Source organism: Ambystoma mexicanum, chromosome 9, assembly GCF_040938575.1.
Source record: "Ambystoma mexicanum isolate Mex_15411 chromosome 9, UKY_AmexF1_1, whole genome shotgun sequence".
NCBI lineage: Eukaryota > Metazoa > Chordata > Amphibia > Caudata > Ambystomatidae > Ambystoma > Ambystoma mexicanum.
Window position 1 is genome coordinate 817,421,607 of NC_090931.1, and position 144,179 is coordinate 817,565,785.

Below are 144,179 nucleotides of genomic sequence, written 5' to 3' on the forward strand. Positions count from 1 at the left end.
CTACAAGGGTGGGTTTTTTACAGAGTTTTCTAGTTAGTTATTATTGTACATAGTGTGTTTGATTAAAGTATATATTTCTGTAGAACCTTGAATGGACATTCCTTTATTTTGGACTGTTATACTTCGCTGTTTGGGTTGCTACTGAACAACATTCACTCCCCCAATTGAGAATATAGCCTTCCCTCGACCCACGTTGCCACAAAAGGCAAAGGAGGTATATCTCTGGACTCTGCCTGCTTTACCTTTATGATTGTGCTGGCTCTTGCTTTGAAGAAGTATGAGGGCTGAGTGGGCGCTTTAACTTCTTCTCATCCTTGTACTCCTGCAGGGCAGAAGTCAATTCTTCACAGTCTCTGCCAGGATGGAATTACCAAAAATAATGGGAGTGACCCTCTCAGAATAATATCGGTCTGGGATATGGGCAGAGGACTAAGACGTCGTCCATCTGTGTGCTCCATCCAAGGTAATGCTCCGTTGGTATTCTGGTACAAGTTAGACAGCACGCTGTGAAAGAAAGCACACCAGATATGTGGCTCCTGCATGTATGGTGTGTCTATCCAGCATTGCTTTCATTCTGGCTGGTGGTGTTACGTCTGGTTGAGGTCGACGGACCGCACGCCTACTGAGGGCTGCCATCGGACAGGGTTGCGCATCGGCGCCCCTCACCCGTGTTGGTCCCCGTGCAAAAACGCACGTGTATGAAGGCGCCGCCCACCGTTGAGCAGGCTGCTCCACGTGTCGGCGAAGGTGGCCCCGCCCGCGGCCCCCACACAACACCGGCATCCCGCTCACTGCTGGTAAGGCCCAGCCCCAACACAGAGCAGTGCAGCTCGAGGAAGGCAGCAGGGAGGCCCTGCTTGCCATACACGCTGCAACTCCGCCCCTCCCCCACCAACACGTGCACAGACAAGGGAGGGAGAACGGTAGAACTCGAAAGCAAAGACAGCAGGGAATCCTATTCAAGGAAGGCAATCCACAGCATCTCAAGAGTGCCTAGTCTAATGAAGGCAGTTGACTGATCCTGCCTGGTAATTGATTAACTTTATCAAGGAGGTATCCCAGAGATTAACGGTGCACATTTCACAACCAATCAGACCACGAGATACACCACCAACCCCTCAACATGACAGACCAGGTGGCGTCATCGGCACCCACGACCTCATCATCAGCACCCACAGCTGCAGCAACAGGTACGGATGGCGCCACAGGCGAACAAGCTTCTCAGACACCTGGGACAGGGGGAACCACACAGGTGATGCACATGCCCAATCCATTCGACGTGCGCGATACAACAAACATAGGACCCAGATGGGCCACATGGCTAAGAGACTTTAAATTTTACGCAGGAGCGGTGGGCCTCACAGAGGATGGCAGACTGAAATATACTCTATCCATGGCTATAGGCCCGGCCGTACGGGACATCGCAGGCAAATTAATCAACTGGGACACAACAACATATGAAGAGATACACCGAAAACTGTCAGAATACTTTGCACCACATACTTATATAGACTATGAACGTCATATCTTCCACTCCACCCAGCAAGAAAAAGGCGAGTCTCTAGACAACTATGTCATGCGCCTGCGCATTAAGCAAAAATACTGTGAATTCCACCACTACTCGAATGAGGAAGCTCTAAGGTCACAAATGATAGCTGGCTGTCAATCTCAAGCCTTCAGGAAACAACTACTTCAAAAGCAAAGAACGCTCGAGGAAATCTTGGCCTTAGCCAGAATGGAAGCCGCAGTAGAGTCACAACTGGATAACCTTGAAAAGATTAACATACAACACGCCTCGACGCCCACAAACTCAGTCAACAGACTGGAAGCGTCCACAAGTCAAGCCGCAGTGCGGTCTGAGGCCACGTGCTACAGGTGCGGTTATGAGTACCCACACACAGGGGACTGCCCTGCCATAGGCCAACAGTGCGCCGCCTGCGGAGGTATGGACCACTTCCGAGCGATGTGCAAAAAAACTCCCCCAACAGGAGCCAGCCGACAGAGAACACAGGAACGCTCCAGGACGACCCGCCACAGCCCAACGGGCAACAGAGCAGAATGGGACCACAAAGCCTCACGAAGGGATGATAAGGACCGGAGAAAACACATATGCCCGAGAAGACCGACGACCGCAGGAAAGTGGAAGACGCAGTCAGAGGAGGCGATTCGTTCGATACATCGAAATGCATTCGCCGTCCAACAGTGAGACCCCATCATCGGAGGATGACCAACGAAAGAAGGGGTATGTTTGGCCCTCAACAACGCAACCGCCACCCAACACAGCCCAATTCTCACCCTGCAAGTAAACGACACGCTGATAGAATTCCTAATAGACACTGGGGCAATGGTGAACATTATCAGTGAACAAGCATACAACTCGCTGTCTCGCCAACCAAAAATACGCAAGGCCACGGTGGACATATACCCGTATGGGGCCACCACTCGGTTACCGTGCAAAGGCACCATCACAGCATGGTGCGCACACAAATCTCATGCAGCAAAAATTCCCCTACACATCCTAAAGACCGAAGCTAACAGCGGGTGCATTCTGAGCTTTAAAACAGCGGTCGACATGGGCCTCGTACACATCCTGTACCAGTTAATGGCGCACAAGTATTTCGCCACACCCAAAGCGATTCAGGAAGCATTCCCAAAATTATTCAAAGGTCTAGTCAAGCTAAAGAACAGAAAGGTTCACCGCCACATCAATCCGGACGTGCCACCAGTAGCACAGCACTATAGAGGAATACCAGTTAACATACAAAAGCAAATCGAAGAAGAACTGGACAAACTGATAAAGCTACAAGTCATCGAGCCAGTGCAAGGGCCCACACCGTGGGTGTCTCCAATTGTACCAGTTCCAAAAAAATCCCCAGATGGCTCCATACGCCTTTGCGTAGACATGAGGAGAGCCAATGCCACCATTGAAAGAGAGAGATACCAGGCACCAAGGATCACCACGAAATGATCCACCTCCTTCACGGAGCCAAGTATAGTTTTTCCAAAATATACTTGACGAAGGGGTACCATCAGATAGAAATAATCCCCAAATCCAGATACATCACAACCTTTGTTACACTCATGGTTCTGTTTCAATACCGGAGACTCAGTTTTGGAATATCATCGGCCACTGAGATCTTTCAGGAAGAAATTCACAAGGTCATCCCTCATATACCGAACTGTCTAAACTACTCGGATGATGTGCTGGTATTTGGCAAAACCAAAGAAGAACATGACACAGCCCTACACCGGGTATGCGCCGCCATGGAATCGGCAGGTCTCACGCTCAACGCAGACAAGTGCGAGTTTGGCAAGGGCTCACTAAGATTTTTTGGCCACATCTTTTCGGACCAGGGCATGCGGCCAGACCCAGATAAGGTTGCAGCACTCAACACAGCGTTGCCCCCCGCAAACACCTCGGAGCTACGCTCCTTTCTAGGTCTCGCAAGCTACTGCTCGAGATACCTGAAGGACTATGCGACGGTAAGCAACCCGCAAGGACCAACCGTTCACGTGGTCATGGGAGTGCCAACTTGCTTTTGAATCCATCAGAAATTCCATCTCAAAGGCAGAGCACATGGCCTACTTTGACTCCCGAAGGGATACAGAGGTCATCGTCGATGCCAGCCCAGTGGGGCTGGGAGCCATCCTGTCTCAAAAAGATCCTGGGGACCCAACTAAACTCTTTATAGTGGCCTACGCCAGCAGAAGCCTCACCTCCACAGAACAGGCCTACTCCCACGCCGAGAAGGAGAGTTTAGCAGTAGTGTGGGCCTGCAAATATTTTCATCTTTTCCTATACGGGAAAGAATTCACTGTCGTCATGGACCACCAGGCGCTACTCACCATTTACGGTGACCCCAAATCAAGAATGCCTCTGAGAATAGCAAGGTGGGGGTTGAGGCTACAGGACTATAAATTCAACATCAAGCATCGCCCGGGAAAGGAAGACAACCCGGCGGATTACTTATCCCGACACTCGTCGGTCCATCCATAGCAGATGCTTACATCAATTATGTGGTACATCACCCACAACCATTCCCCATAGAATGGGTGGAAGTGGTAAGCAAGTCCGAACAAGACCCGGCGCTACAAATCGTCAAACATTGTATTCAAACAGACAGGCAGGCACACATGACACAACAGGCCAAACAAGAACCAGAGAAGGTGAAAGACGATATAAGAGGGATCGGCCAAGTGAGAGACGAATTATCAATCGTGGAGGATCACATCATACTAAAAGGCTGCAAAGTGGTGATACCCGCATCACTGAGGGAAAGAATAATACAACTTGCTCATGAAGGGCACAGAGGAGTGGAAGCAACAAAACGACTCTTAAGACAAAAAGTCTGGTTCCCAAAACTGGATGCCATGGTGGACTCACTCGTAGGCGGATGCACAACGTGCGCGCAGCTGGCACCCCCACCATACCCAAACCCGTTGCAAATGTCCAAGCTGCCAGACCGGGTCTGGGACGAGCTAGCGGTGGATCTGTTTGGACCCATGAGAAACGGCACCTATGTACTAGTGCTAATTGACGAGCACTCCCGATTCCCCGATGCCCAGATAGTGGAAAGCACGGCGGTCACCAACATCATACCCGCCCTATACCGCATGCTCTCCGCATACGGCGTCCCCAGCATCATAAAGTTGGACAAGGGCCCGCCCTTTGCCAGCACAGACTTCCAGAATTTTGCCAGATACATGGGCTTTCATCATCGAAAAATAACTCCGAAATGGCCCCAAGCGAACGGCACGGTGGAGAGATTCATGGCCAATATTTGAAGAGCACTACAAATTGCGAACATACTAAACAAGCCATTTGAACAGGCTCTATATCAATTGCTCCGGGAATACAGACACACCCCACACAGCACCACCGGGATCTGCCCAACCGACCTCATGTTCAGACGCCCTGTGAAAACAAGACTACCAGAGAACCCAACACCGGAACCCCTAGCACCACTAGAGACTCAAGCCAGAGAAAAGGACAGAGAAGAAAAGGAAAAGATGAAAAACACGGCCGATAGGCGCCGAAAGGCCCTAGAGTCAAACGTTGAACCTGGCGACCAAGTGCTGATGCGGCAGGCCACGGGACGGAAGGAAGATGCTCCGTAAGCCCCTGAGACACTGACGGTCACGCAGAGTAAAGGCACCATGGTCACCGCAGAAAGAGAGGGGCGGTCCTCGGTCACCCGGAACGTCTCTCAGTTCAAAAGAATACTGATCCCACTCCAAGGGAGATGGGAATCCCACGAAGAAACAAGGGACTGGCCGGACGCTGATGAACCGTATCTAGGGGAACGTGAAACATCTGAAGATGATAGTCACGAGCGAGACACAACGGGACGAGCCCGACACACAACCCCCGAGAGAGCGAGACGATCCCAGCGGAGTCGCATGAAGCCGCAGAGAATCATAGAAGAAATGGGCTAAGAGACACTAGAGAACTGTTGAGTTAAAAGGGCTGGAGATGTCAGGCCTGAAAACCATGGGCACTTTTGGAGCCCACCCACATCGTTGTATGGGAGTCCGCCGTTGCGGGCTGTTTGGGAAAAGGGGAAATGACGTTGCGGGTTAGGGAAGGGCCGGTGGGGACACCAGCAGTTGAATCTTGTGAATAATAAAGTGAGATGTGTGAAACGGGCTCCAGCTCCTGCCTCATCATTGAAAGTACGTGGGTGTTGTAGGTGGGAACAGGCATACAGGTTCGCGGTATATAACTCAATGAATCGTTACGGGCCAGAGCACACAATGAAACAGAGGCAGAGGCGAGGCACGTCTGAAACCTTCTTTATTATTCCACGAACTGCCGCTCTGAAGGCGGTAACCCCGCCTGCCACACCACGTGGGGCGCAGCCCACTTTTCACCATCATTGACAGAGGACTCTTCCTCTGAGCATGTAATGGAAATGGAGGTAGGACATTACATCTTCCCCCTCCTTAAACAAACACTTCGACGGTGTTCAGTTGGACTCTTCGATCCATCTAATGGGTCTGCGAACGACCCTCTTGGATGGGCTACGCACCGGTGGGGCTGATTTTACCAGTGTGCTGTCGCTTTCACTGCCACTGTCATCCGCGTCCCCTTCCTCTTCATGATAGGTAGAGTCTGTGTCCGAGGAATCACTTCCTGATGTTGTTGATGTGTTGACGGTGGTGTCAGTGCTGTTGAAAGTCTTGAAGAAGGATGAATTTCTAGTGATTGTGCCATAGGGGCTGGCGGCGGTTATCATCGACCCTTGGATGTGGGTCACTCTCATGGGGTCTGGCTTGAAGGCAGGCATGTCTTTCGTGACTTGCTTTTGTCGTACTAGTACTTGGTCGCCGATGGAGATGGTGTTAGGTCGGGCACGTCTTCGGGCGTCAGTGTACGTCTTCATCTTGTCCTTGCTTTCATGGTCTTTGCTTCTGGCCTTCTTTGTGTGTGAGGACTCATCCCTCTTTTGCACGTGGTGGGGAAGTCGTGTCTTGATGACACGTCCGAACATTAGCATTGATGGGCATTCACCAGTTGAGCTGTGCGGAGTGTTCCGATATTCTCGTAGTAAGGTGCAGATGGCTTGCATGAACGATCCATTTGTGATGGAGCAGATTTGTAGAGTGCGTTTAAGGTTTCCCATGAAACGTTCTACCATACCATTCGCCTGGGGCCATAGTGGAGTGACTTTGTGGTGCTGAAAACCTAGATGTTCTGCGAACATGGCAAAGTCATGGCTCGTGAAAGGAGGTCCATTGTCCGATTTGACTCTGGATGGTATGCCATAATCGGCAAATGTTTTGTCCAGCGCAGGTATGATGGACTGTGCACTGGTCGAATGAACCAGATGTACTTCTGGGAAACGTGACATTTCATCAATGATCACCAGCACGTATTTGCCATTTGCCAGCGGCCCAAACATATCTACAGCTACTTCATCCCACACTTGCAGTGGCATCTCCGAAGTTTTGAGTGGCTCTGGAAATGTGCGCGGTGCCACCGCCTGACATGCTAGGCATTTCCGTAGTAGCTGTTCTACTCGCTCATCTATTGACGGGAACCATACCTTGGTCCTCAGCTGCCTCTTGGTCGACACTATTCCTCTGTGTCCGGCATGGGCGATGTCTAATACCTAATCTTGCAGGGTTTTTGGGATAACTATTTTGTTTTCTTTTAGTAATAGTCCTTCCGGTGATGTGGATAGCGTATAACGGACTAGTTTAAATGTACGGAAGTGCTGTTCCTCTTCCGTTGACAAGGAAGATGCTCCTTTTGTTTTGACTTGCCATTGGTTCGATTTGAGGCAAGTTTGTACCATCTGGAGTAGTCCATCCTTTTGGGTCTCTTCGAGCAGTTGTGTTGTGGTAATGTATTTAGGTAGCGCGCTGCTGATCAGGTATATTAGATATTGATTGGCTTTGTGTGATTGGCGTTCATCATGAGCTGGGAGCGGGTAACGTGATAGGAAGTCGGCTGGGTTGTTGTCTTTGCCTGGTCGATGTATTATCTTGAATGAGTACTCTTGTAGCCTTAAGCCCCATCTGGCGATTCGTGGTGGCATTCTCGCGGTCGGTTTCCCATAGATGGTGGTGAGGGCCTGGTGATCTGTGATTATGGTGAATGGTCGGCCATACAGAAATAGGTGATAGTGCTCACATGCCCACACTACCGCTAAGCTCTCCTTTTCGGGTTGGGAGTAGGCGCATTCTGTCTTGGAGAGGCTGCGGCTGGCATAGGCTACAATTCTTCTTGGGGAGTCAGGTGGTGCACCACGTCTGGATTGTGCCAGGATGGCTCCTAGCCCAACTGGGCTCGCATCTACTGTGAGTTCCGTGTCATAGTCAGGGTCGTAATAGGCCATGCAAGAGGCCGTTGCGATTCTTTTCTTGATTTCTTGAAATGCTTCCTCGCAGGCATTCGACCACTGGAATTCCTGATGTTTCCCGGTTAGAAGTCGAAGAGGCGTGCTTACTGAGGCGAAATCTTGTATATATCGGGTGCAGTAGCTCGCCATTCCCAGAAAGGAGCGTACTGCTGAAGCTGACGTGGGTGTGGGTGTCTCAACAAGTGCTTGCACCTTTTCCGGGTCTGGTTTTAGGCCATCTCTTGAGAAGATGTGTCCAAAGAATTTGAGAGTGGATTTGCTGATTTCACATTTGTCCGGGTTGAGTGTGAGATGGGCATTCTCCAGCGCCATGCAGACTCTCCTCAGAGTGTCATCATGGCTTTCTTGTGTGATGCCGAAAATCAAGATATCGTCCGAGTAATTTAGACAGTTGGGAATGTGTTTTATCACTTGGTGTATTTCATTTTGAAATATTTCGGCGGCCGAAGATACTCCAAAGCTGAGTCTTTTGTATCTGAACAGACCTACATGGGTTGAAAAGGTGGTAATATACCTCGAGGTAGGGTGTAGCTCTAACTGATGGTATCCCTTATTCAGGTCTAGCTTGGAGAATACTTTGGATCCGTGCAGTAAATGCATCATATCAGTCATTTTTGGAGCCAGATGTCTTTCCCGCTCTATGGCTACATTGGGGGCCCTCATGTCCACGCAAATGCGAATGCTGTCCTTGTTGTCTTTCTTCGGTACGGGTACGATGGGAGATACCCAGGGGGTTGGTCCCGATGCTGGCTCTATGATGTCCTGCTGCAATAATGACTGAATCTCATCCTCCACGTGTCTTTGTATGTTTAGGGGTATGCCTCTGTAGTGCTGTGCTGTCGGGGTTATTTGAGGATTGATATGTAGTTTTACTTGTTTGTCCTTTAATTTACCTAACCCTTTGAACAGGGAGGGAAACATTTGTTTTATCATGTCTTTGGGGCTAGTAGTGTAGGCTGACATTAATTGATACATAATTTGGATGAGTCCCATTTGAATCGCAGTTTTGAAACTCAAGATGCTGCCACCTGGTACGTCTCCTTTTATGACGTATATTTTGATCTTCTGACTCTTGTCTTTGTACTGACAGTGTGCCATGAACATTCCTTGACAATTAAGAGGCGTGTTTGAGCCATAAGAGTATATCAGTGTGTCTGATTCCTTCAGTGCCTTCTTGTGGTTGAGTCTTTTGTAGGTCTCATCATTTATGACATTAACTGTTGCCCCTGTGTCAATCAGAAATTCTCTGTTTTGTCCGTTTAATTGTAGTAGCAACGTGGGACTGTATTCTGTGGCTATGCTGTTTCCAATTGCATGCACATATCCCCTTTTCCTGTCCCCACTGGATGAGGATGACTGGGAGTCTCGTCTTCTGTGAGGCGAACTTTCTAAATGTCTGATCTTCTGTCTGGAGTGTCTCCTGCTCGTGTATTCTCTTCTTTCTTCCCGCCTTCTCCCTTCCCGTGGCGTGTCACGGGATGAGCTTTGAGATTGGTGTCTGGATACTGTGGGTGACTGTCTTCTGCGAGCTCTCGGGCTTTCCTTTGCTGGAAATCGGTCTGACCTCCTCCTGTCCCGGTGCGCTTCAGTAGATGTAAAGAAATGTATGTTTCTGCATACAGATTGGAAATGGTTTTCACCTCCGCACTTGTCACAGTTGTGTCCTATGGCTGGACATGGACCAACATGAGGATATTTGAAGCCGCACCTGTAACATTTCTTTTGTTCCGTGGGACGTGGTGCTTCTTTGGAGGTTCTGATGGGGCATATTGATGCCGTGGAGTTAGACTGGGTGATTTTGATGTTATCCAGTGATTCAGTCTGTTGCATGAGAGCGGCGTCCGCTCGAGCGAGTTGTAGTATCTCTTCTAATGTCCTGCTCATTTGCAATAATTTCTTCCTGAATTCTTGAGATGCACAGCCGGCAATGGTTTGGGATTTTATAGCTTCTTCCGTTGAATATCTATCAAAGTCACAATATTTCGCTCTTTTTCTGAGGCGCATTACAAAACTGTCCATGTTTTCGCTGCTATCCTGTGTGGAGGTGTGGAAAATATGGCGTTCGTAGTCGACATTTCGCAGGGGTGCGAAGTAAGCATTCAAAGCATCAATAATACCTTGGAAGGTGTCTGTGGTGGATTCAGGCATTTCAAAGACGATGTCTCGTACTACTGGTCCTAGAGAGTGGAGTAGGATTCCTCTGAGTCGGCGCTCCTCCCTTACCCCTGATGCATCTATGTAGACATGCAGTTCTTTGAGCCATCTGGCCCATCTGGGGGCAAGGCTACATGTGTCTGACATGTCAAAAGGCGGCACAGCCAGTAGTTGTAGGGATTCTGAGCCACAGTCCTCTTTGTGGGTGGCTTGCCGGGGCGTGGAACTGGAGGAGGGGCTCAGGATACCACTGTCCGGGTTGTCTGCAGACATGTTTGCTTTCTGTATGTTGGCAGCAGTGCCTTGTCTTTGATGTGAGCGTGCTCAGCGGTTAAAGTTGTGCAGATGAATGATTTGAGACCTTGCCGTGTTGTTTCCAGCACCCGCGTGCTAAGGGAAGGTTGCATGCGTGATTGGCTCTTGATACTGGTGGAGTTGCGTAATAGTGCGAAGCGCGATGACTTCGCGCGCGCTGGGCCTGAACGTAGGCCTAAGACAGAATGGCGGTAAAGCGCGATGCGATTCCGCGCGAGCTGGGCTTGACGAAAGTATTGCGGTCGCGACTCAGCATGTGTGTGCTCTTTCAGCCGAGCACCGCGTGTGATACGCGGCGCGCGTGACACGTGGGTCTATGACTTCGTGCTGGTAGGAATGGCCGTTCATAAGTCGGGGCTCTTACTTGACTTTGGTGTAGGGCCGCGTGGTTCGTGAGCGGCTCCGGAGCAGTGAGCGAGGATCCTGGTGTCTCGAGCTGACGGCTGGCAGGACTTTTCTACGTGCTCCGGCACTCGATTATAAACTCCTCGTCGCCATTGTTGTAGGTGGGAACAGGCATACAGGTTCGCGGTATATAACTCAATGAATCGTTACGGGCCAGAGCACACAATGGCCCTCATTACGACCCTGGCGGAAATCGACTGACCGGACCGCCACAGCGTAAATAGCGTTTCCGCCATTGCACGAAGGAGCAAAGTGCGGCCCATTCCGACCCATCGGGCACGAGCACCACGCCACGGCGGAAGTGCAAAGTCCACGATGGCGGAAATGACCCCAAAACGGCCCACACCGCAGCCGTACGGCGCCCTAGGTGCAATACCGCCACCCCTCTTAGCGCCACCGCAGTGTGCGCCTACCGCAAAGTACGGTGACCGGAAATATACGGAAACGGAAGTTAAAACACGGGCCCGGAACGGGAAACATCCCGGCGTACACCTATAAAAACACTAAAACCACACAACCACTAAAATCACTACCCTGAAACACACCCCAACCCGTCAACCACCCTAGCGAAACCAAGAAAAATGGGAAAAGTAGCGAAGAAAGCGTGCGACCGCAAGCGGCAGGTCCACTTCTCCCGTGAGGAACTCACCGTGCTAACAGAGACCCTCCAGGAGAATGCTGCCGTCGTCTTCTGCACGCAAATGACCAGGACGGCACTTGCAAACAAGAAGGCCATATGTGCTCTGGTGGCACAGCGGGTAAGTGCGGTGGGGACCGCACCCCGCACCCCACAGCAATGCCGCAAGCGATGGGACGACCTGCGGATACGCGTCCGCAGCATACTCTCTGCCAACCGCAACATTGCCACAGCCACCGGGGGAGGTCCTGAATCACCCATCAAGTTGACCCCCTGGGAAGAAATCTGTGCCTCCACCATCGGAATGGAGAGCATAGAGGGAGTCGGAGGGATGGAGAAAGGAGTGCAGACATCCGAAGATTCAGGTAGGTGGGCCAGATAAAACAATGACAAATCCACACAGTCCATCCATGTGAAGTACCATGCGTCCACATAGTGCAACAGAAACACATGTCCAGGAGAACGTCCACACACATCGGCCTGATAGCGCACGTTAAAACCCACAATAAATACATAAATAATTAAAAACCCCTAAAACATGCACTACACGTGCAGCAGGCACACCCTAACTGCAGGCTGCCAAACAACTGCACCCTCACTCCACACACAAATGAAAGCACCTCCAAGGCCCCGACCCAAATCACCCTCAGGTACCACCCCAATGCATGTGATACAATGCCATTCCAATTCCCACAGACCCATTAATAACCCTCGCCCTCCTTTACTCCACCACAGGGTCCGATCCAAACGACGAGCTACAGGACACCCCTACCAGCACACCTGCAAAGAGGGCCAAGACCAACGGCCAGAGACCCTCCACCTCAGCTGCACGCATCAAGACACGGCAGCAGCACAAATCAGGTGGCAGCACAGAGGAGGGAACATCAACAGGCACCCCAGCAGCCAGCATGCCCACAACACCACCACCACAGGTCCCCCCAATGGATGCCACAGAAGGCACTGCCTCTGGTGGCAGCAGCACCATAGGTGACACCCCATTGATGGCAGCATGCTCGGACACAGAAAACGGGGATGCCGAAGTCAGATCCATCCATGACCTGTCCCAATCCCCCTGTCTGTCCCATCCCGTACAACATGAGGATACCACGCAGGGGCACCCACAAGACGACGACTGGCCATCCCCCACAAGCCCTGTGGCAAGGCAACATGAGGACAACAGCCCCTCTGTGACACCCCCGCAAATGGCCATGGCCCAGCAGAGGCAACAGTCCCTCGACCAGTTGATCGAACAACAGCAGCAACTGGCCACACTCCTCAAGGACCATGCCGATGAATGTGGGGGCACTAAGGCAGACATAGAAACATCAACTGAGACACTTAGGGCAGAAATGGAGAGAGGTACAGAGACGCTAAGGGCACAAATTGAGAGAAGCACCGAGAGCCTGAGGGGGGAACTGCATGCGACGTCCAAAGACGTATGTGCCGAACTTGCCGCAGTGCGCCGTGTGCTCACTGAGCTCTCGCAAACCCTTAGGGACATGCATGGACGTGAGCAGGCAGACACATCATCCGTTGCAAGTTCCGTCCAGGGCAGCCCCCAACGTAGATCTGGAAGGAACCTGCGCTCCACAGGCAGGGGTGCCCCTGATACCCGCAGAGGGGGCATGCAATAGCGACAGCCCACTGACAATGAGCATCTTTGGACACTGGTGTTCGGGGGGAGGTAGGAGGGTGGAGGGGGTGTGTTGGGCTCACTTGGGTGGCGGGTCAATAGGGTGTTCAACATTATATCACATATGCCATAAAAAGTGCACGATCAACCAATGAGAAGTGTGGACATTGATCTTTGTGTACTAGGCCATCATAGGCGTACAGTCCATATTGTGCATGTCCCAGACACACGCAGTGCCACGAGTCCCGTGTCCATGTATCAGCCACCAGGCGTGAGTGCTAGAAGCATACATCAATGAGATGCTGACGAATGTCACGGGCCTCCGGTGCCTCGCAGACTCCATGAGGTGCTGCCACATCCCCACCCTCATCATGACCATCATCAGGTGCTTGCAGTTCTGCGTCAGGGGGCATGGGCACATTTCTACGTACGCACATGTTGTGGAGCATGACACATGCCATGACCATCTTTGCAACCTTCTCATGGCGGTACAGGAGTGCCCCGCCAGACCTGCTGAGGCAGCGGAAACGGCCCTTCAGTAGGCCGAATGCCTGTTCTATGACTACACGGGTACGTGAGTGGGCATGGTTGTAGTCCTCCTCATGCTGGTCCCGTGGGTTCCGGACTGGTGTGAGGAGCCATCTCTTCAGTGGATATCCAGCATCACCTGTATGTGGACGAGAAACGTATGATGTGGAATGCCATTGATACGTACGCACACCCCCCCCCCCCTTCCTGCCAGGTCATTGCCAATTCACATACCCCACATCATCATGCATGTAATGAGACTCACCGAGTAGCCAGGATCTGTTCCCTGCGTGTCGCTCCATGTAGCGTGGTATTGTAGAGTTCCTCAAGACCATAGAATCATGGGTTGATCCAGGGAATCGGGCACAACAATGTGTAATGATCCTGTTGGAGTCACACACCATTTGTACATTCAGGGAATGAAATTGTTTTCGGTTGCGGTACTGGGCCTCCATGGCATGTGGGACGACCAATTCAACATGGGTGCAGTCGATGGCACCAATGCAACCCGGTATGCCGGCAAGTGCATGGAATCCCACTTTTGTGTTGGTTATTTCCTGCTCCGAGCGTGGTAGGGAGATGTAGTCGTCTGCGTGCTGCAGGAGGGCATCGAGCACTTGCAATAGTGTCCGTGAGAACAGTGGCTGAGAAATGCCATGCAACTGTCCGACTGTGTGCTGGTAGGTGCCTGTGGCCAGGAAGTGGAGTACAGACACCACCTTCAGTAGGGGTGGGATGGCGGTTGGGCTATCTATCATGCTGACAAGGTCAGCCTGTGTCATGTCCACAATGGCGGCTATGGTGTCCCGGTCCAGACGGTAGAGGGTGTGGATCTGCTCATCAGTGAGGTTGAACGGATGTGCTCGGAGGCGTGGGATTGCGGGCTGCCTGCGTGGTGGTAGTGGCTGTGCTGGTGGGCCTTGCTGGCCCTGCCTTGGCCTCCTCCTCCTCCTCCTGCGTCTCCTCCGTGCGGCTGGTTGTAGTTGGTGTTCGTCTTCTTCTTGGAGTCGGAGCACTTGCAGTGCTATCAGGTCCCCCAGGGCCAACATCGCGAGTCCTGCCGGTAGCATTTCGGTGTGGTTGTGGGAGGAGACTGGCTGTGCAATTTATGTGTTTTCAGGCTGTATGGCCTCCACCTGTGGTGATTCATTCCACCTGTGCAAACTGCTCTCCCCTTTGGCCGAGCACGTCGGGGAATTGTATCTTGCTATTGCAATCATGTATTTGTACCCGATGGCCGTGTAAGATTGGTTGATATGTTCATTCTGCTGTGGTCCCATTGTTTCCCATACTATCTGTGCAGTCGCGAACAGACTTGTGAAGGGTCAGTGGAACGTAGTATTCGAGTAACGGTGGGCCCTCATGCATCACTGTACCGAGTTGCAACGACGGGCGGGGCGTCCCATTTGTGGGTGAAGGCAGTTGACATTTTCACACACAGCCGCACTCGATGGAATAATTAGTGATTTCAAACGGCCACAGATGCCTTTTCGACGTGATGTTGCAAATGAGGAATTCGAAGGGCGGCGCTTTCGGTTTCCAGCTAGCGGCGAGGAGATGCCCACAGGTCTGACTGCAAATATAACGTTCTATTGTTCTATGTCCTTGAGACAGGGCCCATGGCGAGGGAGCAATGATTGATATGAATAGTTTGGGATGCGCAATAGCTACGTGGGCGATGAGGCCGTCCGTTCCCAAATACATGTTACTTCACAACACTGGAATTACGGGCTGGGGCACTGTGGATTTAGCAGGCTGCATTACGCACAGACTCAATGGATGTTTCTAATGTTATGTGAGTAATTATTCAGGCGTTTTGATCCCGGGATGAGGGGATGATGAATGGATGCATGGGCAGGTGATTTGATACAGAGTTTGCCATGTACAGGGCTTCTTGGGATCTATCCGCCTCCCCTACGCTATGTGATGCAGGGCTGCCATAGTGGGACCATCGTCTATCTGGCCTTGTTGAGCCCTCCCTGTCTCGAGGCGCCCTCAGACACTTGTGTCCATGCACGTTAACATTCCCATCTGATGGAATCTGTTTTGACAGACGCATGCACAGGTACACTCGTTTGTGATGGTGTTTGCACCTCGATATAGATGGTTATGAGTCGCAAGTGGTTTTGGGGTGGTGATGATCCTTTGGAGTGGGCTAGCATGCATATGGCTGTGGATTTCGTGTGATCATTGAAGTGAGTTGTTCGAATGTAGTTCTGATGGCCATTCTGTTCTTTTTCTTTTCTTTTGGTTGACAGGTATCTCCTCCCCTTTTGCCACTGCCATCTGTATGCCACTCCTGCAGATGGATTTTACTCCCGACACCTGCTGCTTTGTGTTAATCAGTGGAGCAGCATTACGATCTTATGGGACGATCGCCAATGGCCCACATGCCCTTACGCAGTACTGGTGGCTCGGAGCAACATTTCGGCCTTTCAGCTGGACTAGTGCCTCCCCATTGGGACGGCCCTGCGGTTCTGTGCGCTTCCATGTTGCCTTTTCGTACGTGAATGTGGCTCTGTGTACCATGGGGGAACAGGGCGACACACAGGTAGTGGCTGGTCATTTCTTGCGGAAGCAGCCCACAATGGTGATTAGTGTTTTGGAGTTCATGGCCTGATGGCTGTATGGGCTTGGTGACTTTGATGTGCATAAAATTTCTATTCTGATTTGGCCCGTGTAGCGTTTTCCTTTGCAAGTGATGTGGCATATGCCTATTTGGGGGGCGATGTTTTGTGAGGAGATCTGCATTGGGTTCCAGCTTCGGGGTTTAGTTGCGTGGTACTGTGCTGGGCGCGTTTGCCTACGAAGCCCAGTGAGGTCAGGGATGGGGGCTGCCAATATGACTGTTTGAATGTTGTCATGCTAAGGGGCGGGGGATTGGGTTTTGTGTAACAGATGCCGGTCAGCCAGGTGGACTGGTGGAATGATGTGATTTTCGGAATATTGCTGGTCACAGGTGCCTGTGTTTGCGTGCGTTTCTTGGTGGGGGACTGTGGTCATGTCCATTGGGATGGCTTCTGTATTCGTGCCATCTGTGCCCTGCAGCTCCCATTGGCCCCTCTTGTGTTTCTTTTGTTCGTTGCCATGCATGGGTGACTTGTACATTTCAATGGTTGCATTGTGGCTTCATTGCACCTACGGGGAGTTGTACTTTGTGGGCAGGGAGCGGTGTACAGGCACTCAGTGGGGCCGTTTACGGTTGATTCGCGATGCCGTACTTCTCGCCATGGCGGAATGGTACATTACGCCATGCCTGATGGCGTTAGGTGCATGTCCGCTAGGGTCGGAATTGGCGTACCCTTGCGCCATGGTGGTGTTTGCGGTTTGGCATGGCGCGCGCGCGCGTGCTTGGTGCAGTTAGCGTTGGCGTTCACTACGGTGTCGCTAATGGCTTCGTACTTTGCGGTGACGGGTCATAGTCGCACCGAGCGCTATTCGATGGCGGTATTGCATTTCCGCCATCGTTTTTCGATTTCCGCAAGGGTCGTAATGAGGGCCAATGAAACAGAGGCAGAGGCGAGGCACGTCTGAAACCTTCTTTATTATTCCACGAACTGCCGCTCTGAAGGCGGTAACCCCGCCTCCCACACCACGTGGGGCGCAGCCCACTTTTCACCATCATTGACAGAGGACTCTTCCTCTGAGCATGTAATGGAAATGGAGGTAGGACATTACAGTGGGCTGGATAATTCGAGGCGCGTTACAAAGCCTCACAGACTCTGCAGTTGTGCTTTCAGGCAAACCTCTCATTGGCAAATGCCCTATATTATCCTCAGCAAGCAGATAGCAACATCCATGTTGTTTACTGCTAAATTAACGTTTGGAGCCAACTATGGAAAGAAAGAAATGCCATCTGTGAATACATGGCTTCTTAAGCTGTGGCAAATGATGGCATTGGAATGGCTGACTACAGAAATCCAAGATGGTATGACAACATAATGGGGCATTTGGCGTCTGCTATTATGCTGCATGGCCTCTGATCTTGCATGATCCTCTGATCTTGCATGTACTACAAGGGCACTACAGCTGTTCGATCCTTGTTGAAAGTAACATTGGAATGGGTATTCTATTGATCTAGACACTTGACATGAACACACGTACGTCTCTTGTCCGTTTCACCACAGATATGGGTGATAGAGGGTTTTGGAGAGGAGGGAGTGATGTTAACTAGTTTGCATTTGACTTATCCAGGTGTTGATTTAAATGGAACTTTCCGCTATCTTTGTATGAACAAAATCAATACCATTTGACAAAAAAGGCGCAGGTGCTAAAGGCACTAGTGGTACTTCAACAGTGATTGCGCTTGTTTAGGCAGCAGGACTCATGTGGTAGTTCTGAGTGGATAAGAAACTTGACGCGACAAACCGATATTGCTCTTAACAATGCTGTCTTTTGCAATGACATCAGGAAATGACAAACCTGTGGTGTCGTTAATAAAGAACTCATCACCTGGTAACAGATGACCAATGATGGCATGGCCTGGCCCTGCAATGACGTTCCTAGTGCCAAGTGAATTTCGTTAAGCCTGGAAGAATTCTCTGTTGACTGGATAAGAGTGCTGCTGGAGCAGGTCTGAATTTACTTTGTGCTCCTGAGCTCCTCTGCTTCCCTTGCCTAACATCGGCTGGAGTGCGGGGTTTGCACAGCAAGGCGGGGAGACAGGCCTTCCCCGATGACCATGTCTTGACTGTTTTTCAATGAGGACGCAATACTGCGATTAGTGCCAGGGCAGGGGTGTTGTTAGGTCTGTAAACGATCTGGGGTTACTCTAATGCTGGGACTGTTGGGACTCGAGGCTAGCCAGCCTTTTAGGTGTAGCCCCTCAGCTTCTATCCGGGCTACAACCAAAAGACCTGGGGCAATAACCCCCCCAACCCCCTAGCAACGCCTCTGTGCCAGGGTAAGGTGGATTTCGTTTTGTCACGCAAATGAACACCATCAGCTACCTTTCATTTAGCATTCTGGCTCCTTCTGACCTCTAACGCCATTTTGAATGGTGTTTCCCGAGGGTGGGTAGATAGGAGAAGAGCAGTGTAAGGCCTCTCCCTGCAACATCCAGCTCTAACTACTTGAACTGCCATACAATCCATGCCTTACGACTATTTGTAATGGATAGTGCCAATGTATTACAAGGTCTTCCCTTGAATGAACGCTGGGGTACTTCATTATAATCACAGGCCATAGCCCCCCCATGGAAAATGAAAGAATAGGACCAAAAAAAAAAGACAAACAAGAAGTGGCATCTATTAGGCCCGGAGTGGGCCGTTGCAATAAGTACAGACACGCCGAGATAGTGCATACGTCTCTCTTTTCGTAGCACATTCAAAAAGTGATTAAACACTCTGTCCCGCTTATGTAACCTCGTCACGTGTCCCAACCCACGTGACACGATCTCAGTCTCTTAAAGAGACACGATCAGTGTACATCACCCCCGGACAAATGTCCTTACAATGTTCTCAACATTCTTCAACTAGACGAGCTGGTTTCTTCACCGCTCGTTGGGGCCGGCTGCTGGTGGCTTCTCCTGGATCCTCTTCTGGTCTCTCTGTTCTCTTTGTTCCTGGTCGAGGTGAGAATCTTGGCGGCGTCCATAGTGTTTCTCGCGGATCCACTGACAAGGGTTCGGGATCTGGGGGTTCCAGTCTCTCATTTCCTTGCATTGCCGTGAGTTTGAACTGCAAGCAGTTCCGGGTTATCTCTCGTTCTTCATTTTCGGCAGTCACCATGGTTCCTTTTACTGCAGTGACTTGTAGTGGCTGTGGGGCGAACCTTGGGTCAGTCTTCTTGACTGTTGCCTGTTGTACTAGCACTTCATCTCCCACTTGAATGTCTTTTGGGCGTGCTCCTCTTCTTTCGTCTGTCTGGATGCGGGCTCGCTCTTTCCACCCTGCGTCCCTCTCTAGCATTTCTGGATCTATTTATGGTTTGTTGGTGGGGTGTCGTATGATTCGTGTGCGGACCTGGTATTTTACCATGAGTTCAGCCGGTGTCCTATTTGTGGCCTCATGTGGCATATTCCAATAATCTCGAAGCATTCTGCATAGGGCCTGGTGAGGGTCAACATTTTCTAGTCTGGCTCTTTGCAATGTCTTTTTGATCGATGATATGAATCTCTCGCCCATCCCATTGGCTTGTGGCCATCTGGGTGTTATTTTCTGGTGCTTGAATCCTAAGTGCTTGGCGAAAGTTGCAAAATCGTGACCACAAAATGGCGGCCATTGTCTGACTTGATGACTTCAGGTATGCCCCACTCACTCACGGCTTCTTCGAAGACAGCTGCAATATGAGCGAAGGCTGTAGATGGCGATTTCTTTACGATAGGGAATCTTGAATGTTCATCAATGAATAAGAGTAGGTACTCCCCTGATTCTAGGGGTCCATAAAAGTCCACTGCTACTCTTTCCCATGGATGTTCCGGTATCTGAGTTGGCTGTAGAGGTATCGGCGCTTCAGCTCTGGCATTGCATTGGCATGCCATGCAGTTCCTAACCCATCGGTCTACTAAAGCGTCAAGGAACGGGAACCACACGTGGCAGCGGAGTTGTCGTTTGGTGTTGTCCGCTCCTCGGTGTCCCTCGTGCGCTGACTTTATTATGTCTGACCGCAGGGCTGCTGGGATTACTATCATACATCCTCTGAGAAGTATGGCTTTATCCTTGACGGCGAGTTCCGTATGAACTTTTGCCAGTCTTTCTAGTTGATCTCGATTTGCATCTGGATGTGTTGCCAGTGACCTCCTTTAGTCCTTCCACTTGTTGTGTTCAGTGAGGTCGATCGCTAGGGCCATGGACGGATCAGCAGCTGACGCTAATGCGATGGTTTCTAGCGATATTGCTAGAGGCAGTGCATTTGTGGTGACGTAGCTTGTGTACTCTATGTCGCCTTGTCTTGGTGTAGGTCTTCCTGTTGGATGTCTAGACAGGTAGTCGGCTGGGTTGTGTTCACCCCCCGGTCGATGTATGATTTTGTAATCGTATTCCTGTAGGTGAATGCCCCATCTTTCAATTCTGGGGGGCATTTTCATTCGTGGGTACCCAAACAGTGAAAGTAGGGCTTGATGGTCCGTGATTAGGGTAAATTTCTTTCCTATTATGAAATTGTGAAAATGTTCACACGCCCAGACTGCTGCTAGGCTCTCTTTTTCTGCTTGAGAGTTTTTCAGACTCAGGGGGCGCCAGAGCCCTACTGGCGTAAGCCACTACATGTCTCGGGTGGGTGTCAACTCTGTTGGTCTGTGCAAGAATGGCAATCAATCCTACTGGGCTTTGGTCGACTACTATTTCGGTGTGCCAGTCTGGATCGAAATAGGTTAGTTTTCTGGCTTCCGCTAGGGATTGCTTAATGGTGTCGAACGCTTCTTGGCATTCCGCTGTCCAGGCAAAAAGCATGTCCTTCTGGAGGAGCTTCCTGAGGGATTCAGTGATTGTGGCATAGTGCGGTATATATCTTGCGCAGTAACCTGCCATGCCTAGGAATGATAGTACGTCAGCTATTTGCCTCTGTTCTTGTAGGTTGAAGATCGTTGCAACCTTGTCATGGTCTGGGGTCATTGCATCTGCAGAGAATATATGACCAAAGAATTTTAACTTGGTTTTGCTGAATCAGCATTTGTCAACATTCAAAGTGAGGCCAGCCTCTTGGATGGCCTTGCATGTGGCACGGAGGGCGACATCAAGTTCCTCCTTCGATTTTCCATACACAAGAATGTCGTCACTGTAGTTTAGTGCCCCTCTGATGGGCCAAATGATCTGCTGATGGCTTCATGAAAAATTTCTGCGGCTGATGATATGCCGAAATTGAGGCGCTTATATCGGAATAATCCGTCGTGCGTGGCGAAGGTGGTAATACCTCTCGAGTCTGGATGGAGCACCATCTGGTGGTACCCTTGGTTCAGGTCTAGTTTCGAGAAAAGGGTGGACTTATTTATTTGGACAAACATGTCCTCGATTCTAGGGCCTGGGTGTCGTTCACGCTGAATCGCGGTGTTGACTATGCGCATGTCCACACGGAGTCTGAGTCGTCCTCCTTCTTTTGGCACGATTACCAATGGAGAGACCCACAGGGTCGGGCCTGTCGCTGGTTCAATTATTCTATCTTCCAGGAGTTGTCCCAGTTCAGCTGACACTGCGGCTTGGAGTTGGAAGCCAACTCTCCTTGGGTGTTGCGGGACAGGTCGGACCGTGGGATCAATGTGAAGTTTTACTGGGGGTCCTTTTAGTTTCCCTAGGCCTTTGCAGATGAGGGGGAATTCTTTCATGATGGTGTCTTTTGACATCATGTCTGTATCCATGGGCCCTGATCGGACATTGGACATGCTCTCTCTTGTCTCTGGTGTTGGTTCTGTCGAGTGGATTTTGTCGCCTTCTTGCACGTGTATGTCTATGAGTCCTAGGCAGGAGGCAGTTCTGTAACTGAGGAGGCATCTCCCTTTGGTCGGACTGCGAATTACGTGGATGCTTGTCGTGGTGGAGTGGTTGCCGTGGATGAGGAGACGTCCAAACGAACCAATAGTTTGTAGAGGGGTGGCAGCGCCCCATTGATATATCTTGGAATCGGATGGCATTAGGGCTGGTTTGCTGGGAATCTGGTGGAACTCTTTTTCACTCATTATGTTGACCATGGCTCCTGAGTCAACCAGGAAACAGAATTGTTTTCCACCTATATCCACCGGTATCTTGGGTGCTTCACGTGCTTGTCCTTCGTCCATGATAAGGTAGACGTATTCAGTCATGCGGAGAGTGGACGTATTGATCGCTTTCATATTCGAGACTTTGTTGGTCCACGTCATAGTGGGTTAGAAATGCTGGGGGCCCATCGTATTTGTCTCTTATGTGGGATACCTGTGCGTATCCTTCACTTCCCTGGGTTTCATCGGATGGGTAGACGTCTTCAACTACTCTGACGTATCTCCTCTGGCCTTTTTGATATGGTCGTGTTTGGTAGGCTTGTGCTTGTGGGTTCTTGGTGGGTATTTTGAACTTGGGCAACCGGTGGTCTTTGCGTCGGAAATGGTCTGCCCTCCCTGCAAACTGATTGAAAATGTCCTTCTCTGCCACAGTTGCAACATCTCTGGGACAGTGAGAGGCAAGTCCCTGCATGAGGGAAAGCCATCCCACAGCGGTAGCATTGGCGTTGGGTTCTTGGCGTCATTGGGTAGTTGAGATTGGGGCCTCTTTCCATTGTTCTGGCGGCGTTGGACTGCATTGCCGCTATCGTTTCGTTCTTGTCTTGTTTTGTGGAAGTGGTGCCTGTTATCTGTGTCACTTGTTTTTCGACCCTTTCTAAAATTCTTGCCATCTGGCTGACTTCTTCAATGGTAATGGGCTTTTTGAGAAGCTGTTTCTTTAGGGTCTGGGATACACATCCTTCGATTACTCTCAGTCGTATGGCCTCATCGAGTGAGAAGGCATGGAATTGGCAGTTCTCTCCTTTTATTTGTAGGCGGGTGATGAACTCGTCAACGGTTTTGTTGATCCTTTGCGTGCACTTATTAAATATGTATCTTTCATAGTCTCTATTGGGCTCAATTACCAGCCTTCTGTTCAGTGCTGCGATTAGCGCTGGGAAGTCAGCTTGTTCAGCCGTTGGAATGGTTTTCAACAGGACTTTGATGTTGTTTCCTGCAAGGTTCAGAAACATGCTGCGTAGTCTTGGTGACTTTTCTTCTCCCGCGGCTTCTAAGAAGGTGTTGAAATCCTCCAACCACTCAACCCACCTTGGGCCTTTGTCTGCTTGTGGCCTCATGGAGAACGGGGGTCATGCGCCATGCCGTGGTTGCTGTGCTCCCTGTGGGAGTTGGGGGAGCTGGAGCTTGCTGATCTTGGGGTGAGCTCATGTTGGTGGTGATGGGTGTGAGTCACCGTTGTGGCGGGTGAAATGGGCTGGAGTTGGCTGTCGGCACGGGGTGTCACCCACCTTTCACAGGAGTTTGCTGGTGTCTGCCAGGCCTCGGATGTGACTGCTGGCGGGTTGCCATGTAGTCGGTGTGGGTGAATGGGCCTGGGATCATGCGCTCTGCTGCTCACGGATGGGCCTGGGATCAGGCGTGCTGTGGCACACGTGGTTTGCACATGTACATGGAGGAGAAGGAAGATGGCCTCTGAATTGGCAGGCCGCTAATGGCGCACGTGTTATTTTCCACGTGGCTGTGAGTGTACCAGGAAGGAGGGCGGGCCTGAGATCAGGTCGCCGTGCGGAGGAGGAGGAGAAGAAGGAGAGCGGGTGTGGGATCACACGCGCTGGCGCCGTCAGGTGGGCCGTGATCGGCTTGTAGGAGGTATGAAGAGGAGGCATGCCTGGGATAGGCATGGGCGTCTATGGGCTGAAGGTGCCTGTGGCGCGCTTCCGAGCGGAATCGCTTATGGACGATAAAGGAGGTGGAGGAGGAGGCTGTCTGGGAGAGTACCTTGTCGCCATTTGTTAGGCCCGGTGTCGGCCATTGCAATAAGGATAGACACGCCGAGATAGTGCATACGTCTCTCTTTTCGTTGCACATTCAAAAAGTGATTAAACACTCCCTCCCGCTTACGTAACCCTGTCACATGTCCCAACCCACGTGACACGATCTCAGTCTCTTAAAGAGACACGATCAGTGTAACAGCATCCTAACAGCAGAAACCTAGTACATATTTATATCATTCAAAGATATAAGAAAAGAGGCATCGGACAAATCCAAAATCACTCGCAGAAATCCACAAACTCTCAGGATGACATCTCACCGGCTACCAAAAATGCACTCACATAAAGTTCTCCAAATTCCAACATGACACAAATCTGACCCTCATCAGTGTATTATTTCTGGTCAAAAGAACTTATGTTGAAAGTTTGTTGAGCAAGGTTCATCCAATTTCAGGATGCCTAGTTTGTGTTATTTCAAGATTTGGCTCCAATGATCATGTCTTAGATGAGTGTACAGAATCACAACGTGGCAGAGAGATAAGAAAATGCCTTATCATTGAGAAATGATTTGAAATTGCTATTTAGTGTCTGCTTGCAGCCTAAAAGAGCCTGGTTATAAGTATAACATAATTATAATTGGTTATTTATAAAGTGCTTTATACCCAGAGGTTTCTAAGCACAGACCCAGGGATCGAACTTGTGTTTCCCCGCGTTGTCTTGTGTCCAAGGCGAGCACGTTGCCCCTGAGCTATCGTCCCAAGACTAATTGTGTGACAGGCATGGTATCAAGAGACGACACAGACGAGTGAAACACAGTTTGAAAAAATGTATTCTCGATTGTCAGAATGGTGTAGCGCCTAACTTGCCCTAGCTCTTAGGTGGGAATGTTTCCTAACGAAAGTCTAAGTCCATCAGTCCAAAACAAAATACTGTCTGTGTCAAAACTTATGCTTGTCCTCACTTCTACAGAATAATAGGGTGAATGGGATATGGCCAACTCAATAGTGTTCAAAGTAAAGTTAATGTGACAATGTAGCCTTTCTACAGCTCCCTTCCCCAGGTTTAAGGCACTCAGGATTATAAAGTTCCACAAGTCTCTCAGGTTTCACTTGTCAAAGAAAAGTTCACTTGGCACAATGTTCACTTGGCAAAAGAAGTTCACTATACCTTTTCCTGGTAAGTTCTTTAGGCTTCTGCGGGTCTCCTTTCCATGAACCCAGAAGCTGTCTTGTTCACTCTTCTTCAATGGGTCTCTAAGACTTCCCTCGCCCAAGCTTAAACCCTTGTGGCTACATCTGTTCAACTGGTTTAATTGTATTTCTTTTAACACAAAGAGTTAAACTCACAAAGGTTCCACTTGTTAACATCACATTTCACCTGGCTTCTTTCAGGACTCCCTTCCCTACTCTGAACCAAGTACTTTTAGATGTTCCTTTAGATCATGCAGCTCATTGCTTTCAATTGGGCTCACCTGATTGTGGCGCAGTTGTCAGACCGCACGGTCCAAGGTCACGCAACCAGGTGCCTTGTCCTTAATAGAGTTCTCTTTCTTTTCCTTGTACTGGAGTCTCTGTATCCAACCAGGATCAATCTCCCGCTTGGTGGCCATCCCGTTGCTTTTCCAACACTCTTTCCTAATTCGGAGGTCTCTGCAGCCAGCCTGGATCAATCTCCCGCCTGGTGGCCACCCCAATGCTTTTCCAACACAGTTTGTTTAATGTCAATGGGCCTCATTACGACCCTGGCGGTAAGGGGTTAACGCCAGCGTTAGCTGCGCCGACCCCTTACCGCCAATTACGAGGTCCCTTAGCGCCATGGCGCTTTTAACACCTGCTTTTAGCAGGTGTTAAAATCCATGGCGCTAAGGGACCATGGAGTTAATTACGCCACCGTAATTTACGGTGGCGTAATTAACGCCTTCCCCACTCCCATTATGCCCTATGGGGCAAAAATGGGAATGGGGAAGGGTAAATGGGGATTGGGGACTTACCGCCCCGCCGACCTCGGAATGGGGCGGTAAGTCCGCCAACCACCATGGCGTAAACGTAGTTTACGCCATGGTGGTAAAGTCACGGCCCAGGCGGTAACTTACCGCCTGGGTCGTAATGAGGCCCAATGCGTTTTCTACCGCTTTTCAGAATTTTGCTCTCACTTAATTCCTCGTACAGCTCCTCCTTTTAGGATCTCTATATCGCTCACTTTTCATGTCTGCGCACAGCTCCCCTCTTTGCATACATTTCCTTTCTTTACACAGTCATTCGAGAACGTGTAATCATACACGCGACCACTCTGCCACTATGTATCCTTGTCATTCCTTTTGTCAATTTCACCAGACATTCTCCAGTCTTACGTGTTCGGGTTGCAACATTGTTTCTTGCTCGCTTACTTCAATACACACCGGGCTCTCACTGCGTTTCACTCACCGGTGGTGTTTTCTTTGTTCTTGGGTTAACGTCCTTGTTATCTGAGGTCAGGATCTCCCCACCTGCCCCTCAGACACTCCTGGCCTTCTATTCTGGCTGAGGGGAATGAGCATTTAATTTTACCAATGTAACAAGGGATCAGCACGCCTCTCGGCTCCCTTCTTTGGACATCTCTTCTTTGCTGGAAACAGGGTTCTTTAGCCACGCTGCTCCCGGATGCTTCCTCACACAGACCCTCAGCATCCCGGTTTCTTCCAGCTGGTCCTGGGCAGCCACGGCTCCTCAGCTCTACTCCCAACAAGCTCTGCTTTTCCTGACAAAACTGGCTTGGGATTGTGACGGGATCCCCTGCTGGAGTCAGCCACACAGCCTCCATTGTGCTCTCCCAACTGCTGCTCCCTGCACGGCTGAGTGCCCCACCTTTTGTACACCTCAGCCCTGTCAAGGGGTTTCAAGTGTGAGTCCTTGGCCTCCTTTGCCCAACTCTCATTAGGCCAATGAATGGGACATGCTTAGGCTTCCTCTTCTCCTTGTCAGTACAAGATGGTGCTGCAGGTGTGGATAATTGCTGTTAGGTGTCTGACTCTCCATCACCTCATTAAAGAGACAACCTTATAGTTTAGTAGGGCTCTTCGTGCATCTTCCTCTCACAGTACTTTTCTCATAGGTAATCTTTCTAACTCTCTGTCGGCTCTTCCTCTTCTCAGTATGTGTTGAAATTGGGAAGGGGGAAACGGGACAGAAATGGTAAACCTGTAAAGGCGGAGGGTGAGTAGGATGATGGATAGTTGGGAAAGGGGGGATACTGTGTCTTACCCCCAGGCACCCTCTTCCCACTCCCCAGGGACCTCGTACTCAGGTGATCCTACCTCGCTTGTCTGCCCCCAGGGTCAGGATCCACAAGCAATGGCCCTTCCCTGGCTACCTGAGCAAGGGATCCAGAGGGAGAAAATGTGAGGACGCCTTCAGGTTTCTCACATAATACAAACAGCTACCAGGGGCTACTTCCGACCCCCCAGGCCAACTAGTGCATTAGAAAAGCTGTGATATCACCTCTTTTGGGATGCATAGCAGGTAGAATAAAGGGACACAGGGCATTTAAAGGGTTGCCAGACATTTCGTCGAAAAAAATTGGTCGACCAGACAAATGGTCGAACCAATTTGGTCGAAAACCAAATGGTCGAATTTTTATTTTTTTATTTTAACCCTTTTTTTTTTTTTTTGGGGGGGGGGTCCCCCCCAACCCCCTTTTTTTCTCTAAAAAACCCTTTTTTAACTAAACGAAAACCCGAAAAATAAATATATAAATAAAAAAAAAAATTCGACCATTTGGTTTTCGACCAAATTGCGTCGACCAAATTGCAGTCGACCAGTTTTTTTTCGACGAGTTGACTGGACACCCTTTTAAAGCATAATGGATCATACATAGTTGACAAAATGTTTGTTTGCAGCTCACGAGGAAGTCACATTTGCGGTGCGCTCAACTCCTGGTTACCGAGAGGTAGCGTTTGCCTATCAGGCAATGCCTGATATCCAGGAGCTGGTTTTAGCTCTTGCTCATTTAATCTTAATTTAAAACCTCATTGGGGATTCCCTTTAAAACTTACTTAAAATGCAAGGGTCAAAAATATCAACCCTTAACAAGAATAGAGGCAGAAACTATCCTGGACCTTTGGCAGGCTATTTGGGAAGAGGTTTTTCTTAGGGTGTTGGTGTGTTGCTAAAGAAAACCTATAGTCCTGGGGTTGGGCGAGGTTACAGACTAAGCAGATGAAGTCCAGGCATCATTAAGCTGCCAGGAAAGCACTTTCAGGAAGCCCGAGGAATGATGGCTTTGTAGTTTCTTTACAATATTTTCAGGTTATAGTGTTTCCCAGTCATGTAAGTTTGTCAAATGTGGAATTCAATTTTTATTGGGGTACCTTCACTGGGATTCAGCTCCTACTTCTAGAGTTAAAATGATCAATGCTGTCTTTAGGATGTTTGTCGTATACTAGCAAGGTTGCATTTGTTAATTGTTCCACCCTGGGTCCTATGCCGGGTTAATCACAGTGGGCTTCCCCTTCTTGACGGGCCAAGAGGAGCGCTATTCCCATTCTTGTTCGCGATTTTGGGGAATGTTTTTTATATTTGCAGGCAACAGAGTTACAGCCAATAAGTGTTTTAGGGTGTGATGTGCCACTGCACTTCAGTCAGGGGGCATATCATTCTACACTAGCTTCCTTCAAACATTGGAATGGTACTTACCCTGAAAATAGTTTCCCTGAACACCGAAGGTATGACTTACCCCATACAACTGAAGGTCTATTTTACACAATATATGGAGCCAAAAAGGGGATACAACATTGGTGCAGGAGCTCCACATGTGATTGGATTACCCCTGGCTCTGCTCGAAACTATACCATTGTAAAGATTGGAGGGGGGGGGTTTCTGTACTCCTGCCCTCTATATGGCAGAGTAGAAGCACAGAGCACTCCAGCCAAGATTCTCTAAGCTGTAGCAATGGATGAGCAATCAAGGCTTAGCTCTCAGGAGGTGATGGAGGCTGGTTTTTATGGGCAGTGTAGTCCCCAAGCACTCACAAAGGAATGTCCACACACTATGTTAGTGAAAACACAGTTCTTTATATAAATAAGGCTTTCATTATGTACACATACAATAACACACTTTGTACTCAGGTCATTCTAAAATGATAAATATATACAGTCTCTATGTGGTACCACAAAAACTTCTTTGATTCCATTAAAATGCATCAACTGCGGACCGTTTCAAATGGCACACAAATCAATTAATAAAGTGAACCAACAATAGACTTGAGGAGGAAAATAAGCTGATTTAGCAATTGGCAGAATATTGAGCCCCTACCAACTAGACAGTTCTGTGTGAGGATCCCCCCACCTGGGCAACCTGTAAATAAAGATAATAAATAAGCCCAGTCCATATATTGCTTTAGCAGAGTCTTATTTCCTTCTATAAAGTTCTACCACACCAATGTACCTGGTTTAGCAGAGTTCGACGTTGGGTCGTCGACGGATCCTTCTTGAGTGAACTCCCTTTAAGGTAGAATCCCTCGAAGAAAAAGGTGAACAAAGGCGTTGAGGCAGCAACTTCGTCCTGGCGGTGCTTGTCGATGATTGATCGTGGACGTCCTGCGAAGATGAGGCGTGCGGTGCACCTCGACAATGATAGTTTGTTGCCACAAAGAGTCAATGAAGAACTTTGGCCCAGCAAGGGTGCCAATTCATTGGTGGGTGGTGTCGGCGATCGGTACTCGACCACGGCTGGCTTTTGGATCTTAGTCGGGGTCTTTGAGGACTTCGGGTGGTGGGGTTTCTCCTCGGTTCGTCAGCGACCTTGACTTTCTCTGGCAGGACAAAACGGTCGACAGTGATGAGCAAGGGAGTCCTTGATTCAAATGTCTTAGGCAATGGAGCGTTGCGGCTCCGGTCGGTGATGATGATTGATTGATTGATATTTTATTTCTATTATGCTCGTACACAAGTGTTTCAGAGCACGACAAGGCAAGAGAGGGGAAGAGGGGAGAACAAAACAGCAATCTTACTAGGCCCAGTGACATTGAGAACGCGCAAGTGCATGGGGGGGGAGTGCATGGAAGGAGGGAGAAGTGGAAAGTGCGAAGCAGAGGAGAAACAGCTAAATACCAATAAATAAATAATAAAGACAACAAACGGTGGTAATGCAGCCAGCAATTTGCAAGTGCTAGGTTTAAGGCAGCAGACAGGGTAGGTCTGATAAGTGCAGGAAGAAAAACGGGGGGCTGTATGGGTACAGATACAGACCCCAGTGCAAGGGGTGGCCCGGAGGCAATGCGGGAGGGTGGCAGGGTGAGCAGGTACCTGGGCCCGAAGGACAGAGGGTGGCCAGGTGCACAGTACCAAGAGAGAACAGATCAGCAGGGGTGAGGGGGAGAGGGGAGCGAAGGCAGAAGAAAAGAGGAAGGTCTTGAGGTGCTTCCGGAACCGGAGATGGTTCTCTTCAAGTTTTAGAGTGGTAGGGAGGCTATTCCAGAGGGAGGCCCCAGCCGAAGACAGAGATCTAACCCCAGCTCGTTTCTTTGAAAAACGACTGACCCCGAGGGAGTTGGAGGTAGAGGAGCAAAGAGCTCGAGAGGGGAGGTATTTGCGGAGGGATAACTGAAGGTATTTTGGAGCCAGGCCCCAGAAAGCCTTGTGGACAATGCAGAGGGTTTTGATTTTAATCCTTGCATCCACTGGGAGCCAGTGGAGAGATTTCAGAGCTGGAGAGATACGATCCCAGGGCGTGAGGCCAAGGACAAGTCTCGCAGTCCTGTTCTGGATTAGTTGCAGAGGGTGGAGATTACAGGTAGGTAGATTTAGAAAGAGGCTGTTACAATAGTCCAAGCTAGAGAGAGCCAGAGCTTGGGATACCATGAGCTTCTGGGGGAAGGAGAGGAAAGGCAGAGTACCTCTGAGGAGGTGCAGTCGGAAATTTGACTTTTTAGAGACCTCAGAGATGTGTGCGGAGAAGGAAAGGGTGGAGTCAAAGATGACCCCGAGGTTCTTAGCCTCGCAGGTGGGGGTAGGAGGAGGGCCAAGAGAGGCCGGCCAGAGAGTGAGGGGAAAGGATGGTGAAGGTGTGCCGATGAGGAGGATCTCCGTATTGCTGGCATTCAGACAAAGATCATTGGCGGAACAGCAATCTTGAATTGCAATTAGGCAATCAGAGATGAGAGAGGCAGAGGAGGTGACAGAGGGTAGCCTGCAAATGAGTTGAGTGTCGTCAGCGTAGCACTGGAAATTTGAGCAGAAAGTGGCAATGCAGTGGGCGCGAGTTACCAGGTATTGGTTGAAAAGCCATGCGAGAGGTTAGACCCCTGGGGAACACCACAGGTAGAGAGGAAGATAGATGAAAGGAAGGACCCAAGTTGGACCTGGGAGGGTCGATCTGAGAGGAAAGAGGTCAGCCAGGCAAGAGCCTGATCAGTGATACCCAGGTGTTCACGGAGACGGTTGAGCAGGGGTGAAAAGAGGAAAGGATGAGAAGGATGGTGGGAGGGTGGCTAAAGGAGGGTTAGCAAGCACAGATAGAGAGGGGAGAGGAGGGGTGTGGGTGGAGAGGGTGGACAGGATGTCCTGGGTTTTTTAAATGAAGTGAGAGGCAAGGGCATTGCAAAGAGTCTGGGAGGCAACAGGAGGGGTAGAGACTGCAGCAGGGTTGGCCAGCTCCTTGCAGATTTTAAAGAATTCGGCCGAGTTGTTAGATGCCTCAGAGACACAAGCTTGAATGTGGACTCTCTTCTTGGTGAGGACAGAGAGTCGGTATTGACTTTGTAGCAGGCGACAGGCCAGTTTGTCAGAGGATGAACAGGAAGTCCTTCATTTCCTCTCAGCTGCCCTACACTTACGTTTAAGTGTAGCTGTCGATGGTGATGGACTTCAATGTCTGGGCGCTTCGCTTCAGATTCCTCGGCGGCCCCCGTCTCCGGTTGGCAGCCTTTCAATAACTGATTCCAGGGAGCCTTGGTGAAGGTTAGCTGGTGCACAATGTTCCCTCGTAGTTCGGGAAAAGGTCTCCTAGCCAGGTCCTCTCATGGATCAGTTTTTGGAGACCCAACAGCTTTTGTATTGCGGTGAAGGAAAGCAGCAGCAAAACCTTCTTCTTCTAGCTGGGCTTCAAGGTAAGCATCAAGTTTCGACTTCAGCTTCTGAACGATTTCCATCAGTGAGAGGTCCTCAGATATACTGTTTGGTCTCTCATTCACTCTGCTGGGTCACAATCAGGCAACCAATCATTCAGTAGGGCATTCATGCAGGCAGCCAATCAGACTCACAGTGCATACAGGCCATTCTTCTCCATCCAGACACTCACAACACGGAATGTAGATTGGGACAAGCACCCAGCCATTCAGCACTCCACACTGCATTCATACCAGTTTCAGGCAGGGCTGTTTTAGTCACTGTGTACCCACAACACACAGTCATTCGGAAGGCTCCAGACAGTCTGGCCTGGACTTCCTCACAATACAATATATGGAACTTCCACCCAACAGCCAGCCAGGGGAAGGGACAGAGTCAGGGATTCCCAGGACTTTGGGAAAACAAGGTAACAGGCAATAGAAAGCAAGAGGCAACAGTGGCCATCTTGTCTCCTATCAGGAATCAACTCATCCCAATGGCAGGGCCTGGCTATCCCAAAATGAAGGATAGCAGAGCACCTGTCAAATTCAGCATGGAGCTGCCACCAGCCCATACCCTGCTCTGTGGGCCACACACAGGTGCGCAAAGACATACACTAGGGGTACAGGGTTGTACCCCCACCCATGGGTGCCATAAGGGCACCCCGGGGGTCTGTTCACCAAACCAAAAAGAGGAAGAGCTGCACTGCCAGGAGTCGCACATGGACTCCTGTGCAGAAAATAACACAGTGGGCCTCATTACGACCCAGGCGGTAAGTTACCGCCTGGGCCGTGACTTTACCACCATGGCGTAAACTACGTTTACGCCATGGTGGTTGGCGGACTTACCGCCCCATTCCGACCTTGGCGGGGCGGTAAGTCCCCAATCTCCATTTACCCTTCCCATTTTTGCCCCATAGGGCATAATGGGAGTGGGGAAGGCGTTAATTACGCCACCGTAAATTACGGTGGCGTAATTAACTCCATGGTCCCTTAGCGCCATGGATTTTAACACCTGCTAAAAGCAGGTGTTAAAAGCGCCATGGCGCTAAGGGACCTCGTACTCAGGCGGTAAGGGTCGGCGCTGTTAACGCTGCCGTAAACCCCTTACCGCCTGGGTCGTAATGAGGCCCAGTAAGTACAAAGGGGTTTTATGTCTCACGGAACTCTACACAAAATATAATTGAATAATATTTAACAAACTTCAAATGGATGGCTGAGAGGAGGGCACAATCAGAATAACATCACAACAAACATGTATTCAATTATAAAACATTTTTATTAGTATCATAAAGATAAAAACTATTGATCTGAATATTCCGCCCATAATTCATGTAGGGCTTCCGCAGTGGATGAAGAGACACAAGATGTCCAATGCCAAGACATTCGACAGTAAAAACCGATTGTATAATCTATACCAATAAAGAACTAGACGAGGAACAGAACTCACTCCGCGTGAAAGGGATTCCCAGGGAAAGAGCTGTGACTCGCTGAATTATAACAACATGCCGGTATGGAGAATTTCAGTCAAATGTAAAATACATTAAATAAATTTGAGATGCAACAAAGCTAAAATGCATCTAGTGAATCAACCAAAGTACATGGAAATTAGAAAGATGAAATCTATTACATTATAGATCAATTAAAGTGAATCCAGAATCAATTAAAGTGCATTGAGTCACTAAAGCACATTAAATCTGGAGTACATTGAATCTAGAATCAAATGAGGTGCTTTAAGTCACATAGAAACTAGAGAACATGGAATCTAGAATAAATTCAAGTGCATTGAGTCACTAAAGTACATTAAATCTAGAGTACATTGAATCTAGAATCAAATGAGGTGCATTAAGTCAACTACAAGTTATGGGGACATTGTGAATAAACGCCAAAGTGTCACCCAGATAGATCTGTAGATTAGTAGTTTCAACGGTTGAATAGATCTAGTCTGCAAAGACTGATAAACGTCTTCCTCAGCACAAAGCACTCAAATGAAATGAAAGCCCACAAATTATCACATTCCAATTAGTGAGGGCTGATGCTGAGATTTTCGCAACTTTTGTGGAATGGCTCTATTCTTCAGTCAGCAATTCTGTGGTGAGATAAAAAACACGCATTCTGTCAAAAATAAAAAATATACAAAAACAGTGTATTAAAAAGGGCTCTGACCGAGCCAACCTCTCGGCACAGCCTTACCAAAATTCAATGAAATATGTAGAAAATAACACATAACACACATAATAAAAGGACTATGAGAAAAGGACATGGAGGCCCTGTCCCTCCAATTCATTTCCAGCATCACAACCATCAGCAGTGTTTTGCTTTTGCTGGAGAAAAAAGGCAGGGTGGGTATCTTGTTATCAAAACCCCATCTGCTGAATCCACTGTCCTAACTAGAGCCCCCTTGGCTGAATGTTAGTTCGTAGAATAAACTGGGTTGACTGGACCTATACATTGAGTTCAATGCATGGCCTCAATGTTCATCATACCAATTTTATGAGAATTTGCTGTGCAGCGTCGCACCCTTCAGGAGGACAAAAATAACTATGAGATGTGATTCTATGTCAAGACTGGAGGCTCAGATTATGCTTTCTTTCTTTACTCAAAACTCAAGCAGCATTATAACATCAATAAAAATTTCAACACAAATAAAGAACTACATTTCCCATGAAAATTGTCCTTTTTTTGTAGTCCATTTCTGATATGTTAACTTGATACATTTGATAAGTTCAGCCACTCCTCCCACTGGCAGTCCCATAACCTTATCTCCATGTCTTTGTATTTCGTCGTTCTTTGCTGCTCGGGCAGCAGTTAAGTACTCAATTTATTATACTTATCCTTAAGACTGTGAAAGAATTGGTTTTACATGTGGGTTGTGATAAATGATGACATTAATAGTGCGTTCGCACGTGACTAGATGCAAGGGAGTTTATGACGGAGCGCATCCTTGTGTAACTCAAGTGACAACAGGCGCAACGGGCCGTGAGAAGGTCCGGTGCCAGGACACTTTATAGAAGGGGGCACTCTTGCACTGAAGAGGTGCGACGACGGGATTCTAATTACGGCGTCTGCCCAAGGTCCTTTCCTTGCGGAGAGCGCTCCGGAATACACAATGGGAGAGAGATCCTGGTATCGGGTAAGATAAACCGGTGAAGCAACAGTATTAGAGGCCCTGCGTCAGAACAAGAGCCCTACTTTACACATTTGCAAGGGCGGAGCAGGACATTTTGGCGCGGCCGGTTCGGCGCGGGCCATTTTGGCGCGGGCGGATCAGCGCGGCAGCCCGCGCCGAACTGGCCGCACAGAAATGTCCTCCTCCGAAATGGGAGAGCGGCTATTTGTGTGCATGCATAAAAGGGAGTCATTCACCAGGAACCTTTGTTTTACTCAAGGCCTCCAATCAAGGCCACAAGGTTGGGTAAAGCATGAAAAAGTATCGCAAATGTCACAGAAATGCAACCTTTCATTTTTAAAAAGAAATGCAGCTAGTCAGCATTGCACTGTTCACCTGCCTTTCTTTTTCTCCCCGCCCCAGTCCTGCATCTGTTCTGAATATAAAAAAGCGACTGAGAAATGCGATGGCGCACCACCCATCCATGGAGCTTATGAGCAGGCCTGGCACCAGGAATTTTCATCTGGGTGGGCCAGGGTTGTGACTAGGGGGGCCCACATTCCATTGGGTGTGGGTCTAGGAGTACCCTACTGAAAGTGCTGGCGTGAATCCAGATTTCCCAGACCCGTGATCCAGCAATTTGTTTTCTCGGATGTGCAAAAATACATTGGCACCGCTCTATAAAAAACAGTACATAGCAAAAGAGAAGCAAGGCAAATAGTGTTGCAACTTCAATCTACCTATCTTCCCTTCCCATCTGCTCTCCCCTTTCTGTTATATCTGATCCTCCTTCACCTTTCACCATCCAGACACCTTCCTTCAGGTGCCCTAACCACTGTTCCCATTTACCTACCCTTCCACCTGTTCACAACAGCACCCAGCATGCCTTTCCTTACCTGGCTTGGGAGAATTGAGGGTGATGCCTCCTCCTCTTCCTCTGAGAGGGCTGCGCAGTGAGGCCCCCAGTCTTTGTACCATCTATCTCAGATGGTTTCTGCCCAACATAACCTTCCTGAGCACTGTGGCTACTCCAGGCAGGGCCTGGAGGAGATGCGTGCACGCCCTCCATCTTGTTGTGAAGGATAGATCCCCCACCCCCCAGAATACTGAAGCAAGGAATAGAAGATTGTATTTCTTACAAAATTACATTTTTTTCAAACTTCTTTTTATTTCAAGAACAGAACATTCCATGCCCAATCAATACAGGTAGTCTTGTTGATCTTAACAATATTTAGAGCACAAAAACATATTCTCCAATAACATACACATCCTCCCTTCACCCACCCAGTCCACAAACACCCCCCTCCTTTCCAATTGATCCCCTACAGTAGTCCCATTCTGAATGTCTCCCATCAATGGTTCATGTCCAAAATTACATTTTAAACACAAAATGCATCAGGAGGCAGACAGTGTTGGTTGAAGGGTTTCCGGCCTCCTGGTATCGCTCCTGGTGGGGTGTGGCATGAAGGAGAGGGCCTTGCTCCCCTGCCATACCCCTGTAGATCATTGTCTGGTACATACTGTTTACATACTGGTTATAATATGCAATTGTCCATGATGACCCTTAGCTTGATGTGTTTACTTGGCCCGGATATTTTCAAAGTTAGAGAGGTGTGTGTGTGTGTGTCCCCTTATGCCTGTGCTGCCCATCTATCAAACCATGAGTGGGGCTTTTGGGAATAGCTTATAATGCAAACAGAATCACTTCTAGGGGAACCTAATTTTTACAGACAAGGCATAGTGAAATTGAAAACAATGCTCGGGATCATACCCTTTGGTTAAGTGGTAAAGCCGTAATTTCAGACAAGCCTGAAATTTAGATACTACACATCTTCTGAGTCAAGTTGGTACAAATATGTGTTGAGGTTTGGCTTTGTATACCTAAAATAATACTCAATTTTATACACATTACTTAAAAAATGCACAAGTTACAGACTAGATCTATCCAACCGTTACAATGTTTTCATCACTGTAGAAACATGTTGATGAAAAGATTAGGGTGGGGGGACTTTTTGTTTTGAATTCTAAACTGCATAGAGCAGAATTCTCCTGTTTGCACTTTTTTCAAAAGAGGCCATTTATTAATTTTAATTGTTTCCACCAAGTACTGGAAAAATAAAGAGTAAAACACGGGAGCAAAGGTGAAAATCGCCTTTGCTCCTTATTTTACCACTAGGTGTCTGGAAAAGTGTAAATCACTTCCACAATTAACAATTGTGGGAGCCATCCATAATGGATTCCTTTTGACTCTGTCCACTTTTGCCAGGTGTAAAAGTCAGGCAGATTCCGTAGGAATCCATTGGTTTTCCACCAACGTAAAAATATTTGTTGGTGGAATACCAATCGGATTTGGCAGGGGGACCTTATTAAGTCTGATCTGCTCTCCAACTTTGCCTATCAAATCAGACAAAATCCTACAGCTCATAAAAAGTGGAGCTAAATGCATTTAGTTCCACTTCTTCCACTCCACTTGACCTGGAACATAATCCCCTATGACTGTAGCTTTATTTTCCCCATCCTGAATGGAAGCCTACAAGCTCCAGCAAAGCAATTAATGAGAACTTACAAAAGGTCTGATACAGATACAAAATGAAAATAAATGCAATTCAAGGTTATTGTTTCACACAGCTTGTTCTGTATCCCCTTAATTACTAATCACCCAACAATCACACAAACAGCTTCTTAAAACCCTATATATTTTTTTTTAATGTGCCATTGCCTTTTTACCTTTTTCCATCTGTAATTCAATTAATTTATTTCTAAAGTGCTAGGACAGTGGCCCGGAGGCATAAGAGCGCTGACATTACATACAATAAAAAGCATGAAGCTCAGATAGGCCCAAGGAGAACCTGAGGGAAACTAGTGGAGGCCAAGGATCCATTTACTCGAAAAGAAAGGTTTTCAGGACACGTTTGAACCTGGGAAGACTGGCACACAGCCTCAAATCAGGCGGAAGAGTATTCCACAACTGAGGAATTGTGGCTGGGAAGCATCCATTTTGGACCTGTACCAGTTTGGCCTTTGGGGTGAAAAGCAACCCCGTGTTATTGGATAAACGCCTGTTAGATAGCCACTTCAACTGTGCTGCCATATGAGAAGGGCTTATTCCATACATGCAAGCATGTGCAAGGCAAAGGGTCTTCAACTTGGTTCTCTCGATTCTCTTTGTAATGGGGAGCCAATCTAATGCTCTGCGTGCTGTTGAGATATGATCTGTTTTACACATAACTATAACGACCCTCACTGCGTTGTTCTGCACAACTTGCAGACGATTGAGTTCTCCTTTGCCTACCCCGAGTAGACTGCTGGCACAGAATTCCGGGCGGCTCCCAATGATCGCCCTGGATAGGGTGGCACAACTGGAGACCTCAAGGAATGGTCAGATTTGTGCAAAAAGTGTAATATAGTATGTTGAGTTAGACACTAGGCCGCTGATATGGGACCTCATTGAGAGCTCTTGGTCAATAGTGACTCCACGTTTTTTACTATTTTCAAAGTGGGGAGCAGACAGTCTGCAATTTAAAAGAACCAATAGGACTGATCAAGTTGGCACCACTTGGGGCCTGTGCCCAGGATAATTATCGCAGTTTTTGAGTTATTCAGGGTTAGGCCATTATACAGCATCCAGAGCTGGATTTGGGTGTATGTGGCATTGATTACCTCAGTGTATTTGGAGTGGTCACCTGATAAGGGGAAAAGACACAGATTCATCAGCATAGTTGCCATAGCACTTACTGTTAATAATCTGTCTCTGAGACACGTTAAAAAGATACAATCTCAATGGTAGGGCCTGTTCAGCCCTGCTGTTTGCATTTCAGGGGAGAGGGTAGAACGGGGGGGGGGGGGGACGGATGGACATTGGCATTTGTCCCTTGTCCAGATGTTAAATCCACCTCTGATTGCACTCTTTAGAAAATATTGAAATACTGCTTTTTAGTTATAAAAGATGTGCATCTTTTATACTTTGTCCGCAACATTATAGAAAACGCTCTTCTTTTTTCTTATTTTATGGGTGTTCGTGTTTCATTTCCGGCACTACATAAACACCCAGCACCCAGGATTTACATCATACTTTCCAAACAAATCCCACAACACGCATGACATATTCTGTTTGCATGCTAACTCTAACAGAATGAGGTTATCAAGTCAGTACTTATGATATGATATGATAGTTTATTTATATAGCGCCTATACACAATGTGTTTCAAAGCACTTCAAGGCAAGGGAGGGAACAAGGGAAAATACATTGACATTCTTACAGGCCATGAACAGTAAGTATGTGAAATTAACTACCGTACTCGGCCTGATGGCATTTCAGATAGTGCAAGAACTAAGATATAGATAAGGAAGGGAAGGGGAGAATGAGAAGGAAATGGAAACAGACAGGTGACTACCGTACTAGTCCCGACGACATTTCTGATAGAGCCGGAGAAAAACAAAAGGTGAGGGAGACAAGTGCAGAAAGGGAGGGGAGGAACAAAACAAGAGACTATCGTACTAGGCCTAACAACATTTCAGATAGTGCTGGGGGCGGGGGCAACAAGTAAGGGGGGAGGTTCCTATCATACTACGTCCAAGGACAATTCTGATAGAGTAAGTGCATAGAAGAAAGTAAGGAGAAGAGGGGAGGAGATAGGAAAAGGAAGAACGGGAGAGGAGGCAGAGAGTAAGCAGTCAAAATGAGTGGAGAAACAAGAGGAGAGCACAAATACAATTGCAGAAGTCAGTAGTAACACATAATGTTGCAAGCCATTATACAAGGTGAAGATGGGAACAGCATGATTCAGGGCCACCATGAGTACAAGATGCAAAGGAAGTCCACCATGAGAGTTGAGAAAGGGTGACGCACTGTGAATCAATGAAGTCCATAAAAGTCAAATCTAGCATTGGCCACAAGACAGTGAAACCAGAATGTATCAGGATAGACTCCTGCAGAAGTAGGCGAGAGGGGGGGGAGCATGATAGAAGAATCAAGCAAAACAGGCAACACCTGTGTGCGAGAAGGGATCGGGGCACAAGGGAACATCACAGGGGGGCCAGAAGGGGTGGCCATGGCCTGTGGGGACAGAGGGAGTAAACACATGTTGGTGCATGCTTACCCACTGTCTGAGCAGGGGGGTTGGGCCTTGGGTCCTCCTGGTCCAAACAGGTCCAAACAGGAATTGCCATTTTCTTCATCAGCCCTTTGTTTTGGCCGCCCAGGCGAGAGACGCCCTTGATCTAAGAGTTAAGAGCATGAACGAAGAGGCAGGGCTAAGAAAGTGGGTGGTGTTTAGGCCAGGTGACCTAGATCCGCTTGCACCTGCTCCCCATCTGCAAAGGAAAAGAGGCTGGAGGGTTCCTTAAGTAGGGAAAAAGAGCAGCAACCAGGAAGGCACCAGGTGGGCAGGGCTTAGGCCATGTGACCTAGAGCCACTTGCACCAGCTCCCCATCTCCAAAGGAAAAGAGGCTGGAGGGCTCCTTAAGTAGGGAAAAAGAGTGCCAACCCTAAAGGCACCAGATGGGCGGGGCTTGCTGAGTGGGGAAAAAGAGAGCCAAACTGGAAGGCACCAGGTGGGCGGGGTTTAGGCCAGGTGACCTAGATCCACTTGCACCTGCTCCCCATCTGCCAGGGGGGTCGGGCCCTGGGTCCTCCTGGATCACCATATGTATCATTAATATCAGCGCTTATAGGCCCATATTACCAAATTACTGTGAATGCAAGCAGACGTCCAAGACCAAACGATAATAATGTGTTATTATATAGCACTTACGCTTAATCACTTCATACAGTACAAATATACATACCCAACCTGTGTCCGTACTCATTTATCAACCTCAGAAGGATGAAAGGCTAAGTTGACCTTGCCGGAAGTCAAACCTGCAACCTGCAGATCACACACACATTGCAGCAGTGAGCGCTTAACCCACTGAGCTGGCTTAACGGCTATATTTTTTTTTTAGTGGTAGCAAGGGAGACCACAGGGGTAGCAAGGGAGAAGGTGCGACCCCTGAATGATGTCCCTGGTTTGGTGCGCAGAAAAAATTAAGGTAATTCTGTTACCACCCCAAAAAAGGGGCAGTAATGGATCACCACTTTTTTACCACACCGCCAAAGTTGGATTGAGGCCATATGATGGGTGGCAGGCAGTGTATGCTACTCTCGAAATTCAAAGGACTCCATTGTGTTTTTTTTATTTTTTTACTACTGCAATTGGTAATTCAAAGTAATTTTGGCAGTAAAGTGTTTGATTACGTCCAGCTTGGTGCTTGAGATAACTCCTCCACTTTATCACCAACTCATAGACGGTACGCAGTGTGATAAAGTGGCAATATGGTTTCCACCACTTTGCTGCTGTTTTTACACATACTACCTTAATCACGTATACAGTCACTGGGTCTGGGTCCCGAATAACATTGGACTAACTGGCAACTATGAATTCTCCGGCTACACTTTCAAAACTCACTCTCTCTTGGCTTTCACACAACCACAGTGGGACTGTATGCGAGTGAGAGAACACACTATGAGCACCAGCATCCATGTAGTTGACTAAATGGCGTAGGTATGTTGTTTGAATCATGAAATGTTCCGGCAGACCAAACAAAGATACATTCTATTTAAGTCAGAGCCCCACTGGTAAGTATGCATGAGAACATCTGAAGCTGGTCAATACTTGCCAACCTAGCCTTATAATTTTCACGAAGGGCCTTGTTGGACCAGCTCAGTGAGGTACAGCTTTATTCCCTAGGCGTAGCAAGCAAGACACCCACATCTGGGCATATACACATTCACTTAGGGAGGCAAACGGAAGCCAACATGCATTGGCAAAGCCAACCACTTGGGATTTTGATTATGCATGGATAGGCATTTGCCAGGCACTGCCATAAGGGTACCACATAAGGGTACCACATGGCCATAAGATGGCAACAGCTGGAAAATGGTGGCAGTAACTGGGCATATGATTGCATTGCCTGGCAATACCTATGCGCAAGCAAAAACTGATGGAATGCGATTGCTTGTTTAAGACAGGACTTCCGTGCAAGTCACAGAGGCATTGACAAATATATTGCTGGTAAAATCAACTTGCTGAAGACACACATTAAGAGGATATTATTACACCAGGAGCTCATTTACAGAGGCAATTAAGTAATGAAACACTCAAAAGACTGCTTAGATATAACACTGGCAGGCCCTATAGAGCAACACGTTTGGTGTTAGTTTGTGATAGAGCTTGCTCAAAGAGTTCTAGAAAGGTTAGGTTTTGTCAGTGAGGCATTGATATAGCCATGGCTAGTCATTAGGTGGGTAAATGACCCGACACACCCATAGGATGTGTGTTTCTCCTCACATTTTATCGCCATCCTATCTGTGTTCCACTGCATGCGTTCTGGTTGTACCTAATAGGTAAAAAGTCTCTGAATCCATTAGAACCACTATCATTGCTCTGGCCAACCTTCCATACCATTGTTTGCATGTCAGCCTTGGCCCTGTCACTAAAATCAGAAGCCAGTCCCAAACTGCTAGACCATAGGGCCTAAAAATGCATGTGGTTACTTGTGTTCCAGTGCAGATGGAACATGGCCTAGCAATTGAGATTGAACTGCAGCTTTTGGTGGCAGCCCCAAAAGTCATTTGCTAATGGCTTGTCCACTTCTCTAATGGCACATATATACTACAGAATTATGGCATGGAATGTTGCGCAGAGCAGCGGTAGTGGTAATGTTTAATTCAAAGCTTTGCATCTATCACTTTTTGATGTTACTACACTCTTCCCCTCCAGAATTAAATGTATGTTACTACCAACCTTATCTTGTTACTTGTACTCAAGTAGTTAATGCAGCAGAATATATACTTTGAATAATGTAATTTGTAAGGGCCACCAGTCAGTTGACGCACCTTCTGCAGAAATCTGTGCTCAAGCAACTTTACCTGTCATTTATATTGTTTGATATAATTAGCCATTTTATTCAGCATGATTTGAAAAAACACTATGTTCCCACAAAAAAAACATACTTTAAATTACAGAAACCAAAATTGTGATTTTAGGTTTGAGAAAATAGGTGTAGGCAGCCTGCTTAAATACGTGTTCTACCTCACTTAGAGGTGTGAATGGCCCACCATCTCCCTAATCTTTTGTATTTTCATGGCTGTGGGGCATAAATCATTGTCTAGGGCAAGAAAACAAATCCTGGCCCGGCTGCCTGCAGTTCAGTCTCTCAGAATGATGTCTCTGAGGTTGCTGATGAATGTTTAGAGTGACATCCACCCCCCACTGCCTTGGTTACTAACACCACTGACATGGCCTCCTTTCTGGGGGGGGGGGCAGGGGCTGGCTCTGGGGGGGCCTGGCCCCCCTTGCCCCCCGGCTAGAGCCGGGCCTGCTTATGAGGGTACTCTGGATGACCCCCGCCCCCAATATTTATATTTTTAATAAAGGGTCCAAACAGTGTATTTTACAGCACATTGTCCAAGGCAATGGGGAAAAGCCATAACTTGTAGTGTTACCGAATCTCAGCAACAGTCACACCACCTGCTGAGCTACCTTTCCAGCTTGGCGCCTCGCCTGGCAGCTACCTTTCCAGCTTTGCACCTCACGGCTGGCACTACATTATGAATATATGAACAGTCGGGCGTAACCTGCATGTGTCCTAGGACGTGACTTGCAGAAGTACACTTTTGTGAATCGGCTCCTGTATTTCCAGAAATGGCCTCAGAAATAAGAAATACATGCGGTTAACGCGGCGGCCAAAAGCCGAAGTCATCCAAGCAGAAGGGGAAATAGCATAGCGGGTGCAGCGCCTGCTGCACAAAGATGTGTGGGGTCGCAGGTTTCAATCCCAGCAGTGCAGGCTCAGCCCTTTATCTTCCTGAGACAACATGCCATTGATGACATCTTTCCCTTCAGAAAAGAACGCTGCACCAATCCTGGCAAACTACACAGGGCTAGACACACGTTGAAATGCGACAAGAAGCATGTTCCTATGCCCGCTGGATGGTGCCATTGCACAAGTCTGCGCTGCAACCTCACAAGTGTGCGGGGCACCAAAACATCCCAGCGCCAAAACATCCCGTCGCCGAAACAGGGTGTACCGTCGCAAGGGGGAGGTGAGATCTTATCAAGGAGACGTGGCGCCACCCATTGGCCGATAATAATAATAACTCGCTCTCAGAACTAATTAACTGCAATAAAAGCTGAGAATTGGCAGCAGAAAATAAAAGGTGCACAGCAGACGGGCACAGTGCCAAGCAAAACATATTGAGCTGCACATTAACAGGAGCAGGAGAAAAAAGAGTGAGGCCGTGGGGAAGATGAGGAGTCCAATCCTGCGGAACTGGACAAGGAAGAGTGGGATGAAGTGTCCAGAGAAAGGTCTGAGGAGCAAGAGTCCCCATCACTGTGCTCCCCCTAGAAAACAGAAAGCTGCCAAGAAAAGAAAAAGACAGAAAAAGACAAAGGGATTAGGAAGAGATGTGCGAAGTCTATGACCCGGATTCTTTCATCCATCCCAGGTCGGTGCAGTGTGAGCTCCACACCAAAATTGCCAACTATATTAAGAGGAGGATTTGAAAGCCTCTATCAAAAGAGGCTAGGAGTAAACTGCGGGCGGAATGCCCCAGTCCACAGGTGCCAGACTGTGCGGCGGAAATCCCAGAGATCGATGAAAAGATGTTATCCTTCATGGGAAGGTATGGCAGATAAATTATTATTATTATTATTATTATTATAAGATACATTAAGAAAGGCATTGATAGGTCCTGGTGTTCATGTCAAGACAAGGTATTGGAAAATCTGGGCCCTATAACAGAAATATGGCAGATGGCTGGAGAGGCAAAACAGCTAGAGCAGAAGGTAGATCCGTACATCTTAGACAGATGGGCGCAGAGGACAATGTGCCTATTAGGCAATGCCAACAGCGCCTTAACAGAACGACGCAGGTCTATCTTGGTCAAAATTGACCCTAAAATTAGTGAGCTGGCCATCGCAGAACGTCTGCTGACAGCAAAGGCAAACTCTTCGGGGATGCATTCATTAAGTACATGGCAAAATTCGCCAATACGTATGCTGCCATAGACGAAGCCCAAGCGTCACTGAAAAGAGTGTTTGGTCAGAAGGTTTTTGGAACGGCTGGCAGAGGAAGGGGCCGCTCGGCCAGCCGCTTCACATCATACAGGTCTAACTGCAACGACAGGGGCAATTGGAGAGACCAGGAGGAGGGCAAACCCAACCCCTTCTTTCAGTCGAGAGGAAGGTGTAGAGGCAGAGGCTAGAGAGGAAGCGACAGAGGCCAGCAAACAAACACAGGTGAGACTAATAGCAGGGGTGCCCGATTGCCCAGTGAAATCAGAGATCCCAGATTAAGAGAACTGGCTAGATTGGTAGGGAGATTAGCGTCATCCATTGAGACAATTTTCCCAGGGCCCCGACACTACAGGGTACTTCAGCGCCTGCAAATTCAACACCTACGGAGAGTACTATCGTACGTGTAGGAAATACCAATATTTGCAGAAGTGAGGACAGAACTACGATGGTGGTTCAGTCACATGGAGGCTTGGAATGAAAGAGAAATATTTGGATCATCCCCGGGCCTCATTATAGAGTTAGATGCCAGCTGTTGGGGCTAGGGAGCCCTTTGCGGGGAAATGACAACAGGAGGCAGATGGTCAGAGCTAGAACTCCACATCAATTGTCTAGAACTGATAGGGGGGTCCTTCGCAGTGAGGTGTTGGACCCAGGACGGAGCAAACTGTTGTGTCCTACTGAAAATGGACAATGTGTTGGCAGTACACTACATAAACAGGCTAGGAGGGATTATGTCCAGGATGCTAGCAGAACTGGCAAAAGATTTCTGGCACTTGTGCCTACGGAATAGAATCAGTGTGCCAGCAGAATATATCCCAGGTCTGCGGAACGAAGTGGCAGACTGGAATTCGAGACATTTGAGGAATGCCAGCGGCTGGCAACTAGACAGAGAGGTATTTCAGACCTTGATGCCAATGAGGGGCCCATGCAGGACAGATCTGTTCGCATCCAGGTTGAATGCTCAGCTAGACCGTTTCTTCAGCTGGAGACGGGACCCAGCAGCAGAAGCGACAGACGCATTTTTAGAGAAGTGGGGTCCGGAGAGAGAGTATGCTTTCCCTCTATTCACAATGATTACGTGAACTGCAGGTCTGGAGACAACAGACAACTTTAATTTTGGTGACACCGGACTGAAAGAGTCAGGTGTGGTGCCCGGACCTTCTGGAATCATCAATAGATGAACCATTCCCACAGTTTCGAGAGTTAATTCGGGATCCAGCGTGGGAGATTCAGCCTCTGATTCAGGAAGGCAACCTGAGATTGATCGCATGGGCGATTTCCGGACAACCTGGCAGAAGCCAAGACTTTCGGGGGATGCTGAGAAATACATTGAGGAGGCCTGGGCACCAGGTACCAGGAAGGCCTACAAGTCGACTTGAGCACGGTGGAACAGCTGGTGTGTGGAACGGCACATACATCTCACTAGTGCAAATATAGTGCACATAGTGCATTTTCTAGTGGCTTTGGCAGCACAAGGCATAGACTTCAGGATAGTGAATACTTGTAGATCAGCCATATCAGCTGGGCACTGTAAGGAACTCATGGTGGCAACAGTAAAGACACACACAAGTGATCACAGTTCAAGAGTGCTTATTAAATTGTAGATGCAGGGTGGAAAAACACCTAACCAAAACCTAAATCTAAGATGAGAGCAAGCTTCGACCATCAAATGAAAAATAAAGGCAGTCCTTGTGGCGTCGTTTCAAAATAAAAGGGCCTATACTAAAAAAAAAACTATTGCCAATCCTTACTCTGAATACAAAAGAAGTGTGGGATAATGTTCTCAAGAAAGAAATAACCGTGTTCACAAATAATAAGTCAGGATGAGGTACTTGAGGTCTCCCTTCTCCACGTTTTCAGCACAGGACAAGGTGGGACTTTGGGGCACACCACACGCTCGAGCTTTCTCAGCACGAGCCAACAGTTCTGTATCAGCTATCAGGTTCTTTGATGGTTAAGTGCTTTTAACAAAAAGTCTCTTGCCTTCGAGGGCCTGATAGTTTCAGCAAACAAACACAAAGTTCTGTTCCACATATACTTTGGGTGATGGCTTCATCCATGGGTACCCTTCTTCCAGGCACAGACCCCTCACCAGTCATATTCAAGAAAAGAACTAAACAGTTCCTTTCTCAATGAACTTTGGGGGATGACTTTCCACCACTAGATCTCCCTCGGCCAGGCTCGGACCCCAAATGACAAGGGGGATGGTTCACTTCCCCTGGGCTTCCAATACTTCTTGTAGTCACAAATCTTAATGTCTTTTTAAACAGTTCTTTCGGCTTCGCCCCTTTTGTCAGTTTCCCTCTGCCGAGTTCACTCTTGCCAACTTTTACAAACACACTGTTCATGCGCTCATTTCACCAAGTGGGATTCATTTCCCTTCGCTTCACATTCATCTGTCAGTCAAAGAATTTTGACTTGAGGATTTTGCAAGACCCCAGTATGACCACTTTGTCCCTCTTTTTTCCTTCTTCCAAGGACTTTTGGTTATTGTAGTTTCAAGAATCGGGTAATCGCCAGCGTTTCCTAAGCAAGCACCCACGTGGTGCCGGACTCCTCTGTTGCTGGTTGCCCCCCTCTTTTGCACAATAGTTTCTTTAAACTTTCCAAAGTTTAAATTAGCTGTTGCTACTTTTTGTTCAACATATTTCGGTTTCTTATCAACTCTTCCCTCAACTCACCGGCTGTGATGGACTGCTTGGCTTTCTTCTCCTTCGAGTCAAGGTTGTTACCACGGAGACCTGCATCTCTCCCCGTTTTGGTTATCAGCAGAGGAAGGTCTTGTGTACCCTAGACATCTGCTGCAACACATGCTGGCTATTGTTTGCGGTCTCCTAATCCCTTCTGCAGAGGTTTCACGGGCCTTGGTCGGAAAGGACAGTGTCGCTTCTCTCCTTGCCACCCTCTCGGTGTCACAATTCTATGTTTAATCAGTTCCAAAGTTAAACGTTTCCACAGTCACCAAAGCAGAACTCAGATCAACAACAAAAACAACACTAACGTGGTCCTGTAGGATATCTTAATGTGGAATAGAAGACTCACCTACCCTTCTCTCTTTGCGCCTGAGAAACCCGGCTCAAAGAGAAGAAGGCAGGGAAACTCTCGTGGGGAATAAAACCCTGGCGAGCCGGGAAGTCGGTATCCGCGGGTTGTATGCTTCTGTTCTCGAGGGGTGACTTCTGGAGTTGACTGCTCGTGATCACAAACTATCCTAAAGAAGGAGAACAGATTGAATATACGGGCTGGAAAGATAGCAAGAGCAGTTTCCTAAAGTGCGATATACCTTTAATTCTGAAGGTCTGCAGCCGGGATGGAAGTTGAACTGCACGGTGTTGGTAGTCCGTTGCGTTCGCACTGTGTGTTGGAAAAAGTGATTCCCAGACTATGCAGGAGAGGTGAACTGGGTTGAGCTAGTGCTTCCTGTGGATAAGTGTAGAATGATGGCTCTGCGGATGTATGAGGAAAGAGAGGATTGTCGTATGTGTGGCCTCTGAGAGCAGTAGCAACGCGCTGCTTCGAAGACTTTGCCGAAGGAAATCCCATCTCCGAAGCTGGAGGCGGAGTCACCTGGCACTTCCTGATTCGGAAGCCTGGAGCGCTGCTCTTCCTTGCGACCTCCATGTTGGAGGTAGTAGAATCAATACGAGTAATGCGTCTCCACTTGTGCCATAGGGACCACGTCCTTCGACCCCTACCGGGAGCGGATGTGACACTAGGTATGTGCCATCTTTCTCCTCGTCTTGAACTGCTTTGCTGAGTTAGCTCTCACGTCGTGCGGTCTGCCTTGCTCGTCTTGCTCTCCAAGTTTTATCCCTGTGGGGAAGGGAAAGGGCCGTCAGGTGTCTGTGGTTTTGGTTAAGGCCTGACCCTTGTATTGGGACATGTCAGGTAAATGGCTCTGGTGTTAATCCGTTATCTTTTGTGTTTTCCGAAAGTGTTTGTGTCGGAAAGGGGGGAGGGGGAAGTGTTTTCGAATATCCTATGTGGTAGGATGCGGAAAAGGTGTTGAAAGAAGGGGGATACCGCGTCTCACCCGTCAGTGTTAAACTCCCACTCCCCAATGACCCCCCATCCAGGTGATCCTCCCTCACTGGTCGACCCCCAGGAATTGAATCCAATAGTGATGGCTGTGTCCCGACCACCTGGATGACACATCCTTGGGGATTAGCTAGGGAGACACCTTCAGGTTTCTCACAGCACCACAAGATTGAGAATGCACCAGTGGGGGAACACCCATTAGTATGCAAACTTCTCAAAGGGCTAAGGCTGTTGAAACCACTGATGCCCAGATATTCCCATAATTGGGATGTTAATACAGTATTGAATTTATTTGCTAACTGGCCGGATAACGACCAGCTGCCAAGGAAAGCCTTATCGGAAAAGCTCACTACACTGTTTTGCCTCATGTCTTGCAAGAGAGTGTTGGATGTTAAGGCACTTAAAATAGACCAGAAGTCTTTTGGCCCATCAGGGGTCACGCTTTATATTAACAAAAGAACAAAGACAGGTATCAAGACCGTCACTTATGTAGCATTCCCAGACCAACCCAGATTATGTCCGGTCCGTTGTCTGAAGGCTTACGATGATGCGACAAATAATTTAAGGCTGACAGTGGTAACACTATTGTTCGTCACAATTAGGAAGCCATTCAAGGCTGTGTGAGTGGCGACTCTAGCTAGATGGGTCAAGTGGTGCATACTACAAGCGAGTATTGATATTGGGACTTATGGGGCCCGTTCAATCAGAGGAGCTACGGTTTCGAAAGCATTTAATGCAGGAGCAACATTGGAAGACATTTTGAAGACAGCAGACTGGTCTAGAGAGTTAACATTTAAAGAATTTTACATTAAACTAATAGATCAGATGTCTACGTTGGTGGTGAGTAAGCTTTGAACTAGCATAATCCAAGCCTCTGGTCTTGACATAGAATACTGATTTTCCATACTATCGTTATAGAAAGTCAAGATTTTATTAAAGACACAGAGGCGGGTTATCCTACCCAGTTAATCAATGCAAATGTTGGTTTAATTATGATGTAATGTATATGCAATAAGACTGTTGTGAGGAATTACATTTGACGATTACCCACCCTATCATAGCTAGCCTCAGCTTTGTTATTTCATTTTTTAACAGGAACTGGAGGCTACAACAGCAGGATCCTGAGACGAACAAGAGGGAACAATGTTGTGTTACAGCATCTACCGGTTGGGACGCATGAGTTAACAGTTGAGACAGACAAAGAAAGAGAGGAAGGACAAAGACATGGAGAGAAAGTTATGGGACTGGCAGTGAGAGGATTGGCTGAACGTATCACATGTATCAAGATAACATATCAAAAATTTACTACAAAAAAAGGACAATTTTCTTGGGAAATGTAGTTCTTTATTTGGTATCAGGTAATATTATCCCCACCAAAAATATTGCCGTATATATGGTCGTTTGGAATGGCCACAGGAAATATTTTTGGCTGGATAATTTTGGGAGTTTTGGGAGCAGGGGTTACAGAGGTGTCTCCCGTTCCTTTAAAAATAATGCAGGGCTGTCCCCCGCAGGTTCCATGCCTTAATATCGCCGCAAAAATATGGCGATATTTTTGTATGGCGATATTTTTGCGGGGATATTAACACATGGAACCCTTTATTTGTGTTGAATTTTTAATATATGTTTTGATGTCATAAGGCTGCTTGAGTTTTGAGTAAAGAAAGAAAACATAATGTTTTGCCTCCATATCTTTAATAGAATCTTGACTTTCTATAACTTTAGTACGTAAAATCAGTACTTTAATTCACTTCTCAACCAAACACTTCATCAATTTAATCCAAACATCTTCTTACAATCAGGGTTTAGGTCCACAATACTGGAAGATAACATTTCAAATTTGAGCCTGATGGACGTTTTCCGTCAGATGCATCTTCAAGAGAGAGGGGGACCACCATTCTTGGTTATTTGCATAAGTTATTCAACATTTGACTACTTCCTGGTTTCCCATCTCCTAATGGACACAGCTGTTTTGACCGATACTGCTCCGTTATCTGCATCAGATTACTCTCTAATCCAGATCACTCCATCACTGGATGCGTTGGTAGAAACAACAATGCCTAAATACCTAATACCCGTTTTTGACATAATCACTCGCCAACCACATTGCTACTTTCAGGATAACTATAATGGTCACGTATCGCTCCATACTCTGTGGGAAGCCTTCAAAACAGTGGTACATGGAAAGAAAACCAGCATTACAACAGAGCATAAAAAGGCTACGTCCAGTTGTAGTCAAAATAGTGGATCTTGAAATTAATCATAAATCATAAAAACACAATCACAGAAAACAGATAGGCAGTTGAAGGCTGTAAGGGCATAGCTGGCAACTATAGATTCTGACATTACAGCCTACTGAAAACCAAACAATTATATTGCTAGCGTACAAATTGGAAGGCATTCTGCAATTCTATTTGGCTTTAGGAGAGGAATGGGGCTTGCTTTGCAGGAGAGAAAGTAAAAAACTACATATATCGTCAAAACAGTTATTTTTCCTCTTTACTGAGCAAAATCAAAAAGGTTGTGAGATGCATCTACATGAAATGGCCCAACCATAAGGCCCTGAGGAATACTGTGAAGCCTTGGCAGCAAATATAAAAAGTCAGGAAATAAGCTTGTCTTATAAAATCTCTCCCCCTGAACAGAACTCTGCACCCAGTTGGGCTACAGCCTTAGACAGATGAATTTTAATACCTCAGTTGGCATCCCCCAATAGTTGTTCTAAATTATAACACCTGATTATACTCAAAGGTCCTTGTAAACTACCTACCTCCAATGAGTCCTAATCGGATTGATCAGACTAGGCTGGATTTATGATGGGCAAACTCATGATAATATCAGGTGAGTTTTGAACACCATAGATATTGCCCAATGTGACATGTTGCTTGCCCAAAGCCGAACAAAAGTGTTTCACTGAGTGGACTAAGAATTTTTAAAGGTTGTCCTGTCAACTTTGGATTTGGTCCCAAATGTACGAAGTTTATCGCTGCTAATTTTGCATACCCACACACAATGATGATCAAAAATAGAGGGACAAGACGCAGGTGCTGCGTGTCCCCTCCAACTTTACCTTATCTATGGAGACCCTAGCCCAAAGAGTATGTGTATTCAGATCTTTTTTGGGGTTGGAGGTCACAGGGGGTTCCTGTAAATTAGCCTTATTTGCAGATTACACCATTTGTGTGCTAAGGTATTCCCCCGTATCTCTCTCACTGATGAGCTCGACAGCTTCAGAAATGTATCAGGATATATAGTAAATGACATTGCATCCAGATTTCTTAATATGAATCTGCCCCATGACACGCTGAGTCTCTTGTAACAGCAATTTGGCCACACATGTGAAACATCGCAACTGAAACATTTCATAATGCATCGTGAGGTGAGAGATTTGTCCCTTCTCCCCAATGGGGGAGCCTCCCCCTTTGAGGCTAGGTAGGTGAGCCAACTTCGCAAGACCTCCCCTAGGGGTCTGGGACCTCACTGGGAGAGACTGCCCCTTAGTGGCAAGGACTCCTGTTCCGGCAAGGAACTCCCGAAGACATTTCCCATAGTGGCATATATGGAACTGTCAGACATGAGGAACACTATAAAGGCCAGGGACTTGGCAGAAGACAAAACTAAAATATACATTTGCGAACAAGAAAGTGGATCTATCTCTTTAATGAGAGACTTCCATAAACTGTGTTGAGTAGACTGAAGAGTGATGAGCATCACACGTGGAGATGGGAAGTCCAGAGAGTGAAGAGCATAAGCAGGGGAAGCCCCCTGGCAGCGTGATACCTATGAGAGGTGGAGCAAAGGAGAGCATCGGAGCCCGCAACTTTCAGAAGAGGCCTGAATGTGAGAACAAAACGCTGGAGGTCCAGCCTTTACATGCAGTGAGAAGCCGAGGAGACAAGCCAAATTCCAGTGGTGGCGTGACCACAACCCTTTCGTGTTGGGCAGAGCACCTGTCCAACGACACCGAAAACACAGCACAGAGGGAACAGCAATACTTCTGCTTATCCGAAGCCATACCTGATCCCATGGGGAGAGAGGATTGAGAGCGGGACGCATAACTTGACCCCGGCTCAGTGCTGAACGCTCCCTTATTACCGGTTCAACATGGGAAAAGCCTGACTTAATCCTCTTGAGCCTCAAAGACAAAAACATAAGACCTATTGTGTTTTATTTGGTTGAGTGCATTTCTGTTTGTTTAAAGAACTTATTTTCATAGAGCTTTGGTTGGACATTGTTTCTGTGCCAGCTCACACCCTTCCTGAAGAGTATACCCTGCACTTGGCCGACGTTACCAAAAGAGGTTAAAGAGGTATAGCTGTCGAGCTGTGCCTGTTTAGCTTTTAACTTTACGATTGGAGTCACTACTGTTCTAGTAGTAGTCTGTGGCTGAGTAGGTGCTTTAGCCACTACTCATCTCTGTACTCCTGCAGAGCAGTAGTCATTTGGTCACACTCATTTCTCCATGCTTAAGGTTGTGGGACATCCGAGTTCAGGGAGAGGGGTTGAGAAATGGATGCCCTTGGGTTGAAGTTGGGGCCATGGAAATCCATCCAAAGTTTAGGGGGAGTTGTGGTGTCCCCTTTGCTCTCCTTTTCTGACGGCAGTTATCTACTTTAGCCTCTCTTGGAATCTGGCACACTTTCCACCTTTCGCTCAAGGAAGCCTTAGGGCAGCTAGTGTCAAGGGTAGATTGGTGGTCTTTTTGGCAGGCAGTGGATGCAGAATGGTGGATACTCCCCCACCCCACAACACCATGTCATTTTACCTCATTGCCAATAACTAAGGTGGCCACTTGCACGTAGAGATAACACTGGAGCCAGGTTTCAAAGGACCAGTTGGCATCATTCTTCATTATAAGGTAACTATTGTGTAAGCCCGTGTACACGCGCCACACAGGCCACAGTGCAGGTTTTCATTAAAACAGTGGGACCACTATATATCCTAAGGCAACAGCTCCCTCTTGTGGTGACAACAGGTGATGACTGCATCGGACAAACCTACATCTGGCCTTTTATTATATTGTTAGATTACATTAGATTGCAGGGCTCTCCAGCCACCAATCCACGATTTTATTCAGCATAACTTGCAATCATGGAACACTCACTCGTGTCACACGCCTAGCGCTTTTGTGAATCATAGCATTCACACTCATTGCCACCAGTCACACTGGCTTCATGCATTTGGGATACAGCAGATCTTCTCCTTTTTTACCTTGTAATCAAACAGAGAGAAGAGCAGGAAAGCAAGCCTCGGACTAATCTGAACTTGGGAGCAGTAACTATTTATTAGGGAGGGGAATTGTGCCTTGTGGATGAAATCCCTGCAAGGCACTCTTAAGAGGCTGTGCAGTCGTGAATGAAGGGGGGGGGCGGCAAGGGGGGAGAGTTGCCACTGCATAGTTGTTTTGAAGGATATGGGAAGCCAGCCCATATTTCCATGTCCTGTCAGCAAAACCTCTGTAAACACTCTGTGCAGGCAGCCACCCATGCCCTTTTCTATAAAATAGCAATGTGTTAAACCTCATTTTGAATAAACGAACAATTAGTAACACTCCATTGTCTAACACAATATCTATTACATTTGTGCTAGCAACACAATACAAGCCATAAATTAGTTTTCCATAATTGATTAGATGAGGTTTCTAAATACACATGTTTTGATTAGCAATCCAACATATATGATCAGCACATTTGAGCAACCTCATTGTCATTCTGGGCCATTGAAAGGCATGTGCCTCTGTGCAGCAGCAGAGTGTCTACACGCCTTGCAGCATTGCTTCGCCAACAGAGCTATAGGGGGATGCCTTTTTTTTAAATATATTGCTGAACAGCTCTAGCCTGGAAAATTCTACAGTGCTTCCCACTAGGGCCTTGCACATAATTAACACATTATGCTATTGACAGAGCATTTAAATGGGAAGCTCCTTATTAGTGATGTTTCATTTAGTAACCAGTGTTCACTTCGCTTTTCCTTTTCATAATAGCTAATGGCAAGCATCATGACTGTCAAACGACGACTATAAGAAGGTGACCTTATCTAACATAACTTGTGTTGTATGTCTAAGTCTTGAAAGTACATTTTCTAAACTCCTCCCATTGCTAAATATTCTGGCTCTTGTAGTTTCCCGTTCAAGAGTAGAAAAAGAAAGTTACGCAAAATTCTCTGTACTTAACATATTTCTCTATGGATTTATATATTTTTCAGGTTGGCCTATTAGTATTAAGTTTCAAGTCATCTCTAACACACGGAGCATTCTTGAAAGCTAATCACTTATTTCTACCAATGAGAGCTGGAAAGATATGTGGTTAAAAGCCTATTTTGCAAACTAGTCTCAAATCATGGCTTCACAAATGAACTGAAGTGTGTGATCCTGGGCAAACCCTTTTTTTTACTGTGTTATTTCCCAAAATCAAAAGTCCCCACAAGCCATCCAGTTGACATGCATAGACTATACAAAAACAATCTCACTCATGGTACTGACTCATATATATTCATAACATAACTTGGCATACTACATATCACAGTTATTTTGTGTCACTTGTCTTACTTAACGCATCTACTTCTGATGTAACTTTCCATTGAGTATCAAAGAATATGATGTCATTTTCTGTGATATTCATTGCAGTGATGTCAATACACATGCAAGTTAGGGATGCCCTTTTGTCTTTTGTTGCACAGAGCCACACAAATCATAAACCAGGCCCTGCTTTCAATGGGAACCAAAGTTCACATTTGGGTGGAAGGGCAGATGTTGGGATGCACATGGTCCATAGAATCACTACCATATGGCATGTACATACATTAAAGATGACTAGCCTACGCTCTGCACATTTGTGCTGGCTGTCAAATCTGGTATTAGCAGGCTTAACCATATTCTTAGATTTGGGCACTTTTATCATTTTACAAAGGTGCAGAAATGGTAACACTGCAGCCTCACATACCTGTGCACTACATTCTTTCATATGCATAAACAATTCAGACTTTCAGATGCACACATCAGGCTGAAGTCCATGTGCACACTGTAAGCAACTCATGGTGGCAACAGTAAAACAGACACCAGTGATCACAGTTCAAGGGTGTTTATTGAACAATTAATGCAGGGTGGAAAAACGCCTAAGCTAAACCTAAATCTAAGATGGGAGCAAGCATCCACCATCAAATGAAAAATAAGGCAGTCCTAGTGGCGTTGTGTCAAATTAAAGGCCTATACTAAGAAAAACCTATTGCCAATTCCTTACAACTAATTACAGAAAGAGTGTGGGATAGGGTATCAAAGTAAAGGAAATAGTGTTCAAATAATAAGTCAGGATATGATTGCCTTGAGGTCTCCCCCACGTTTTTAGCTCGGGACAAGGTGGGACTTTGGAGCACAGAACACGCTCAAGCCTTCCCAGCATGAGCGGACAGTTCCGTTCCAGCTATCAGGTTCTTCGAGGGTAAAGTCTCCTTTCAATAAAAGTCTATTTCCTTCAAGGCCTGATGTCCTCAACAAACAAAAACTAAGTTCTGCTTCACATAGACTTTGGGTGATGGCTTCACCCCAGGGTCCCACTCTTCGGACGCAGACCCTTCACACTATTGTATTCAACAAGTTCACAAGATAGTTCCCTTCTCAGTGAAGTTTGGGTGATAACTTCCCACCCATGGATATCACCTCTGCCGGGCTTGGATCCCAAATCGTAAGGGGGACACACTTCCCTTCTCCTTGTCTTGCAATACTTCTTGCTTCTTCGTACTTGAGGTGGGGATTTGTCACCCCTGGGTCCCCCTCTTCCGAGCACAGACCCCTTTAGAATATTTCTCTCAGCTCAGTCTTCCTCTTCCGGATTGACTATGGCTTTGCACAAAGACAGTTCACCTTTTGACTTTCAGCAGTATTAATGTCTTTTCAAACAATTCTCGTGGCCATCCCTCTACCGGGTTCACTCTTGGAAATTTTTACGGAACACAGTTCAGGTATTAATGTTCACCATGCCGGATTCACTTCCTTTAGCTTTCTCAATAATTTGTTGCGTAAAGACTTTCAATTGTATGGGGATTTTGCTCGACCTCCTGTATGACCAGTTTGACCTATCTCGGCGGTTCTCCTACGGCCTTCTGGTATCTGTAGTCGTGTTCGACATGGGATTGACTAGGATTTCTCGAGTCAGCACTCACGTGGTGCCGGTTCCCTCTGCAGCTGGTCTTCCCTTAACACTTATACAGTCCTTTGAACTCTTCTTCATATGCCACTTTGCGACATTCATTCAACACATCCAGGTTCTTATCGGTTCTCCCTTTGACTCACCGGCTGTGATGAACCACTTGGCTTTCCTTGGATCTGGAGTCAAGGTTGGTACCACGGTAGCAGGAGTTTCCCTCACTTTGGCTTATCAGCGTTTACACGCTCCGTGTACCATTGACACCTGTTGCAAAACACTTGGGCTATTGTCCACGGCCTTACGATTCCCTCTGTGGAGGTTTTGCGGGTCTGAGTCGAAAAGGACAAGGTTGCGTCTCGATATTGGCCCCATTCTCCTCCTTTTGAACTGCCGGGTCTGGATAGCTGTGTTGCCATGCTGTCTGCCTCGCTCCACATGTGCTTTCGTGCTTCACCTTTTATCCCTGTTGGGAAAGGAACGGGCTGTCAGGTGTGTGTGATTTAGGTCAATTGCCTGACTCTGCCTGACCTGTACGTCGAGACCTGTCAGGTAAACAGTTTTAGTGTTAAACTTTTGTGTTTTATGTCGGGAGAAAGTGCTCATGTCGGGAAAGGGGAGAGGTAGAGTTTCTGAATATTCTGCGGGGTAGAAACGGAAATAGGTGTTACATGGAATTATAACCTGCGTATTAGGGTTTATAGTGATCTCGGAAGGGTAGGTTTTGTAAGGTTTGTGGAATGAGTAGGAGGGTTTGTGGGAACTGTAGTCGTTGGTTACCTTCGACTGGGAGTTTGGCCAATGATAGTCAGATGGACGGGATTGGTAGGGTTGGTGAAGCAAAAGGGAATGACCAGTATTGTGAAATGAACAGAGGGGATTGTGAGAACGTGAGTTCTTTGTCAAGGTAGACTGGGTGTTCGGGAATGGATCATCAGAGGGATGAGGGAAAGAATGACCAGGAGTATTCAGATAAGACACAGAAAAAACAGGATTTTGGGAGAGATAGTTTTTGGATGTAACAGGGTTTGGGATCATAGGGGATTTGTTATAAATAGAGGGATTGGTGGATTTCGGTGAGAGAAATTCAGTGGAAGAAAGGAAGGCAGATGTGGCACAGCCTACAAAGATCTTAGGGATTTTGTCATCCTATACTTCTTCCTCTCTGGTGCTATACCGCGTCTCACCTGGGGCATTTCCCTGAGCATAACCCCGGGCTCCCCGTCCAGGTGATCCTTCTTTGCCCATCCACCCTCAGGGTTGGGACTTGAGAGTGTCAGCCTTTTCCTGGCCACCTAAATAAGTGATTCTCGAGGTCTGCTGGGGAAAATAGCCTCAGGTCTTACACAACACACAGCATTTGACATGCACCATAACATTTTGCATACCACCAACTATGGCCTTTTACATGCAAGCACACTACAGAATTTAAGATGTGCACTCTCTTCCTTGAACACGCATGCACCCCCCATCCTTTTAAATGCAAACACGACGGCCTATCCCATCCAAGAACACTGCAGTATGACGGGAAAGTAGGGCTCAGAAAAGGAGGACCGAGAAGAGAGGTGAATTAAAATAACATTGATTTAGGAGGCAGAGAAGAGGTGTCAGAGGAATAGATGAACAAAGGGTAACTGCGACTAGATATGGGGAGATGGGTAAGAGTGGAGAAAGCAAGTTATAAGTGTTGGAGGGATGAAAGAGAGGAAAGAAAAGTGAAAATGGCATCTGTAAAAAAGCAAGAAAGGGTGACAAATGTGATTTAAAAAAATGTAATGAAAGAAAAATGCAGAGGAAGAAGGAAAGACTGATTAGGAAAGGTTCAACTCATTTAGTAACGAATTGACAACAGCGCCCTCCCAATATTCACAATCAAGCACACACACAGGCTCCCATACAGCAGCCACTCGTATCGGCAGTTTAAATCTGCCAGAGTGATCATTAGAAGTATGCACTTCGGGGTTCACCTGCAGCCCAAGTCTCTGCTTTCCTCTTTGAGTAGGCCCTGTGTGCTGTCCTGGAGAATGGTGCACAGAACAACACATGTGATTTTCTCAGAAATCGTTTCACAGTTAGTGCGACATGATTTATAAAAATGAAAAGCAATTAATCATTACATTGTAAATTGCATAGCGATACCGTTTATTTTATGCCTTGCACTTCCTTGTCTAAAACATATGAAACAATGACACTAGGATGTTTGCTGAATTTAGCCATGTAACATCCTGGGGTGTCTATTTAAATAGAATGGCTATGCTCTAATATGTCAGGCGCTTATATTGACAGTTTAATCTTGCCTAGAAGGTATGGGTTGGGCATAAAGTGAACATTTTATGTTGCATGAAAAAACACACAAACAGTACCTGTACTTGCCATGCATATGAACACTTGAAATTGCAATTTGTAACTTTCGTACTGAGATGTGACTCTTGCTGTACGTTCATCTTGTATAGGTCCTTCTACATCCAACACTTTAATTGTGCCCTGAATGGGAACAACTGGAACCGGCTCTGTGACATGGATCATCCGTGGCAAAAGAGCTATTGTATGCAATGTAAGAGTTCCAGTCTCCAGAGAAGATACCAGTAGTCCTTATTTGCTTCTGGTAGTATAATTGGTATGCCGGAGTAACAGCTGCAGATGGTCCCTATTCCGGTTTCCCTTACATGAGGGATGCTCATGGGGCAGTCTTTGTGTGCCTGTCTCTGCCATCTGACCTCATGGAATCCTACCTTTCTCTCACCCTGCGTTGGTATCATTGCGACCCCGCCACAACTCAGCAATATTTGGGTTGGAAAAGGGCAATGGTCGTTGCTGGGGATACTTCTGGCTCGTGGCAGCCTCCAGTTTGTCAAAAGTGTCCAGGAAGAACCCCTTTGAAAGGCACCTCTGAATTCCTCACACCGCCTTCCCAAGATAAATTGAAGAAGATTGCTGACCCTACCACTATTCTAACCAACTTAAATAATATTGGGTATCTTCCTGCTCCTGATTGTATTATGGCAATGTCTCTTCTTCTATTCTCTATTCCTTTTTGGTAGGCTATTCTTAAATAGTCTCTTGTCACTTCCTGTATCAGTTCTTGCCATGTCTTTGGTTGCTTCTCTCGCTTTTGGGATAGTTATCCAATGCTCCGTTTTGCAATCTATTCTTCTCTGATTCAGGTTTCTAAACCCTTTTGAGTTTGGTACCATATACCTTCTTAACTGTGAAATGCCTTCTTGGCTCTTAGGGATTACCTCCTCCTCGGGTGGTTTACGCTGAGTATCTCTTCCCTTAAGTGGGTCACTTGGATTTTCTACCCACTCACAGAATTCTCTCATATATTCTCTACTCTTTACTTTTTGATTTATGGGCTATTTGCCCTTCGTCCAAGGGTATTCAGACCCCAGTGATAGGGACCTCTCTTTTCACATTAATGCAGTTCCACTTTATCCACTTTAAACTCAATGGATCATCAATTCTTACTGGGACATTTCTTTCCTGCTTCATAACTATTTGCCGACCGCCTCCCGGTTCTCCCGTTCTCTTTGATTCTGCACGGGAGGATCACTGTGGCTGGTACTGGCTCAGGTTCTCTTTGTTTGCTCTGCTTCTCCGTCTTCTCAACTCCACCGGCGTCCCGCTTCCCGACCCTATTATGGCCAGCCTTGGCCTAGGCATCTCTTGCACACTCCTGCTCTGCACAGCGTACTTCCAGCCAGTTCCTCTCCAGCCTGCTCCACTTCTGCACGCCACATGCTTCTCCCCAGGCCGTTTCTCTCCCATTACTGGGTGTTCCTTCCTTTTATGCAACTGGAACTTGTTAAATGATTGCAGGTGCAAGTCCTTCACTTCAGTTGCCTGACCCTAGTTAAGCTTATTAGCTGGTCATGCCTGGCTATTACAATGATACTCCTCCACTGTCCTCTTCCTCGTCTCAGTACCAAAGGGGTGTCGATGAAAAAAAGCGTGCCTAACTTCCAGCTGTTTCTTCCTTGTTTTGGTATTGATCTGACATTTCTCTGAATTAATGAAAGTAGGCTGATTTGTGTTTAACCTGCCCAAATGAGGAGGTGCACTCCTAGTTGATCTCTTCATTCTCCCAGTATATCCATGGCATTTCTGAGGGTTACTTTGAAAGGAATAAAAGGGGAAGGATTGACAATAACCTACAAATGCTGTTGAGACGGAAGGTTCATTGTGAAAGAGAGTGGGGGATACCATGTCTCACCAAAGGACGTCCGCTTCCCACGTATCCTCCACCCAGGTGGATCCTCCCTCGTATATCCAGCCCCAGGGTCAAGATCCAAGAGCGAAGGCCTTTCCGTGGCCACCTGAGCAGAGGGTATTGCGGCAAATTAGTGAGGATGCCCTCTACTCACAGTCCACACAGCAGTTTCCTGCCAAATGTGCCATTGGGATGGGTACAGAGAAGAGTTTCCTCTTCCTTGGAGCCTTCTGTCTTCCCCTATATGGCAGATGACTTTGGAATGGATTGTATTCCGAACAGAGTTACAAGTAAGTTCTTGTCTTGAAATCCAAAGATAAATCAACTCAGGATACACCCCATTCCTGACCCTCCTTTTAATAACCAATTGGTCTCCAGAAAGTACGTTGTTAGGGGTACAAATTCTGACTTTTTTAACAAGTTTCCTTTGCCTGCCTATGTCATACCCAGAGCGCCTTGACTGGTGTAAGTTGGGAGGGGACAGGAAGGTCAGGGAGCCCCAGCAAAATCTAAGTTGGTGGACCCCTCTGTGATTTGAACCTCTCCTCTACTCGAACTCCATCCCCTTCCTGCCTACATCAAAATGTCTCTCGTTATCAGCACCCTGGTTAGAACTAACCTTTGTACTGAGAGGGCTAGCTTTAAAGCTCCAGCTCCCACCTACCCTGTAGGGAAACTTCTAGCTCTGGAGAAGAAATTTCACCCCATGACCCCAGGAGCATCATAGGGGAGGGCTTTCTGGTCAACTCACAGATGGTGCCTGTATGAAGATCTGGCCAGACGATCGAGTACACCCGCTGCCTTGTCCTACAAGGGTCAATAGCAACCAAGCTGACAATTAAATAACATCAAAGGCTTGTGCTGTACAACATATTTTAGGAGCCACACTGTAACGCCAGACATGGCTTATCATTACATATTAGCCTGCTACAAACCTCCCAGGACACATATTCCTCTGGAGAAAGGGTGCCAGTGATAGCAAAGGAACCCCCAACCCCGCCTGCTAGAACTTTGGGCTCCAGTTGGACTGTATTAAAAAAAGTATGCGAGATCTCTAGCCTGCTCTGTTGCCACTGAAAGACAGCTGCTGGGGGTTGTCAGGAAAACTGTTCCTAGCAGGGTTACATGGATACACTATGGTCGTTTGTATGGAACATGTATAAAGGAGAGTCTAATTAGTAGAGCTCAACTTTAGTCCGAATCACTTACATCATTTTATTAAATAAAATAAGCTTAGGTAGTTTCCTCCCTCAGAGATGCATTATGTCACACTGAGAACCCTGCAACATGCCTTATCCTTTACCAAATGTCCCTTGGTGGGAACTGGTTGGCACCTCCAGCACATGCAGACGGACAGGACAGGGTGGAGATGGTCAGAAAGCAAATGCTGACCACTGAAGCAACTCCTCAATACCCAACTTCAAACAATCATGGCTTCCACACCTCCATCTCGCCTGTGACCGGACTTGCTTTCCCCAGAAAAACAATATGATGAGTAATTTATAACGCGCCTGTACACAAATGTTTCTAGGTGCAACAAGACACGGTAGGGAGATATAGGGAGGACAAAACAATGATCTTACTAAGCCTTGTGACATTCAGATTGTGCAAGTGCGAGGCGGGGGAAGAGAAGTGACAGGGTGAGGGAGCCAGGCAGGTGCGGTCAGGGCATCATTTTGCTCTGAGTAAGTCCAGCTGGGGGAGCCAGCTATGGGAAGTGCAAAAAGGGGGTGTGGGGTCTGTGGGGTTACTAATTCAGCCCCCACGTCCGCAGAGGCACAGAGGCAGTGCAGGCGCTTGCAGGTTGTGGATGAAGCCTGGTGCCCGTTGGGTTAAGAGGGTAGCCAGGCGACCAGCTAGCACGGCAGAAAGGTGGTCAGCATGAGAGAAAGCAGAAGGAAAAAGGAAGGTCTTGAGCTGCTTGCGGAACCGGAGGTGGTCCTGCTCCAGCTTGAGAGGGGCACTGAGGCCATTCCAGAGGGAGGCCCCTGCAGAGGAGAGAGATCTACCTCCCACTCTCTGCCTGAAGAAGCGTCTGACCGTCCGAGTTAGAGGTAGCTGAGCGAAGGGCTCGAGAAGGAAGATGTTTAGAAGAGATAGTTGGATGTAGCGCATAATATGTCACACAGGCACCACAGAGTCCAGACCCATGGGATTTCACCCATTCTCTCAATTAATAGAGCCAGCTGAACTGACCCTCCAGGATATTGTTGCATGAAATTGAATGTTTTGCGGCATAAGAAAGTGAATTTTGTGGCACAAAATTGTATTTAATGCATCATTTTTGTGGTACATTTTTGTGGGCTTCAAGTGAGCCAGGTTGTCCTTATTTGCACCTTTTGTATAAATTTAATAGGAAGATTCCTAGATGTCCCAGGCACGACAGAACAGTTTTGTTTCGCTTTACTTTTTTGGTAGTATGTACATGCCTGTAATTATATATATATATCATTACAAAAAAAAATTGTTGAGGGGACGTTATGGTTAAGTTGCCCTAAAAAAAACCTGTACACTTCACTAAACAGAAACTTTCCACCTCCCCCTTTATGCTTCACACCAAAACCGAAAACCCCCTGAAATTCAACAGTTATGGTAAAATAAGCTTGCAACCCTGCCACCACCCCTGTGCACTGCTAACACTAACACCCACACCATGAAACATGTCATCTCACATGTCAATAATGACATCAATGACGACATCACTTGTTTAGCCCCTTTCTTTTTCTTCTCTGCCATAGATACATACATATGTACATTAAGTAAAAATAATTTCACTAAAGGAATGTTATACTTCACAGTGCAATGAAACACCACTGCACATTCCCCCATTATAGTAAGCTAAGCAACCATAACTCGCACCATCTACGTGCATTGCTAACACTAACACCCAGACATCAAAGATGACATCACAAATATCATTGATGACATCCTCGGGGGCCCCGCGGCCTAGCTCGTACATGCAGTCCCCGCGGGCGGCCTGCTCGGCGGCGGCTCCCAGCTGCTCCAGCGCCTCCTCCATGCTCAGGCCCAGGGACACGGACACGGCCTTGCAGAGCTCCTGCGCGCTCTCCGAGATGCCCCCGCTGTCCTCGGGGCCCTCCTCCTGGCGGGTCCGCGCCACCTCCACCACCACCAGCGTCCCCCAAGATCTCCTTCAGGCCGGGGAAGCCAGTGTGCTCCGCGGCGGCGGGCTGGACTCGACCCACTGAGGCGTCGGCGGCGGAGGCTCAGGCTCTTGGTGGGCCTCCTCCGCGTAGCGCCAGGCGGCCGGGGGGGGCTCGAGGTCGCCGGGCCCGGGCTCTCCGGCTTCCCTGGAGCTCTGGAAGGCCTTGCGCACGCTCTGGAAGAGGTTCTCAAAGGCTCCGCGGATGAACTTGGACGGTGGCTGCTACCCGTATAGGCCTCCCAGACCGATCTGCACCTCCATGCTCCGCGCGTGGGGACAGGTGATGTGGGGCCCCGGTGGCGCCGCCGCTGGTTCGGTCACTCTTCTGGCTGTGCAGGAACTGGGAGGGTTGCAAGGAAGTGAAAAGTGGTCACCCTTCTAGAAACAGTAACAAACTGCAAATGTATCCACAAACTCCAATGTCCAGAGACTTCAGAATCCAGTGCAGTGCCAGGAAGATGGTGCACAAGGCACTGCAGTGCCAGGAAGATGGCGTGCAAGGCGCTCAGATTAACTTCTCAAGGTGTCCAGAAACTGCATCAAATGATGAACTACGTCTCACTAACAGGCGCTTGGGGGTCCAGAAAACCGTAACTGGATATTGCAGCAAGTTGTGTGATGTCCAAGAAGCCGCCCAATGAACCACTCACTTGCACGCCGTGCACACAACGCAGTCAAGTAAAGGCAGCCAAAGTATCCCAGCGACCTTCCCAAATGGTGCGCTGTCTGTCCAGAAAGTTCTAAAATAATGCACATGCGAGAGTCACAAGGCACCAAATATTTGAACAGGCGATCTGGGCACCAGCTGCAGAAAAGGGGTCAACTGTGTTGTGCGTGCACACTGCAGAAGTGCGCCACTTGTCGAGAAGCGGCGTGAACAAACCCCAGACGGTGCACAGGTGCCCGGAAAGTGCACTCGAGCAGGCAGGTGCATGCAAAATGTGGCAGCACAGAGGAAAGTGGAAGGTTTTCTGCCAGCGTCGGCGGTGCTCTGCAAGCTGCGTGCGAGGTGGGCTCTGGGCACGGTGACAGCTCTCTGTGCCGCTGTAAGGCTGCACTGGGGCACCCAGGGGCGACGGCGGCCTCTTCCACATGCACACACACAGCCGCGGGCAGTGCTCCGGTGGGGGCTCACGCTGTCTCTGGGGAGCTGGCACCTGCTGCTGGGACTCGCTCGGTGCTGCTGGGCCGCTCACTACAAGGCCTGAGAGGCCAATCACAGGGGGAGGGAGGTCGGGCAGAGGGAGGGGAAGAGGGAAGCGGGGAACATCGTGTACACAGCGCCACTATCTCCCGCTTACCTTCACTCTCAGACAACCCTGGCAGATCCTCTCCTGAAACCAGGAAACACCCAGGTTCTCTGTTGAGAAAGCCCCTCTCGATCCGAACGATAAACAAGGATGGCGGCGACTCTAAAAATACGACGCACTGCACGCTTCACCGCAGCCAATGGGAGAGCGTGTCACATGTCACCAAACGTCACGCAAACCGCTTGCCCAATCCCTGTCCTGTCCGTGGAGCGAACAGGGAAGTGTGTTTGCGGAGCAGACATACATATCACTGATTTCTGTTCCTAACCTTTTGGTCATTTTTTTAAAAAGTACTGGACAGATTTTCACCAAATTTACAAAAGCACGCTTTCGGGACCAATCCGCTGCTCCTGCGGCAAATTTGGTGAAAATCCATCCAGCGGTTTGGGCTGTAGGCGTGAGAATGTTTTTCCCCATTATGTCTATGGGAAAAATAGATGTTTTGGGACCCCCCCCTATAACTTGGCACTTGGTGAGGATTCATCCAGGGGGAGCGAAGTTATAAGCCGGCCAAAAAGTGCTCTTCCTATGGAAACAGCAACTTAACCATAACTACATGGCCACTACTGTGGCCATGTAATATATATAAATATATATATATATATATATATATATACACACAATACACACACACACATGCTTTTGGTTATCAGAAAACCCTTTGGCACCAACTCATTTATATTTCATTAATACATCTTTTTTTCAGAAAAACACATTACATTCATCTCTATACAATAATTCATCATAAACACACATTTAGCAATACTATAAAACAAACAGAAATACCATTGTTAAAAATGTATCTTTTTTTTATAGTTATGCTATAAAACACAATTAAATCTAAATCCATTAAAATCATTCACGTCAATCAACATTCAATTCATCAACTAATTAGAGTAGGTCCAATAGGTCATGTTAATTCTGTCATTTATCATCAATACAACCTAAGTGACTGTTACGCATTTTGTAAAAGCAAAGCCACTCTTTCTCAAATATGATCAAATATGATAGGCTCCTCCTGTTATAACCAGAGAACTGGCAGAGTATATTGCAGCCCAGAATTTATCTTGGGAGATCGATGTTACATCTCTTACCGGTTTTATATAACCTTTTGCATAATTCTATTTCAACTTGGGGCAGTCCGTCCATATATGTCTAGATTTCTCCAGACTAGCTTTCCAAAGTTAACATTTCCTATCTTCTACTGGTATACCATTCCGAGCACCTATATACTCGTAATATGTTAAAACACAGCAATATTCTGAAACGCTTGAGGTCATAACAACAATATTTCAGGAGGTAATCGCGTGCATTTCCTATATTAAACCCCTGAGTGGCATACTGTTTATAACGCCTTTTTGTACTCGATGCATCCACGTTCAACGATGCATCCCAGTTTCTGGCTTTGATTTTTAATTTAGTGTAAAATTGGATTAGCAATTCAGGTAATTATATAATATTTACATACTTGATAATTATCAGTTGCAATGGTGAAAGGATTCTCCCTTTCTGTTTTAGTATCCGACAAGCACCCACTCACCAACGTTCCACACACTCACCAATACTCCATCACAACCAACACACCCAAACTTCTCACTCTCCCATTCATGTGCATACACTCATGATCTGTCAGATAACCAAGTCACAACTCACACTCCCCAGTCCCTGCCACACTCCGAGCCATGTTCCTAACTCACAACTTGCACTGCCCAGTTCCACCTGCAGTCTACAGTCCTTCATTCTTTCCTGCTTCTGCTGCATGTGGCATCTTTTCTCCCATTCTATTGCACTCTTCCCCCATCATTGCTCCCGATTTGCAGCTTGATGCCTTTTTCTGGCCAACTGGTCCCTCTCTGCTTTTTGGCCCACCAATCGCCCTCTAGTCTGCCGCCTCCTGTGTTTTCTGGCCCACCATCTCACCTCTAGCCTACTGCTCCCTCTTTGCTCTCTTGCTCAAAAGAGGATGCACTGTTTTTAGATGCCCCATTTTTGGAAATGCGAAGGTCACGTTCTTCTCAGACCTGTGCATTTCAAGAGGGCTGAGCTGTAGCGCAAAGGATGCGCTGGCCAGCTGTTTTGAATACTTTAGTGTCATGAGTGCTCTTCCGACACTAATGTTCTACAGGCTCCGAGCATCCAAGTAGGTGCTGAGAGTGCATTTCACTGTGAAATGCCCTTAAAGGGCTCGCCACTGTAAAATGTTATCCCAAAAAAAGCATTTCTATCCCTGTTTGAGGAATAGAAATGCTAATGAGACAGCTGCAGTCCATACCTCTGCTGCCACACTTTAAAAAAAAATGGCATTACAGAGTCAGCAAAGGCCTTGTCATGCAATGCGCACCGTCTGCGCCTATTCCAAACAGGCGCATGGGATTACCTTTGTTCTGCACATTTAAAAGCACACCCGTTTGTGAATTTAAGATGTTTTTTTAAAGGTGCAGAACTCCCTTCATTTGCAGGAAGGGGTGAAAAAGGGACATCTGAATTGGAGCATTACAGAAGGCACTCATATTCAGATGTCCTTTGTGGATTGGGCTGCTCTTTTTATTGGCGCATGTGATGAGATGCATTTACCATTCTCATCACTTGAGGGCAAAAGAGTTTTGTGAAGCAGGCCATTTCTTTTTTTATTTAATTTTTATTGTGCAGTTAGTCACACACAGACTTCTTACACATTTTTCATCAGTTAACATTCATCATTGAAATACACTTTATATAGATATGAAGAGAAAACAAAATATGTACTAAAATTCAAATTCCATCTAATCTGCATTTAAGTGGAATTTTTGTATAAAATGCAATTCATTTAAAAGTTTTAAAAGCGCAAATAGACAAGAAAATGTCCTTCTCAGCTGATAATCTATGTCAGACTTATTGGGTACTGAGCCAATCAGGATTGTGTACAAATCTAGCAAAGTATTTTTCTCTTAATGCTTGTGTGGATGTACAAGTTATCAAAAGATGTCTCCCATCTTGGGGGTATCCTTCAATGCATAAATTACATTCTCCTGCTAAGCGATCTAAATTTTACCAGATTCTCAAAGTTTAATCAGTGTTGACCAAATTTAAACAAAAACACAATAGTTCAGTACGTCAGGCTGGGATTGGAAATGTTCATATATATGGGAGCACATATTTACTCGATTTTCACATACACTGAAGTTTCTAGTTTTTTCATATCACTGATTGATGCCCTGGTTGCAATCCTGTCTGCTCTCATTAGGGCGCGTTTAACCTTGTCTTGGTTTGCAAGTAGTGTCTCACTCGTTACATTTCGAAGAATTTCTTTGGCATCTGTTTGTAGACTTGACAGATATTTGCTCTTTTGCAACTCACTATGATCCCTAATGTCCTCATATAGAGAATTCTTATGTGGCTCTGGAATAGATCTATAAAGAATGAGTACTTTCCAGTTGTAGTACGGTTGGAGGGATTGCAATCCTAATTCATATCTCAATCGAGCAATAGATAGAGACATGGGGAGGGACAGAATATGTTTCCACATCCGTCCTTAAAGGCGAGCCCAGTTGAAATTGCGACCACTGGGATCGATTTCCATACCATATAAAATAGCCAGAATCACTTTACCTTTGTAGAATTTTATCAATGGTAAGAGTGAAAATCTACAAAGTGAGTTAAATAATGTTTTCAGTTGACTTATGTATTGGAGTGTTTTACTCTACAATTCTATGGTCAGGTCTTTTAACGATTCAGTGGTACTTAGTTGGAAGTATCGATATTTGACTTTTGTTTTACAATCCGCAATATATGTTGATTCATACCCCATTGCAGTTTTTGTTTTCTGTGAGTTTGTTGTCCAAATATAAATATATTGGATTTAGGTGGATTAATTACCAAGTAATTTTTCGCGAGCATTCAAATCGATGGCTTTGATTAAGTGCTGTAGCCCAGTTGGAGTGTGATCAGTTAAAGCTATATTACAAGCATAGGCTAGAAAGTGAATTCTACATTTGCCTATGGATGGACAAACAAAGGTATGGTCTTGCAGAAATTCAGCAAGATCGTCAAGATAGAGATTGAATAGAAAGGCTGCAAGAATACAGCCTTGTCTTACTCCAATTTCAATGGGTACATCTGTGGGTAAATCACCCATCAGATTCAATCTAACCTGAATTGTAGTATGTTCAGGCAGGGCTATGATTATATGTAACAGGCCTTCCGGGATGTTCCATTTTTTTAACATGCGCCATACTTTTCCCCTATCAACTAGATCAAAAGCTTTCGATAAGTCAATAAGGGCGATGCAGGTCAGCATCGTTTTTTTTGTTGCAAGCTTTTTTCCTTTATGATATTCAGGGTTAACCCATTCAATACAGTGGATAGTCCCTTCCAGAAACCGGTCTGTTGTTTGGACAGGATTATGCGACTTTAAGCCAATTTCTCTAATTCTTGCAGCACTATACCTCAGAATATCTTGCTGTCACAGTCCAAGAGGGCTGTTGGGCTGTAATTTGCTGGGTCAGTTCTATCGCCCTTTTTGTAAATGGGAATTACAATTGCCTGCTTCTAAGACTCTGGCAACTTTTGAGTGTGGATAATATTTTTGAAGAGACCAAATAGTATTACGGACCAAGTTATTGAGTCTGATTTTAGAATCACGTTTGTTAGGCCATTGGCCGTTTTCAAAAAGATTACAATTTTTCCAAAAACGATTGTTTTCTCTGGTGTTTTGGGGAAAACGGCAGTTTTTAGCATTTTTTTCTAAACAGCCTGTTTTTGCAGTATTTTGCACAATCGGGAAATCAAGATAAGTTGGAGGGACTGGCTGAACATAACTGACACAAACACCACAGGACAGGGCTTTAAGTGGCTAAGCCCGGAAGTCTCCCAAAACTTAAATTGAGCCGGAGCTCAGCCAGGAGCTCACACTATCCCTGACAGCTACTTTTATTTTATTTCCGTGCAGGGCATTCGAACAAAACCCATGCACGTACTGCCGGTGACTAGCCAGTGTCACATTGTACTGTGATATTGAGGTAGGCATTGGACTTCTTTTGTTTCATTAAATAGACTAAGGCCCTCATTACGGGTCCGGCAGTAAAAATCCGGTCTTACCGTGATGGCGGTCCTACCATTTCCGCCACTGCGTGATGGCAGAAACAAGGTAGGATTACGGCTTGCCAGCCGTGCACCTCACTAAAGTGCGAAACCGGGGCCACTGCCATCACGGAAACACCGGTGGCAACAGATGTACCGCCAAAAATGTACGCAGAGCCAGAAATACCATGATCGCCGTTACCGGAAAGAGAGCGTCAGCCATTACTAAAATCACAATCCACTGCAATCCTCCTGTACCAGAAGCCAGCCAGCATCAGTGAGTGGGCCAACAAACAGAGAGACTTGGCTGCAAGGATCCAACAAAACTGCGTGCGCAAGCCACGCTTCAGTGAAGCAGAACTCACATTCCTGGTTGACCATATTGTGGAAAATGCAGGGGAGATATTCTCTGCTGACCAGCGGCGCAGCATGCAGCTGAGGTGCAAGGCCATATGGGCTGAGGCTGCCCAGAATGTGACAGCTGTGGGTGTCACAGCCTGTGGTGTCAAGGACTGCCACAAGCGATGGAATGACCTCCGCAAAAGGACGCAGAACCTTCTGGCAGCCCACAGGCATCAATGCACTGCAACATGTGGCGGACCACTCACCCCTAAAGCTGCTCCCATAGGAGGACAAGTGCAGCAGTGTGCTGCATCTTGAGGGCATCAAGGGTGTCGGTGCAGCAGAGATAGGAGCTGGGACACCTGGCAAGGCTGGTGAGTACAAAAAGTGCACAAATAAACTGAATCAAGCTAATCCTGCCCCCCATCAACGCACAGAAATGCCCATATCACAGTCCACGTCACCCCGACCACACCCAGTTCTCCCATGGATCCCCCTCACAGAATACTGTGCAAAGGCAGTCAGATGCCCCACCCCTGAGTTTGACCCATACACACCCACATGACAATGCAGCACACATCAATGCGTGTATGATATATTTTATTGATATTGCGCTCATACACAAGTGTTTCAGAGCGCGAAATCACAATGTGATCTAGCTCAATGACTCTGTTGCATGTATTTGTACTATATTCATCCTGTCAGTCCACTAACAGCATGCCTCTCATTCACCCACAGGAACATCATCTGAGACCGATGGCGGACAACCAGGGACATCGAGGGAGACGGGATGTGCACGTCGCACAGCACACCATCCGTCAACATCTGCTGCTGGCACCTCGACCTACCGGGAAGTTACAACAGCCCAGGTACTCCATGCCGAGGAGACCGACACCCCTGCTGCCCCAGGGACACAGAAAGAAAGCACCACAGCCGAACATCCCTGCTACCCCTGGGACACAGCAAGTACCTCAGCCCAACATCCCTGACGCATCTGCAATCCCACAGGGACGTGCACCACCACCACCCCACCAGGCTGAGGACCATAGCACGGACAGCAGAGCAGATGAAGTGGCCATTGAGGCAGCCGGAATCGACAGTGAGGAGAATCCGAACACCCCTGAAGCACTGGGCACATTCAGCCCATGAGCCAAAGGAGTCCCATGTGCTCTCCCACTCCATCTTTGCAAGAAATCAGCAGCTGTATCCAACGGATGGAGGAACGGCAGGATATGCTGGCCGCACTGGTTCAGCAGCACCTCGAGGAGTCTAGGCTGCAACGTGCAAGCAACCAGACCGTTGGGCGCCGGGTTGCACGTGTCATTGGGCGTTCTGCCACATTAAATATGCCGATGTCACAGAGGGTCCGTGAGGGCAACAGTGTGCAGTCGAACATAGCCGAAAAAATGGCGCTGGGCTTACAGGCCATCATGAACCACCTACCGCCACATAACCCCACAATGCCCTCCACCAGCACCACACCAACTAGCCCCCAGGCAGGCAGCCCCAGGAGAAGGTCCATGTGGCTGTCTGGGGTGTCTCTGAGGGACAAAGATGCGGCCAAGCGTGGCAGGAAGTAGTGTTGATGGACTGACACTTGTTGCACATGTTGCCATGAGAGGTGCACATGAAAGGTGATTGGGTACATTTGGGAAGAGGAGGGGGGTCCATAGTTGGGATAGGCAGTTGGGGCCTGGGAGGTGGGTGGGTATGTTTGGAAGGGTATTGTTGTAGCACCAGTTTAATTTTGTCATCATAATACACTAGCTTGTTAATCTGAATAACGAGTGGACAATCTTCTTCTGTGTGTCTGAATTATTTAATGTAAGTGTTACAAATTACATGTGGGATAACCCGCTCCATGTGCTTGTGATGATTGTTCAGAAGTTATTTTGAACAAGTGCTTCCCATGCATGTTGTCCATCCATGGCACCACGCCCTGGTATCACACCCATCCCATCGTTGTCGTCGTCGTCATCCTCATCCTCCTCATCTGCTCGGTCCATGTCCGGGGGCAGTGCAATGTTCCGGCGTACACACATATTGTGCAGCATGGCACATGCCAGCACAATTTTGCCAACTTTTACAGGGCTATATATCAATGCACCACCGGATCTGCTGAGGCAGCGGAACCTGGCCTTCAGCATTCCAAAGGTCTGCTCTATGATGCCCTGTGTACGTATGTGTGCCCGGTTGTAGGCCTCCTCCTGCCTGTTCCGTGGTCGTCTGAAGGTTTCATGAGCCATGGCATGAGAGGGTATCCAGCATCATCTGCATGGGAGTGACAGAAAGGTGATAGGATGTTTATGATGAGAATTTGGTGTTGCCAATGATAGCATGTAGACAGTCTCAGTATTTTGTTAGCAAACAACATAGTACATGCCACAGATTTCAGAGTGCATTCTCCTAAATTGTCTTGGATCAACTTTTCAATATTACACACTTGGCTCACTCATTCCCACTGAGACTGTTTGGACTGCTCAATGTCTGCATTCATGATATGGCCTTCTAGGCAACTACATGACTTATTCCTTTCAATTTACACAATGGTGTGTTTCTACGTACTAGGTGCCTCATGTCTTGTAAGGTGCTGACAAAATCAGTGTCATGCACCCGCAGCGCACAGCAGTGAAGACACTGCTGTGCAGAGCGGGAGAAATGGGCATTTATTGTGCACATGGGCGCACCTGCTACTTTCTCACCGGTGCCGATACTCCCATTCACATGTCCCCATTGCATGGTGTGCCACTCCATGGTTAGGCATTTCCATTAGCCAGTATTTGGATTCCCGTGATATGGCAAACTGTCATGTACCTATTGCAGCGGTAAGCTGGGGGAACTTTGGTGAGTGTCTATTTCTCTACCCCCCCCAATACACACAGACCCTGCATTGGTCATTCTACTCACCCAACAGTCAAGAGCACTTTGGTGAGTGTTTTTTTGTCCCCCGCGCCCCACTATACAGAGGCCCTGCATTGGTCATTCTACTCACCCAAAAGTCAGGTGCTCTCACCGATGTAATGTGACATGTACCCTGGCAACGTGGAGTTCCGCACAACCATTGAGTCATGTGTCGATCCCGGGAAACGTGCACAGCAATGGGTGATGAGTTGTTCGGCATCACAGACCATCTGCACGTTGAGGGAGTGGAATTGTTTCCGAATTCTATGCACCACCTCAATGGCATGTCTGACAGTCAACTCCACATGGGTGCAATCTAATGCATCAATGTAATTGGGCATGCCGGCAAGGGCATGGAAGGCCACTTGGTGGCATTGAACTGTGCAGGCGTTCAGGGTAGGGCAATGTGGTCTGACACATGGCGCAGCAGCGCATCCAGTACCTGGAACATTAGCCTTGAAAAACAGGGTTGCGACAGCCCGTGCAGCTCACCAACGGTGTGCTGGTATGTGCCGGTTGCAAGGAAGTGCAGTACCGACACTACCTTCAGCAAGGGTGGAATTGTAGTCCTGATGTTTATGATGCTGCAGATGTCGTCATTGATGAGGGTAACTATTGATATAATGGTGTCCCTGTCAAGCCATTATAAGGTGTGGATTTGGCTTGGGGTCAGGTTCCAGGGCGAGGCGCTGATGTGGGGTATTGGTGGCTGCCTACGGGGTGGTACCTGCTGCACAATGATGTTTAGGATGGCCACCTGGTTCCTCATTTGCCTCCTGTGCCTACGCCTCCTCCTCTGCCTCAGTGCTGCTTCTGCCTCAATGGCTGCTTGCAGGTTCCCCAGCCCAATTGCTGCTAGACTGCCTGCCAGCATGTTTGTGTTGGGAGATGGGTTGAGTGTGGGTGTTGTCCTTTTGTAAGTTCCCAGTGGCCAATGGTGTGCAGCTGTGCTGGTTTTGGCCACCTGGGGCCTGTTGCTGCTCACCTGTCACTGTTTAACACCTGGTCCGCGGTGGGAGTAATACAGGTGCGGTGGTCACAGTGCTACCGCCATTCTTATGATGGTGTTTCTGTGTAGGTGGAACTCCTAATGTACCCGGTATACCAGCATGCCGGTAATTCAGGGACGTCTGGTGACTCGTCCTGCTGTTTGCAGTCATGGTGCTACTGGGTGCGGTAGCACAGCGGGGGTCACTTTGTGGTGACAGTGTTTCAACCATCACGGGTCGTAATGTGCCGGTATGGAAAACGGTGCCGGTACGGTGCTATTGGCACCGTTGATTCCGGACTAGAAAGGTTGTAATGAGAGCCTATGTGTCAAGCAGTCTATTGAATAAAACAAATGAAATTGTGAACCCATGAAATAGCAGTGTTATAGTCGAATACCCAGCACTGGACAATAAAAAACATGTAATTGTCCTGTGCTGGGACTTCAAACCCGAGCCCTGCCGGTGACAAGCAGTCCATTGAATGAAACAAAAGAAATTAAGCACAAATGAAATAGCACAGTGCAATGCAACACTGGCTTGTCACCATCAGTGCTTGTGTTCACATCCCCAGCATGGGACAACAACAACAAAAAAAAAGGTAACCCAACAACTTTTCTTTTTTAATTGTTGCATACTGGGGATATTTTAGGCCATGTCCATCATTTAGGCAACACTGCCCGGTTGCAACTCCCCTCCACCAATTTCTCATACCACTTAAAGCATTGGCAAAGGAGATAGTTAATGAAAGCAATGGAAGGAAACAAATGCAATCTCTGGGAAAGGCTTTAGCACTGCAGTCCCCTGCTCTAAACCTCTTGTCCCACCCATGCCAGGGCCCAGGGAGGAAAGGGGGAAGTTATTCACTTCGTGGTCTAGGACTACTGGGGGTTGTGGCCAGGGCCTTTCTACCATTTCATTTGAAAATAGAGGGGAGGGTATGCAGCACCTTCCCTAATGTTGGCAGGGGAGGCCAGCAACTCTGCCCCAATCTGTATATATAAAGCTGAATGTATGTATGTGTGTGTGTTTGTCCGGCTATACAAATCCACACTGTTGAACCCACGTCTACCAAATTTTGCATGGATTCCCCTTTTGTCTGGTGGAAAGTTCGTAGTCTATGTTTGGATGCAAAAATCTTATATGCAGAAAAAATGTTTTATGTGTGTGTGTATGTTTGTCCGGCTATACAAATCCACACCGTTGAACCCACTGCTACCATATTTTGCATGGATTCCTCATTTGTCTGGGGCAAGATTGTAGTCTATGGGCCTCATTACGACCCAGGCGGTAAGTTACCGCCTGGGTCGTACCCTTACCACCATGGTGTAAACTATGTTTACACCATGGTGGATGGTGGATTTACCGCCCCATTCCAAGGTGAGTGGGGCGGTAAATCCCCATTTCCCATTTACCCTTCCCCATTCCCATTTTTGCCCCATAGGGCATAATGGGAGTGGGGAAGGCGCTAATTACGCCACCATAAATTACGGTGGCGTAATTAGCACCATGGTCCCTTAGCGCCATGGATTTTAACGCCTGCAAAAAGCAGGCGTTAAACTCACCATGGCACAAAGGGACCTCGGAATCAGGCGTTAATGGTCGGCGCCGTTTACGGCGCCGTTAATCCCTTAACGCCTGACTCGTAATGAGGCCCTATGTCTGGATACAAAAAAATCACTCGGTAGACACCCTCATTTACTGATGCTCACCTCGATTCACTACAGTAGGTACTAGGAGGCGGCAACATTTGGAAAAGTGTCTGAAGCAAAATGTTCGATGGGTTGGTTATTCCTTTGACATTTATGACTACTGTATACAGTTTGAAAGTGTTTATTAAAGCATTTTTAAAGGGAATTAAAAAAATGTATTTCCTTTTATCATGCCACTCCAAATATGGGAAATGGCAAGGTTACAGTTTACTTAAATTCATTCACCAGAGGAGAGCACAATCGATCGATCTTTCTTGGACATTTTCTCAAATGTGCTGAAGCCATTGAATGAATGAAAAATGCTGCACAAAAAACAAACATCACTTGGAAAAGCTCCATCTGATGCAAAGTGAAAATCAATATCAAGAGCTTCTGAAACACAACAACAAACAGCAGCACAACTTGCCGACCAGAGGACAAGAGGAACTTTCTCCAGGGCACATGAGACACCAGAGCAAACTGAAGCAAGACTTGCCAACAAGAGCAACATCCTCCAGAGCACATAAGACACCACTAGATCCGAACACGGTCAACGCTGGGTACCCCAGCTCGTGTTGTAATACAGCAGTTTTACGCACGTCAATCTCTGCCTTTCATTCCGGACTTTAAATATGCGCTTTGCAACTCGAACGTTACAAGCTGTATTTGTTGGAGCCCTGGGGAGGAGTGCTCAAACATATGTGGTACCGTTTTCTCTACATTAGCCTTTTGCTGACAAAGAAAGACTTATCACGAGACAGACAGAGAACAAGGAGCTAAAAGAAAAAAAGAAATGTCCTTTTCAAGCGATGTTTAATGTTCCAGATCCTTGACCTGCTGGCTGTCTTGTGATAATCAACAACTATTAACTCCCCTGACTGTATCTCCCTAATAATGTATGCCTCTCATGGGTGGCTCACATTTTTGTTTGCTTTAAGCAAATAGAACCCCCAACCGTAATCTTAAAATGGGCGCTGAGAGCACCTTCAGCCGCCCGAGTCCTCTGCCCATAAGCATCTTCCTGTGCACTTCTGACAACATTCCCCAGGCTACTGCAAGCACACCCTCAAATTGTGTTGGTTGGGTCATACCTGCCTAGTCTCCAGGTTTAGCCGGAGACTCAGGGTGTTTATGCTCTTCTCTGGGCACGAGCGTGAAGTCTCTGGGTGTTTCGGGAGACTACAGACAGCCCACTGCAATGCACTTCTGTGCTGATGGAAAGCAAAGACGCAAATCAGGTTTCTGGTCCATTTCCAGACTTGCTAATGGGACGAATTGTTATTAGTCCCTCCCCCACTGCGCCAAACATTATCAATTTCAATAGAACACCTTCTACTCCTACGCCGCCTCAAGTGGAAGCACAGCGGCCACACTACTTGGGCAAGTACCTGGGCCATTATGCAATATTTAGCTAGATTATAGTTTAATTGCAAAAACTAATGAAGACACCCCCAACTCTCAGGGTGGGTCTGGCCCCCTAATGGAATTTTGGCGCTCTCAAAAAGGTGTTAATTAGGGTCACCAGATTTAAAAAGTAAAAACCCGGGACATGGCAACTAATATGAAAGTAGGACTAACCCTTGAAAGTGGCTGTCAAGGCACTACACTTCAGTAGCGTTTGGAGAAGGCGGTGTAAGTGTTACTGTTCAAAGAAGCACATATTACAATTAATTGATCACAAACGAACACTATCTTAAGTTGTAAAATGCAGCATTTCTTCTGTGCGAGATAGTGCATTCCTGCTGCCAGCCATGAAGACCTACTACCAAAAACCAGGACCACTGCAGTTTCCAATGGGAACATAATCTTGAGAAAGGGGGGCAGAGCCCCAAATACCGGGACAGTCCCGGCAAAACCGGGACGTCTGGTCACCCCAGTGTTAATGAAGGCGAGAGATGCAAATGGGAGAATGGCTCTGCAGAATAATAAAGGCCAAATAACTCAAAAGAAAATTGCAGCTATTTTACTTACAAACACAATATTGCCTTTATACGGCTTCCTCGGTTGCTTAGTCTTAATTCCACAACCATTTCAATCAGCCTTGCAGATTCTGCCTAATTTATAAAAAAAAAACTAGATGAACAGTCTCCAGCTTGTAGAAATGTGGCAGGGACACTGGGAAAAGGAGTGGGGATCCGATGACATCATCTTCTGGGTTTTCCTAGGCCAAATGTAAGCAGGTATGGGTTGGGTGCTGGCTGCATAACTCCATAGGGCACACCTGTGCATGCTCTCTCTGCCAGGCTGCACCTCTGGGCTGGAGCAAGACCCCAGACATCAGTAGGGGTGTGTGCTGCTACCAGCCCCACCACAGTTTAAATTAACCATGCTACTGGTTGCCCCTATCCAGTATTCCTTTTGAACTCTCTCCCTATATTGCACTATCGTAGAGTAATCCAATCGGTGAACTGACGAAAATGGTGTGCTGACTGCGCAGCCCCACGGTCCCAGCCTCTTCTGGTCCCTAGGGCTAGGCTCCCCTACTTTGAAAAGTCCCTGTGCTGCACTCAAGAACTCAGAAAAATACTGCTGTGTCTGTGCTTAAGCTCTGAGTTCTTTGTTACTTCGGGTTCTTCTTGCGATGGTTGATACTAGTTCCCATCTGAGAAACAGACCTTTAGTTGCTAGGACTATTTCTCAGACGGGAAATAGCTGCTTCTTTGTGAGTAGGCTAGTTACCATTACAGAGAGGGCCCTTTTTGCTCCCCTAGTGGTCAGGTTCTGCATAATAATGGGTTTTGGATTACTCTCACTGAGAAGGCTAGTTCCGAATAGACGAGAGGACCTTTGCGTCTCCTTGTGTTAGGGTCTGTTTCCCTAATGGGAAATAGATGCTTCATTGTGAATAGGCTAGTTCCCATTAGATAAGAGGACCTTTCTGCATCTCCAGGTTTGAGGTCCGTTTCTCTAATGGGAAATAGATGATTCATTGTGAATAGGCTAGTTCCCATTAGACAAGAGGACCATTCTGCTTCTTCAGGCTGGAGGTCTGTTTCTCTAATGGGAAATAGAAGCTTCATTGAGAATAGGCTAGTTCCCATTAGACAAGAGGACCTTTCTGCTTCTCCAGGTTGGAGGTCCGTTTCTCTAATGGGAAATAGATTATTCATTGTGAATAGGCTAGTTCCTATTAGATGAGAGGACCTTTGCATCTCCTTGGGTTAGGGCTCAGTTTCTCTAATGGGAACTCAATGCTTCATTGTGAGTAGCCTGGTTCCCTTTAGACGAGAGGACCTTTCTGCTTCTCCAGGTTACAGGTCTGTTTCTCTAATGGGAAACAGATGCTTCATTGTGAATAAGCTAGTTCCCATTAGACAAGGGGACCTTTGCATTTCCTTGGATTAGGGGTCCGTTTCTCTAATGGAAAATAGATGCTTAATTGTGAATTTGCTAGTTCCCATTAGACAAGAGGACCTTTCTGCTTCTCCAGGTTGGAGGCACGTTTCTCTAATGGGAAATCGATGCTTCATTGTGAATAGGCTAGTTCCCATTAGGCAAGAGGACCTTTGCATCTCCTTGGGTTAGGGGTCATTTTCTCTAATGGGACATATATGCTTCATTGTGAATAGGCTAGTTCCCATTAGACAAGAAGACTGGTGCATCTGCTTGGGTTAGGGGTCAGTTTCTCTAATGGGAAATAGATGCTTCATTGTGAATAGGCCAATTCCCATTAGACGAGAGAACCTTTCTGCTTCTTCAGGTTGGAGGACCGTTTCTCTAATGGTAAACAGATGCTTCATTGTTAATAGGCTAGTTCCCATTAGAAGAAAGGACCTTTGCATCTCCTTAGGTTAGGGGTGCGTTTCTCTAATGGGAAATCGATGCTTCATTGTGAATGGGCTAGTTCCCATTAGACAAGAGGACCTTTCTGCTTCTCCGGGTTGGAGGTCAGTTTCTCTAATGGGAAATAGATGATTCATTGTGAATAGGCTAGTTCCCGTTAGATGGGAGGACCTTTGCATCTCCATGGGTTAGAGGTGCGTTTCTCTAAGGGGAAATCGATGCTTCATTGTGAATAGGCTAGTTCACATTACACAAGAGGACCTTTCTGCTTCTCCAGGTTGGAGGTCAGTTTCTCTAATGGGAAATAGATGATTCATTGTGAATAGGCTAGTTCCCATTAGACGGGAGGACCTTTGCATCTCCGTGGGTTAGGGGTGCGTTTCTCTAAAGGGAAATAGATGCTTCATTGTGAATAGGCTAGTTCCCATTAGACAAGAGGAACTTTCTGCTTCTCCAGGTTGGAAATTTGTTTAGTTAATTTGAAATAATAGGCTTCCTTGTGAATAGGCTAGTTCCCATTAGACGCGAAGACCTTTCTGCTGCTCCAGGTTGGAGGACCGTTTCTCTAAGGGGAAACGGTTGCTTCATTGTGGATAGGCTAGTTCCCATTAGACAAGAGGACCTTTCTGCTTCTCCAGGTTGGAAGACTGGTTCTCTAATGGGAAATAGATGCTTCATTGTGAATAGGCTAGTTCCCATTAGACTAGAGGACCTTTGCATCTCCTTGGGTTAGTGGTCCGTTTCTCTAAGGGGAAATCGATGCTTCATTGTGAATAGGCTAGTTCCCATTAGACAAGAGGACCTTTCTGCTTCTCCAGGTTGGAGGTCAGTTTCTCTAATGGGAAATAGATGATTCATTGTGAATAGGCTAGTTCCCATTAGACGGGAGGACCTTTGCATCTCCATGGGTTAGGGGTGCGTTTCTCTAAAGGGAAATAGATGCTTCATTGTGAATAGGCTAGTTCCCATTAGACAAGAGGAACTTTCTGCTTCTCCAGGTTGGAAATTTGTTTCGTTAATTTGAAATAATAGGCTTCCTTGTGAATAGGCTAGTTCCCATTAGACGCGAAGACCTTTCTGCTGCTCCAGGTTGGAGGACCGTTTCTCTAAGGGGAAACGGTTGCTTCATTGTGGATAGGCTAGTTCCCATTAGACAAGAGGACCTTTCTGCTTCTCCAGGTTGGAAGACTGGTTCTCTAATGGGAAATAGATGCTTCATTGTGAATAGGCTAGTTCCCATTAGACTAGAGGACCTTTGCATCTCCTTGGGTTAGTGGTCCGTTTCTCTAAGGGGAAATCGATGCTTCATTGTGAATAGGCTAGTTCCCATTAGACAAGAGGACCTTTCTGCTTCTCCAGGTTGGAGGTCAGTTTCTCTAATGGGAAATAGATGATTCATTGTGAATAGGCTAGTTCCCATTAGACGGGAGGACCTTTGCATCTCCATGGGTTAGGGGTGCGTTTCTCTAAAGGGAAATAGATGCTTCATTGTGAATAGGCTAGTTCCCATTAGACAAGAGGAACTTTCTGCTTCTCCAGGTTGGAAATTTGTTTCGTTAATTTGAAATAATAGGCTTCCTTGTGAATAGGCTAGTTCCCATTAGACGCGAAGACCTTTCTGCTGCTCCAGGTTGGAGGACCGTTTCTCTAAGGGGAAACGGTTGCTTCATTGTGGATAGGCTAGTTCCCATTAGACAAGAGGACCTTTCTGCTTCTCCAGGTTGGAAGACTGGTTCTCTAATGGGAAATAGATGCTTCATTGTGAATAGGCTAGTTCCCATTAGACTAGAGGACCTTTGCATCTCCTTGGGTTAGTGGTCCGTTTCTCTAAGGGGAAATCGATGCTTCATTGTGAATAGGCTAGTTCCCATTAGACAAGAGGACCTTTCTGCTTCTCCAGGTTGGAGGTCAGTTTCTCTAATGGGAAATAGATGATTCATTGTGAATAGGCTAGTTCCCATTAGACGGGAGGACCTTTGCATCTCCATGGGTTAGGGGTGCGTTTCTCTAAAGGGAAATAGATGCTTCATTGTGAATAGGCTAGTTCCCATTAGACAAGAGGAACTTTCTGCTTCTCCAGGTTGGAAATTTGTTTCGTTAATTTGAAATAATAGGCTTCCTTGTGAATAGGCTAGTTCCCATTAGACGCGAAGACCTTTCTGCTGCTCCAGGTTGGAGGACCGTTTCTCTAAGGGGAAACGGTTGCTTCATTGTGAATAAGCTAGTTCCCATTAGACGAGAGGACATTTCTGCTTCTCCAGGTTGGAGGTCGGTTTCTCTAATGGGAAATAAATGCTTCATTGTGAATAAGCTAGTTCCCATTAGATGAGAGGACCCTTCTCCTTCTCCAGCTTGGGGGGCCGTTTCTCTGATGGGAAATAGATGCTCGATTGTTGGTACTCTTGTTTAGATGGCAATTGCCATAGCATTTCGGTGCTGGACTGCCCATGTGGCCTGGACAAAGACTGATATGCAAATGGATATTTCCCTTCTGTGAAAGGTACAGTGAGCTAAAATGTGGCTGCGGACACTAGAGTGGGTACCATCCCATAGAACAGGCCATTTTTCCTGTGTTCGTTCTCATAGAGGGACGCCCAACACTCATTTTTTGATTTTTAGATGCTTAATTGTGAATAGGCTAGTTCCCATTCGACAAGGGGACCTCTTGCTCTCCTGTTGATTATCAACTTGCCACAAATGTACTTGAACAGTGTTCAAAACAGCACTTTATAGCCAACCCTCGCAGTGCTTTAACAAACTCCTCAATGGTCTCACAATATTCCTGTTTGATGGCAAAGTGATAACAAGCCAAAATGTTATTCCCATTCACCTCATAATGCTAGTCTATCTTGGCTATGCATATATCAAACTGAGCCGGTTGCCCACCTCGATGCATTCAGGTAGTTTTAAGAAATTCTTGTCCAGCCCAACCTCGACAATGAAACAGCACCTTTCTTTTTACTTGAATAATTAGGACCATATACTGCCAACATATACTTATAGAATCTTTCTTTCCATTTAATAACCTAGGAATAACCCAGCGCCTGGTGTGTTTGCCATAATCTTTGAATTTGTTTGTTGTTTCCCTATTTTCATGTCCTTGGTATTTGTCACCTTGTTCACTGGGACAAATGTCTGTAATCTCCCTTTTAAGGTCCAATGAAAAGAAACCCTCACAGTAACAGCCAATTGTGCTACGGCATGCTCCCTTCTTTATGTGTGCGAGTGTGCCATTCAGTCGCTACACCCCATGTGGGACGAGCACACCACAGAGTGCAGTGCCCGCAGTGAAGGCATCCAACTCATTACATACCTAAGCAACAGACATGTCAACTCCTTATTGTGTCTCAAATTGCCAGGTAACAACTGGCAGCACTGGACGATGCGTCCTTGGATCATGCGTTCAGTCGCGTGCATGCACAGCTATGCTGCTAGGGTGCTTCCTGTGTCCTCATAGGCTCACGCACAGCCCAGATACTGCCCAATACAGGCCTGGAGAGTTTCAATGAGCCACCATTCAACTCTGCAATTAACCCTGTACCTGCTCAGCCAGGGCAAAGTCTCCTTCATGGCCGGCCACAATCAATTGCAATTGCAGGTGCTTTGTCATTGCTGCAACTCATCACCAGTTAAGGAAGTGAACCAGGACACAGCCAGTATGTGTGACTTCTTTATTTCCTTTTAGTTCTTCTTTATGGAGGTAACAACCATCTGTCCTCACCCTCACAACCGTCCTACTTGCCTTGCATTCTCTTCTAGTGTTCGCTGTTCTCATTCCACACCCATAACATTCCTAACACTCGTGAGGCTCCCTTTCTTCTAGAGGACTTTATTCCTGTGTCCACTTTCTGTATTCTAATAGTACTCAACTAGGATTGTATTGCCTAGTGTGAATGGTTCAGTTAGTTCCCCTCTAGTGCTCCAGGACACACCTCCTAGGATTGATGATGCATTGGCCCTACTAGGCACGAAGATTTGTTTGCTCTCCTGGCCAGAAAGACCATTTGTCTGTCCTGGGCTTGAAGACAAAGATAGGCCCTTTCAGGGGCCAGAAAATAATGTGATGCATCAGCAGTGCCAGAAACCGAACATAGGCACCACTCACCTTGGTGTTGAGAGTCAAACCACGGTCAAGTTGGTTTATCCAGGGTACTGCACTCCTCCTCGCCTTTCCACTACCCCTCTCTACTTTTGACATCTCCTATGGGCTAGTTATTAGGTTAAGATGTACAACCAGGCGCCAGCTAGCATAACGGACACAGGCTTTCTTCCACAGTATTTACCTTATTTTCAGTGTCCACCTTCTGCACTTCTTCCACCTCCCTTTTCTTCCTCAGTACCTCCCCCAAAATGTTCCTCCATCTATGGCCCTCATCTTCCTACACCAATCTTGTCTGTACCGCTCAAACTATTCTCCAAGTAATTTCATCCTTTCTCTTGTATCTCACCTTTCATTTCTCTCCTTATCCTCCTTGCTAGTTTTTCCCATCTTCACGCTGCTCTTCCCCTTCCCTTCTTTTCACCCGTCTTCACCTTCCTCTCCCATCACCTCTCTACCATCCACCCCTCTAAATCTTACTCTCCTTCCACACCCTTCGCCTTCCTTCTTCCTCTTTTACTCTGCTCTTTACTGCAATGCTTGTTTCAAAACTCCCATGCTGGGCCTTCGACCCAAGTCTCACTGTATAGTCCTGCCCCTTTTGAAACTGAAAAAGGAAGGGTGTTAACGAACGTACCCAAGTTCTTGTGTGGAGGTGACAAATGGATTGGCTCTTCTGAGTAACTCATCACTTACAGATCTAGTGGTTTGTATCAGTTCTAAAATGTCAGCTGCCAACTTCAAGTCAAGAAGTGCTGTCATGGTAGCTGCCTGACCGCCACCATGGTGCCTCCTGCAGGCAGCTGCACAATAACTCTGCCAACCTTGAACCTCATCTGCCAACTTCATTGTATATGGCAAAGCTCAAGTATGTCTTTTTCACTTCCATCCTGCACACTGTGTAGTCAAATGTAGTTTTAGTTGGATCACAGATGATACCCACGTACCTTTTGTCCTAATGCAGAGTTGTTAATTCTTCAAAACTCTACCAGGTCTTGAATTACAGACTGGTACCTGTCAAAGGAGAAGGTGGATAGCGTAGATGCCTTGGGAATATGCAAATTAGGCTTGGTCCCAGCCTGAAAGGGGCAGTCCAGCTCAAACTGCTAGTTCACATCCCTTCTGCATGAGACCACAAGCATCCCCAAACATGTTTCAGCCTTGGTGAGCCTCATCAGTGAGGAGTAGCTTGGGTCTCTATGCCCAGCTGGCAAGGGACCCACTTCTGGGCATACCGTCCCACTCTGGGTGACAAAGCAAAAACAAAGCGGTGATGGCTGGAAGGTTTAGAATGAATCATAACCTCTGGCATTGCTCTGGGCAACCCTCCAGACCTGAACCCCTTGCTCACTATTCTTAGAGAGGCACAGCTCCACCCTACTGATGAGGTCCAACCAGACCGAAACATGTGTCCTGGGTTGCTGTTGGTACTCTTGTAGAGAGGAGAAATGCCTAGCATTTTGGTGCTGGACTGCCCCAGGGCAGGACAAAGACTGATATGTTTTGGATATTTCTCCTCTGTGAAAGATAGTGAGCTAAAGAATCTGGGTAAGGCTCTCATAACCAGGATTTATGTCCGGCAGAGGGACTCCCAGGACCCCCCCCCTTGTTTTTTGCATATAGTTCAAGTAGGCCTTATTTTCATTTATTATATTACTCAAATTATCAGTTCATGGTTCTTACATATTTATCATATTCAAGATTTATTATAACCATTTAATTGGACCAAAGTGTAAGATATCCTATCCATTGTCATAATTATGGATATACGTGTTCTAATTGAACCTGAACTAGTTGCTTTTTTCCCCAAATGTTGTGTACCTATTTATTTTATGTCAGAATGTGGGGTAAGTCGCCCCTCCAGCACCCCCCCAACCCCCCTACTCTTTACACAATCCAATATTGCCTGATCCAACCCGCCATCTACCTTTTGGTGGTGCACATTTATTTTTTAAATGGGGGGGGCGGGGGATTCAACCAGTTAGGAGGGAATCGACCCAAATACATAAACCATTACTGATACTATTAAACGGTGTTATGTCCACTAAGGTGTTAAGTCCACTAATATTCTCAATAAAAATATACACAACAAACATTAGCTTAAAGAAATACATAGACAATTGGATAATGGAAGTTTTTTCATTATGAGAAGTGCTTACACTGTAAAGCAACAAATAGTACATATGCATGTGTAGACTGGATACATACTATACATTACAGGTATATTTGGCAATTGCCTTTTTAAAACCAAAGATCGAATTGGTGGAGCCATATGGAGTGAACCTGCTTTACCTGGTGGGATTGGAAGAAAAATAAGCCTAAGAGTGAAACATTTGCAGAAAAAAACGTTCTCATAGCTCCACATGAAAAGCTACAAGCATTTGATAACGGAAAAAGTAAACTTTATTATTGCAAATGTTCACAATCTTTTGTCACAATATTTCCTTTAAGGGATCAACAGATATCACAACTTCACACCTTCAGCAGGGGCATGCTGATACACAGTGCCTCAAGTTTGTGACACAATTATCAATCTACACATTATTTGCTTTGGATAATGGTGCTGCAGTGTGAACAAGTATGGGTAAACTATAGACAACTAAAGATCTCAGAAAGAAAATGTCCAAGTTTAACGTTTCACTCGCAATATGGATTTATAGGACAGCGATTTAAGATAACATGAAATGCAACTCCTGGAAGGAACTTCGGAATAAAACCTTACTCTTTGACCACTTCAGATGTTTAGAACTACAACTCTCATCAGACCTAACCAGCATAGTGAATGGTGAGGCATAAGGTTGTTCACTGTAGTGACACCTTTACTTAGTCCAAAGACCCTTTTGCTCCATAATCTTGGGATGTTTCACAGAATGGGATTGGAGCCTGTTGCCATGTTCATCAGTCTTATACACCACTTAATAGAGAGTGTAATTGGCATAAGCTAATTTTTCCCCAAAACCAATCTTTTAGATAGAATGCTCTGCCCTGAGGAAGACAAGTCTCCGTGCTCTTCATCGAAACTAGCCAATCTCTTGTCTATATGATGAATAGAAAGGAAATGTAGTCAGAGTGAATGCTACAATATTTAATATGGTTTTAGCTAGTTGGCACACAACACTTTTTTGAATGGCACTTGGCACCTTTTCAAACATGTGGCACTTTTCAGAAGGGCACCTGGCACTTTTTGAACCTCTTTACTCTTTGCACTTTAGTCAGGCATTTCCAATATTTACGATTTGCCTTGATGAAGTGTTAGGGAGAATTCTCAGAAATGTCCCAATTCCCTCCACCTTAGAGACACTGTCAGGTTTCCTTAATTACTGTCATCAGGTTTCCTTTAATTACAGTTAGGTTCCCTTTAATTATTTCCCTTTATTTCTGTGTGGGTTTGGCCTTGACCTTTCTATACAGATTCCTGGCTCTGGCCCAAGGCAAGATGGAGTTTTACAATAGAAGCCTTGATTGGCTAGAGAGAACTGCAGGACAACAATGAACGTTCTAAACTGTCACTCTCTGTCTTTCATCGTCGTAACCCCAGCTGAGAGGACGTGTCTTGGGCCTAGTGGATTTGAACTTTCAAATCCTGGCAGTCGAGCGGCTACTTATGCGGGGTTGTTCAGGAGAAGAATTCAGGTTCGCAGGAGAGTTTCTGGAAGTTCTTTTGGAGAAGAAAAAATTCTTAAGCTAAGTGACTTTATTTGGATATGTAAATCTTGCTCAGATTGATTGGAAACTTTAGGAGATTGTAAATGAAAATTCAAAAGAAGAACTGATGTTACTCTGTTTATAGTTCAACGTTTAATTTTTAAACGCGCGCGAGCAATGTTAGACTGTTACGTGTGATCGTAGCGCGAGTGCGCGAGTGCGAGAAGAGACTGCTACGTGAAAACTACAGCGCGTGAATTCATTGCGCGTGTACGCGTGCGCGAGAAAAGACTGCTACGTGATTTCTTTAGCGCGTGTGTTCCAGCGCGAGTGTTCAGAGCGCGTGTGTTCATTGTGTGTGTAGGCATAGCGCGAGTACTCGTGTGCGAGAAAAGACTGCTACGTGATTTCTTCAGCGCACGTGTTCCAGCGTGAGTGTTCAAAGCGCGTGTGTTCATTGCGCGTGTAGTCATAGCGCGAGTACGCGTGCGCGAGAAAAGACTGCTACGTGATTTCTATAGCGCGTGTGTTCCAGCGCGAGTGTTCAAAGCGCGTGTGTTCATTGCGTGTGTAGTCATAGCACGAGTACGCGTGCGCGAGAAAAGACTGCTACGTGATTTCTATAGCGCATGTGTTCATAGCTCGGGTGTTTAAAGCGCATGTACGCGAGAGTAAGAAAAGAATGCTACGTGACTTTTTTCAGCACGTGTTTTCTTAGCGCGTGTGTTCCTCAGCGCATGTTTTTTCTCCGGAGCGTGTTTTCTTCAAAGCGCCTTTTGCGCGGGTACATTTTTGCGCGTGTGCACGAAAAGGTTTCAACAGACTTGGAAAAGTTTGCAAGTTCTTCAAGAGACTATGAACTCTATTTATTAAGAAGAAAGAACAGGATTCATCTAAGTCTTCTTAACTGGAACATTTAACAGTTTATAACAGTTCAAAGCCACAAGAAAGGTAGAAAGATTTTATCAGCTATTACTCCAATCTTCTCTAAGATCTTAAAAGAGAAGAACCATGTATGAGTCTTTACATTTTAGTTAAGGATATAAAGTTTTCATAATTTAAAGGTAGTAAAGTAATTTGAGGATTCTGTATGTTCTTATGTATTCACTGCAGGTTCCGCATCAGCTAGTCAGAACGTCGCCAGCCTGGTGTTTCTTATGTTATCCATTTCCCCCTTTCCCTTTGGGGTGTAGTTAACAGAGCCGAGAATTATCGGGTTCTGAGGATTACACTTCAGGGGGATTGTCGGGGGTTCAGCAGCTTCCGCGTCACAGGATAACTCTGAGCCTGACAGACCTCGAGCAACTTTGCTGGATTTTGAGGACTTGATTTTTTTAACCTGGAGAAAGTGAGACCCTTTTTCCCCACTCTCTCGTGTATTTTAATTTGATTTTGTACACTGCGTTTCTTTTGGTTGTGGAGTCTGACAAACTCCATAGGTTTTTCTTTTTCATTGTGTCACACAGCACCTTCAGTGCAGTGGCACAGGGAACCCTTTCAGATTTCCCACAGAACTAACTTCTCTTGGTTAAACTACTGTTTCCAAGAGCAGTAAAGTGAAATTGACTTTACTTACATTTGCAACTTTCTTGACGCAGCACAAACTATCCTACAATAGGGCGCTCGAGGGGTTACCTAGTATCCCCTTTTTTCTAGCCTCTCATGTGACATTTTTATGTTACCCTTTTCTCACTGAATGGCTGGTGGCAGTGGTTTCTTTTTAACTACCATGGTGTGCATTTAGCGCGGGGTGCGTTCACAGCTGCAGTAAAGCACCCAAGGGTGCAATTTTTGTCAAAATGGACCCGGTCTTCTTTTTTCACCATTTCTTTGTGAAAAGGTCCTTCTTGTAACGCTCACCTGATTCCCGTAGAGGCGCCGGTCTTGACTGGGCGTATACCGTATCTGCAAAGGTGATGTGTAACACACGGCTGGCTCTTTGGGCTGGACCTCTGTGCACTGTATGTCTGACTTGAAGGGTAAGATGTCTTAGGTAAGGGAACGCTGTGCTCTCCATCTGCCTCGGGGCAGGGTGCTGTAACCAGTTTCTTCACTGGATAAGGGGAGCAGGCCTCTTGACTTCAGAGGACTGCTGTCCGTCGTTTACTGCACGAACTGTAAGTTTTCGAGTAATTCTAATGTCTTTAAAGTCTTTAGTAATGATGTTTCTTGTTTTGCAGGGTTCCGGCGATGGCGGATGACGGGCTGAAGTGAGTTGAAGATGGAGCCCGTGTGATGAATAGAAGCGCCTGGAAGCACGTAAGTAAGCGCTTGTTGCCTGCTTCACGATGCGCTCTAACTGTCTTTTTATTTTGCAGGTACAAGTTCGGAGCGGCTGCAGGGTGCCGGAATACCCACTGGGTTAGATGTGGAAAGGAGTAATGGCACGTGAGTATTAAAGTTCCCCAATGTCTTTAAACGCACTTTGTTTTGTCTTTCAGATGCGGGATGCAGCGCTGAAGGCCTCCGGAGCGTGCGAAGAGTTGGTAAGCTTTTGTCTTTCAGATGCCGGAATGCAGTGTGAAGACCTCCGGAGCGCACAAAGAGTAGGTAAGCCTTTGTCTTTCAGATGCCGGAATGCAGCGCGAGGCGTTGGTGACAGCCGATGGACCAGGTAAGTGAAGAGCTGTCACTGAAGACCGTAATGCTAACCTGTTCTTTCTTGTCTTTATAGGTGTTGCTGAAGACTGAATTCAGGATGGTAAGCCTTTTTCCTTAGGCCCAGGATCAGATGCAGAAGACACGATGAGCGTTCTGCTGCAGAGGATGCAGAATAACGCAAAGCAAGATTCATCCATTGGGTGTGGTTTAAATAGCCTCCTGTAGTGCTTAGGTGTCTCCTTCCACAGCCACGCCTAGGTAAGAAAAGAGTTCCTGCTTTCCAGAAGAGTTCCAGTGTTCTGAATCTAGGGAGTGGCTCCTGCCCCACCCAACAGGAAAAGTAGTTCCAAACAGAAGAGGATCAGAGGCTCAACTGGCAGGCATGTAAGCAGCATGGTCTGCTGCAGGTAAGTCCACCCAAGCATTATGAGCCCGGCGCTTCCAGCGCTGGGACTGGGCATATTTATGAGCCTGGTGCCACTGGCGCCAGGACTGGGTCCAAAAGGTCCCAATTGGGACTGGTTGGCACTCGGAACCTGGGTTATGGATCTGCTTCCAAGGGAGTTGGGAAAACCCTGACCTTTTGGAAGCAGAGATCATGACAGTACCCCCCCTCAAGGCCCCTCCCAAACCAGGCTTCTCCGGGGGTTTTGGCTTGTCAGGAAATGTTCGGTGAAATCTTTTGATTAGGCGAGGAGCGTGGACATATTCAGCAGGTTCCCAGGATCTCTCTTGGGGGCCGTAGCCTTTCCAGTCAATTAGGTAAAATAGTTTAGATTTGGAGATCTTGGAGTCCAGAATGCTTTTGACTTCAAACTCGAGTTCTCCATCAACTAGGATAGGTTTTGGAGATTTAGGGCCTCATTACACGGAAGGCGGTAATCCAGGGTGCTATTAGCACCCTGGACCATGCCGGTAAATTACCGGCACTGCCTTGGTGGAAAGGGGATTTACCGCCCCATTCCAAGGTTGGAGGGGCGGTAAATCCCCTTTCCGCCATTGCCCTTCCCCATTCCCATTTCTGCCCCATAGGGCTCTATGGGAATGGGGAAGGCGCTAATTACGGCACCGCAATTTTGCGGTGCCGTAATTAGCTCCGAGGTCCCTTAGCGGGTTGGTTTTTAACGCCTGCAAGAAGCAGGCGTTAATTCCTCCAACCCGCAAAGGGACCTCGTAGTACGGCGGTAAGGGTTAACGGTCACCGTTGCCATTAACGGTGACCGTTAACCCTTACCGCCGTCCGTGTAATGAGGCCCTTAGTTAGTCGGGTTTGAGGTTGCACAGGTTTTAATAGAGAGACGTGGAAGACCGGATGTATCTTCATGTGCGGGGGCAAGTCTAACTTGACCGCTACTGGGTTTACTATGGTAGTGATGGAATAGGGACCAAGGTATCTTGGGTTGAATGTGCGTGGCCCTTTTAGAGGGAGATATTTGGTGGATAACCAGACTTGATCCCCTACTTGATATTGAGGGGCTTCCTTCCGATGTTGATCTGCTCCTTTCTTGTATTGTTCTTTAGCCCTTTGAAGGTGAGAAACAGCTTCCTTAAAGGCTTGGGTGATTGTAGAATGCAGGCAGTCTACTGCTGGTGTTTCAAGATCTTGGAGGGGATCCAACTCCGAGGTTCGAGGGTGACTGCCGTACAAAAGAAAAAACGGGGTTTTCCCAGTTCCCGAATGGACAGAGTTATTGTAGGCATATTCGGCTATCCAAAGGATGTCTTTCCAAGTTTTTTCAGTTTGTTGCAGCATGCAGCGTAAACACTGTTCCAGAGTTTGATTGGTCCTCTCGGTTTGTCCGTCGGTCTGAGGGTGGTGACTGGTCGATAGTCTCACATCAATTTGAGCCGACCGACAGCAACTTCGCCAAAAATGAGAAATAAATTGACTACCTCGATCCGAAATTAGAACCGAAGGAAAACCGTGCAGTCGGACGATGTTTTCGAGAAATTCTCGGGCCAGAGTTGCTGCTGTTGGCAAGCCTTTGAGCGGAATGAAATGCGCCATCTTGGAGAATAAGTCCACGATTACTAGAATCGTATTGTATCCGGAGCATGGAGGTAGATCGGTGATGAAGTCCATAGAAAGCGTATGCCAAGGGCGAGGTGGGATGTCAATAGGGCGTAAGAGGCCTGCTGGTCTTTCCTTTTGACTCTTGTTTTGGGCGCATACTCCACAGGACATTATAAAGTCTCTGATATCTTTTTTCCAAGACGGCCACCAGAAGTAGCGCTTGATCTTTTCTGAGGTCTTGGCCATACCGGGATGTCCTTCCATTAAAGAATCGTGATAACAAGAGATTACTTTTTTCTGTAAATCTGTGCTGGGTAGGTATAATCGTTCTTGGAAATACAATAAGTTGTCCTTTACTGCAAAGTCCTTTCCCTGCAGATGCCAATTCTGTATGTCTGCTGGAGTTACAAGTTGCCGGGCCTTATCCTTAACTTCCTCTATGGATTCTGTGGCGATTACACCCAGAATTCTTTGTTCGGGAATGATTGGTACAGGTTTAGGGTTGATCAAGTGTTCTTCCACTCCCATCCGAGAAAGGGCATCAGCTTTACCGTTCTTTGTACCAGGTCGATAGGTAATTATGAAGTCAAACTCGGCAAAGAATAATGCCCAACGGAGTTGTCTAGAGGATTGGGCTTTTGCGGTTTTCAAATATTGCAGGTTTCGGTGATCCGTAATCACAGTAACGGTGTGTCGGGCCCCCAGCAGATAATGCCGCCAAGCCTTAAAGGCAGACTTGATAGCCAGAAGTTCCTTGTCAGTAATCGTGTAATTGATTTCAGGAGGTGAGAATTTGCGGGACCAAAATGCCACGGGATGCAACTGATTGGTTACCGGGTCCTTTTGTGATAGAACTGCCCCCATGGCAAGGCTTGAAGCATCAGTTTCCACGATGTAGGGGAGTTCGGGGCGAGGGTGTTTTAAGATTGGTGCAGAGATAAATTTAGCCTTCAAATCCTGGAAAGCTTGTTCCGCCTCGGTAGACCATTCAAAACGTTTGTTTTTCTTTAACAAGGCAGTGATGGGCTGGACTATTTGAGAGAATTCGGGGATAAACCTGCGGTAAAAGTTAGCGAAGCCTAACATGCTTTGCACACCTTTTACGGAGGATGGTGATGGCCATTTGAGAACTGCATCGACCTTCTTTGAATCCATACGCACTCCGCCAGGTGATAATATGAATCCCAAGAATTCAACTTCAGTCACGTTGAAAACACATTTTTCCAACTTAGCGAAAAGTTTGTGTTGACGCAATCTTTCGAGGACCATTTTCACGTGTTTCCGATGTTCAGATTCCGATGAAGAATAAACGAGGATGTCGTCAATGTAAACAACAACACACACATCTATGAGCTCTCTGAGGACATCGTTCATAAAATATTGAAAGGCGGTCGGGGCATTGCAAAGTCCGAAGGGCATGACCTGATATTCAAATAGTCCATACTTGGTGCGGAAGGCCGTCTTCCATTCATCGCCCTCTTTTACTCGTACCAAGTGGTAAGCTCCTCTAAGATCCAGCTTTGTATATATGCATGCTTTTCTGACTTGGTCCAGGAGTTCAGGGATCAAGGGTAACGGATATCTATTCTTAACGGTGATCTGGTTCAGGGAGCGATAATCTATACAAGTTCTAAGGTCTCCTTCCTTTTTTGGAACGAAGAACAAAGCTGAAGAAGCAGGGGACTTGGAAGGACGAATAAACCCATTTGCCAGGTATTGATCCAGGTATTGTCGAAGGTGAAGGTTCTCAGGCTCGGTGAGGGCATAAATTCTACTACAAGGAGGAGTAGATCCAGGTATCAGGTCTATCTGGCAGTCATAAGACCTATGAGGAGGTAGAGAGTTAGCCTGATCCTTCCGGAAAACATCTTGGTATTCTAGGTATTCGGGAGGTAACTGGGGAGTCTCTGAAGAAATTGCTGCCAGTGCAACACCAGGTGGAGGGTGACAAGTAGAGACACATTCTGGAAACTGGACCGTTCTTGCTCGCCAATCGATCAGAGGATTGTGTTTCTCTAACCAAGGTATTCCTAGAATAATCTGAAACTGAGGGGCCTTGATCACATCGAACACGATCTTCTCATGGTGTCCATCTTGACTTACTAGCGTCACCTCTTGAGTGGTATGCGTTACTGGTCCGGAGGCTATCTCCGTACCATCCACCGTAGTAATGACGTCCTTTACAGCCTTGGGACAAAGAGTTACATTCATCCTCAAAACCATTTCATGATCCACATAATTGCCGATGGCACCGCTGTCGACGTAAGCTTCAATTGCATGTAATCGATCCGGATTATCAGGGCTAATGAGGACCATAGGTATCACGAAATGCGATGTCACGGAACTGGTTTTCACGCTCGGCAAGAGGACCTCTATTCTTGTCGGGCAAGGTCGTTTCCCTGCTCAGAGTTTGTAACTTTGGTAACTGCAGCTCCTACTGCCTTCTTGGCAGGTTTCACCGGACAGTCTCGAAGAAAGTGCCCTGAGTTTCCGCAATAGAGGCATAATTGCAACTGTTTTCTCCTTTCCCGCTCCTTTTGTGTTAGAGGACCTTTCAGACCCCCTATTTGCATGGGTTCCCCGGGGTCTACTCCTTTGGAAGGAGTTGGCGGTTTGGAAAATACTCGAGCATCAAACTTGGAACGATCGGCCTTCCTGTTCTGCAGTCTGTGATCTATTTGAACGACTAAGTCTATATAGTCCGAACAATCTTGTGGGGGATTCACTACTTGGGCTAACACATCTTTGAGCTCTCCACGTAGACCTCTATAAAACAGCGTAATCCTTTTGTCCTCAGGCCATTGAGTTTCCACTATCAGTCTGTTGAAAGACGCAATATAAGCCAAAAGGTCTTGATTACCTCGTCGCAACGAAAGAAGCTCATTGTCCAAGGCCTGCCCCTGTGAATGTCTTGCGAACAGTTTTTCCATACTGAGCTGAAAAGCTTGAAAATCATGGAGGACCGGATCATCTTGATTTACTAGAGGGATCGACCAGTCTGCCGCATTGCCACTAAGGTACGAAAGCACGAAAGCTACTTTAGCTTGATCAGTTGGAAAGGCTGCTGGCCGGCATAAGAAATGCAACCGCCACTGATTGATAAATACTGCAAACCTCTTTGGGTCACCAGAAAATCGTTCGGGCGGAGCCAGAGGTACATTCCCAGGTAGGTTGATCTGCACTGGATTCATAGAGGATGTAGAAGGAAGATTTCCCCCAGATGCGGGTAACGGGGTCTGTCCGGCTTGTGACTGTAGCAATTGTCTAGCGAGATCATCTGTTCGCTCCTTGGAAACAATCAGTTCCCTTCTTAGAGCGTTCATTTCCTGACGGGCTGCATGCACTTCTGCCCTTAGTTCCCCAAGTAACTGGGCTAGCTGGTCTGTATCCGAGGTTTCCATAGCGCCTGGACGGGAGTTTTGTGGTAGGCTTTGCGTTCTGTAACGCTCACCTGATTCCCGTAGAGGCGCCTGTCTTGACTGGGCGTATACCGTATCTGCAAAGGTGATGTGTAACACACGGCTGGCTCTTTGGGCTGGACCTCTGTGCACTGTATGTCTGACTTGAAGGGTAAGATGTCTTAGGTAAGGGAACGCTGTGCTCTCCATCTGCCTCGGGGCAGGGTGCTGTAACCAGTTTCTTCACTGGATAAGGGGAGCAGGCCTCTTGACTTCAGAGGACTGCTGTCCGTCGTTTACTGCACGAACGGTAAGTTTCGAGTAATTCTAATGTCTTTAAAGTCTTTAGTAATGATGTTTCTTGTTTTGCAGGGTTCCGGCGATGGCGGATGACGGGCTGAAGTGAGTTGAAGATGGAGCCCGTGTGATGAATAGAAGCGCCTGGAAGCACGTAAGTAAGCGCTTGTTGCCTGCTTCACGATGCGCTCTAACTGTCTTTTTATTTTGCAGGTACAAGTTCGGAGCGGATGCAGGGTGCCGGAATACCCACTGGGTTAGATGTGGAAAGGAGTAATGGCACGTGAGTATTAAAGTTCCCCAATGTCTTTAAACGCACCTTGTTTTGTCTTTCAGATGCGGCATGCAGCGCCGAAGGCCTCCGGAGCGTGCGAAGAGTTGGTAAGCTTTTGTCTTTCAGATGCCGGAATGCAGTGTGAAGACCTCCGGAGCGCACGAAGAGTAGGTAAGCCTTTGTCTTTCAGATGCCGGAATGCAGCGCGAGGCGTTGGTGACAGCCGATGGACCAGGTAAGTGAAGAGCTGTCACTGAAGACCGTAATGCTAACCTGTTCTTTCTTGTCTTTATAGGTGCTGCTGAAGACTGGATTCAGGATGGTAAGCCTTTTTCCTTAGGCCCAGGATCAGATGCAGAAGACACGATGAGCGTTCTGCTGCAGAGGATGCAGAATAACGCAAAGCAAGATTCATCCATTGGGTGTGGTTTAAATAGCCTCCTGTAGTGCTTAGGTGTCTCCTTCCACAGCCACGCCTAGGTAATAAAAGAGTTCCTGCTTTCCAGAAGAGTTCCAGTGTTCTGAATCTAGGGAGTGGCTCCTGCCCCACCCAACAGGAAAAGTAGTTCCAAACAGAAGAGGATCAGAGGCTCAACTGGCAGGCAAGTAAGCAGCATGGTCTGCTGCAGGTAAGTCCACCCAAGCATTATGAGCCCGGCGCTTCCAGCGCTGGGACTGGGCATATTTATGAGCCTGGTGCCACTGGCGCCAGGACTGGGTTCAAAAGGTCCCAATTGGGACTGGTTGGCACTCGGAACCTGGGTTATGGATCTGCTTCCAAGGGAGTTGGGAAAACCCTGACCTTTTGGAAGCAGAGATCATGACACTTCTTGAGATTTACCCTGTGCGCCAAACCAGGTTTGGTCCCATTGTTCGCTTTGCCTTTGGCAGGATTCATGAGTGAAGCCTGCCTCTGGCTACAGGGTGTTTGGCGTAGGCAGGAAGTGAGGGAGGTGCCCGAAACTCCCTGTGCTTAGTCTCCTAGGAGACCCAAATGCACTCTGTGATGATTGGCTGGCTGACTGTCCGCAAGGACAGCCACCCTGCTGGGTGATTGACAGCTAGGCTGTAATGAATGGGAGAGAACTGAATAAAAGGCGGGTCTTTTGGCTGGGAACGCAGAGTCGACCACTGGGCGAAGGAACCGAAGAAGAACTTGAAAGGACGCCTGCTGCAACTCCTTGACTGTTGGTTTGCCCGGTGAAGCCCTGCTGCAGTGCCGAAATGCCAAGTTCGCATCGACACAGAAGGCCCTGCAAGGACGACTTCTCCCCTTGAGTTGGTGGGACCAATCAACTCCAAAGTAAGCCACCTGGACATCCATCTCGGAGCTTGTTGAATTTCCACAGAGTTGCTGCTGGAAAGTGTATAGCCAGGGAGGGGAACACCAGATTGTGTTTGTTGCTTTTAAGCTAGCCTAGAGCTCCAGGAAGATCCTCCGGACTCTCAGGAAGCAGGACTGACCGAGCCTGAGCCCCCTCAACTGAGTGCGGGACCCCAGAAGCAAGAAAAGTCCATCTCTATAACCAGGAACCACAGTGTTGCTATTTGCGGTAGAAGCGAGGAGCTGAAACACTGAACAGCCACTGACAGTGAAGTTTGCCAGTTGCGAGTTTTGACCGTGCCAGTGCATTGCAGGAGTCCTCCAACATCCTCCCTCTTGTCACCACGACTGAGGCACAGGAACAGTGAGATCTGCAGAGCTGCACAGGAACAGGAGTCATCTGCTGCACTTTTTCTTCAATACAAAGGTACTGTAAAGTCTGAGAAAACTTACCTCTCATGGTAGAGTGGCTTGCATCTTCTACTACTCACAAGTCTAATCAGCTTGTGGCCCTACATTTGATACTTCTTTTCTTCAAAGACTTCTAAAACATTGTGCAAAGCCTTTCTACTTACCTACAAAGAAGTGCTTCAGCTTACATAGACTTTTGCCTATTGACTTTGGCTTAGCCTCTTCCACTGAATGACTCTTATTGGAGGATCCGAAAGTATTTGCCTGCTTAAGAATATTTGTGGTCTCTTGTTTGTTCTAAATAATCTTTTCCTTTGACTTATTACTATATGATCCTAAATGCAACAGTGATATATTAATGTCCCCAGCACCCTAGCAATTGAAGTCACCTGAGGGTATAGGTTGTGTCTGTGGACAATCCCAAAAGGGTATATACTGATATTTAGAGATATTAAGAGTGTGTATTTCATGAAGTGTATTTGAGTGTTACTATTATATTGCTCTCTTTTGAAGAAGGTTTATTCTAACTGACTGATAAATTAATAAATGTTTATTCAAGAAACCTTGAGTGTAAGAGTTTATTTGAATACTTGTAACTGTTAATCTCTGTGTAACTCCACTACAGCTCCACTGACCCCTCTTGAGATACGCCTGGCTGCTCAACACGCTACCAAAACGGTGTAGTACAAGCTCATACCAAAGGTTGGGTTTCCTATACCTGTAGTCAGAGTTGTTTGTAGTGTTCCCAGAGGGTACTGCATACAAACCTTGCCTAACATGAAGTAATATGGTGCTGCACTGACTTTATGACACATTTTTCCACTCAGCGCTTTTGCATGGATGCATAATGGATTTGTATGTACAAGGCAGTTTTGTCAGTATTTAACATGCATTTATGTTTTTTGATATGTATGTTTGTTTTTTATGAGCTCTTTGTGTTAGGTATGCGGTTAGTGTATTGCAATAAGTAATTGTGAGCAGGGCAAAGTGAGTGGTACGTATTTCTACATTAACTTGCTCCTGCATATATTTTGCTGCCGTTACATGTATTATATGCATTACGCTGTTATGCGTTTATTTTTGTTCACAAACAATTCACTTATTTATGCTCCACGCTGTGTCTGACATATTGAGGAAAATGACTCAAAGTATATCAATTTATTGTTTAGCAACATTTATTGCTGTTTTCAATAAAGCTAGTAATGTTTATTTAGTCAATTAGTGAGACTATACCCACAAAGTTCTTGGTGTATTGAGCTTTGTTGCTACACAGCAGACAGTGAGATTTTGCAAAAATTGGTAGTGCCATTTCTTCATTGATGTATAAGACAGAAACCACCTTTGGTCGTAAATTGGGGTGCGTTCTGAGAACCACCTTTTCCCTGTAGAATATAATAGAAGGTTGTTATGCATAGAGCACTTGAAGCTCACTTATCCAGCTGGCCTGAGTGACAGCAACCAAAAGGTCCACCTTTAACAACAACCATCAACAATTGGCGGTTCAGTTTTTACGTGAGCGCCAACAGAAATACATTGAGGGCCACTGGTTGTGCAGTATTCTCATTGGTCGGTAATCTATGTAGACCGTTAACATGGCTCCAAATTATTTGATTTGCTAAGGACAACATCTGCAGTCAGCTGTTCAAATATGCCACTATCGCTGCCAAACAGGTGATATAAGAGACCACAGACACATCACTTTCCACTAATTGTGTGATAGAGATATCACCCAGGCTTGTCTGCAGTGGGTTGTCACTCTCTAAACACCAGTGGCAATAACACCGCCATTTACTTGCATACTGTGACCTGGTGGAATCCTTACTAGTGGCCCTAATGCTCCCCATGTTCTTTTGAGAGGGTTCCAGGTGACTATAACCTAGGTCCTGTAACGATCCTCAGATGGGGGCAGGGGGGACTCTTTCTTGGAAGTTTAGGGAGGTGAGGTTGCCAACTGATAGTCCCCCTAAGGGTTGTAACATGAGGGAGGGCCTCATAGGGAGGAACTCTACAGTCAAGCATGAGGTATTCAACTAGCTGCTCTCAATTGGACTGATGTTACGCTAGGGCGGTCCCAGCTACTTAAAGGAATGGTTCGGTAAAAAAATGTTATTGCCCCTACGGGTCGGCCATGTGTTTTTAAGCCTAAGTTGCTCAATTTTAGAAAAATTTCCTATGAACCATACCTGAGTTTTCGTCCATTAAACGCACGCGAAAACAGGCATCAGGGAGCTGCCATTTTGTGATAATCTTATCACTTGCCGCATCGCCCTGGCTGACCTGCTTTTGCGGCACTAAATCATATCCCCCGCCCCTGAGCCTGACATTATCAAAACATTCATATTCCCCGCCTCTCTCCGTGACATTTCTGTGCTGCGTAGGCAAACGCGCCCAGTCGTCTTCTACGCGACTTCACACAGAACCCGGAAACCAACACAGATCAACTCACAACACAGCGCGCCACAATTCGGAATATGAAACTGTACTTTAAAATCAAACAGCAACACGGTACATTTGGTAAAGTACATTTATTTGACATTAAATGTTTATAGAATATTCAGCAATTGCCATATTAACTCGGAATGCCATTTATTTTCTTTTATCTCTATCCGCAAAAACTGTTCCGTTTTATCATGAGTCACGCGCTGTTCCTTTATGGTACACAGGGTGTTGGTTTTCGTTAAAAGAAGCACTTTGGTCGCACGGTGAACTGCAAGGCTGTTCCATCAAGTAGGCACTATGCCAGCTTAAAGGTTGATATGTTGCTTCTAGTCGCTAGTCCCGCGGAAGGGCATATGGGCCCTTGGCGATCGTCCCATAAGATTATCAAAGTGGTGCAGTTGTTGAAAAGAAGCTGCAGCTGGCGGTTGAAGAAGCCGTCTGCCGGGGTTTGAAACTGGTGGCAGTCGCAGTAGGGAAGGATATACCTGTTTTGAAAACATAAAAATTATAATTAGTCTCGCCAGCCGCTCTAAATTAATATTATTCATTTTATTTATTACGGCCGAGCTGAAACTATTTGCTTTCAAAGATAGTGCAATGGAGTATGTTTGGCTCTAAAATCAATGCGAAAAGTAACGAAATAAATCGAGGTTAGCACACAATGAGAAACGACTGTTTGTCTACATGCGTGTGGAATGTGGACCTGCATGCCCATGTGCCCGCTACAAGGACGATCCCACAAACGTTTTCCTAGCTCTTCATTCATTCATTTATTCATGCATCCATTCATTAATTCTGCATTCCGGTATAAAAGCGTCTAAAGAGTTACTTACATTATATTTGCAATTTCCATTGTGTCTCTGCGTAATGCAGTCTGTAAATCCCACTGTGGTCTTGACAACGATTTTTCGTATACTGAACTAACATGAAACTCGGTCTAGTTTCAGAATGTTCTGCCTTATCGTCTCTTACGTTATTGCACCTCCCCTTCAAACTAAGTTCTTTCGGCATGGTCCCTGTCTCTCAAGGTCAAAAAACAATAGAACCTTATACTGCCAGTGCGAGTTGTGGGCCTCTTCAGGCCGCGAGCTGAAAATCAAAGCCACTGACCTTCACTAGAAATGAGCATACATTCTTTCTTTGCAACATCATGTAGTAAAGACATCTGTGAGAACTTGAAGTTTCGTATCCACCTATGTACTGCACCTCAATGTGCAAATGCGAACTGGCTTCTCTCCCATCTGCAACGGCTCGCTTGGTGCGATCTAAGGCCCCCAATTTTGTCCTCGTTGTCGGCGAGCTTTGCAGCCCCAAAGAACCATAACTATTGAGACTTTTTAATTTTTTGGGGAAGGTCAGGAAAAGTATAAAGTACCCGAGGAGTTGAGTTGAAAGTGAGATTTATTGTTTGTTTGTTTTATTATTTGCAATATGCAAGCCTCCCCTCGGTTAACAGTGCGCAGCATTTACATGAAATCGCGAAAATTAGTTACATCAACAAAAATATATACAAACACATATAGACGAGGTCAGCAATATGAGGTGAATAGAGAGAGAATTCAAAGATGATACCCAGGTTGTTCGCCACCCAGGATGGTGAAGGGAGGGGTTAGGGTTAGCATACTTTGTATGTACACTGTACAATACCATTTATTTACAAAAAGACATTTGTATTACAATTGTTTAAACCGGGATTTGTACTTCACAACCAGCTCTCCTTTGGGTGGACATGGCACAGTGGCAATGTTTGGTGGCAATGGATCAGTGCTCTGCACAGAAACGTTCAAAATTCCATATCTGTGCTTCTCTAATACAGCAACAATAAGGCTTTTGACAAAGTCGAACTCCATTTCCTCATAGACTGGTTTGATCACCCATTGCTTACTTCTTTTTGAAAAGGCCTTAGTGTAGCGAGGCATCCTTACATTACCTGTAGTCCTAGATTGTTCACAGCCGAGATTCTCGTTATGGGCCAAGACGGCAAGTAGAGTCCTATGTCTCATGCCCTGTATGCTGAAATGCAAGCGCTTTGGCCTGTACTTTAGGCACATATTGTGGAACACCTCCAAACCTCCTGTGTGACAGAATTCTGTCAATCCCCTCAAATCTCTTGATAGAGTTTTATCGAAAACAATCTTCTCAATGGCTTTGTGTGTCGGTGAAGATGGAATCAACCACTTCTTCTTCCGTGCCTCCACTGGGGACAAAGGGCCATGTTCACATTGGTGGAAATGTAGGTTTTCTGACCAGCGGTGCACGTTGGTACAGTGGTGCATCAGTGACAGCCATTTTTCAAGTAGTATTTCCACTGACCCTTCACAAATTTTGGAGCTCCACCATAGATGGTTGCTGATAGACTGGGACCACTCTGAAATACTTTCTTAACCTTTTTTTTCCCTGCAGCTGAGATTTTCTTATTGATTGATTTAGCAAGATGCCATACGTCAAATTGATGTTTAATATGTGGGAACTGCTCTCTCATTGTCTTGGCAATTGAAACGTGTCTGTCCGTGGCTATGATGTCGATGTGCATTCCCCTCGATTGTAGATATTCCACTGATTTTATAAATCCTAGTTTCTCCATGGCCACTGAGGATGTACATTGTGTTACCTGCACGACCACCGAACTCACAATTTTCTTACTATCCATGTCCTGAAAGTGGTAGGTGCAGTACTTGGCAGAAAATCCAGGGCTGTCGCACTGTCCATCGCCGGCTAGCCTGAATCGTTTGCCTTCGAATGTACTTGCTAGAGACAATTGTTAAATTTTCCAAGCATCACTAATGGCTGGGAACAGATAATCATGTTGGTATCTGTAGTACTGCATTTTTTAAATGAAATCGAGTCCCACAAACTGAAAGAAAGACTCTAACTTTCTAAAACTGGACCCACTAAAAAGTGATGCAGCTGCACACAGTAGATTGCCTGCTGGCAGTTTCCCCAGCATCGGTTGTGCAGACCATGAGAACGTATGATTTAATCTACAGGCGGCATTTATTTTGACGTTACTGCCTTTTTTTTATGAGTGACATGAATCAATGGCTTCCCACATACTTTCCCTCTAACAGAATGCCCACATTTCAGCATACTTATAATATTCATCAAACAACTGTCGAATGCTATGTATTTGCCCTCTTTCATTAGACTGTCATCCGGCGTCAAAGTTGTTTCGGCCTGTGACGTTGAGGACATATCACCACATTTGAAAGAAATATTGCTGCTATCAAGTTCTGATGCGTCGGTGAATGCTGCTGCTGGTTCATTCTCTGTCATTTGAACATCTGCTACTTCAACATTGATGGGAGAACACAACAATGTCGACAGCTTTTTTGGTGGCAATTTTTTGGCGGGTGTAGATTGTGTGAATTGATCTGCGACTACTTCAGAGCTATCTTCAATACATCCAGTATCATGTTGTTGTGGTGGTGCGGTCGCACTGTAGCAATGGTCCAATACAACTTTGCTGGATTCTCCGGACACATTCATTTCATGTTCTGGCCATTGGACATGAGCATCTCTAGTCTCAACACGTGGCGTCTGAATTAATAGTTCCTCCATAGTGTAAATGGTCTGGCAAGCAACATCTCTCATTCGCTTCACTGTCTGTGTATGTATAGTTCGGACACCCACGGGTAACTAGAGGATAGATTGGAAAAGGGATGTTCAGTTTAAACACAAGATAAAGTATAGTACAATTGGAAAAAACCATAAAATAGTCCCCAGCACAAAAACATTTCTAAAGTTATGAACTGTTTGTAACTAACCTTATTTTTGTTTCTTTTCTTTGCAACTTTTTTGACTCGACCTTCAACATCTGCACGCTGTTGCTCCGATTCGTATCCGCATGTCTCCCCTTCCTCTTGTACTGCAAAGACTTGTATTTTCTGCATCCGCATAGACAGCACGGAATGAGGCTCCATCGACTCCCTGAAACATAGTATTTTCATTACTGTGTATCAAAATATTGTTAGCATAAAACACACGTGAGGACGAACACACAGGTACATCTCAATAGCCAAACACGATTTAAACATTGTGTGGAACAATCAAACGACAAGTATTCGAGCTCTGATGACCTAGTTCGATGGAGCTGTCAGTATCCATACCTCTGGCTCTGCTTGGACTGCCACGAATGATTGTTTTGAAGAGGAGGCATCAGCGACTCCCTGAAACACAGTACTTGCGTTAGTATGGTTTTCAATATCATAACCGTAACACACACCTGGGGTCGACGGCACAGGTACATATAAAGAGATAACCACAAATGTTGCATTGTCTAAAAGAATCAAGGAAAATTTAAATATGATCAGATTTAATCGACTTATTTCTCCGATTTCTTTACATCTGCATCATCTAAATGGGATCTTGTGATTGTAGTGGAAGCTCCATCGTCTCCCTGAAACACAGTACTTGCGTTAATAGGGAAGAAAGTATAGCAAATGGAATCACGTTATATGATCACGCTCGTTGGAGCTGTCAGTATCCATACCTCATGCTGCTGAAGAATATCTATGGATGTTGTAAATGTGGTGCGCACTTCCGAAAGCTGTTGCACCGATTCGTATCTGCATGGTCCCGCTTCCCCTGGAATTACTTGAATGTTAAGCTCCGCATCAAGTGCGTGGGTTGAAGCTTCAACAACTGCCTGAAACATAGTATTTGCATTAATAAGGATTACAATATTGAAAACACAACACACACTTGGGGTCGACCGCACAGGTACATATCAATAGCTAACCACGAATGAAACATGGTGTAGAACAATCAAACGACAAGTTTTCCAGTCCTGATGATCACGGTCAATGGAGCTGTCAGTATCCATACCTCATGCTGCTGAAGAACATCTAGGGGTGTTGTCAATGTGGTGGACGCTTCAGCATCTCCCTGAAAGACAGTACTTACATTAGTATGGATAACACTAATTATAACTGAAAACAAACACCAGGGGACGACAACTAAGGTGTATATCAATTGGAAAGCACTAACCAAACAATTGGTAAAATAATCACACGATGCATAAAAACTATTACTTGACATGCATAAAACAAGTCTGTAGCGGAATAGCCAAGTATGATTACCTGATACGCGCTAGAAGTGGTTGATAACTGCGGGCACGTCACGGATGTAGAATGTTCTTGCTTGAGATTCAGTGGATAGTCAAGCAGTTTTAAAGGTAAATTATTGTTTGATGATGAAATGCAAATATTAAAAAATTGCCATGTAAACCGACAGAATACTTGAGAATAATGCTATTGAAAATGCACAATATAGTACAGTTCCCTGTGCCCATAAATAGATTTCCTTTGGGGGTTATAAAATCGAAAAATAATTTATTGATAAATGTCATTATTCAAAAAGCTATACACTCATATCAATATCGAAAGTATTACAAGGGACTATTACAAGGGACACAACACCTAAAATATCAATTAATCCATTTGGCTACCTACACACTACCGCAAGGCCTAAAGCTAAATCCGGACACTTGACTCACCAGTAGTGGAATGTGGACGAATAGAGTTGGAATAGCGTTTGCGAGCAATTTTCATGTCGTTCGCCGTTTATTCTTCTTTGTTACCAAGATGTGGTGCACATGTTCGAGGAAAAGTGCCGGCTGCAGATGCGGTATCGATCACCCCTCTTGTCCTCTAAGACTTGTTGGACTCTACTTTCCAGCTCATCCAGTGGATATCCGCAATGTCTGACCCATTCTCTTATTCGATCAACAGTTTTCGGGAATACATGCATTGTGGTGCCTTCAGATTTAGCATGGGTCTTCGAAGGGCAACAGCTAATCGAACAGGCAGGCATTGTTGAAAATTCTGAAAAGTAAATATGAATAAAAATGTCATAAAAAAGTAAATGAACCATACCATGCTCAATGCAAGGTTTGTTTTGGTCGCCGGAACTATACCAGTTCATCATGTGCGGCTTAGTATTTGTATAAGTTACAGACATTTTTTAAATTATGTGACTAAACTCTGAACATGTGACTCATCCCTTGGATGTTCTGTCTTGCACGAAAAGGAAACATGCTTACATTATAGACTGGACCCCCGAAGGATGCAATTCGATGACAATTGACAAAGATGAAAATAAATAGATCTATTGATGGCATAACAATTGAAACTCAAGTCAATAGCAATGAGACCAATGACCATAGCTCTATTGGGTACTGTAATCGCAAATAGGTAGAAATGTAAAAATGAACGAAATATGACTAGGATACATGGCCTTACCTTGACCAACAAACAGTTGGATTCAGCAGGCCGAGCAGTATGTTGCAGGAGAACAGGTAGATGGCCACAGGTAGCACACTGACGAGTTTGCTAGAAGCGGTCACAGATAGCACGACGACGAGCAGATTAGCATAGATCTCAGTGCTTCTCAGGTAGAATGTTCAGGAGTTGACTTGCAAAGCACAAAGATGTTCTCATGAGACATATCAAGTGGTTTATAAAGTATTAGAAACAGGGGTGTGTTTGTGAATGAATGACGTGTGTATGTCGTGGTATTATGTGGTTTACAGGGGGGCGGCCTGCCTCAGGGGAGGCCTGCCTGGAGACACAGGGTCTGAGGAGGCCATGTGAGCGATGGCCCCTGGGAGTGGGATACCTTTTGAAGTGTACATGCTGTTTGGCACCTTGGCCGTTTGCGCCCGTGACAGTCCCCCATGCCAGCACTCATCCCCGGGTTCGAACCGCCTTTGATAGAGGGGGGTGGGATGGATGGGCCGGTGGGTTTGCAGATAAGGCACAGGAAGACTGCTGAATGGAGACACACTTATGTGGATTGCAGAGGGGCAGCCTACCTCAGGGGAGTCCTGCCTGGAGGCACTGGGTCTGAGGAGGCCATGTGAGCGATGGCCCCTGGGCGTGGGATACCTTTTGAAGTGTACATGCTGTTTGGCACCTTGGCCGTTTCCGCCTGTGACAGCCCCCCATGCCAGCGCTCATCCCCGGGTGCGAACCGCCTTTGATAGAGGGGGGTGGGATGGATGGGCCGGTGGGCATGCAGGCAAGTGTGTGGGAGCGAGGGGCCACTCTCATCCTTTACTTCTCAGTAGAAACTCGGACCAAGTGCCTCCAGTAGTGGGTTCGCCCCTTGCCCTTATGTGATGTTAACTTTGGTTTACATTCGCGTAGATGGGACCACTGAGCAGGACACGGGGCATCCATTTTTGTACCCCCTTTCATCTCCACAAACGTGTCCTCAATACCAGCATGCTTTATTGAGAATATATTATGTTAGCTTAGATAGTGACCACCCTGCTTCACAGCGACCTGACCTTCACCAATTCGGAGCACAGATTTCTGACGTCCATCCTTGAATGGAGACACACTTGATTCATTTAAAAAATCGAAACAACCGTTGTTAAAATATATGTGGTGTTTTATTTTGTATCTTATTTTGATGACACAAAAATACAAGACTTAACACATTTTACAGGTCAGGTTGCAGCACAGTGAGAGAAAATCCCCTGTACTGACCGCTGTCACTCGGGAACGTTTCTCTTATGGCACGAACGGCACAGGCGGGTATCACTCTTCGAACGCGGTGCCCAAGCCTCCCGTGAAGCCACCATGTAAAGGAACGATAGGCCACCAGCCTGTACCACCTGTGAAAAGGAATGAAACAAACTGTTTTTAAATGACCGAGATAAGTTTAATAAACTTTTGTTGTCAATGACAATTCTTGTAACTAATGGCATTCTGCTCGGACAAATGCTATCTAGACACTGCACACTATTGAACGACTTTCATGCGTTACAATGATATGTATATGTAATTTTGGATATAGTAGAAGACCATGAAATAGGAGTGGCATGACAAGCAGAGTATACTTACTCGTTACTCAGATTACGAGGACGAACAGTTGCGCGAAGTTCGTGCATAAGCACCATCATTATCCTCAACACGGACCGTGTGAGGCAGGCTGCCCTGAAGTCTGGCAGCTCGGTGATGCATTGCGGTCGTGGCTCGCCTTCCGAAATGTAGGCCACGCATCCTGAGTTTTCACAGCCGCAGCAGTTCTCGTCCTCGGTTGGCATTAGCTCGCACCGATTGCATGTGCACCAGGTGGAAACACCGTCCATGCGACTAGGTCCAGGCTCTTCAGCTGTTGAATCGTCCTCCCAACTGCCGTCCGAAGACCCATCGTTTTCGCGTGTTTCCCTTTCCAGTAGTTCCTCCTCAGTATACTCGGGCTTGTACATGGAGGGCATTATTGCAGCCATTGTGTGTTAAACAAACTAAAATAATTTATAGTGATGGTACTGGTATCTGTTCACACGGGCTACAAGCAACGAAGGTAGCTGACCAGAGCACAGAAACAAGTCACAGAATACTCAAAGTAAAACAGACAGAGGAATGGAATCGAAAATCTGCTGCTGTGTGTTGTGAAAAGGTCTGTTTATACTTATTGAGGAAAGAGGCGTCCTGCCATTTCCATGGCGACACGTCATTAGCTGAAGCGCAGCGAATGTTGACACGAGATGTGCTTTGGCGTTGTGAAATGGGCGGTAAGCGTCTGCTGATGACAGGCTCAGGGACGGGGGATATGATTTATTGCCGCAAAAGCAGGTCGGCCAGGACGATGGGGGAAATGATAGGATTATCACAAAATGGCAGCTCCCTGATGCCTGTTTTCGCGTGCGTTTAATGGACGAAAACTCGGGTAAGGTCCATAGGAAATTTTCTAAAATCGAGCGACTTAGGCTTAAAAACACATGGCCGACCCGTAGGGGCAATAAACATTTTTACCGAACCATTCCTTTAAAACAAACAGTAAAGAAGGACTAGGAATACCACCTCTGGGGAGAGAGCTACCTCTTGGAGGAGAGTCCGACAAGCGAGGACGCTGACAAAAAGCCCACATACAGCCCTGGCTGTAGCCAGACAGCCGTCTGAAGTGCTGGAGTTGAACCAAGGCATGCAAGGGAACTGTCTCATCCATCAGTGGAGAGCCAGCAAACCTGAAGTCGAACGTCAGTGCGATGGTGGCGTGACCTGTAGTGGGTGGAGCATACGATCCAAAAACAACACCCTGACCATTAGAATTACCCTACGGCCGAGCCACGTGGGCAGTACGAGAAACTGTGGTGGTTGCAAGACCTGTAATGGGTGGACTGTTTGTCCGAAACATGCACCCTGATGACCAGTCGTAACGGACCACAAAGTCAAGCGGGCTGATGAAGAGAGTGACAGGCCGCAAAGTTTAGCCAGTCGAAGGAGAGTTGAAGAAGAAAGTAGACTATCGAACCTGTGACCCCTGGAGAAGCCGGGGAAGAATTCCCTGAGAGAATGTAAACAGAACAGTGATAAGTCTAGGAGGGGACCGGAGCAACTTATGAACTGGAAACTGAGACAAAAGAAGTAAACCATTTTGTGAAGCAATTCCCTGGTCAGTTCCATAAGACTGTGGTATTGAGTAGTTAAGAAAGACTGGAGGAGCCCCTTGTTCGTCCCAGCGTGGCCAAGTTGAAGTGTAAAGAAGAATCTGTGTAAGCTGGACATTAGATAGAAGGGAGCCATTCTCCTAGTTTTGTTACAAGTGTAGAACTTTGTGAACTCAGAACATTACAAGACTTTCAGTCTTCTGGGTTGTGATAAGAACTGTTTGGTTAGCTTTGTTTGTGTTGTAGTGATGGGGATAGTTTAGGAGTTTGACTAGAATGGAATACACAACAGATTTTCAGGCCCAGGTTTCAGTTTTGTTGAGGTAGGGAACCACCTCTAGTTAGGGGCAAGATAGGCATTGCATACCTTTATCCATAAATAATGTTTGTAACCAAAACCATGCCTGCTTTTGGTCAGACTACTCATTCCAGGTCACCACAGTCCTCCGGGACCAGGCCATTAAGGAAAGATTTGTGCTTGGGTACAAGACCATTCCCCCTTACTGTTTGAGAAGATCCAGTCTCAATTGTAAGCTCCACAAGTCTTCCAAACTCAGCACCTTCTGGTTGGAATACCACAACCTCTTGAGCCAGTTCGGTGAAATCAGGACAGATGGTAGTTGCTGGTGTGCTTCAATTTGTGCAGAGCACTAGAGGGACTGGTGGAAAGAGTCTGCTCATCTCCCATGAGAGTTCTCCCCCTTCCCCTTCCAAGATGCAAACAGAGTACACTTTTTTCTTAAAAGTCAGCATACCCCAAGCTCAGAAGATTGGCTGTAATGTTTTCACATGATGTTCCCATTCATGGGGACATATGACTTTCAACTCAGAACATCTGCCCATACATTCTCCTCTTTCGCCACGTGGGAAAACATTGCAGGCACCAGCCCCACAACTTGAGTGCAAACATGAAGAGAGTTGCAGACCTCATGAGACATAAAACTGGGTTGTTGTGTTATCAGTGTAGATCAACACGTGGTCGTGACCTGCCAGATGGTGCAAAATGCCTTCAATGTCAGATTGATCGGAGTGCTAGTCAGTTTATGGTGTGCCCATTCCTCTGAGCTATGAAGGTCATGGACCTCCCATCCCAATGCCACATTAGGGTCCTCAACCTGAAAAACTGGAGTCTGTCACAAGGATCCTGCTCAGGGATGGTAAAAGGCATTTGCAAAGTTTGGTTGCTTCCCTCCATTCAACCCTGCACTTCCTGACAACCTATTCCCTCTCTCTGAGCCTGTGAACAGGGGCTCACATGGTTTAATTGTATATCCTTCATGTATTAGGTTATGTTACCAATACTTGTAAAATGCAGCGTAAACCCAATGGCATCTTAGCGGTAGATAGCGGAATGAGTTTGGAAAAAGCTAGAAAAGATACTTTTTTAGTATCAGAGATAGTACTCAGTAGCACGTAAAGCACAGGGAATAGAATTCCAGAGCTGGGCCGGAGCAACCGAAGAGGATCAGTCCCCAATACGGGTAACCTTGAATCGGGGGACAGAAACAAGGCAGGCATTAGCCAAGCAGAGTGTCCGAGCAGGAATGTACAGACAGAATTTGGCCTGCAGATATTCTGCCCCAGTTCCATAAAAGGCATGATGAACTAGACATAAGCCCTTGATCTGAACGCACTAGGCCATGGGTAGCCAATGAAGATGGTGCAGAACTGGAGTAATGTGAGCACAACTAGGAGTGAAAATGGCTACTCTGGCTGCAGAGTTCTGCAGGACTTGAAGGCTCCATAAGAGGTAGACAGGTTGTGCCAGAAATAGGGCGTTGCAGTAGTCCATGGAGGACATAACAAGTGAGGACCCCACAGGGGCACATAACTGAGAAAGGAGTAAACGAAGAACCTTACTAAGGTTTTTCAGTTGAAGATAGCCACTTTGACATACTGCACTTATCAGAGATTCCTTAGACAGAGAGGCTGATATCTTAACCCCCAAATGCTTCACTAGCAGAACCGAAGAAGGAAAAGGGCCCAAGGAAGATGACCACAAAGAGGGGTGTCCAAAAGGCAGTAGAGAACAGAGGGCCCACCACCAACACCTCACTTTTTCCCCAATTCAACTTGAGCCAGTTATTACACATCAATGCACCCACAGCTTCGAGGCAGGCCCTAAATCTGGTCACTGTCACGACAAGAGCGATCTAAACGGACCAGAGTCTGTGCCATCTGTCAAGAATAACATTGGAAGCCGTGAGAGCAGTTAAGCTTTGTAAGAGGTTGCATGTACATGTTAAATAAAACCGGGAAGATGGAGGAAGCCCGAGGGACTCCACGTCAAGGCAGTGGGCACAGAGTGAAAAGTAGGGAAGGGGAAAAAGACGGCTAGGTCAGAGAGAAACGAAGAAAACCAGAAAATAACAGCACCAGAAAGTCTGGCCCGGTTGAGCAAGACGGCATGGTCAATGGTATCAAAGGCAGCAGATAAGTCAAGTAACAACAAAGCACTGAGTCGTGCAGCTGAGCCACATTGTCATCATTGGAGACCAGCACCCCCTTTGTGTCATGTTCTGGAAGAAAACCAGATTGCAAAGCGTGGAAGAAGAATGATTACTCAAGAAAGGAACTCAGGAGAGGGCAGACTAAGGCTTCCAAAAGCTTCATAAGAAATTGAAAAAAAGAGGCAAAATGTGACAAACATTTGCCAGGACAAGAGGGTCTAAAGAAAGCGTTTTCATAAGGGGAACAACCAATGAGTGTTTGAGAGAAGCTTGGATCTGACCTGTGAGAAAGTATTAACAGCATGTGTAACCAGAGGATCAATCAGGTGACACAGTCCTTCAAGATAGAGGCATATCTAAAGTGGATGCCAATTTCAATTATGAGTTGCCACTGATTGCCTCAGAAGTAAACACAGACCAGCAATGACCAGAAGGAGGGATAGTGACCACTACCTGAGAGGCCATAGAACCAAGTCCCGAGAAACAGATGTTTTCTCTCATTTTGATTATCTTCTTAGTGAAACAGGAGGAAAGTCAGAGAGAGATGGACAAGTGAATAGGCTGAGATGGAACCGTAGATGGGAGAATGAACAATTTTAAAAAGATCTTTGGGCTAGTCAATAGAGTTATCGACGTGATAGGAGCAGTGGGAACCATAATTTGAGCGCCATTTGCATTCGACTTACCTGCAGTGGAGGCAAAGTGCACAATGGTAATCAGTAAACCAGGTCTCTAAATCCCAAGCTTTAGGTGTATGTGTTTTGAGAGGGGAAAGAAGATAAACAGGCGCAGTCAGTGCTAGAGCAATTGTATTCAAATCAGGAGTCATAGAGCAACAACCTTCCAGCTCAGTAGATATCTCATCACAGGATAGAAGGCGCCAATTCTGGCAAGGAGTAAGGCGAGGCTTAGATACAGACTTAGAAGGGACCAGTTTCCAAGAGAATGGGATAATGGAGTGGTCTGGCCAGTGGGCGTGCAGAGTACACATTAACATCAGATTTAGAAGCAAATAAAAGATCCAGTGTGTTACCCAATCAACGAGTAGGGCCGCTAACCAGCTGTGAAAAGGCCAGTTCATTCATGGCAGAATTAAATCTGACAAACATATGTCAGCAGGATCATTAACTTGAAGATTAAAATCACGAGTAAACAAGAGGTGGGCATGCCGCAGTAGTAAATCGGCCGCTAATTCTAGAAAAGAGCCACCCAAAGTAGAGTCTGGCTCTGGAGGACGATAAAACAATACAAATAAAATGAATGGTCAGGGTTGAGGAAATAGTAAAGCGGGCAAACATTGCCTCCATTTGAATATTATCATTAACAGTCAAAGTCCCAGTAAAATGAGAATTAAAAAGAATAGCTACTTCGCCACCAGGGCGTGGCGAACTATGGTCCAGATGGAGAATGCTAACGTTGGTGGGCAAAAGCTGAACAATGGCAGGACCAGAAGACACACATAAAACCATGAAGATGGTCAGGTAGTAGATCGGGCAATGGTCAGCATGTGTAATGAGTGAGCGGCCATTGAGAAGAAAACATTTCAAAGAATCAGAGGGAGGAGGAAGAAGAAGAGACATCCTCACTAGCTGGAGAGATACTCAGAGGAATATTTGTGGCAGATGGGGCGAGCTGCGAAAGCTTGTAACAGGACTAAACATGATTAAGAACATTGGCATAGGATTCCCATAGGGAAATAACAGGTTATCCAGGCACAGACAGGCTTTCCTTTAGCACGCCTTGGGTTTTCTTTGTAATGTCATGTGCAGCATCACTAAGGTGTGCGAGGCCATTAGGTCCAAGAGGCGTTAAAATTTCACTGCTGCAAAGTGTGTAGTGCTAAAAAACTCTTTGCACAACAGCTGCAGTGTCAATATCCCTTCCATCGAGAGGTAAACCCTCCTGTACAATCCCATAATGTGGCCAGCATACTAGAACCTCTGAGTGGGCTCAATGAATGGGGGAGGGGAGCTACCCAAGAACCTCTTCGAGTTCCTGAGGGAATACAGGACGACTCCACACCAATCCACAGGGACCGCACCGGCAGAGGCCTTGTTCAACCGCTGCCCAAAGGACTAATACCTGAGATGGAAGGAAGAAACCCAGGGGTAATTGACGACGAACGAGTCCAGCAGGAGCGACAGGCCAAGAATGAGAGGAAAAGCAAACAAAGGAATCTCCAGGAAAAGCAAATTGCGGTAGGAGACACTGTGCTGGTGAGGAATAGACACCTGGAAGGGAAATTGTCCCTCACTTACGAACCGCAGCCTCTCGGGGTGACACATGTAAAAGGATCCATGGTAACTGCAGCCAACGGGCGAGGAACTGTGACGAAATGTGTCCTATTTCAAGAAAATAGAAATCAATCAGCCGGAGGAGACTCCGAGGATGCACGGGACAGCAGCCCCAGAGATCACCCAGCCGACAGAAGCATCAGATGGCAGTGGGAGTCCGGTCCCACAAGAAGGGCCCATGCCGTCCCCAGAGGGCGGTCGGAGGTATCCAAGCAGATAAGGGCGGCAACGCCCCCCTCGATTCCGAAACTATGTCATGGACCCCACGTCATAGGGGGCTGAGAACAGTTTGGGTTAACTCATGTTGAGTTGTTGCAATGTTAATGTTTTATTGTTTTCTTGTTTAACGAAAAGGAGGGATGTTGCGTAGTATGCAAATGTTATGCGCATGCTGCGAGCCTCGTTCCGCTCGCGCATGTGGTCTTTGAATAAACGAGGACCCGGGATGGAGTTGCCGCTGGGACACCATACAGACCAGACGTGTCCTGCGTATCTACCTGGTATGCGTGCGTGTGTGTGGGGCGGCCTGGGGCATGGCTCAAAGCTAACACACTGTTCCTTTTGTCAGTCCTCCATACCATTCACGTTGAACAGACGATCATAATTTTTAAAGTAAACGTCATTTGCGGCGGCATCCCGAAGAAAATGCCAACTGTAATCTCGGCCAGCAAAGAGCACAGAGAGTCCTGCTGCTCTTGCAGCCTGGCAGCCAGAGATTTCCCGATTCCCGCTCAGAAAATCACAATGAGGGAGAAGAAGAGGTCAGACGCTCCATGTGGTGTCTTGCAGAAACTTCACTGGTATCCCGAATAAAAAGCCCACCTTAACCTCAGCCAGCCAAAAGCACGTAGATTCAATTTGCACTTGCACTGGCAGCCTAAACCGAAGCCTTCAAGCTCACAAAAATTGCTCATGCAAATCACAATGATAACCCTGGACATTAAGTGAATGGTAGGGTATGTGTCCAAAGTCACGTGAAGAAGATTGGGCGGGGCGTTGCTATGGTCCGTTTCTCCGATGGGAACTGGTTGATACTAGTTCCCATCCGAGAAACGGACCATCGGTTGTTAGGGCCGTTTCTCAGATGGGAAATAGCTGCTTCAGTGTGAGTGGGCTAGTTCCCATTAGAGAAATGGCCCTTTTTGCCCCCTAGTGGCCAAGTCCTGCATAATAATGGGAACTAGCCCACACATACTGAGAAGGCTAGTTCCCATTAGAGAAATGGCCCTTTTGCCCCTAGTGGCCAAGTCCTGCATAATAATGGGAACTAGCCTACTCAAACTGAGAAGGCTAGTTCCCTTTAGAGAAATGGCCCTTTTTGCTCCCCTAGTGGCCAAGTCCTGCATAATAATGGGAACTAGCCCACTCACACTGACAAGGCTAGTTCCCATTAGACAAATGGCTCTTTTTGCTCCCCTAGTGGCCAAGTCCTGCATAATAATGGGAACTGGCCCACTCACACTGAGAAGGCTAGTTCCCATTAGAAAAATGGCCCTTTTGCCCCTAGTGGCCAAGTCCTGCTATTTCCCATTAGAGAAATTGCCCCTTTTGGCCCTAGTGGCCAAGTCCTGCATTATAATGGGAACTGGCCCACTCACTCAGAGAAGGCTAGTTCCCTTTAGAGAAATGGCCCTTTTTGCTCCCCTAGTGGCAATGTCCTACATAATAATGGGAACTAGCCCACTCACAATGAGAAGGCTAGTTCCCATTAGGGAAATGGCCCTTTTTGCCCCTAGTGGCCAAGTCCTGCATAATAATGGCCACTAACCTACTCACTGAGAAGGCCAGTTCCCATTAGAGAAATGGCCCTTTTTGCTCCCCTAGTGGCCAACTGCTGCATAATAATAGGAACTAGCCTACCCACACTGAGAAGGCTAGTTCCCATTGGAAACTAGCCCATTCACACTGAAGCAGCTATTTCCCATTAGAGAAACAGCCCTCCGACCTGCAGAGGCAGAAAGGTCCTCTCGTCTAATGGGAACTAGCCCATTCACACTGAAGCAGCTATTTCCCATTAGAGAAGCGTCCCTCCGACATGCAGAGGAAGAAAGGTCCTCTTGTCTAATGGGAACTAGCCCACTCACACTGAAGCAGCTATTTCCCATTAGAGAAACGGCCCTCCGACCTGCAGAGGCAGAAAGGTCCTCTCGTCTAATGGGAACTAGCCCATTCACACTGAAGCAGCTATTTCCCATTAGAGAAGCGGCCCTCTGACATGCAGAGGCAGAAAGGTCCTCTCGTCTAATGGGAACTAGCCCATTCACACACCGGTACTTACTGTCGACTCCTGGATTAAAACACTCATCAACATACATAAGGAGACCAAAGAGCACTTAGAGAAGGCCAGAACACAGACCAAGAGATATGCGGATTCCAAAAGAAGACCCGGGCCTTCTTATTCAGTTGGAGATCAAGTCTGGTTGTCCTCGAAATTACTACCCCGACATCTACGGCCAAACAAATTGGCCCCCCGGTATTATGGTCCGTTTTCCATCAAGGAAATTATAAACCCAGTCTCATACCGGCTCAAGCTACCAGAATCCTGGAAAAAGATTCACCCAGTTTTTCACACCTCCTTAGTAAAGCCTTACATTCAATCCTCCCGGAAATCCTGCAGACCCACTCCTGTGGTGGTGGACAATCAACTGGAATATGAAGTGTCCCAGATATGCGACTCCAGGTATAAACGTGGTCAGCTTCAATACCTGGTTGAATGGAAAGGATATCCCCCCAGTGAAAGAACTTGGGAACCACTTTCTAATCTGAATACCCATCGACTGTTCAGAAGATACCACCTCATACACCCAGGCAAACCTGGAGGAACAGATTTTCGGAGGAGGCATGCTGTCATGACCCACAGGACGCGCCCCTTTTGGTCTTCCTGGTCCTTATCGCAACAGGCCTTGCATTCGCTGACACTCCCAACATGGCCGTCCAGCGTGACACGCCTTCTGCGGTCTATACGTTGGACGTAACGTATTCTACTAATAGACCGCACCCCAGCGGCTCTGCACGTCTCAATGCTATTGCCAAGTAGCGATCAGACGTGTGCTCCGTACTTCGCTGTATTGCTTTCCTGGTTCCTAGCTTTTCTACTTCCATTCCTTGCCCCTTTCCCTTTTCCTCTTGCTTCCTGGACTCCTGAGCCATCAGCACGTCTTCTTCGTTTCCCGGATCCCAGGATTGCTGCATCCCGGAATCTTAAACGCACGCTGGAGTCAGAAGAGACTCGCTCAGCCTTATTCAAGTCCAGCTCTGTCCGCAAGAAGACAGCGCCCACGGAGTCCAGCAAGGATCGGTCTCAGGTGAGAAGGGGGGAACTCCGTGACACTGACCTGGAAAGGCAGAAAGGTCCTCTCGTCTAATGGGAACTAGCCCACTCACACTGAAGCAGCTATTTCCCATTAGAGAAACGGCCCTCCGACCTGGAAAGGCAAAAAGGTCTTCTCGTCTAATGGTAACTAGCCCATTCACACTGAAGCAGCTATTTCCCATTAGAGAAGCGGCCCTCCAACATGCAGAGGCAGAAAGGTCCTCTCGTCTAATGGGAACTAGCCCATTCACACTGAAGCAGCTATTTCCCATTAGAGAAACGGCCCTCCGACCTGGAAAGGCAAAAAGGTCCTCTTGTCTAATGGGAACTAGCCCATTCACACTGAAGCAGCTATTTCCCATTAGAGAAACGACCCTGCGACCTGGAAAGGCAAAAAGGTCCTCTCGTCTAATGGGAACTAGCCCATTCACACTGAAGCAGCTATTTCCCATTAGAGAAACGGCCCTCCGGCCTGGAAAGGCAAGAAGGTCCTCTCGTCTAATGGGAACTAGCCCATTCACACTGAAGCAGCTATTTCCTATTAGAGAAGCGCCCCCCGACCTGCAGAGGCAGAAAGGTCCTCTTGTCAAATGGGAACTAGCCCATTCACACTGAAGCAGCTATTTCCTATTAGAGAAGCGCCCCCCGACCTGCAGAGGCAGAAAGGTCCTCTTGTCAAATGGGAACTAGCCCACTCACACTGAAGCAGCTATTTCCCATTAGAGAAGCGGCCCTCCGACCTGCAGAGGCAGAAAGGTCCTCTCGTCTAATGGGAACGAGCCCATTCACACTGAAGCAGCTATTTCCCATTAGAGAAGCGGCCCTCCGACCTGGAAAGACAAAAAGTTCCTCTCGTCTAATGGGAACTAGCTCATTCACACTGAAGCAGCTATTTCCCATTAGAGAAACGGCCCTCTGACCTGGAAAGGCAGAACGGTCCTCTCGTCTAATGGGAACTAGCCCATTCACACTGAAGCAGCTATTTCCCATTAGAGAAACGGCCCTCCGACCTGGAAAGGCAAAAAGGTCCTCTCGTCTAATGGGAACTAGCCCATTCACACTGAAGCAGCTATTTCCCATTAGAGAAACGGCCCTCTGACCTATAAAGGCAGAAAGGTCCTCTCGTCTAATGGGAACTAGCCCACTCACACTGAAGGAGCTATTTCCCATTAGAGAAAAGACCCTCCGACCTGGAAAGGCAAAAAGGTCCTCTCGTCTAATGGGAACTAGTCCATTCACACTGAAGCAGCTATTTCCCATTAGAGAAACGGCCCTCTGACCTGGAAAGGCAGAAAGGTCCTCTCGTCTAATGAGAACTAGCCCATTCACACTGAAGCAGCTATTTCCCATTAGAGAAACGGCCCTCCGACCTGGAAAGGCAAAAAGGTCCTCTTGTCTAATGGGAACTAGCCCAAGCAGCTATTTCCCATTAGAGAAACGGCCCTCTGACCTGGAAAGGCAGAAAGGTCCTCTCGTCTAATGGGAACTAGCCCACTCACACTGAAGCAGCTATTTCCCATTAGAGAAACGGCCCTCCGACCTGGAAAGGCAAAAAGGTCCTCTCGTCTAATTGGAACTAGCTCATTCACACTGAAGCAGCTATTTCCCATTAGAGAAGCGGCCCTCCAACATGCAGAGGCAGAAAGGTCCTCTCGACTAATGGGAACTAGCCCATTCACACTGAAGCAGCTATTTTCCATTAGAGAAACGACCCTCCGACCTCGAAAGGCAAAATGGTCCTCTCTTCTAATGGGATCTAGCCCATTCACACTGAAGCAGCTATTTCCCATTAGAGAAACGGCCCTCTGACCTGGAAAGGCAGAAAGGTCCTCTCGTCTAATGGGAACTAGCCCACTCACACTGAAACAGCTATTTCCCATTAGAGAAATGGCCCTCCGACCTGCAAAGGCAAAAAGGTCCTCTCATCTAATGGGAACTAGCCCATTCACACTGAAGCAGCTCTTTTCGATTAGAGAAGCAGCCCCCGACCTGCAGAGACAGAAAGGTCCTCTCGTCTAATGGGAACTAGCCCATTCACACTGAAGCAGCTATTTCCCATTAGAGAAATGGCCCTCCGACCTGGAAAGGCAAAAAGGTCCTCTCGTCTAATGGGAACTAGCCCATTCACACTGAAGCAGCTATTTCCCATTAGAGAAGCGGCCCTCCGACTTGCAGAGGCAGAAAGGTCTTCTCGTCTAATGGGAACTAGCCCATACACACTGAAGCAGCTATTTCCCATTAGAGAAACGGCCCTCTGACCTGGAAAGGCAGAAAGGTTCTCTCGTCTAATGGGAACTAGCCCACTCGCACTGAAGCAGCTATTTCCCATTAGAGAAACGGCCCTCCGACCTGGAAAGGCAAAATGGTCCTCTCGTCTGGCGGTGATGAGGTTAATCTGGTGAAAGCGCCATGACACACACCATACAAAAGTGGCTCACAGTTGCAAATGGATATTCATTCCTTTTGTGACACTGTTTGAATAGTAACCAAGGAGGGGGTTGATAAAGTGTCATGCAAATTGCGCATTTTAAAGAATATTTATTCAGCAACACCGGTGAAAACTACTAACCCTATAGTGAAGTAGCTTAGCAAACTGACCCACACTGGCCAAGAAGTGTCCCACTTTGACCAAATAAACTGGCCCACACCAGCATTTTGTGTTTTTGGTTCTGCCATGGAGGACACTGCACAGGGGCAGTGAGTACTGAGCTGTGTGGGAAGGGTGTTGCATGCTTACTGTTACATGATTGGGTGAAAGAGCATCATCATTCAAGCCAGAAGCCACGTAGAAGGATGCATACTTTACAGTTAAATTGGAACATACACAGATGGGAATAGCATGTCATTTTGTTACTACCTACAAACATACTTGCATACATAGAAGTAATAGCCTGTATTGGTTATGCATGGGCTCTATGAGTGTAACAGTTCGCTGGAAGCGTGTGCAGTGGTCAGGACCTTACCCTAACATCCCCAACCTATCCATAACCTCTCCCTGTACCTCATTCCGGTTTCCCTACTCCCCCCCCTTCCTATCCACCCATCGTCACCCTAACCCTCTTTCCCTGCCGGGGTTGCGGAGCCCTGTATAAGCATCGACTTGCAGCAGGTCCCATAACCACGGTGGGGGAGGTTGGTTCATGCCACTCCTGCGCCTCGGAGCTGTGGACCCTGTCACAGAACTATAGTATGCACAGTTATGTTATTTTATGAGTTGTGTTGCAATGTAATATTTGAGCATAAATACAACTGGCAAGTTACTTTCCGGGGTCATCATTTGGCTGTACTGCTTATTAAATGCAACTCTATTTTCATTACTGGTAGCAACAAGTAGACATCCCTTGAGTCTGGTTCTGCAAAATAAATATTCAGCTATGTGATGCTGTTGTTTTTCAATAAAAACAAAAAGGAACGTTATCACTTTCTCAAGCGTTTACACAAAACATAATTTGCAACAGACACATGAACCCTCCATACGTAGCATTTTCTGTAAAGTCGTGAATTGACATGAATCACAGATGATGGTTTGAGGGCCACTTTTTTGAGGCGAGGGGTGGGCCACTTTTTTTGGGGTGTCCGGGCCTATTTCATGTCCAAGTCCGACCCTGCCATCAGTGGCCCTCATCTTACTACACCGATTTTGTCTGTACCTTTTAAACTGTTCTCCAAGTAGTTTCCTCCTTTCTCTTGTGTCTCACCATCCATCTCTCCTTTTCCCCCTTGCTAGTTTTCCCCTCTTCACACTGCTCTCCCCTTTCCCTTCTTTTGACACATCTTCACCATCCTCTCCCATCCACCTCAAGTCTTACTCTCCTTCCACCCCCTTCGCCTTCCTTCTTCCTCTTTTACTCCTCTCTTTACTGCAACACTTGTTTGCAAACTCCCATACTAGGCCTTCTACCAAAGCCTCCCTGTATAGTCCTGCCCCTTTTGATACTGGAAAAGGAAGGGTGTTAATGAATGTGCCCAAGTCCTTGTTTGTACGTGACAAAGTGATTGGCTCTTATGAGTAACTCACCATGTTCAGATCTAGCGATTTGTATCAGTTATAAATTGTCAGCTGCCAACTTGAAGTCAAGCAGCGCTGTCATGGTAGCTGCATGACCCCCACAATGGTGCCTCCTGCAGGCAGCTGCACAATAACTGTGCCAACCTTGAACCTCATCTGCCAACTTCATTGCATACCCAAGCTCAAGTAGATCTTTTCCACAGTCCATCGTGCAGACTGTGTATTCAAATGTACTTTTAGTGGTATCAAAGACAATACCCTCAGATCTTTTGGCCTTCTAATGCAGAGTTGTTCATTCTTCAAAACTCTACCAGGTCTTGAATTACAGACTGGTACCTGGCAAAGGATAAAGTGGATAGGGTAGACGCCCTGGGAATACCTTATATGCTGGCTATTATCTTTCTGAAGGTACAGCTCCCCCCACGGTCTCGTAGCTCCATTCCTATGTGTCCACCTAGAAACATGGTCAAAGTTCTCTCCTTTTTTTTATGCCGTCACTCAGCTCATTGTTGTACTCAATATGTAATTATTTTGACAGTTTCATATTTTCATGTATATTCCATGAAAGTATTTATATTGTTAAAGTAGGCCTTATTTTCATTTATTATATTACTAGAGTTATCAGTTCATGGTTTAATACCATGAACTGATACCATTATTAACGAATTAATACCATTATAGCCATTTAATTGGACCAAAGTGATCATAGCCGTTGGCATAATTATGGATCTATGTGTATTGAACCTGAAATAGTTGAATTTTTTCCAAATGTTTTGTACCGAAGTTTTTTTAATGTCAGATTTTGGGGTAGGTCGCCCGCCACCATTTTACACAATCCAATATGGCCTGACCCCAACCCACCATCTACCTTCGGTGGTTTAAAAAATGTAAAGAAAATGAGGGGAAAGGGCAGGGGATTTTCAACCAGTTGGGAGGCGGCGTGGGGGACAGTCGACCAAAATCCATAAACCTATAATTATACAGTTAAATTGTGTTATGGTCACTAATAGTCTTAATAAAAATCGGCCCCTAGGAAGGGGCAAATGTGTTTTTACTGGGGTGTGAGGGTCACTAGACCACCAGGGATGGCTTGAAAGGGGGCGGTGATCAGAGCGTGATAGTTATGATTTGTTTTTGCTGGGCTGAACATAGGTAATTAATGTTTTTTGTTTTGTTTGCAGGTTTCTTTACGTAAGGCGCTCCAACGTTATGCGAGTAGTTTTTTTTATTCTACGGGATTGGGCAGTCTGGGAGGTATTTTGGTGGGCTGGGACACAAATGCAGGGTCAGGCCACAAATTCCCCCCATGCCAGCAAAACATTGGTGTTTCCCTGGGAGCGGCTGTCTCCCATGTGGGTTGACTGTCTGCAAGCCCAGGCTGCACCTCTGGCTGTGCTGCGTTACAGATTTTGCCTCCGGGGAGGAATGGAGACCCTGCCAGGGCTCCCCAGAACTACAGCTGGACTTGGGGACAGTCAACCCACATGGGAGACAGCCACCCAAGGCCAGGGGCATCACCCCCACCTTCCTGGAGCTCTAGCTGACCTGCATTACAACTTCTCCCTCCGGGAAAGGAAAGGGACCCTGCCAGGGATCCCTGGGACAGCCGCTGTGCTCGAGTACGGTAGACCCACATGGGAAACGAATGCCTAAGGCCAGGGACAGCACCCCCAACCGTGCTGGAGCTCTGGCTGGGTTTCGTTACAGCTTCACCCTCTGGGAAGGACAAGGACCCTGCCGAGGCTCCCTGGAACCCCTGCTGGGTTAGTGGACAGTCAAACCACACGAGGGACAGCCACCCAAAGCCCGGGACAGCACCCCTGACCATCTTGGAGCTATGGTATGACCTGCATTATACAATTTCTCTCTGTGAAGGGCACCCTGCCGGGCCCCCTTCGGCTGCCACTGCACTTGGGGATGGTGGACTCACATGGGAGACAGACGCCGAAGGCCGGGGACATCACCTCCAGCCGTCCTGAAGTTTTGACTGAGCTGCATTACAGCTTTTCCTTTCATGGAGGTATTGGCACACTGCCAGGGCTCTCTGGTGGGGGAAAGCCGTAACAGAGGTCAGCCAGAGCTCCAAGATTGTTGGAGGTGATGTAACCGGCCTTGGGCAGCTGTCTCCCATGTGGGTTGAACGACCCGCAGTTCAGCAGCGGTTCCAGGAAGAGTCCCACTCCCTTAGGGAAGGGGACCGTGTCAGGGTTCCCTGGGACAGCCGCTGCACTTTGGAGATGGTCACTCCATATGGGAGACAGCTGCCCAAGGCCAGGAACATTACCCCCCAACTATCCTGGAGCTCTGGCTGGCCTGTTACAGCTTCTCCCTCCAGGAAAGGTCGGAGACCCTACCGTGGCTCCCTGGGAGTGCAGCTGCGCTTGGGGATGGTGGACCCACATGGTAGAGTCGTCCAAGGCCAATCACCCCCGACCATCCTGGAGCTCTGGCTAGGCAGCATTACATAATTCCCCCTCAGGGAACAGATGGAGACCCTGCTGGTGCTCCTTGATACTGCCGTTGGACTTGGGTACGGTCAACACTTTCTTTTTCACCCAGGTAAGTACACCCACACATGAGGTACTGTTTTCATCCAGACACCTGTGGGAAGGTAGGAAATGTGTTGTTGGCGGTATGTTTCAGTAGTTTCCAGGTTGGAAACTCTGAAAATTGTGTTTTTTCCCCCCTAAATTTCAGACTTTGACAGGCTTTTGGGTAATAAACTCTAGGGTAATTTGCGCAATTCAGACCTCTGTGAGTTCCTACGGGAGTCTGCTCTCCAGAAACACTTGGGTTACCAGTGGTTTAGCCTTTTCCATTTGCACCCAGGTAGGTGCACCCACACATTAGGTACAGTTTTCACCGGGACACATGTGGGGATCTAGAACATTTGTTGTTTTCTCTTGGTTTTCATAACATTTTCATACATTTGTTAATGCACTTTGTTAAACAACCCTTTCATTTCCCAAATGTTAACGACATGTATTTGCTGATTTAGGCACTGTATGCTTTTGTAACCTGCTCAAGTCACCTACCCTTCATAAGGTCTGCCTGTGCTCTATCAAAAATTGTATGCTTGACTTTCCTCACATTTATTTTCCGTATTTACACATGCTAAGTATGTCTGTTTAGGCCGTCAGCATAAACGTCCAGTGTACTATGGCTCAGTTTGTGGCTTGTAGTATTGATGTTTTGTGAAACAATACAAAAAACATGCAATTTCCTAACTGGAAAAGTCAGGGGAATGTAGCAGGGCATTGCTTTCCTCAATATTCACAGAAGCCATTACCTTACAGGTCCAACAATGTCCAGCACATACCTTTTTTTAACTGTTAGTTTTTAAATCTTTCCCCAAACTATGGGCATTTTCCCTACATAGATGTAGCCTGACCTGCACAAATCACCCTTTCCTAAACTTGGAATTTGGTCTTCTTTTCAGAAATGTATGCCTTGGTCTTCCCTTTCAGCTTTCCTACCCTCCTCTTCCATTCCGTCCACACATGGACTATTGGGGGGAAAAAATGGGGTAAACTTGCATAGCTCTCAGATGGTAACTTTATAAAAATTGTTTGTTTTTCTTTGGTTTCCACTCAATCTGCTACTGAAAGCCTGGAAAATGGCAAATTCAGCACGGCAAACGATTTCTCCCTAGCTCTTACAAGGGAACAACCACAGGCTTCTTTGTACATCATTTTATTGGGATTTTCTGAAAAAACACAAAATTTGCTCCCTTTTTGGTTATTTTCTCTCACCCCATACAGCAAACTAGGATTCCTAGGTGGCGTTACGACCACCTACATGTGGGAAGAAAGGGGGCCAAATGTGGGTGAGATATCACATAAAATAAAAATTTACAAGGAATTGAATGGCGACATACTGAAACCACCAAAAAAAGGGCTTGGCATGGGGAGGGGCATTGGCAGTTAAGGGGTTAAAAACAAAACACATTAGCTTAAAGAAATAAATAGACAATTGGGTAATTGTAGTGTTTTTATTATTCCAAGTGCTTACACTGTTAAAGCAACAAATAATACATATACACGTGTAAACCAAAGATCAAATTGGTGGAGCCATATGGAGTGAACCTGCTTTACCGGGGGGATTGGAAGAAAAAGAAGCCGAACAGTGAAACATTTTTGGAAAAACAGTTCTCATAACTGCACATGCAAGAATTGGACAACAGAAAAAGTAAACTTTATTATTGCAAATGTTCACAATCTTTTGTCACAATATTTCCTGTAAGGGCTCAACAGATATCACGACTTCACACCTTCAGCAGGGGCATGCCAGTGCCGGAGGTTTGTGACGCAATTATCGATCTATAACATTATTTGCTTTTCATAATGGTGCTGTAGCGTGAACAAGTACAGGCAAACTATAGATAACTAAAGATCTCAGAAAGAACATTTCCAAGCTAACAATGTTACAAAAAATATGGATTTATAGGACAGTGAGTTAAAATAACATGAAAAGCAACTGCCTAAAATTAAAAATGAGATTAGACTGGAATGAACTCAGAAACACTTGACACTTTTCTCAAGCACACCTGGCAATTTTTGAATGTTATACTCTTTGCACTTTAGTCTGGCATTTCCAATAGTTACGATTTGCCTTGAAGTAATATGGTTCTGCTTTGACTTTATGATGCATTTTGCACACAACACTTTTATATGGATGTATAATGGATTTATATGTACAAGGCAGTTTTGTCAGTATTTAACATCAGGCATTTACCAAGCGGTGTGGCCGAGCAGGAATGTACAAACAGAATTTGGCCTGTAGATATTCTGCCCCCGTTCCATAAAAGGCATGATGAACTAGACATTAGGCCTTGCCCGAAATGGGCTTAGCCATGGGTAGCCAATGAAGATGGTGCATAAATGGAGTAATGTGAGCACAACTAGGTGTGCAAGTGGCTACTCTGGCTGCAGAGTTCTGCAGGACCGGAAGGTGCCATAAGAAGTAGAGGGTTTGTGCCAGAAATAGGGTGTTGCATTGGTCCATGGAGGACATAACAAATAAGGACACCACAGAGGGCACATAACTGAGAAAGGAGTAAACAAAGAACCTTACTATGGGGTTTTCAGCTGAAGATATCCCCTTTGACATACTGGACTTATCAGAGATACCGCAGACAGAAAAGACAATATATTTACCCCTAAAGATGGCCAAAAAGAGGAGGTCCAAAAGGCATAGGAAGGAGGGCCCAACACCAACACCTCAACTGTTTCCCCTGAACCAGCTATTACACACCCATGCACCCACAGCCTCGAGACAGGCCCTAGACCTGGTTGCTGTCTCGACAAGAGAGATCTAAATGGACCAGGATCTGTGTCATCTGTTAAGACTAACATTGGAAGCCGTGAGAGCAGATAAGCTTGGTAAGAGGTTTCATGTACATGTTAAACAAAACCTGGAAGAAGGAGGAAACCTGAGGGACTCCACATCTCAAGGCAGACTGCACAGAGTGAAAAGGGGGGATGGAAATCGACCATTCGGTTATAGAGAAACAAAGAAAACCTGGAAAGAACAGCACCAGAAAGGCTTGCCCAGATGACCATGGTCAACAGTATCAAAGACGGCAGATAAGTCAAGTAATAAGCACTGACGCTGCCCACGTTGTGCAACCAAGCCACATCGTCAACGTTGGAGACCAGCACCCCCTCTGTGCCATGTCCAGGATGAAAAATTGATTGAGAAGTGAGGAAGAAGAAAGATTACTCAAGAAAGGGCAGACGAAGGCTTCAAAAAGCTTCATAAGAAGATTCCAAGATGGCCCCCCGTGACCGCTTCACCATGAGGAGCGCGCTCCTCCCCGGCCACCCGAAAAAGGAGCAATAATCAGCGTTAAAAACAAGACCCCAGGGCAGCAAAAGCAAAGGGGACGACCCGCGAACCGAGTGGTCCCCAAGAAAACTCCAACTGGAGCGTTTGGGGGCAGAGTGGGCAGACCTGAGGCCGCCAGCAGCGATGTCTGTGTGGGGACTGGCAGTCGAGCCAGAGGAGATCAGAGAGAACCCACGTGGGTGGTGCAGAAGACGCAGGGTGCCCATTCAGTCACAGCAACATAGGCGAGACTGGGAGTGTGAGCGGACCACCGCGGATCCCCAGCGGCCGACCTGGGGGAGACAAAGCTGCCGGACCAGCACGCCCGCCGGGTGTAACGCTCACCTGATTCCGTAGAGGCGCCGGTCTTGACTGGGCGTATACCGTATCTTCAAAGGTGATGTGTAACACACGGCTGGCTCTTTGGGCTGGACCTCTGTGCACTGTATGTCTGACTCGAAGGGTAAGATGTCTGCAGATAGAAAATATGGGATTAAGGAACTGGGTTATTGAATGTCTCTCTCTTCTTCCCTTTCTCTTCTCCTGTAGAACCCCAAAGGTTAACGCTCTCACCTTAGGTAAGTGAACGCCGTGCTCTCCATCTGCCTCGGGGCAGGGTGCTGTAACCAGTTTCTTCACTGGATAAGGGGAGCAGGCCTCTTGACTTCAGAGGACTGCTGTCCGTCGTTTACTGCACGAACGGTAAGTTTCGAGTAATTCTAATGTCTTTAAAGTCTTTAGTAATGATGTTTCTTGTTTTGCAGGGTTCCGGCGATGGCGGATGACGGGCTGAAGTGAGTTGAAGATGGAGCCCGTGTGATGAATAGAAGCGCCTGGAAGCACGTAAGTAAGCGCTTGTTGCCTGCTTCACGATGCGCTCTAACTGTCTTTTTATTTTGCAGGTACAAGTTCGGAGCGGCTGCAGGGTGCCGGAATACCCACTGGGTTAGATGTGGAAAGGAGTAATGGCACGCGAGTATTAAAGTTCCCCAATGTCTTTAAACGCACCTTGTTTTGTCTTTCAGATGCGGGATGCAGCGCCGAAGGCCTCCGGAGCGTGCAAAGAGTTGGTAAGCTTTTGTCTTTCAGATGCCGGAATGCAGTGTGAAGACCTCCGGAGCGCACGAAGAGTTGGTAAGCCTTTGTCTTTCAGATGCCGGAATGCAGCGCGAGGCGTTGGTGACAGCCGATGGACCAGGTAAGTGAAGAGCTGCCACTGAAGACCGTAATGCTAACCTGTTCTTTCTTGTCTTTATAGGTGTTGCTGAAGACTGGATTCAGGATGGTAAGCCTTTTTCCTTAGGCCCAGGATCAGATGCAGAAGACACGATGAGCGTTCTGCTGCAGAGGATGCAGAATAACGCAAAGCAAGATTCATCCATCGGTGTGGTTTAAATAGCCTCCTGTAGTGCTTAGGTGTCTCCTTCCACAGCCACGCCTAGGTAAGAAAAGAGTTCCTGCTTTCCAGAAGAGTTCCAGTGTTCTGAATCTAGGGAGTGGCTCCTGCCCCACCCAACAGGAAAAGTAGTTCCAAACAGAAGAGGATCAGAGGCTCAACTGGCAGGCAAGTAAGCAGCATGGTCTGCTGCAGGTAAGTCCACCCAAGCATTATGAGCCCGGCGCTTCCAGCGCTGGGACCGGGCATATTTATGAGCCTGGTGCCACTGGCGCCAGGACTGGGTCCAAAAGGTCCCAATTGGGACTGGTTGGCACTCGGAACCTGGGTTATGGATCTGCTTCCAAGGGAGTTGGGAAAACCCTGACCTTTTGGAAGCAGAGATCATGACAGTACCCCCCCTCAAGGCCCCTCCCAAACCGGGCTTCTCCGGGGGTTTTGGCTTGTCAGGAAATGTTCGGTGAAATCTTTTGATTAGGCGAGGAGCGTGGACATATTCAGCAGGTTCCCAGGATCTCTCTTGGGGGCCGTAGCCTTTTCAGTCAATTAGGTAAAATAGTTTAGATTTGGAGATCTTGGAGTCCAGAATGCTTTTGACTTCAAACTCGAGTTCTCCATCAACTAGGATAGGTTTTGGAGATTTAGTTAGTCGGGTTTGAGGTTGCACGGGTTTTAATAGAGAGACGTGGAAGACCGGATGTATCTTCATGTGCGGGGGCAAGTCCAACTTGACCGCTACTGGGTTTACTATGGTAGTGATGGAATAGGGACCAAGGTATCTTGGGTTGAATGTGCGTGGCCCTTTTAGAGGTAGATATTTGGTGGATAACCAGACTTGATCCCCTACTTGATATTGAGGGGCTTCCTTCCGATGTTGATCTGCTCCTTTCTTGTATTGTTCTTTAGCCCTTTGAAGGTGAGAAACAGCTTCCTTAAAGGCTTGGGTGATTGTAGAATGCAGGTAGTCTACTGCTGGTGTTTCAAGATCTTGGAGGGGATCCAACTCCGAGGTTCGAGGGTGACTGCCGTACAAAAGAAAAAACGGGGTTTTCCCAGTTCCCGAATGGACAGAGTTATTGTAGGCATATTCGGCTATCCAAAGGATTTCTTTCCAAGTTTTTTCAGTTTGTTGCAGCATGCAGCGTAAATACTGTTCCAGAGTTTGATTGGTCCTCTCGGTTTGTCCGTCGATCTGAGGGTGGTGACTGGTCGATAGTCTCACATCAATTTGAGCCGACCGACAGCAACTTCGCCAAAAATGAGAAATAAATTGACTACCTCGATCCGAAATTAGAACCGAAGGAAAACCGTGCAGTCGGACGATGTTTTCGAGAAATTCTCGGGCCAGAGTTGCTGCTGTTGGCAAGCCTTTGAGCGGAATGAAATGCGCCATCTTGGAGAATAAGTCCACGATTACTAGAATCGTATTGTATCCGGAGCATGGAGGTAGATCGGTGATGTCCATAGAAAGCGTATGCCAAGGGCGAGGTGGGATGTCAATAGGGCGTAAGAGGCCTGCTGGTCTTTCCTTTTGACTCTTGTTTTGGGCGCATACTCCACAGGACATTATAAAGTCTCTGATATCTTTTTTCCAAGACGGCCACCAGAAGTAGCGCTTGATCTTTTCTGAGGTCTTGGCCATACCGGGATGTCCTTCCATTAAAGAATCGTGATAACAAGAGATTACTTTTTTCTGTAAATCTGTGCTGGGTAGGTATAATCGTTCTTGGAAATACAATAAGTTTTCCTTTACTGCAAAGTCCTTTCCCTGCAGATGCCAATTCTGTATGTCTGCTGGAGTTACAAGTTGCCTGGCTTTATCCTTAACTTCCTCTATGGATTCTGTGGCGATTACACCCAGAATTCTTTGTTCGGGAATGATTGGTACAGGTTTAGGGTTGATCAAGTGTTCTTTCACTCCCATCCGAGAAAGGGCATCAGCTTTACCGTTCTTTGTACCAGGTCGATAGGTAATTATGAAGTCAAACTCGGCAAAGAATAATGCCCAACGGAGTTGTCTAGAGGATTGGGCTTTTGCGGTTTTCAAATATTGCAGGTTTCGGTGATCCGTAATCACAGTAACGGTGTGTCGGGCCCCCAGCAGATAATGCCGCCAAGCCTTAAAGGCAGACTTGATAGCCAGAAGTTCCTTGTCAGTAATCGTGTAATTGATTTCAGGAGGCGAGAATTTGCGGGACCAAAATGCCACGGGATGCAACTGATTGGTTACCGGGTCCTTTTGTGATAGAACTGCCCCCATGGCAAGGCTTGAAGCATCAGTTTCCACGATGTAGGGGAGTTCGGGGCGAGGGTGTTTTAAGATTGGTGCAGAGATAAATTTAGTCTTCAAATCCTGGAAAGCTTGTTACGCCTCGGTAGACCATTCAAAACGTTTGTTTTTCTTTAACAAGGCAGTGATGGGCTGGACTATTCGAGAGAATTCGGGGATAAACCTGCGGTAAAAGTTAGCGAAGCCTAACATGCTTTGCACACCTTTTACGGAGGAGGGTGATGGCCATTTGAGAACTGCATCGACCTTCTTTGAATCCATACGCACTCTGCCAGGTGATAATATGAATCCCAAGAATTCAACTTCAGTCACGTTGAAAACACATTTTTCCAACTTAGCGAAAAGTTTGTGTTGACGCAATCTTTCGAGGACCATTTTCACGTGTTTCCGATGTTCAGATTCCGATGAAGAATAAACGAGGATGTCGTCAATGTAAACAACAACACACACATCTATGAGCTCTCTGAGGACATCGTTCATAAAATATTGAAAGGCGGCCGGGGCATTGCAAAGTCCGAAGGGCATGACCTGATATTCAAATAGCCCATACTTGGTGCGGAAGGCCGTCTTCCATTCATCGCCCTCTTTTACTCGTACAAAGTGGTAAGCTCCTCTAAGATCCAGCTTTGTATATATGCATGCTTTTCTGACTTGGTCCAGGAGTTCAGGGATCAAAGGTATCGGATATCTATTCTTAACGGTGATCTGGTTCAGGGAGCGATAATCTATACAAGTTCTAAGGTCTCCTTCCTTTTTTGGAACGAAGAACAAAGCTGAAGAAGCAGGGGACTTGGAAGGACGAATAAACCCATTTGCCAGGTATTGATCCAGGTATTGTCGAAGGTGAAGGTTCTCAGGCTCGGTGAGGGCATAAATTCTACTACAAGGAGGAGTAGATCCAGGTATCAGGTCTATCTGGCAGTCATAAGACCTATGAGGAGGTAGAGAGTTAGCCTGATCCTTCCGGAAAACATCTTGGTATTCTAGGTATTCGGGAGGTAACTGGGGAGTCTCTGAAGAAATTGCTGCCAGTGCAACACCAGGTGGAGGGTGACAAGTAGAGACACATTTTGGAAACTGGACCGTTCTTGCTCGCCAATCGATCAGAGGATTGTGTTTCTCTAACCAAGGTATTCCTAGAATAATCTGAAACTGAGGGGCCTTGATCACATCGAACACGACCTTCTCATGGTGTCCATCTTGACTTACTAGCGTCACTTCTTGAGTGCTATGCGTTACTGCCCCGGAGGCTATCTCCGTACCGTCCACCGTAGTAATGACGTCCTTTACAGCCTTGGGACAAAGAGTTAGATTCATCCTCAAAACCATTTCATGATCCACATAATTGCCGATGGCACCGCTGTCGACGTAAGTTTCAATTGCATGTAATCGATCCGGATTATCAGGGCTAATGAGGACCATAGGTATCACGAAATGCGAGGTCACTGAACTGGTTTTCACGCTCGGCAAGAGGACCTCTATTCTTGTCGGGCGAGGTCATTTCCCTGCTCAGAGTTTGTAACTTTGGTAACTGCAGCTCCTACTGCCTTCTTGGCAGGTTTCACCGTCAGTCTCGAAGAAAGTGCCCTGAGTTTCCGCAATAGAGGCATAATTGCAACTGTTTTCTCCTTTCCCGCTCCTTTTGTGTTAGAGGACCTTTCAGACCCCCTATTTGCATGGGTTCCCCGGAGTCTACTCCTTTGGAAGGAGTTGGCGGTTTGGAAAATACTCGAGCATCAAACTTGGAACGATCGGCCTTCCTGTTCTGCAGTCTGTGATCTATTTGAACGACTAAGTCTATATAGTCCGAACAATCTTGTGGGGGATTCACTACTTGGGCTAACACATCTTTGAGCTCTCCAAGTAGACCTCTATAAAACAGCGTAATCCTTTTGTCCTCAGGCCATTGAGTTTCCACTATCAGTCTGTTGAAAGACGCAATATAAGCCAAAAGGTCTTGATTACCTTGTCGCAACGAAAGAAGCTCATTGTCCAAGGCCTGCCCCTGTGAATGTCTTGCGAACAGTTTTTCCATACTGAGCTGAAAAGCTTGAAAATCATGGAGGACCGGATCATCTTGATTTACTAGAGGGATCGACCAGTCTGCCGCATTGCCGCATTGCCATTAAGGTACGAAAGCACGAAAGCTACTTTAGCTTGATCAGTTGGAAAGGCTGCTGGCCGGCATAAGAAATGCAACCGGCACTGATTGATAAATACTGCAAACCTCTTTGGGTCACCAAAAAATCGTTCGGGCGGAGCCAGAGGTACATTCCCAGGTAGGTTGATCTGCACTGGATTCATAGAGGATGTAGAAGGAAGATTTCCCCCAGATGCGGGTAACGGGGTCTGTCCGGCTTGTGACTGTAGCAATTGTCTAGCGAGAGCATCTGTTCTCTCCTTGGAAATAATCAGTTCCCTTCTTAGAGCGTTCGTTTCCTGACGGGCTGCATGCACTTCTGCCCTTAGTTCCCCAAGTAACTGGGCTAGCTGGTCGGTATCCGAGGTTTCCATAGCGCCTGGACGGGAGTTTTGTGGTAGGCTTTGCGTTCTGTAACGCTCACCTGATTCCCGTAGAGGCGCCGGTCTTGACTGGGCGTATACCGTATCTTCAAAGGTGATGTGTAACACACGGCTGGCTCTTTGGGCTGGACCTCTGTGCACTGTATGTCTGACTCGAAGGGTAAGATGTCTGCAGATAGAAAATATGGGATTAAGGAACTGGGTTATTGAATGTCTCTCTCTTCTTCCCTTTCTCTTCTCCTGTAGAACCCCAAAGGTTAACGCTCTCACCTTAGGTAAGTGAACGCCGTGCTCTCCATCTGCCTCGGGGCAGGGTGCTGTAACCAGTTTCTTCACTGGATAAGGGGAGCAGGCCTCTTGACTTCAGAGGACTGCTGTCCGTCGTTTACTGCACGAACGGTAAGTTTCGAGTAATTCTAATGTCTTTAAAGTCTTTAGTAATGATGTTTCTTGTTTTGCAGGGTTCCGGCGATGGCGGATGACGGGCTGAAGTGAGTTGAAGATGGAGCCCGTGTGATGAATAGAAGCGCCTGGAAGCACGTAAGTAAGCGCTTGTTGCCTGCTTCACGATGCGCTCTAACTGTCTTTTTATTTTGCAGGTACAAGTTCGGAGCGGCTGCAGGGTGCCGGAATACCCACTGGGTTAGATGTGGAAAGGAGTAATGGCACGTGAGTATTAAAGTTCCCCAATGTCTTTAAACGCACCTTGTTTTGTCTTTCAGATGCGGGATGCAGCGCCGAAGGCCTCCGGAGCGTGCGAAGAGTTGGTAAGCTTTTGTCTTTCAGATGCCGGAATGCAGTGTGAAGACCTCCAGAGCGCACGAAGAGTTGGTAAGCCTTTGTCTTTCAGATGCCGGAATGCAGCGCGAGGCGTTGGTGACAGCCGATGGACCAGGTAAGTGAAGAGCTGTCACTGAAGACCGAAATGCTAACCTGTTCTTTCTTGTCTTTATAGGTGTTGCTGAAGACTGGATTCAGGATGGTAAGCCTTTTTCCTTAGGCCCAGGATCAGATGCAGAAGACACGATGAGCGTTCTGCTGCAGAGGATGCAGAATAACGCAAAGCAAGATTCATCCATCGGGTGTGGTTTAAATAGCCTCCTGTAGTGCTTAGGTGTCTCCTTCCACAGCCACGCCTAGGTAAGAAAAGAGTTCCTGCTTTCCAGAAGAGTTCCAGTGTTCTGAATCTAGGGAGTGGCTCCTGCCCCACCCAACAGGAAAAGTAGTTCCAAACAGAAGAGGATCAGAGGCTCAACTGGCAGGCAAGTAAGCAGCATGGTCTGCTGCAGGTAAGTCCACCCAAGCATTATGAGCCCGGCGCTTCCAGCGCTGGGACTGGGCATATTTATGAGCCTGGTGCCACTGGCGCCAGGACTGGGTCCAAAAGGTCCCAATTGGGACTGGTTGGCACTCGGAACCTGGGTTATGGATCTGCTTCCAAGGGAGTTGGGAAAACCCTGACCTTTTGGAAGCAGGTCATGACACCGGGACGCAATGGCGCAAGCACTGCAGTGCGGAAATCCAGCAGAGACAGCGTGGCATGGACACCCAGCTACAAATGCGAGGGAGCGGTTAGTATTCCCCTGAAATCCTGTGCCTGCCTCTGCCCCATACAGCAAGCCCGGCTCCACGCGGCACAGGGCCTCCACAAGCCACGCGGCACAGGGCCCCGATGAGCTGTGATGCGCCCCAGCTGTCGGAGGGTAAGCAGGCATAATTAAGGGAGTTGGCAGCCATGAAGCAGGCACACGCAAGACGACCCCCTCCCAAACAACGGACATGGAGGTTTATGTAAGCATCTGCCCCAGCGTACCATAACCTACACTTGGAAGGGGACCCACTACGGCATGAGACCCTCAGCATACCCGGATCGAGGCAAAGGCCCAAGCCCATACCATTCAGCAACATCAGAGGCAAACTGCAGTAATAGAAGGGTGACAGCACTAAGTCTCCTGCAGCACCCCCCGCTAACGGGCAGGGAAGGAACCCGGGGGAGGGGTGGGAGGCGCATGCTCCCAACCCCCAGCATTTGACTGCAGCAGAGCGCTGCTTCACTCCACCGCCCAGCCTTATGAAAACTAGCCCTGCCATGCAATATTAACCAAGAAGGAACCTCCAAGGGGGCAAGAGCGTACTTAGAGGCTCAGGAGCGTTGGGAGCCCAGGGGCACCCCAGGAAGAAATTCAAGAAGCTTAGGGGTACTAAGCAGGGCTGCCCATGTCACCATTCCTGTACGCAAACATTCTCAAACCCTTCCTAGCTAGAATTAGACAGGAGAGGGAATAAAAGGGATTACGTTCGGTGGGAAGAACATAAGGCAATGGCCTTTGCCGACAACCTCCTGGTCGTGCTAACAGACATGGACACTTCCCTCCGGAGGTTAACGGCACTCCTAGGGGTATTTGGCAGAGTGGCAGACCTGAAGACCAACAACCAAAAATCTGAACTAATGGTGCTACAAGAAGGGACATGCCATCAGAAACATCAGATAAAGGGCAATTTGCACAAGCAGAGGGATCCCTTCGATACCTGGGGGTGACAATAACCAGTACCCTAGAGGATATGTAGCAAGCAAACTATCAAGACCTGGCTGGGAGAGAGGAGGCTCCTTAACATATCATGTATGGGCCGCATGTCATTAAAATGATAATTTTCCCTAGAACGCTATATTACTTTCAGGCTCTCCACCCTGGCGGTCCCCCCCCAAAAAATCTTCAAAACCCTGAATAAACTAGTACGCAACTACATCTGGCAAGAGAAAAGACAGAGGGTGGCCTTGAGGGTCATGGTCACTCCCACAGGGGCATGGGAAATGGGAGTTCCGAAATTTCAAATGGACTACCAACGAGCAGCTCAATTGAGGGTCATCAGAAACTGGTTCAATGGGAATCCCGACAGCATCTGGCGACGGATGATAGGGCGCTGGTGGGAAAGGCCCATAGATGAGGTCCTATGGTGCCCAAGAGCGGACAGGCCCCCCCAACATGTACAGAAGCCGAATTACAGCCCTGGTTGGGATACATAGGATGTGATGGTTAAAAAAGCAAAGATCATGTCCTACCCATCTACGTTCACTCTCCTATTCCGCAACCCACAGTTTACAGCAGGGCTAGAGAAAGAAGCATAAACCAGGTGGGAAAAAGCAGGCAGCATTCGTGCAAGGGACATAATGGAGGGACAGGAGGTTAAGTCATTCCAGCTCTGCAAACAAACCATGTGTTTGCGGGAGAATAGGGACTGCTATGCTCAACTGCGGCACTGGCTCTCTTCTCGAGATATGAAACAATCCACTACCAGAAAATTCACTCTCCTAGAAAGGTACATGCTAACACATTTTGGTGATAGACAAATAATTAGTAAAATGTATAAATTACTCACAATGCCAGAGGCACAGGTCCAGTTGCCCTATATGAAACAATGGGCAGACACGCTGGAGAAGCTATGCTGAGCCCGAGTGACGTGCTGAACACACTCCTGACTAAACCACAGAGGAAAGCATATGGTCCTAGCTGGTAGCCCTCTCCCTAATTGTGCAAAAGTGGAAACAAACCACGATCCCCAGCGAACAGGAATCAATAGCAAAAATGTGACATTACACTTCACTGGAATGGGTAATGTACACTAGAAAGGGGGATTACGCTAAATTCAAGAACGAGTGGGACACTGTCCTGAACTTCCTGCACAAAGACTACCGTGAACAATGGTGTCCTCAGAGAGTAAGACTATTAGATATACTATAGACTACGGCCCGTTATTCCCTGTACATTCGCCTCAGAAGATATGCAGCGCAGTGATCTAGAGGGAAAGGGGGGGATGGGGACAGGGGAGGTCGTCGGGAAGGGGATTGTTAATGTTAAAAACTTTAAAATGGCAATACAAATAATGTAAAAAAAACTTCATATGAAATTGAAGAAGCAAAATGGGATGAAAATTTGCTAGGACAAGAGGCCAGGGAGGAGGCAGTGCCACCTGTCCTGTCCGCGGCGAGACAGCTCAGCGTCCCGTCTAGCTTTTCCACTTGGGAGTCAGCCGAGACCATCAGGGTTTTTAAAAAAAAAATAAAATCCAAGATCTCAGCCTAGGAAGCCTGCCCGCCGCCTGCAGCAGCACGGCTTCCCATGGGGACAGAGGCAGGCCGCCGGCCCACCCGGCCCGATCCCGCTCATCCTTCCCCGCCCCCCTCCTCTGCTCCCCTTTCAGGGGCCGGACGGAGAGGCGGGCCAGAGACATCACATGCAGGGGAGTGGGGTAATCGCTATAGTCTTCAAACCCCAGCCCGGCCGCATGGGGCTGATCTCCAGGTACCTGGGCAACAGGGAAGGTCACCCTCTGTGCTGGCAGGCCTGGCCATTGCTCGCCCACGGACATGGGGGGGGCCGGAACCTCAACGCCCACATGCACCATGGCTCAGGGCTCGCCGGGCGTGCTGGGCCCCTGTCCACCTGGGGTGGCGTCCCTTGAGGGCGGCCGGGCTTCCCTCTGCTCCCGGCTGCTCCCAATTGTGACTTTGCTGCCGACCGGGATGCGCTCACCAACGCGCGGATGGAGGAGTGTGCCCCTGCCTGGCACTGCGGCTCAGGGTCCAGCTCGGTGAGGAGCCGCTAAGGACTGCCTCTCTCCGGTGGGGGGACGTCCCCGGGAGGCTAACCCAACCCATACGGCTTTTACTTCCTCTAGATAGTCTAATTTGATAGTCTTCTCGCCACTGCACCAGGGCTGTTGCCGACCCCGGCGTGCCGATCCAAGGACCTCACTAAACCATCCAATCGGTAGTAGCGACGGGCAGTGTGTACAAAGGGCAGGGACTTAACGCAAGTTTATGACCCGCACTTACTGGAAATTCCTTGTTCATGGGAAATCATTTCAATCCCAACGATGATCTGTTCAGTGTAGCGCGCGTGCAGCCCCGGACATCTAAGGGCATCACAGACCTGTTATTGATCAATCTAGTGTGAAACGCCACTACTCCCTCTAAGAAGTTGAACGCTGACTGCTGGGGGGGAGAGGTGGGGGATCGCATAACTAGTTAGCATGGAGGAGTCTCGATCGTTATCAGAATTAACCAGACAAATCGCTCCACCAGCTTAGAACGGCCATGCACCACCACCCACAGAATCGAGAAAGAACTATCAATCTGTCAATCCTTTCCGTGTGCGGTCCGGGTGAGGTTTCCTGGTGGTGCCCTTTCATCAATTCCTTTAAATTTCAGCTTTGCAACCATACTCTCCCGGAACCCAAAGAAGCTGCTCAGCAGGTCATAGGAAAAATGCAGCCAGATTGCTAGTCTGCATAGTTTATGGTCGGAGCTACAATGGATCTTCGAACCTCAGACTTTCGTTCTTGATTAATTAAAATATTCTTGGCTAATGATTTCGCTTTGGTTCGTCTTGCGCCGGTCCAAGAATTTCACCTGTAGTGGCACAATACGAGTTCCCCTGGCCGTCTCAAGTATTCAGGCGGCCAGCCTGCTTTGAACACTCACATTATTTCTAAGTAAATGCTTCGGAATCCCCAGGACACTCAGGCAAGAGCTTCATGGGGGCACCAAGAGGCAGGGGCTGGGACAGGCGGTAGCTCACTTCGCAGCGGACCGCCAGCTGGATCCCAAGATTCAACTATGAGTTTTTTAACTGCAGCAACTTTAATATACGCTATTGGAGCTGGAATTATCGTGGCACTGGCATCAGACTTGCCCTCCAATGGGTACTCGTTAAAGGATTTAAAGTGTACTCATTCCAATTACAGTGCCTTGAAAGAGTCCTGTATTGTTATTTTTCGTCACTACCTCCTGGAGTCGAGAGTGGGTAATTTGCGCGCCTGCTGCCTTCCGTTTCTCAGGCTCCCTCTCCAGTATCGAACACTGATTCTCCATTACCCGTGGTCACCATGGTAGGCACAGAATTACCATCGAAAGTTGACAGGGCACACATCCAAATGCATCGTCGTCGTCATGGGGACGTGCGATCAGCCCAAGGTTATCTAGCGTCACCAAAGGGGCTGGCAAGCCGATCTGATAAATGCACGCATCCTGGAAGGTCTGCGCTCGTCGGCATTTATTAGCTTTAGAATTACCACAGTTATCCAAGTAACAGATGGGGCGATCAAAGGAACCATAACTGATTTAATGAGCCATTCGCAGTTTCTGTACCGGCCGTGTGTACTTACACGTGCATGGCTTAATCTTTGAGACAAGCATATGCTACTGGCAGGATCAACCAGGTAGCTGCACCTGCTGGAGAGTGGCAATGGGGGGGGCGCGCACGCCCGCCTCAGAGCCGACCTTTGCACCCTCTGGGTCTATATGCAGGACCAGAGCGTCAAAGAGCGACCCACAACACGTGCGGGTCGGGTGGACAGGTCAGTCACATGGGTGCCGGCGGCACGGCCTGCTATGCGACGTGGTGGGTGGGACGGCGAGGCCAGGCTCAGGCACAACTTGAAGCGGTAGGGGGCTCGGCGAGGGGTCAGCACCCCACAGAAGGTGCATTCCGAACTGCTGGAGAAACATGCTTGGAGGAGGGGCCGCGTCGTGGCTTGCAGGGGGACCCCATCCACTCTGATTTGACCACTTCGGAGATGCCAGGCTGCTCTGACCACTGGGGAGCTGCCGCGCTGCTTTGCTCAGTGGGGAGAGCTGCCCACACGAGGGGGCCCTCCCCGAGGGGGGCATACCATTGCCATGGTTCCAAGGCAGGTGGAAGCGAATTGCTTGAAACAGCCGAGGCTGGCCAAGCAGTCCAACCCTAGACGGACCAAGTGCGCAAAATCGATCCAATGGAGTGCTCAGAAGAGTGTCCCCAGTAGGACAGATTCTGCTGGAGGTGCAGTAGTTTTGCCACAGACCCTGGGTCGGGCAGCGAGAACGAAGAGGAGCACAGACAGGTCCCCCTGACCCAGTCTATTCGTAATCCGGAGTAAGGTGACTACGCTTTCTTGTAATCTGTGTACCCAGAGTCACAGAGTGGGACCTCTCGGCAAAAGCGTCCGGGCTCTTTATAGACCCAACTGGAGAACATTTTTAAATTGACCTCCATCAGGACTTCCAGAGCAGCCCGCCATCTTATCCTTGCAGTCATTTCTATTGCCAATGACCAGATGGCCGGGCTAGGAGAGCAGCCATCTGGTAGGGCAATGTATTCCAATGGGCCTGGATGGGAAGGGCCTTTGGCCCCCCGCCTGACAAAGGATCGGCAGGTCCCCAAGGGCATGGGCCAGCACCAATGGTCATCCTCGAGGCCTGGCCAGGACACCTTAGAGCCCCCCACATAAGAGGTTTCTCGCCCGCCTTGGAGTTTATCCCTCCGGTGACCCACACGTGGGACAGGCGCCCAAGTCCGGGGGGGCAGCACTCTCCCGGAGCTCTGGCCAGGCCCCCCCTTTGAGCTTCTCCCACCCCATTAGAGCCTTTCCCTCTGGGACTAACCCACACACACTTTGGAACTCAAGGCCAGCAATTGTGAGTGCATTTACCCCAACATGGAGGAAAGGGACCTGCTAAAGGCACCCCGTCTTGGACTTGACCCATGGCTGTGGTTTCTAGGTAGGGACAGTGGGAATCTAGTTCATCCATTCATGCGCGTCACTTATTAGATGACAAGGCATTTGGCTACCTTAAGAGAGTCATAGTTACTCTCGCCTTTACCTGCGCTTCATTGAATTTCTTCACTTTGACATTCAGAGCACTGGGCAGACATCACATTGCATCAAAACCCACCTCAGGCCTTCGCAATGCTTCATTTTAAATAAACAGTCGGATTCTCCTGCTCCACACCAGTTCTAAGTCAGCTGCTAGGCATCAGCCTAGGCAGAACGTCAGGCCCAGACCCTGGGAGGGGAACGGAGAGGCGACCACTGCAGCTGTGGCGATGCACAGGCAGGGCCTGGCTCGCAACCAGAGTCGGCACCGCCAGCAGGGCAGAGGGGAATGAGACGCCTCCTCCAGCCGCGGCGTACGGCCTGCCCCGCTACCCAGCCCGACTGACCCAGCCCGACCGACCCAGCCCTCAGAGCCAATCCTTATCCCGAAGTTACAGATCTGACTTGCCGAATTCCCTTACCTACATTGATCCAACATGCCAGGGGCTGTTCACCATGGAGACCTGCTGCGGATATGGGTACGGCCCAGCACAAGATTTACAACATCTCCCCCGGATTTTCAAGGACCAGCGAGAGCCCACCGCATGCCGCCGGAACCGCAATGCTTTCCAAGGCTCAGGGCCCCCCTCTCAGGGCGTACCCATTCCAGGGTGCCCTGCCCTTCACAAAGAAAAGAGAACCCGCCTGTGATATTCTCTCGCTGGGATCGTAAATAAACACAGTGAGACTGTAAGTTGGTGTTAACTTGCTTCCGAAGCAACTTTTATTAACATTCTAACTTTCTTTTCTTTCGGTTTCTTTCAGAAAAAAAAGGATACGTGGAGACTCTTGAAAAAGATTCTTGGTGTGAGGGAAATCTTCGAGTGAGTCTGAGAAGATCTCTTCAGGTAAGTCTTTATTCAACTCCGGTTCTTCCTTTCTTTATAGCTTGTATTTCTGTTTAGTCTTTACTTATGGAAACTGTTCCATTCAAGTTCTATACTTTTATTGTTATTAAATTCTTCTCTTCTTGAAACCGCAACCTAACAGTCTTTATACTTTGTTCTTGTTTCCTCTTAACAATAGAATAGGAAGTCTTTGTCTCTCTTAAACGGTTTCAGATAGTCTTTAGGGTTTTTTATGTTGCCCATTCTTTCTCTAAGTGAGTCTCTTTCTTTGTAGGCTATTTTAACATATCTCTCCTCGCTTCTCCTTAGGACATGTCTTTACAGCCTTTCTTTCTTTCTCATTCACACAAACAGTGCCCACAAATCTTCCTCAATTAATCTTCTCTCTGTTTTATAGTATTCGTAGGTTAGCCCTTATGCGGTCTCTTATGTCCCTTCTTTCACTTTCTCTTCACTTTCTCTCACAAACACGTACCTTTGTTTTCTTTTCAGGCGTTATTCTAATCAGCGCTCGGCTTTGAACGGCTTCGGCGCTCCGCAGCTCTGATCAGCTGTTCGCCCCAACGTGGCTCCTCACATTTCTTTCACAGCGACGCGTCGCAGCTCTGATCGGCACAAACTCCGCCCCTCGGCGCTCTCCTGCCACGATCAGCTGCTCGCTTCAACGCGGCTTCTGAGCGTTGAACTCCTACGCCTGCATTGCGTTACCTTCCAAAGACGATTTGGGCGTCTGTATAGTCTGATACCACCCTTTCTTCACGGTCGGAGCGCTCAAAGACTTCTCCCTCGGATACCGTTACTCGAGTCTTTGACTTAATTTCGTAATAGGACTCGCTCCCTTCAGGCTTCTCAACATCAAACAACGAACTGTGTAACGATTTAAAA